Source organism: Triturus cristatus, chromosome 12 (genome assembly GCF_964204655.1).
Source record: "Triturus cristatus chromosome 12, aTriCri1.1, whole genome shotgun sequence".
NCBI lineage: Eukaryota > Metazoa > Chordata > Amphibia > Caudata > Salamandridae > Triturus > Triturus cristatus.
The window spans coordinates 765,980,208-766,124,386 of NC_140595.1; the positions used below are offsets into that span (position 1 = coordinate 765,980,208).

Genomic DNA, 144,179 nt, shown 5'->3' on the forward strand with positions numbered 1-144,179 from the left:
CCTGACCCCCTACTTTTCTCGAATCTCATAGGCTGACGCTCAACTTTCTTCCTGTCCCCTCTGCGTTCCCCTATGCGATAATCTAACCTTAATGTGAGGTTGATAAGATCTATACAGATGGATGGTTGAGGGTCTATCTGGGCTAACACGTCTTTCATGTCGTCCCTCAGCCCTTGATAAAATATAGCAGCCCTCTTTTCCTCTGGCCATTGGGTTTCGGCTACCAAACGTTGGAAGGTGTTGATATACACCACTAAGTCCTTATTCCCCTGTTTAAGTTCCAGCAGTTCTCTATCTGCTGAGAAGGAAGCTGCCCTACGATCGAACACAAGCTCGAATTCTTTACGAAACGCATCCCAATCGTATAGAAGGGGGTCGTCGCGCCGCACATAAGGTACTGCCCATTGGGCCACGTCACCTGTTAGGTACGAGATCATAAAAGCCACCCGAGCCTGATTTGTGGGAAAGGCCTTGGGTTTACATGAAAAGTGTAATAACACTTGAGTCATAAAGACTTGTACCTTGGATGCCTCCCCATAAATCCGCTCGTGGGCGGCCAAAGGGATGGGTGTAGGCATTTCCACTGTAAGTGGGGAAGGAATAGAGGATGATCCAAACTGGAATGTACTCCCACCCCAAGTTCTACCTGATTGGGCGTCAAATGGGTTTCTTTGTAATCTAGTGACTGTGTCTTGCAAGGCTGCAGTTTCGGCCCTAGAAGCCGCTACCTCCACCCTGGAGTCGGCTATCTCCTGCTGAAGTGCCCCTAAGGTAACTAGGATGTCTTCCAAGGTGGCCATCGTCACAACGAACCGACCGGGAGAGGTATATTTAAGTAGGCAGATTATTCTGTCACGGTCCCTCGGAGGCCTCTCAGGATCGGTTCGTTGCTCAATGGGGTCCACCTATTGACAACCTCAATTTCAAAGATGCTGTAAAAGCACGGACATTAGAGGGGGTCAATCGGGGGAAGGAAAGGAAGGGAACAGCGGGGAGGGAGATCTGTGGAGAAAAATGATGATTAAGACACACTTCACACTGCACCTCAATACGTTAGCTCCCTCCTTCCAGGAAGTACACAACGATACATATATGTCTACATGTATACCTGTAAAGAAAACAAAGAACTCAAGGATAGCATCTATAACTAGAAGGACGATTGTTTCATCATCTGACCCTCTCAGATATATGGGATGCTTGTCTGATTGTTCGTATCACCTCTACGTGATACACAGCAGAGAACTGTGGATTACATAAACATTATCAGCAATGCTCTTCCTCTATACTGTTGTCACACAATCTCAGTACATGAGCTCTTTACCCACCATAACCAGTGTCACTGTGGGCCTCACAAGGGAAGAAGGAATTACGCAATGTGTTCAGCACCTCTTTTACATCCCCTGCTATGATGAAACAATACACACAGAAATTAAACCATTACAATGGAGAACTGAAGTCTGGCAGACAAGTTTGCAGGAAATCGTAGAATGATGATATACCACCTGGTACTGGTTAAAGTCTAGGTTATACCAAGGTATGTGGCAGCAATGGAATCTATTCAGCGCTGTTATCCAACAGGGCCGTAAGACAATAATGAGCAAGTAATGACTCGTGGCGGTGGCACTCGTTTCTGATGTGGCCACTGGTCAAAAGAATAACACTAGCGACGTGAGTCTCAACACCGGTATGACTCTTGGCGGTGTCACTCAGGTCCGCTATGGCAGAGATTCAAAGGCAGCACTAGCGGCATGAGTCTCAACGCCGGAATACTGGGAAATACAAAGGTAGCACTCTTGGCGGTGTCACTCAGGTCCGCTATGGCAGAGATTCAAAGACAGCACTAGTGGCGTGAGTCGCAATGCCGGAATACTGGGAAATACAAAGGTAGGACTCTTGGCGGTGTCACCGACACCCTTACCCCACCAGAGCCAACATGGAATCAGCAAGGCCCTTGGAACGTCCTACTCCATCAGCAGCTCGAGGCGAAATAATCTGCGCCATTCCTTCTGCTTCCTCGGCTTCCGGGCGGATCCGCGCCGCGTTGTCTCCTGCGCCTGCGTGCAGTCAAGGATGCCGGGAATCGTAGTGCACCAGAGAGCCCCTCCAAAGCTCACGCATCTCGCGGAGATGGAGCGCGGCTCTCGTCCACCAAGCGCGGTACGGTCGTCCTTGCAGGGAGTGTGCAGCGGTCGCCACGGAGGACGTGACAAGTTATTGGATTTTTGTTGATTTAGTATTGTTTATTTTAATAAATTAGTTTTAGATTTTTCTGGTGTTGTGTTTTCACTCTATTACTGTGTAAGTGCTGTAGAAATTCCTAACATGTTGGCTTTAAGTTAACCCTGACTGCTTTTGTGCCAAGCTACCAGAGGGTTAAGCACAGGTTTAGTTAGTAACTTTTATGATTCACCCAAGCATTGTGTTTATTACTTGAGATGGGCTCTCAACCAATACCTACAAGTCTTACAATTTTATAGACACTCTTTAAAGCTATTACTTTCTTCTACCATCTAAGTGGCCAATTCTGATCTTGTGCGTAAAACATTGGGACCAAATCGTGTCCGGAATAATTTCCGGATGACTCGGGTCTGGGGAGTCCGACCGAACAAGTATGATGCATTTGAATGCATCCAGATACAATTCAGTCAGACTCCTATTGACTTCAATAGGCCAAACGCGTACACAGCCTCACATTGTCAACAGGGGTGATTGGGGATAATCCTGCACCCTGTGGCGGGTACTCTATGGTGCCTGCCACAATGTGCATAGTTGGGAAGAGGGGACCCATGGGTACACCCATGGGCCCAATTCAGAGGTCCCCAGGTGAAGAAGTCCTGCTATGGGCCCCCAAAGAGCGGTTCTAGCAGCTTTTTTGATCCGGGCAAACCGAGTCGGGAAGGCTGTCCGAATCGTTCATCGTACTTGCTCGCTTGAAAAACCTAGTCCATAGAGCTGTACGATTTGGCTCTGGAAGGCTCTATCCCTCAGAATGCCTTTCGGAACCGATTCAGTCAGCGCTAAGGCATTCAAGGCATCATAATTGGTCATTCGGAATTGTGAACGATGCCGTCAGGGAAAAGTGCTCCGGATTGGTTTAGGCAATTCCTAATCCGATTTGGAGTCCTTCCGTACAAGATCAGAATCGTTCCCTAAGGGTTCAATGCAGAAAACAATGTAGACGTATAGTTTAAAGGACCAGGCTTGTTATTTACTTAGAGCAGCAATGATCTGTTGCACCATTTTGGAACCATTCACCCTGAAACCGGTGATTCATCTACAAATTATGTTTAAAGTAAATATTTTGGCTGATGGTTGTTATCAGCTTCTTAATGTTGAATTTTGAGCAGTGCCATTCAAAGATGTTGTACACATTTTCTGAACTGAATGTGATGCAGGGATGGAGTTTTCAGGTAAAAGGGTTAAAGGATCATTATTCTTATCCATTTTTTTTCTGTGTATCATGGGTAAAACAATAGGTGTGGCCATCTAGATCACATAGGAAGATGCTACAGAGGCAATTAACTGGCAGGTGCCATTTTTAACCAGATTGCACTTCATTTCATGACATTGTCAGTGTAGAGTCAGGGTAGTTTGGAAGCATTAGAGGGTCTATGTATGTAAAAACATAGGGAAATATTTAGAGTTGGGTGTGCCACAAATTGACATGCTCTCCCGCCTCATTTAACATGGGGGAACAATCAAAGCAAAAGCCTCATCTTGCTCCACTGCCAGAAGTTGTTGACCTTGAAGATCATTGAGCACAGGGTATTTCAGGTCACAGTTAGGTCAGGTATACAACCTGGGACTGCCATGCATGGAAGAGAGTCACCGGAAGGAAATTGCTAGAATGGAGAAAGCTCCCTCTGCGCTAGGGATAAGTTGCTTTTTAGACACAAACTCCTGCTTTGGGGGTTTATTGTTGAACAGCAGAAGAGCATTACGAGCATACGGAAGAACATGGCATCCTGTCCCACATTTGACTAGGATGAAAGTGTACCGCTGAACACACTTTCATCACAGAGATCACTGCCAAGTGGGAATTCCAGACACAGCAGGTGGTCCTCTGATGGAAGGCTGAGATCGGCAGGATTCAGTGGAATAAAATACAAATGAACAGCTGCATATTTTTTTAAAAGTCTGAAATCTGCAATTTCCTCCTCCTAAAATATGTTTATTTATGATTTGCCATTGAGTCAATGACAAAGGGGAATTCCATCTGAATTGCAGAATTGATCGTTTAGATTTCTTGAACTTGACTCCTTCAGTCTGAAACAAAAGCACTCTTATCCAAATTCTATGTGCAAAGTCAGAGAAACTTATACTAACCATCAGGGACAATATTACCAAAGCGCCCCGGGGTCACAATGGGCATTTGTGCCCATTTTGCACACCCCGGGGCACTTTGGTATTACAAAAATGCTGCAGACGCTTGTACTGCCCCTTCTGTAATACTGAAAGCGCATGTGCACATAGAGCACCATTGCTTCCTCAAGAGGGCCTGCCTCATTTTGGGAATGAGGGAATCCCTTTGCCTCTTCACCCGTGCCATTTAATTCACGCGGGCACAGAGGCAGAGAAACTGGAAGGGGGAATGGGGGTCCTATGGTCCCCCAGACATCCCTTTGCAGGCGGGTAAAATCACTCACTGCACTCGCCTGCAAGAGGATCTCTAATCCCCTTTGAAATTTCCCACACCTTACCTAGTAGTTGACAATTGCTGGAATTACCAGTTTTAATTCAATGCTGCTATTTTTTTTCTAAATCCTCAAATTCTTTGCAGGTATTTTTTTAATATTTTGCTACTGCAAGCTACTCAATTGGGAAGCGAGAGGAACTGTTGGCATATAGACAGGACTTTCGGGAGCATGGCCTGAGCATGTCATAGAATGGTGACATATTGCGACTGGTGCATTCTTGTGCTCCGTTTCTATCAGGAGCGGTCCGCTCCCATAAATTCATGGCGAAAATGCGGACACACAGCGGACGCATGCAGCGGGCACACTGCTAGCGTGCTGAAGACATGTCTAAGGCAAGCACGTCTGCACCCATCTGCGTCCCAACAGTGGCCAGTGCAAGCCATTATGCTGGTGCGGCAGAGGGAGATTTGTTGAGAAAAATGAATACATCGGCTGATTTAACAGGTATGACGGGGGTGGACTCAAAGGGGTCCAGTTCGGTTCTGTTAAACTGTGTTGGCCCTGTGGTATGCTGCAGATGTAAGCATTGTCTTTTTCTTTTAATTGAATAGGCCACCATTAGGGCGAATATAAATAACAGAGAAAGAGAACTGAAGGCAGCTATGAATGTATGCTCCGTACATAAACACGTGCTAAATATTTCTGATACGTTAAAATATGAGAGCCTGGATGTGATTTTTTTAAATGAAACTTGGATGAACAAGGTTTCCTGCCCTGACCTCCATTTTGCTATGCCTGAATCATATGTGTGTAAAAGCACTTAGACAGGGTGTGACGGTGGGGACGGTGCAATGGTCTGTAAAAGGATAATTAACTGTAAGTCCTTCAAACTCGAGGGGCTGATAGGAGTGGAAGCTTTAGGATTCAGTCTATATGTTGATAGTCAAACTTGCTTCTACAGGGTATTGATTTACTGCCCCCAGGATATGTGGGAGATTTTATTGCATCTCTCAACCAAGCACTGGACCCTACATGTATTTTATATACAAACTTTACCATTCTAGGAGACTTTAACATCCACTTGAACAAAGTTGAAGATCCACTAACTATGCGCTTGGTAGAAACTCTAGCTTATTTCAACTCAAGGAGCTTTCACACTGTGCCCACTCATATAGGTGGACATGCTATTGATGGTATATTTTTCAATGTAGCGTTAAAGATCAATCCCTCTCTGCCAATGCATTGGTTGGACCACCCTGTATTAACTTTCACCTGGCAAATGAGTCACTTAAATGAGCCTCGCTCCCCTTTGCCAAGGAATGAGAACAGAAGCTGAAGTAGGGTGCTTATAATTGATTTGAGGAGCACCCTGCTAGATTCAATTCCTGTAATTCCAGACTCTGCGGTGGAGGGAGACATTGCCAACAAGTCTTGGCTTAAGAGGGCAGAGGGTTAGTTGGCCCCTAGAAGGGCCTCAATAAAGACCAATAATACTTGTTCAGCATGTTGGTTTTCACTGCAAACAGACAAAATTCATTATAAATCCACCTTAAAAGTTTATCAGGAAAATCTTAGGAAAACCTGCAGCTCCTTTTAAATGTGTTGCATTAAGTAGGCGGGCAATGATGAGAAAAAGATTTTTAACATTGTAGCCAAGTTTAATGACCCCAAATTTACCTCTCCCCCTTTGGATCCTAGCAAGTCTTTATGCTCCTCACTTAGAGATTTGTTTGAGGATAAAATCCCCAAGATCCTGTATAGTTTAGCACGGATGAATAGCACATCCAGGGGGTTAGAAACCCTAGACCTCATTGCTCCAACATCACACTCTAAACGTGTGACTTTCTCAACCTTCTCTTTGGAGGATGTGACTGCTGCTTTTGGGAATTGCAAGTCAGATTCACCAAACAGACTACATACCTCCTCGCATCTAGAGGTCTGTATTGAATATCATTGCTCCATATATCAAGAGTTGCTTGTTGTCTCCCTTAAGTCGGTGGTTATACCAGATGCCTGGAAGAGAGGGAATGTGATCCATTTTCTCAAAAAGGCAAATGTGGTTCCCAAATCCCTATCTAATTTTATACTGGTTTCGTTGCTCCAAGCAGCTTCAAAGGTTTTGGAAAAGTTGGTTAACCAACAACTTACCACCTCCCTAACTGATAACAACTTGCTTCATCCTTCTCAATCATGATTTAGAGCCCGTCACAGCACTGAGATCACAATACTTGATGTTTAAGAGGCCTTTACGTTCAATTTGGATTCCGGTCGCAGTGTAGCTCTGGTGCTGCTGGACCTATCAGCTGCATTTGACACAGTGGATCATATTATCTTGTTGGACAGGTTAGAACATCTAGGTGGGCTCAGCACAGAGCTGGCTGGGTTCATTTCATGAGAGGTGAGAAGGAGGTTTGGATTAAGCCATATGCTTCAGGGGTAAAAGATTTGAAATGGGGAGTGCCACAACATTCCTCTCTTAATCCTACACTTTTCCTTATTTACATGGTGCCCTTGGCATATTTGGCAGAATCCTTTAACATCAAAGTAATCTAATATACAGATGACACCAAACTCCTGCTCTTGTACAATGAGCATTCTAACAGTGGAAGGGTCTTATTTGTTTAGTGCATGACAGCACGGCTTGATTGGCTGAAGGCTAATTGCCTGTGATGCAATCCAGCTAAAACTGAAATTTTACTGTTTGGGAGGGTCCCCTCTCCAGGATGATCAGTAGTCTGGCCTAACAATGTCTCAATGCCACCCCCTCTATCGGCAGTTGCAAGAAATGTGGGCATTATATTTGATGATCAACTCTCTTTCAAAGCTCAAGTGTCAGTTGTAGTAAAGGCTTGCTTCTAGATCCTTTGTATGCTGAAGAAGTTCCTGCACTTGCTTCCGCATGAGGCACTGGTTATTGTGGTTAGGGCTTTAATCCTTTCTAGGCTGGACCATGCAAATGTTTTGTACCTGGGTCACCCAGATTTCTTAATTCAGCTGTTACAAGTTATTCAAAACATGGCAGTCAAGACTACTGTATAAAATTCCTAGAGGTGCATCATTGTCCAGGGACAGATTGCATGGGCTGGCAGTGCGCCAACGAAAAATGTACAAGACACTGTTCATAATGCATCAAGCCCTTCATGATAGGGGACCTATGTATTTGAAGGAACAGAACAGGGAATACATCCCAGGGAGACATCTTCACTCCAAGAAAGCCAGACTTATTACAATCCCCCGTTTTCTAAAGCAACAGAGGGGAGGTTCCTCCTTTTCCATCATAGCAGCAGGGATTTGGAATCAGCTGCCCTATACCTGAGGTTTATATCAGAGGAAAACATGCTGATTGTAGAAGTGTGAGCATTGTGTTAGTTTTTGTTTTCCATCTTGATCCTTACCTAAAGTGCCGGGACACTCTTTGTGAGGAGCAGTGCGCCATAGATGTAATTTCATTTGTTCTTTCATTCACCTGCACTGTGAATACGTGTTGTGACTTTAAACCATCCTTTCTGTTTTTCACATGAATGCACTGCACCCAGGCAGCCCAAGTTTGCAGCTGCCCTGGGAGAAGTGCATTGACTATAATGTGCCACACTTTCCTGGTTAGCGCTGAGCGCTCCTTTTGATAGGTGCCCCCAGCGCTAAACAGGAAAATGTGCAGTATTGGTAATACTGCCCCAGAGAGGTAAAATTCAAAAACATTTTAATGAATTACTTTGTCTCTTTTCCAGGCGGTAATATATACAATATCAGTTTGGTGAGGTTCAGGTGACAGCAGGCACCAGAGAATAGTGCAATGTACATCAAGCTGGAGCCATTTGTCCCTATTATCATAGCAAGATTGAGTCCTTGACCGCAGTGCAAATACTACATGGTCCATTTTTCATGCATGCCAATGTGTCTGCCATATGTTGACAGTTTCACAATCAAGAAAGCTTTGAGTTTTGCCGTATTTATCATTAAAAACATGTCAGTGGATCAATGGAGGAAAATACTTCATGGCTATTATGGAATAAATAAGATCTGTAGGCTCATAAATATGCTAGATGTGCCCAAATTCTATATCACATCATGGAATTGGTACAACGGATTCCTGTGGATAGTAGTGTACAACTTGGAGTAGCCAGATACTAAAGATGTATACAAGAATCACAGGTACCAGAGGGACACACATGTCCTCAAAATAATCCAATGTGTGCATGTCACAGTAATGCCAATGTTAGGTGAAGCTATCATACAGAGTGTTTTATGCAAATTATGTCATTAGAAATGCACATTACTTATAAAAGAACAACACAACACACCTACCTGTGTCAACACTATGTAACATAGATGTGAAGTCAACAATAAGCTAACGATGGGAGATAAAAATAATGATCTTTAACATAATTGAATTTATTGGTAGTGTAAATATCTAGAGTTTATGTACCATGTCAGACACATATGACAGAAAATGAAGGAAAATGTATATCTAACTACAACAGGTTTACAGTAGTAGACTAGAATTTCTTGGTTTGTCCTGCACCACGGCCCATTAGATATTCTTTGGTATTCCTTTTAGGTCTCAAGAGTATTATGTAACATTTTGGTGAAAAAATGCACAAAACCAAAGCTAAGGTAGAAGACAAAATAGCAAAAATCTCCATGGCCACCATGTACTTGCCCTTGGTGCTGAGATAGGCTGGAATAAAAGAGAGCCAGACGCTGAGGAAGGCGAGCATGCTGAAGGTGATGTACTGAGCCTCGTTGAAGCTGTCAGGCAGTTTCCTAGCCAGGAAGGCCACTATGAAGCTTATGGAGGCCAGAAGCCCAAGGTATCCCAGCATGCACCAGAAAGCGACAGGGGAACCCTCATTGCATTCTGCGATGATAATTCCAGGTTGGGTGTGGGTGTTATATTCAGCAAAAGGGGGATTGAGAAGCAACCAAAAAACACATAGAAGAATCTGACTCAAAGTACTAATGCTAATGATCGTATAAGACAGGTTAGGCCCAACCCATTTCTTGAAGGCACTGTTGGGTTTTGTGGCATTGAATGCAATGACCACCATGATGGTTTTGGCCAAAATGCAAGCGACACAGAGAGCAAATGTGATTCCAAATGCAGCCTGGCGGAACATACATTTTTCAGCTGAGGGGTATCCAATAAAAGCCAAAGCACAGAGAAAGCACAGGATGAGAGAAAGAAGCAGCAGATAGCTAAGGTTAGAGTTGCTTGCTTTGACGACGGGCGTGTTTCTGTAATAGACAAAGATTCCAAGGATTAAAGCAGGAATCACCGATAACAAAATGCTGGTTACTGTCAGGGTAGCTCCAAAAGCTTCCTTAAATGAGAGAAAGTCTGTGACCTTTGGGATGCATCTTTCACTTTTCTTATTGGGCCACTGATCCCAGGGGCATTTGAAGCATTCAATGGAATCTGAGATATGAAATAATGAAAAGTACATTAGTGCATTGTTCTTGACCAGTCAAATGGACATGCTCATTTCTCTTACCTGTTTGGTTAGAAATCTCGTCTAGTAAGCACTGAACACACTGGAAACAGCAAATGGGCTTGCCTGGTATGGTAGCCTTTCTAAATCCAGTGGGACAGCTCGGATTGCACACAGACACAGGAACCTGGGAACAGAAAAAAAGGTCAGTAAGAGATTAATTTTCAGGCAGTATTGGTTGTTTAAAGTGCAATTAAAATGTTCAACCACTTTAATAGGCTCTGCTCTTAATGATGGTAGGCAATTGAAAGGAAGCACAAAGGAAGAGTTACTACTGGAAACCATCTGATTTGAAGGAGTTATTACCAATTTTCTAATAGCTTAGTTGCTACTAGGCTAACGATTGACTTGGGGATCTTACTTTGGTAATTTTAGCCTTGGAGACTCTCTGGGGCAGATTTATGTTTGAGTTGCGCCTCATTTACGCCGCCGTTGCGTCACTTTTGTGATGCAGCAGCGGCGCAAATCCTGCGCCATGGTGCGGGGTATATACAACGTGACGCATCTGGGAGATGCGTAACGTTGTAAAGCCCTGCGCCACATGTAGGCGTTCCAGGGCAGGTGGGGACGTTCCGGCGCAGGAACGCCTCCTAAAAGTGGCTGAGTGAAATCTACAAGACTTCACTCAGTCACTTTTGAGCCCATGCTGCGTCAAAACCCTGCGCCTGCTTGAAGCAGGCGTAAGGATTGACGCAGCTTGTGCAAATAGGGCCCCCCAGAGCATTGCTGGAGCTGCGTCAGACTTGCGACGAAACTCCAGCAATGCGCCACTTTTACGGCACAGATGCGTGACGCATCTGTGCTGTTTTTGCCCCATGGTGCACCGCATTATAAATGCGGCGCATCCATGGTGGCGGAGCCTGGGCGCAAAATAACTGGTGCATCCCTGCTGATATGCAGGGATGCGTCAGTTATTATAAATATGCCCCTCTGTACTTTACCAGTGCTAACCAGTGCTAAAGTGATTGTGCTCTCTCCTTTAAGCATGGTAAAATTGGCTTGCACCCAATTGGCACCTTCAGTTTACTTGTAGAGGGCTACTATGGGTACCACCGGCCTGTAAATTAAATGCAATTAGTGAGTCTGCAGCACTGATCGTGCTACCTACTTCAGTAGCCTTTCAAACATGTCCCAGGGCTTCAACTGCAGCCTGTGTGTGCATCGTAAACTGCCATCTCAACCTGGTGAAACAAAATGTTTGCCAGGCACAAACATTCCTTTCTAATACATATGTCACCTCAGGGAAGGCCCTTAACTTAACAGCCCATAGGGAAGGGTGTATTGTATTTAAAAAGTTGGACATTTACTTTTAAGTTTTACATGTCCTAGTAGTGAAAAACCTTAAAATTCATTTTAAACTATTACAAGGCCTACATATTCCATAGGATAACATTGGGTTGCCTTATTACTTTGATAAATGATAATCTGTGATTAGAGAGCAGGTAGGAATATTATGTTTGGTGTCACAATTATATAAATGCCACACATTGGAATATGGCATTTTCTTGTCATAACCATTTGGTGCCTACAGCATGTTTTCTGGGTCGTAAGACCAGGTGTAGTTAGCAGTGGGCTTTTGGGTATTCCTCCCAGACAGCATCACAATAGAGGGTCTGGATTTTGGCAGAATGGGCCATCAATGTCAGGTTAGAGGGTGGAGGTGTCACCTACCTCTCTTGACCTTCAAAGGCACTGGCTTAGCTCACACACAGAGGACTTTCCATTAGCCCAGTGTGCCCCTAGACAGACTGGGACCAGGGCAGGGAGGCAGGAAATTCCAGAGACCTCTATAGGGGGAAACTCAAGAAGCTTCTCCTACTTCAAAATATTAGGCATCAGGCATAAAAAGAGGAAGGACTCTTTGATCTAATCGTCAGTACACTCCTGGACCTGTGGATAATAGAAGAAGGAAACCCTGATGCCCTGCTGCTTGAGGCCTGTTGTGGTTGTCAAGAATGAAGACGGGATGGCTCCTTTCATCTCAGTGTAAAGTGACTCCAAGGGTAACCTGTCTGACGTGTTCTGAGCCACAGGGACATAACAAGCTATAGAGTCCTCACTGCATCTATCCTACTGACCTGCTGCCTGCCACTGCAACAGAACCTGCAACTGTAACTGCCGGACTGTGCTGGAGAGGGTTCTTGATACTCAAGAGGTGCCCTGCAGGTCCTGGATCCCTGGTGTAGCAAATGTTGAGATCATCCTTGAAGGAAAAGAGAAGTTGTAAAGTTTTTGGCTCTGTGAAACTGTGAACGGGCCTGTTCGCTTCAAGATTTTGCTGCCTATGCCGCTGGCCAACAGGAAGCTCCGCTGAACCCAGCTCTTCACTCTACAGCCCCCAGAGCAACGGGCGGCAAAGTGAGATCTGTACTTAGCACTGCAACATCACCAGCATGACTACCGCTTCACATCTCCAGCAATGACAGTCTGTATTCCCCACAGAATTTTTGCACTACAGCAACAATTGACACCTGGGATGCTCTTTGGACTACAGTGATAAACATCTGCAATCCTCTACCCAGTCCTTGCCACCTTCTACACCGCAAACTGGGCTCTGTGCACTTGTCATTAGAAGGTAACACTTAAAGCAGGAGTAACCTGGTCCCTGTGCTCCATCGAGTTTAGTCTGAACTTTAACAGAGTCTTGACCAGATAACTGTGAGTGGCACTTTGTTCTTTCAGGCTCTTTATTTACCTTAATTCGTTAAACCTGCAGAGTTTGTTTCTACTGATTGTATTATTGTCATTTTGGTGTCATTTCATTAATTACATTGTGCTCTATTTTTCTAAATTGGTGTGGGATTTTTCCTTTGTTGTGTTTTCACTTTATTTCTGTTTATGTGCTGCATAAATGCTTTAACATTGCCTTTTAAGTTAAGCCTGACTGCTTTTGTGGCAAGCTACTAGAGGGTTAAGCACAGGTGAATTTGATAAATTTTTTGGTTCGCCCTGAAATGAATTGTGGCTGTTGCTTGAGAAGAGCTCACACCCCCCCTCAACCGCAGCCCACTTTCTCATGGTACTGGCAAAAGAGACAGGTTAATGCTTACGTGGTGGCATGCACATATGGTGGCCTTATGTTGAAAACCTATTTAATATGGAGCGAATCCATGGACACTGACCTCAATTTGTTTCATGCTCTTGGTTTTAATTCCCTTAGGCAATTCGTTTTGGGGATTTTAGAATCTGAGTAGCTCTAGACTGCATGAACACAGAGTTAGTGATAAAATCAACACAATAATAACTCAGAGCTTGGTTGCCCAAACAAATATAGTTAAATGTGTTTAGTATAGCTGGATTATTTTTTCGGAATTTTTTCTTCTGTAATATAGACCTACTGTGCATAAGAAAGTGCTCAAAATAAGTATCCTTAAACAATGGAAAAAGCATGCATAGAACTAGTTTCAAACACACAGAAGTCTACACATTCCTTCAAATGATCAAAGGATATTAGAGTAATTAATTATTGTTAGATCTGGGGGTCTCTAGTTGGCAGAGGTAGTTACTTTGACCAAATAGGGACCCTTGCTTCTAGTCAGGGTAAAGGGGATACACACTTTAGATAACCCCTGCTCACCCTCTTGGTAGCTTGGCACGAGCAGACAGGCTTATCCCAAAGGCAATGTGTAAAGTATTTCTACCAACACTCAGAGTAACACAGTGAAAACACCACAAATGGATATTACACCAGTTTTGAAACATAAACTTGAACAAGACCAAAACGACAAAAATCCAGCATACCTAACTCAGTAAAATATCTTTAGAAAGGTTGTTGCAAAAATAAACTTGTAGAAATCAAATAGCACCAACAGGGGCTATCACAACGTCAGGACAGGGAAAAATCCAAAGTACGGTGCCACCCGCGAGGATCGCGGTGTCGGGCGCGGAGTCACACAGACCCCCGAACAACAGTACCTTGAAAAATGATGTCGTGCTGATGCACTGCGTCGAAGGAGAACAATGTAGTTTCTGGTGATGATGCGTCATCGGCGGTTCTTGTGAGTCACCCTCGGCGCTTATCGGCGCCGTAATATCAGGAGGCCGGCACTTGGCGAAGACTCGCATTGGTCACGGCCGATCGCTGCTGGTGTCAGAGGCATCGTCGGATGTAGGAGCTGCGGAGCAGGCTGGGTGCAGTGTCGTCACTTCACGCGCGGCTTCCTGGGCCTCGATGCAGGTTGCGGCGTCACAGCGGCGGCATCAACGGCGTTGGAAAACAGATTTTCTTCTTCTTCTCACTCTTGGTCAGCTCCCAACAGCAGAAAGGCCTCACACACTGTTACAGGCCCTCTTGGCAAACTGGAACTTGCAGGAAGGAAGTTCAGGGATGCTGGAGGTGAAGTCCTTTTGTGCCTGGGACTTCAGAAACAGGAGGCCAGCTCTACTCAGGTCCTTGGGGACACTTCAGAGTTACAAAGCACACAGCACAGCTCCTCTTCAAGCAGGGGGACACAGCACACAGCAGAAAGTCCATTAGTCCTCTTCCTCAGCAAACTGCAGGTCAGCCCCAGACAAACAGCAAGGGCAGCACTCCTTCTCAGTGTTCACTTTGGCAGGGATTCCTTATTGATCACAAAGTTTTCTTGTGTAAAGGTTAGGGTTTCAGCTCTGATATTTATACCCCAAAAGTCTTTGTTCTTCGTGTGTGAGGGTTCCTGGACCCAGTCCAAACCAGTTCTGGGTGCACTCTGCCAGTGCACATCTTCTTCCTTTGTGAGTGTGGGCCAGGGCCATCAGACGTACCGCAGGAGGTGGAGTCAGCATTCTGGAAGGCAGGCACATCCCTATTCAGACTCAGGTGCTACTCCTCCCACCACTCCAAACACAGATAGGTTTATTCAGCCTAGTGCTGACTCACCCAGCCTCCTGGAGCCACCCCAGCCCCTGTCATTCACAAACCAGACAGACAATTCACAAACAGGCAGAGGCACACAGAAAGGTTGAACAAGAAAATAGCCACTTTCTAAAAGTGCTATTTCCAAACTCTGAATGAAACATTTCCTAGCTATCGTAACAGAAAGTTTTAATTCTATTAAGGACTCGGAGGCGAAGATTATGCATACTCTCTTTGCTTTATTCCATACAGCAGCCATTGAAGAGAAACAAGACTACTTTTCCAATGAACCACAGGGAAACAGGTAGTCAACAAAAAAACAACCAATCACAACAATATAAGTGTCTCTATGTCCAATAAGGGCGCAGTAGTCCCAACATAGTCTGCTCTCAGTTAGGGGTGGGCGGAATTTGCGAAATCCACTTTCGCAAATTATCGTGAAAATGTTAAAAATTATCGCAAACACGCGGAAATATCGCGAAGATGCGGAAGTTTTTTTCCCGCATGTTCGCGAGATTTTCTGCATGGTTGCGGCTCGCCAATTTACCCATGCGGTTGCTCGCGAGCGCGGCCATCTTGTTTTCAGTTGTCTCGCGGTGCATGATTGCGAGAAGAAAGACGTGATCGCGCGACGCATGACGTCACTGCGGGCGCGAACTGTCGCGAGACAGCGCAAATGGCTAAAAACAATACAACATCTCATGGAGAACGCGACCGGATCAAGAAAACTTGTCGGCGAACGCAGGGATTTAGGTAAGGCGATCCGCGCGAGAATGTATTATTTTACAGCGCGAGCAAGAACCAAATTATCGCAAAGCTGCGGAATGCGGAAATTTTGACATTTTCGCGCTTTCCGCGGAACGTGAAAATGTCAAATTATCGCAATTTCTGTGAACGGAACGAAATTTTAGCCCAGGCCTACTCTCAGTGTCCCCTATTCCTCTTTCTGAGCTCCCAGTCAGTCGGAGATCCACCGTTAAGCGTCCTGTTTACCAGCATCTAATCCTAGGAGGAACAACAGGGGAACATTTAAACACGGAGAAATACCCCATGACATAACGTACAAGAATATGAGGCAGAACTGAAGCACAACACAACAAATAACTTATGCAAAAGAAATACATGAGTAACAAGCCTTGAAAGCAACAAAGCAACACAGTGTAAGACACAATGGCAACAACAATCCTCCCAAGAAGCAAAACACATTACTTACTTCCATACGGGTGGGAAATCATCTAGCAATCCCTAGGGCGGGATAATCCTCGCCTCCGAGTCCTTAATAGAATTGAAACTTTCCGTTACGATAGCTAGGACATTTTTCATTCTATGTCAGGACTGGAGGCGAGGATTATGCTAGTTCAAAGCTTGCTCACCACGAGGTGAGCCATGTCAAGCACTGGCTTAAAATAGAACCTCTGAAAGGTGGAGTCAGAAGACCAATCAGCTGCATTTAGGATATCCTCCAGATGCTCACCTAAGCCAAAGGCTTTCGAGGCCATCGCCCCCCCGAGCTGAATGGGTGTCACAGTCCCTAAGGCTAATGCCTGCCTCCTGCATGACCCACTGAACCCACCGGGCTATGGTGGGAGAGGAGACCGCTTTAAAGGGCTTCCTGGGAGCAAGGAGCAATTGCCGCTCACCGGGAGGTCTGAACTCCTCTGTCATCTACTCATAAGCCTTCAAACACCTCACCACACACAACTTAGGAGCATCTGGGAACTCCGGATAAGAAATGGTTCTGGTGTTACATTTAGTACCTCTGTGAAAAGTAAAAGTGACCCCGAGGGGAGAACATCCTGGATGTGATATCCAACACCCGGACATCCGACACAAGTCGGCACTAAATAAGACACAAAAGCATTGCCAGTTTAGCAGATAGCTGCTTGCGCGACAAAAACCTGTTCGGTTGCCAGGAAAGGAACAAGTTGAGGACTTGATTCACGTCCCAAAGCGTCGAATAACGTGGTTCTGGGGGCAAAGACAATCGGATGCCCCGAAGAAGCTTGCAGACCAGAGGGTGCTCACCAGTAGGGGGAACCATCCAGGGGCAGGTGGCCCACTGAAATAGCAGAGCAAATGGAATTGATGGATCTTTAAGCCAAACCTTCGTCCGCCAGCTGAGCTAAAAAATTAAGGATGTAAACTACATCAGCTTCCAAGGGATCGACACCCCTCCACACAAACCAACGAGACCAATGGCCCCAAGCAGATCTGTAGCGTTTGACAGTGCTGTCTGCCAATGCTTGCGACATGAGCTCGCCAGCTTTTGCCGAAAGGCAAGGGATTTCCCAGCATTGCCAGTAATCCTCTATGAGTTGCAAGGAGTTCTGCAGAACTAGAGGATGAGCTACCCCATCGGGATAGAGAAGGAGACTCGGAAACAGGGGGAGTAGGATTGGAGAATCCCAAGAAAGTTCCAGAAGAACCGGAAACCAGACTTGAGACCTCCAAAGAGGGGACAAGAGAACAATGTCCGCCCCCTGCCTCCAGACCTGAGCAGTTACCCTGGTGATCATTGCAAAAGGCGGAAACGCATAACCTTCCTCCTGACTCCAATCCTGCAGGAACGAATCCGTCGCTTCCGCTTTCGCTTCCTCCAACTGAAGAACCGGGGAACCTGGAACTCCAACCAGGAAGCAAAGAGGTCTACTGAGAAAGGACCCCAGAGCTCAGCCAAAGAGCGAAAAACTGTTGAGTGTAGTTTCCACAGACTGGAGTCTGTGAAATGACGCGACTGGAAGTCTGCAACCCGGTTGTCTCTCCCCGGAAGATACTCCGCCGTCACTGACACTTGGTGATCTAGGCAGTACTGCCAGAAACTGGCCGCGAGGTCGGAAAGAGCTTTGGACCGCGTTCCACCCAGGTGATTGATGTAACGGACCGCGGAAATGTTGTCCATTTTCAGCAGGACTGAGGAGTGAATCGTGTCTCTCGTCCAACAACGAGCCGCAAATGAGCCCGCCATGAGCTCCAGACAGTTGATATGTAACCTGCGCTCGTCTGGAGACCACAGTCTTCCGGTAGAAAAATCGTCGCATCTGGCTCCCCTACCCAGAGTGCTGGCATCCGATTCTATGACAAAATCGGGAGCGGAGCCGAAAATAGCCCGCCCGTTCCACGCCTCCATGTGTTGAAGCCACCCAGTGGATCTCTTCCCGAGCATCCACGAAAGGGACACCTTGTGAGAATAGGGACGACCTTTCCGGAGATGCAGGGCCTTGAGGCGCTGCAACGCCCGATAATGAAGGGGCCCCGGGAAAATTGCCTGAATAGAGGCCGAGAGCAAGCCAACTACCCTTGCAAGGTCTCTGAGAGAGATCTGACTCTTGGAAAACATCCTCCAAAACTCGTGGCGTATCTTTGATACCTTCCAAGAGGGGAGGCTGAGAGTGGAGAATCTTGAGTCGATCTCAAAGCCAAGAAACGTGATGCACTGAGAAGGAGAGAGCATGGACTTGGGCTCGTTTATCACAAAGCCCAGGTTCTGAAGAAGATTCACCGCCATCTGAAGATGACGCAGGAGCTTTCTGGGGCACGCCTCTATGAGGAGGAGATCGTCGAGGTAGACAATCATTCGCATTCCCCGAGCATAGAGCCACTCCCACTCCACCACCGGTTTGAAAACCTTGGTAAAACACCAAGGGGCGGACGACAGGCCAAACGGAAGCGAAACGAACTCGTACGGTTGTCCGCGCCAAAGGAACTGGAGGAAACGTCTGTGGGGGGAAACACGCAGACCACCAAATAAGCGTCTTTCAGATCGAGACAAACCATCCAATCCGCCGGACGAAGAACGTCTCAAAGGAGGTGGATACCCTCCATCTTGAAGTGGCGATAGACCAGCTGTAGTGGAGACGGAGGTCCAGGTACACACATTGCTATGTTAGCATAAGCGTCTTAGAAGTTAAAACGCCATCTTGCCACTTTTGCTGCTTTTGCACACAACACTGCAGATAGATGTTATTATATGAAAACTACTTGCTTGCCTTTCCTTCACATGGGAACGGTCTTTTGTTCACATCCCTAGATGTGCACCGTGATCTTGGTCTGAACATTGTACGTAGACACAGTCAGGACCAACAAACAATGTATGCTTTTGAATTCAGGTTGAGCGGCCCATGCTCTAGCCATAACACGCACACAGCTGCAAATATTTCTGATGCCCACCATTCCTGAGAGTACTCTAAGTCGCATGTTCTGGGTTGTCTAATCATTGGTAGCTTCGAGATGATACGGAGAGCGAATGAGACACTGATGCTAGTCGGATAGGGGATCTGGGTACTGAGGTGAGTTTTTGGTACACCACAATTCACGGAGGTCCTGGTTTCCTGCGCAGAGTTCTGTGCATGAGCAGAATCCCTGCAACATGGCGCACCTAACGTTTGGTCTTATGATTTAGACGCCTTAGTAGTGCTTATATTAGTCCACGACGCCCTCACTCTTTTTTCCGGATAGCGGGAGTGACGGTTTAGTCCTACCTAATAGTTACTCTAGAGGTTCAATCAAGCTTGTCAATTAAAAAGGTTATTCTATTTTGAACCCTTGTGCTACTGTTATAATAGATTGTTTTTCTTCTCTGTGTCCTTATGGCTGCGTTCGCTATTGCGGCGCATAGCCACGCACCTCTCCGGTGTCATTTGACGCAGTTCGAGGTGCCTGACGGTGGGATGGCTGTTATCTTTGTGGTGAGTGCCGATTAATCATATCCCTATGAGTTGTTTTACTCTTGGGTTACTATGCCGACGGTGAATGTGGACGATAGTACGTTTCACTCCTATACTCCCACGCAGGTCCCAGCGAATTATACACCATATAGGACGCAGGAGATTCCTATTTCGGCTTGGCAGCATCGTATTTGGTTTAATGGTGCCCTCCCCCACTCGGTTACACCGGTTTGTTTGGGCCCTTTGTCCATTCCAGGGGCCACTTGGCCGGTACTGGCCGGATTTACACCTCATCTTCGTTATTTGAATGCTACGGTGGATGAGGTACGTGTCCTCCATGCAGCCTTGATTACAGTACATCGGGCTTTAGTGCAATACGTTTCACGCAATGTGCAGGTAGGGGCTGTCTATGGCAGTGCTTCCCTCCGTCATCAAACGTGTTCAAGATCAACACGGTCCGGAGGCAGCGGTCGAGTTGGGAATGAGACTTGCCGGTGTGTTCCACGTAGTTGCCTCTCTCATCCTTGGTAACCTAGGGGGGGATGCGGTACACTTTCAAGTGGCGAATGGTTTAGCCCTCGTAGACGACGTCGATAAACCCCGAGAGTTGCCTAAAATTATTGCGGCGGCTTATAGAACTATAGGCCGCATTAGTTTGGGGATTAAGCCTAATATTATCATTGCAGATGTGCAGCTGCAAACTAAGGCGGGTTCGTCTCTTAAAGACGATCGTCCAGCTTTTCCTAAACAAAATTGGCGGAATAAGAAACGAGGAAAGGAGCAACAGAAACAGGGATCTCGCCCAGCGAAACCAGTACAGGGGTCTAGTGAACGCACTTATGATTTGCGCGATCGCACTAGAATAAGGTCACCTGATAGATTTCAGGTTACTGAACAATGTTCTCCTCATTCTTCACAGGAAACATCAGCCTCACAGTCCGGTGGCGGAGAAGTGGCAAGGGTCGGGGTACCCAACAAGGACGTGAGCAACCCCATCAGCCTGACGGTAAAGGCAAGCAGGACGAGATTGCACGTCAACGTCCCCCATTTCAGAAGAAGAAGGTTGCTGCACTAACAGCGAGGTATGCCACAGATAGTGAGAACGCAGCTTCGGAACCTGACATGGGCACTAACGCTGCTCGACAGCGGAGGGTACAGTAGTGCAGCAAGCACTGCGTCCATATCTGGAGGCGACAGCAACTGACACGTTCATTACTGTAGAAACTGCGGATACTAGAGAGGCTGCCCCTGACAGACTATATGACATCATCCTTTTAATTGAGTGTTGGAAACGGCCCTTTTTGCAGGGTTATCCCCAAACTTTTTGCTTCTTCCTCCTTTATTTTTTCTGACCTGTGGTTGTTGGCAATAGGACTCAGCACTTTACCACTGCTGATCAGTGCTAAAGTGCATATGCTCTCTGTATAAATTGTTATATTGATTGGTTATCCATGATTGGTATATTTGTTTCACCTGTTAGCCCCTAGTAAAGTGCATTGCGTGTGCCAGGGCTGGTGATTCAAATGCTACTAGTGGGCTGCAGCACTGATTGTGCCACCCACAGGAGTAGCGCTAAAATGATGTCTTAGGCCTGCTTGCAGTGCCTATGTGCAGTCCAGGACTGCCATGTCGACCTGGCCAGTGCACCCACTGACCAGGCCTTATCCTTCCCTTTCTGTACATGTCAGGCATCCCTATGGTGGCCCTAGGTACCCCCCTGGGCTGGGTGCAGTGTATCTGAAAGGTAGGGCATGTACTGAGGTGTGTAACATGCCCTGGTAGTGAATTACAGCCATTTTCGTTTTTCACTGCTGAGAGGCTATCTTGCCCATAGGATAGAATGGGGAAGGCTGTTTACATGCCTATCTTCCCATAAGGGCAAGATAGAAAATCCAAGTTTGGTATCTCTGTGTTCAGAATTTAATTATACATCGTTTTAGCAAGATGGTTTTTAAATTCACTGTGTGAGAATAGCACTTTTTAGAAAGTAGCTATTCTCCTGTTTAACCTTCCTGTGTGCCTGTGTGCTGGTTGGCTGAAGGGTGTCATGTGAAGGGCTAGGTGGCTCCAGGAGCCTGGATGAGTCAGCAGCAGGGTGAATAGGGAGATCTGCTTTAGATGGGTGGGAGGAGTAGTCCCTGGGTTTGAATAGGGCTGTCCCTGCCAAACACAAAGCTGGCTCCACCCCCTGCTGGCCAGGCTGAGGACTCTGCCTCTGCTGGCACAAAGAAGGCTCCACCTCCTGCTGAGCGTCTAACGACCCTGCCCCTCACTCTGAAAGGAACCAGGTGCTCCAGAGCAGAGCACACCCAGGAACCGGTTTGAGCAGGGGAATCCCCCCACTGGAACAAAGAGAGACAAAGGCTTGGAGGGGTATAAGAAGAGGACCCCAGACACCTAAACTTTAGATCACTTTGGAACTAAGAAGAAACCTCTGCCAAGGAGAAAGCTGGAAGAAACTGAAGAGGAGAAGACTGCCTGCTTGCTGTTTTGCTTTGCTGCCAAGGAGAGGGGAAGGACTTTGCTGTGTCCCCTTCTTTTGATTCTGATCTCCAAGGGCCTGAGAAGAGCTGGCTCCCTGTTAAGAAGTCCCAGGAACAAAAGGACTTCACCACCAGCTCCCCTGGAACTCTGCTGAGAGAGTTCTGACCTGCCTTGGAGGGCTTGCCCAGTCTTGGGGCTTCAGGAGGTCGTTTTGCTGTGTTGAGGGAGCTGGGAAGCAGAAGCGTGAACAAGAGTGACTGGTACCCAGCGCATCATCCGATTGCGTGTCGCAAGACGAGAGTGCGTGGAAAATTTCATCGCGGCACCATCGCAACACGCAGGGTCTCCGCATCGCCGAGTGCGTCGAGCATCGTCCCGAAGCGTGAAGCTTCCTGCCATTGCGAGGGTTGTCGCAGAACCAGTTTGCGGGCCGCACCACTGCCGGTGCGTGAAAAGTCTCCAATCGCTGCGTGCGTCGACGCAGAGTCCCGTTCCGTGGCGCATCGAGAGTTGCGGCGCCGGAAGGCAACGCTGCGCCACGCATCGCACCACATCGAAGAGTGTCGCATCGAACCTGTGCGTGAAGCTTCCCCCTAAGAAACCTACGCAACGAAAGCCAAAGGTATCGCATCCTCCCCCTACAGATCGGAGCCGGCGCATCCACCTCTGCTGCGTGAAGCAGGGCTGCTGCAAAGCCTCCCCAGGATCTCAGGAGCATCGCATCGCCTTTGCCATCTTCCTTGTTATAGCTTTTGGGAACCTTATCGCAACTACAGGTACTGTTGGGCACGAAAGTGTCGCATTTTGTGCATTGAGAGTCGCATTGTGCAGGACACTGACTTTGACATCCTGGAGTACTTTCTGCAAACTCTTGAACTATCCTTAAAGTAACCTTTTTGAATTATATGTTGGTTTGTCTGTAGTATTTGGTCTTGTGAAGTTTTTAGTAAAGATACATTATTTTTCTAAAACTGGTGCGGAGTAAATCTGTGGTGTTTTCACTGTGTTACTGTGAGTGTTGGTACAAATACTTTACACATTGCCTTTGATAGCCTAGACTGCTCAGGCCAAGCTACCTAGAGGGTGAGCAGGGGTTATCTTAACAGTGTATCCCCCTTTCCCTGACTAGAAGCAAGGGTCCCTACTTGGACAGTGGTACCTACCCTGCCAACTAGAGACCCCCAGATCTAACATTGAGGGTGACATACAACATACAATACAAGGGATTTTTGGGATAATCTGACCTCTACATATGACATTCTATTGGCAGAGGTGGACTGGCACCCAGCTTTCGTTTTGACTGCTCCTAGAGGGGAGGAGGTAATCCTCCCATCTTTCGCGCACACTGTGCCAAAGGATCATGCTCAGAAATTTGCTCAAGAGTGGGCCCAGGTGCTTGCTCCAACTGTGTACCGTACGCAGGTTGGGTGGGCTAAATTGTCGACAAGCCATGAGATTACTTTACGGTCTCTGCCCCAGCCGCAACCCCAATATCCCATGCGCCGCGAGGCTAGATCTCACATCGCAGAAATCCTTGAACAATTGGAATATCAAGGTGTTATTGAAACCTGTGTGTCACCGATGAATAATCCTCTATTCACTGTAACTAACCCTGATGGGTCGTACCGCCTAGTTTTGGATTACCGGCATTTAAACTCCCATTGTCGGACTTGTGCTGTACAGAATACCCACAGTTCCGCCCTCAATGATAGTCTCGTGCAAAAAAGGTTTAAGACCACACTTGACATATCTAATGGCTTTTTCAGCCATAATCTGTCCTCTATTAGTAGACAGTGGACAGCCTTTACTTCAGGCGACAAACAAAAACAGTTTAAGAGATTAGCCATGGGCTATAAAAAAAGCCCTGGCATCTTTGCCAAACGTGTAGTCTCTCTGTTAGAGAGCATTGACCCTGATGCGTACTCGTATGTTGATGATATCTATCTCACAGACAATGAATTATGGCTGTATCGGGTTGACCGCATCATTGTTATGTTTGCGGACTTCGGTTATAAATTCAACTTTGCGAGGTCTCACATTGCAGAGTAAACAGTGTTGTTTTTGGGCTACGAGCTCAATAATGAAGGTCGAGGATTAGCCTCTCACTTGGAGAAGTGCGCATGTTTGCGTTCTCCGACATCGCTGAAGAAACTACAATCTCTGCTGGGTTTTCTAAATTTCGGGCGTACTTACATTCCCGGTTCTGCCCAGCGTATCAAGCCTCTATATGCCTTGGTACAACCTAATTTTTCCAAATCGAGCTGGCTGCCAGAGCATTCAGCTATCTTGCACTCTTTGCAGGCTGACCTTCTTGCTTCGAAATACTTACTGACACATGATGCCCACACTAACCTGGTAATACGAATTGTGCCCGGCACAGTAGGTTTCACGTACTTAACGTTCAATGAGGGCAATACAGTCCCCATTGCTTACAAATCACACCTGTACACTTTGGCTAAAATGCGCTTTTCCACGGTCGAAAAAGTTTTAACTGCAGTGCAGATGGCGATTCTTAAAGAGAGAGCGCTGTCACAAGGGAAATGCATTTTGGTTGTCACATCGTATCCTGCTCTTGAGGCAGTGACGAAAGCCAGTGTACCTAATTCTAAAGCTTTGCAATCCCGTTGGATACAATGGGCCACTTCCTTGACATCACCAGATGTCACATACATCTGTAATGCCTCATTGCAGACTCAGGAGTACTTGCAGTATGAATTCGTTCATCCCGCTCCTCTGTCATTGTGCCCACTTGAGGATTACCGTTGTGTCATATACACAGATGGTTCTGCGCAACCGGCTACGGAATCAAAGCATGCTTATTCAGCGGCCTGCGCAATTGTGGCTAGTACTTTCGCGAATGGTGAATTCAAGGCTGATGTCGTGCATACGCAGTCATTGGTTGAGTGTACCGCGCAGTTGGCAGAGCTACGTGCTCTTGTGCTTGCGCTGGAGTTTGCTGATCCACGGGTTACAACTCTTATAGTGAGTGACTCATTTTGCTGTGTTCAGTCTTTTAATGACAATTTATTCTTTTGGTCTCCAAATGAATATCGTGATTCCAAGGGTAGCACAATTAAGCATAAAATGCTTTGGGTTAGAGTGGCAGAACTTAAACAGAATCTGCCTCCCGTGAATGTGATTCACACACTTGGGCACCAGTGAGTTGGTGTCTCCACGCTGTCGGGAACAGCTTAGCTGACGAAGCAGCGAAAACTGCAGTGGCAACATATCTAGTAGCAGCAGTTACAAGATCCAAAAGTAAGATTGATGATGACATCTTGGCAGCTATTGCTGCAACGGAGAAGGGAAGTAATTACCCTATATGTTTCCCTTCACGGTACTCTTATCATTTAAGTCCTGATAAAGTTCCCTATGTGAGAATTAACGACGTTGGTGACAGGTTGATTCCCAACGCGGACTGCAGACTTTCCTTGATAATAGCGTCTCACAAAGGTATGGCCTCTGCCCATGCCGGCATTTCAGCGACTGTTACTCTTTTACAACAACGTTACTGGTGGCGCGGATTGTATAAACAAACTCGTGCTTATGTTCTTAATTGTGACATTTGCCAGAATATTAAACCTTCGACTGCTACGCGCCCACCACAAACGCAGTTGTACATATCTAATAAACCACTTGGGTATGTTTATTTAGATCACTGCGGTCCTTTCTCTTCTGATACTGAGTATAAGTACATCTTAGTTGCAGTAGATTCATGCACACGTTTTCTTTGGGTATGGCCACAAAGGAGTGCTGATGCTCGAACTGTCATCAGGGATTTGCGTGTCTTTGTGGGAATCTTTGCATGTGGAACCTTTCATTCTGACCAAGGTCCTGCGTTCGCCTCTAAGGTGTACAAAGGAGCCATGCGATCCTTGGGGGTCCAAGTCAAATTTTCGTCTCCATACCGGCCTGAGGGCAATAGTGTTGTGGAACGGATGAACCATGACTTAGAGCAATCCCTGACAGCTAGGGTTTTAGGCACTGGCAGGAACTGGTTAGCCCATCTCTATAACGTACAACGTGCACTTAATAATCTCCCTAGAAGGTCTCTGGGTGGGTGGACCCCATACAAAATGCTCTTTGGCATAAAGATGTTTTTCCCGGACCTTGATGGTCTAGACATGGCGGCGTCAGCCGCACCCTTTGACGTAGATGATCACTGTGCTGTATTACAGAATCTACAAGAGACCTGAGACAGTCTTGCAAAAGAACACTTGCCCTCCACAACTGATGCTGCGCTTCAGATTCCGGTAGTCGGCTGGCTACATCGAGTTGGTGACCTGGTCCGTGAGAAGCTGGAGAACAAGAAGGAGTTCAGCCCCTCTTATCGTGCACCAGTACCAGTGCTTGGCATGCAGGGTACAAGAACAGTCATTTTACCTCCACTTCCTGGTCGCAAGGATAACAGGTGCATCTCCATTGACAATGTCAAACTACAGCGAGTGGCTGATTCTTCTTAGTATGACTCTAGCGGTCTCTTGTCCAGCGATGCTGAGAAATTCTGTTTTGGCTCCGGCAAATACCAACAGGCCTGACATTGCCATCGAGATGCATACAGTTACTAATCCCTTGTTGCCTCCACCGGCTGGTGATCAATCTGAAGATACTGACTATGCTTATCCCACAGATGTATCATTGCCTGGTTTACAATCAACTGCAGTTGACCAGTCACGATTTTCATTTGATACTAACTCTATGACTTCCAATCCCCCATCAAAAGTTACTATTTTTGCTGCTTGGTTTAAAAGACATTTTTTAATTCCCCCCTGGACTTACATTTGGCTGTTGCTCATATGTATCTTTTTGTTTATATCCATTGGATTTGTGTTGGTATTTTTTCGTCTTGTAAATGGACACTATCTCACCAAAAGATCTACAATTAGACTAATTGATGGAACTTTGGCCCCCCACTCCTCATCGCACATCATGAAAAGGGACCAGACTTTTTTGAATATTACTGCCTGGCCTGTGTTGGATGGGATTGTGTGGGATGCTGTTCAATTTCAAATTCATGGTCCTACAGAGGTGATTAATGTCCCAAATGTTCTTCGTGTTTCTATGGGTGATATTGTGAAACAAAACATCCGCTCTGATGATTGGGACGTCCAGGCCATAGAGGCACTGTTTTCTGATTTGAAATATTATGCTGCCTTTGATGCTGAAGATTTGTATTTAGACACGGCTAATTAGGGGGAGCTGTTTTGCTACCAACACTATGGTAATCACTTCCTACATAAAGCCAATACATTTAGAACTTTTGTTAATTATACGCAATGGGAACATTGTAAGGCGCCAATTGAAGGCAGCTCTAAAACTTTAGTGAGCAAAGTTACATATTTTACGGATTTCAGTGAATCTGACCCTGAAGCATTTTACTTTAAATTAGCTGTAGAGCCAGCTTCTAAAGTTAGACTGACTTCGACTAAATTGTTATATTCCAAATCCTTTATGTATGAGTTGACTATAAGGGGTTATGAGCTAGGGAAAGATACCATTGATCTTAAATCACTTTGGTGTTCTAAACCATGGCAGGTACAAGGAACGGAGTCTCTGCATCGTGCTTGCCTTATCCCAAACCACATGTTATTTTTGAATTCTACCATTTTTCAAACTACCTGCTTTGGATTGGCTACTTCTAAAAAGATTAATTCCCCATCTATTCCTGATCTGGATGCTTACCCAAGATGGGATAATCACACAGATCTGTCCCTTGAGACGTTGCCGTCATATATTACTAACACATCCTTCAACATTTCCAATTTAAATCGTGAAGGATGGTTGATATAGCAGAAGAGCTTGGATTCCTGTCAACATCGTTTTCTGGGTCTATACCCTGGATATACATAGGTTAGAGTGGACCCACGCTTTGAATCTTCCCATTCGGTTACTACCTATTCAGTAGGGAAGTTATGTCAGAACTGGCTGCAACATTCCACCTTGGCATCTGTTATACTTCATTTATCAAAATTACATGACAAAATGGATTTGAATGATTTTGTTAAGGGTCCTGTGGGTGGCAGGTCCAAAAGATGGGTATATGCTATTCATAACGAAGTTTGGAAATTATCGCAAATTGAAGTGGCCTCCAGATTGAGAGCTATTGATCAAGCGAATTTTGAAAAGGTGCTAGCTGTTATCGATAATAGCATTAACACCCTTTCTTCCAGAATTTACACATTAGATAATATTGTTTCATCTGTTGTGGATATTGTACAGGAAGATATGTCTGTTTTATATCATGGCCAAAATCAATTCCGTTTGATAATGTAGTTTGCATGAACTTTGCAAATGTTGAAGGCTGGGAAAGTTCCCTGGGACTACATAAATACATGTTCTTTATTCCTGCCATTTAATCTGACTGCAAAACAACAGTTCATGTCCATGAAAGATGCAACATACTCATTACTGCATATTGAAAAGTTGTAACCTTTGCCTTTCTCTGTGGCCGAATTGAACTCTGCTGTGTGGCTTATCCACGGGTTAATCAGCTTGCCATTTCCTGTGTTTAAGTTCAGTTCCTGTATGAAACATTATGCCCTAGGCAGATATGAACCATTGGATACTGCTTTTCTGCATGAAGTTTGGTCACTCCCATTTACATACAGATGCATGAGAGAAGGTAAACAGGTTTATTTGAAAGGTGAGGAATGTGCTTCCTCACCTGATCACTCAGTAGTCTGTAGGCACATCCAATTGCATGGTGCATGCAATGTTCAGGCACCGAATTTAGCTTGCGTTCTGAAAGGGATTCCAGTGCCAGCTAGTATGCCCACTTTTACATTGTTAGCTAATGGTAGTTATTTGCTTTTAAATAATGAGGCTTGCTGCGGGATGCTAGTGGGAATTCCCTACATTGTGACTGTTTCACAACGAGTAGTCAGCTGTAAAAATGTCCTTTTCCCGCCCCCGCATGGGAGGCTGGATGTATCCATCTGGCCTTCCATCCCAACCTTGAAAGCAGAGTTCAACAAGATGAGCAGAATAAGGGCTCTATTGTCTCAAAAAGAAGTCGCTCTGACTTTCTCCCGTGAAACATTTGTCCTGCGTGCGCATGCGCTTTTGAATACTGATCTCCCCCTTCACTTCGGTGCTCTGATTAACACTATATTCAATGCCTCGTCAACAACTGGCTTGGCGCATTTTTTCAAAGTTGTGGGCTCCGGCCTCGTGACCTCTTTCCAAACAATCTTTGGTGTGATACCGGCATTTTTTCATTCTATTTTTTCCAGCGTCTTCGGCGGGCTCCCGTTAATTCTCGCCCTCACGGCTGGTGTGCTCCTGTTGGTCTGCTTGCTGCGCAATGGCTGCACAATATGTGTCACACGACAGCCTGCCCCAGCTGCTCCATCTTCGTAACCGGATGCTTGAATATTATGGAACATTGCCACTAGCCACTTTAAGCATAGCCTATGGATTTTCCTTCCGGTTTTCTTACTTTACTTGCGTGCAACCTGTTTTTCATTGCCTAGATTGTCCCTTCGAATGGGCTCTGGATTTGTGCCTGTCGAACTCGGTGTCTCCTGCCCCGGATTATGATCGACTGATAAGTCCCTTAGTGGCTCATGAGTTGGACTGTTCTGGTAGCAGGATTATGGCCTGTGGAGCGGCACATGGAGTCCTAGGGAACTGGAACATATATACGGCAGCCTATGACTTCTTGGCGAGAAGTTACATTGAGGAACACGCAAGTTGCCCTCTGATTGTGCTAGAGGCTCCAATTATTGAGGAACATGTATGTTCATTTATTTTGTTAGACTGGATGGTGAATACTTTTACCAAACATTATAATGACTTCCTCTTGGAGGCTGTCGCTACTTATTGTGCTTACGCGTTGATGGATTAACTTGGAAGTCGACCCACTTCCGTTATTTAAACTACACTTTTTGAGTTTTTCTTTTTTCTTTTTTTGATTCGCTATTTAGGCTGTGCTGAGCCTTTGCGAGAGATTATTTCAAACGTTTTTTCTTTTTTTCTTTTTTCCATTTTTATGCTGATTTTTTGAACTTTCACTGCCATTTATATGGATTTACAATCCATGCACTTGGTTCTGTCACTGTCGAACTTGAACTCTGCGTTCCTAAATTGTATCCCTATTTGTTCGTGGTCTGATCAAGGGGGGGTGTAGTGGAGACGGAAGTCCAGGTACACACATTGCTATGTTAGCATAAGCGTCTTAGAAGTTAAAATGCCATATTGCCACTTTTGCTGCTTTTGCACAAGACACTGCAGATAGATGTTATTATATGAAAACTGCTTGCTTGCCTTTTCTTCACATGGGAACGGTCTGTTGTTCACATCCATAGATGTGCACCGCGATCTTGGTCTGAACACTGTGTGCAGACACAGTCAGGGCCAACAAACAATGTATGCTTTTAAATTCAGGTTGATCATCCCACGCTCTAGCCATAACACGCTCACAGCTGCAAATATCTGAAATTCAAGCGCCTTTAATATTGCAGTTTGCATGCATGAGATACTCACTTTGGAGAATACTTTTCCAGACACAGAGCAAAGCTGATCCTGTGATGTGATTCACCTAAGCTGATATTTATGGTATGGGGTTCCCCATTCAAACCTAGAGACCTTCTATTAGTTTACTAATACCAGCTTACTAGCTAAGGGAGGGTGGTTGTATTCCACTAAAATTTGTAACATTATTTCTCCCTTCATTTTATATGGTATTGTAACTATGCTGATGGTTTTATTCCTAATCATTTGTCTGCTTATATTAGCCAAAGTACTGCATCTTAGGACACGTAGTTTATAAAATAAACATTTAAAACTTTACTGTGTCTTTGATTACTCTTGTTGTGGACTGATATGAGAATAATAACGAACAGGTATTTCTGATTCCCACCATTCCTGAGAGTACGCTAAGTCGCATGTTGTGGGTTCTCTAATCTTTGGTAGCTTCGAGATGATACGAAGAGCGAATGAGACACTGATGCTAGTCAGATAGAGGTTCTGGGTACTGAGGTGAGTTTTTGGTACATCGCAATTCACTGAGGTCCTGGTTTCCTGCGCATAGTTCTGTGCATGAGCGTTTCCCCCATCCGGCTTGTCCACTAGAAACAGATTGCTGACAAAGCCCCGAGGGTGAAGTGACGTAGGCACTATGGCACCCTTCTCCAGAAGCGCAGAAACCTCCTCGTCTACCAGAACTGATTCCTGTTGAGAAAAAACTATGGGGTGGGGTCTGGTTTGTTGGTAAGGGGCACCCAGATACTCTATGTGGAAACCGCGTACAGTCTGGAGCACCCACTGATCCCCTATGACAGAAGTCCAAGCCTGGGAAAAATTCCCCAGCCGCCCCCCAATTTTTAAGAGGGAAGAAGGAATGACACTCACCAGAGGAAGAGGTTGCTGCCGCATGGAATCCTCGTCCTTTCCCTCGATGACTCCTGGTGGGGTAGAAATTACCAAATCGACCTTGGTCCTGGTATTGACCTCTGGAGCCTTGACCTCTAGATTGGTGGTTGGAACCTCGGCCGGTCGAGCGGCTTCTACCTCGACCGGCCCCTCTGAAAACCCGGGGAAAATACTTTTTAATGGTGTATTGCGCCCTATCCAAAGACGTAAAGGTGTTTACGAATTTGCCCAATTCTTTTATGAACGGGTCACCAAAGAGACCACCTTGTGCAACAGGACCTGCTTCAGATTCTGCCAAGTCCCCCAACTTGGGATCTACTTTGATTAGCAACAAACATCGTTGCTGGGTGGATAACTAGCAGTTTGCGTTTTCTAAGAACACAATGGCCCATTGAGCCCAACCGGAAAGACCATCAGGAGAGATGAGTGAGCTTGAAGTTTTAGCCTCCTTGGCCATATCCAGAACCTTTATTAACGGGCCCAGGACATCCAGGAGCTTGTCCTGACAGGCCCTCCATGACCGGTCGATCCCTTTCTAAGGGTCACGGATGAATTTCTGTAGGAAAGTCGCCATATGAGGGTCTATTTCCGGGGTGAGCGCGACATTGTCAGCTAAAGAGGGCCGGGGACACTTGGCCCGGAGGCAGTTACGCACGTCTTTCTCCAGAGGCTTGCGGATGTGCAAGCCACATACTCCACAACCTTATCCGCGGGGGCCCAGTCGGACGAACGCGGGTCGATGATCTCGTCCAGATCAAACATGTCTGAGGCAGGCGGCGGGTCAGCAGGTGTGGGCTGAGAGGGGCCAGGCGATGCACCATCGGGGCCCGACGTGTCGTGGCCGGTCGGCACAGGAACTCTAGGAGTCGGTAATGGCTGAGTAGCCAAAAAGCCTTTTTGAGGCGAGCAAACACGTCAGCATCCATCCCAGCCTCCCGTGGGTGCTTGGCTGGGGGCGGAACAGTAACCAGAACCGGCATTTGCGATGCTAGGGCCGCCCCTTGTGGCGTAGGGGCCAGAGGAAGCGTGGTAAGGTGCGCCAGGGCCTCATCAATTTTCTGTGTGAGCTGCTCTTCTAGGGGGGACATAGCCTCCCCCACCGCCCTGTAGATGGACTGGTCAACCACGTCGTAGAACTCACCATCCCACTGGAGGTCGGACAGGGCATTGTCACCTCCCTGGTAGTCGTCATCCTCATATCCATACTCCATAATTGTGCAGAGTAGGTAGGGAATGCACAAAACAAGATGAGTATATATATATATATATATATAGATAACAAGCCTGGGTGTCAGACTGGGCTGCCGTGTAAACGTACAGCTAGACAGGACTGGGTGGCAGCCAAAGATAGGAGAGCAGAGCTCTGGACATGGAGGGGAAGACCCCTTAACTGGGCACAATGAGTCTGGTGTAAAAAACAGTGCAGGAAAAGTCACCCACAAGCTGGCCTGTGCTCAGTGCCCACAAGCGCTAACACGCGCTAAATTTAGCTCTCACGAGCAAATTTCATTACAGGACTCCGTTGAGTGCCATGGAGCGTAGACGCGGACCGCAAACAGAGACTTAAGCAACGGTCACGCAAATACCCCCAACGAGGTTCTCTGCCTCAGGGCCCGCACAAACCCTTCAGGGAATTAATGCGCACCCCATATGACAGGCCGCACATGCCCCGTGCCGGCGGGAGGGCCGTGACCGCGTAGGAGCGAGAACTCTCCCGCAGTCCCTGACAGACGCACTTGTCCCATCAGCACCAAGGGCCGCCGAAGCGGTGACAACAAAGAAAACCCGCAAGGCAACCGCCGTCAAAGCAGAGCGGTAAGTGAAACACAAGCAGTGAGGCTATATTATCAACAACAGCGTAGCAAGCGATAGCGAAAAAGCATCAATATTCAAATTAGGCAAGCACGTGGCGGTGCCACAACCGATTTCTTAACACAAACGCATTTGACAAGAAGGAAACAAGGAAGCACTTATCTCGGCTGTGCAGCGGCGAAGAAAGAGGAAAAGGGGACACTGAGAGCAGACTATGTTGGGACTACTGCACCCTTATTGGACATAGAGACACTTACATTGTTGTGATTGGTTGTTTTTTTGTTGACTACCTGCTTCCCTGTGGTTCATGGGAAAAGTAGCCGTTTCTCTTCGATGGCTGCTGTATGGAATAAAGTGAAGAGAGTATGCATAATCTTCGCCTCCAGTCCTGACATAGAATTTAAAAACCATCCTCCCTAAAAGATGTGTTATTAAATTCTGAGTACAGGGATACCAGATTCCAAGTTTCTATCTTGCTGCTATGGTAAGATATGCAGGTAAACATGTTACACAACATTCCCTATTCTGACCTATGGGCAAGATAGCCTTTCAATAGTGAAAAACGAAATTGGCAGTATTTCAGTATCAGGACATGTTACCCATACTTGTACATGTCCTCCTTTTCACCTACACTACATACTGCCCAGTGGGGTACCTTGGGACTAACATAGGGGTGTCCTATGCATAAGAAGAATGGAAGGGTCAGGCCTATCAAGTTGTACACTGGCCAGTTCAACATGGCAGTTAACAAGCACTGCGGTGGCAGGCCTGAGACACCATCTTAGGGCTACTCCTGTGGGTGGCACAATCAGTGCTGCAGGCCCACTAGTAGCATTTGAATCACCAGCCCTGGCACACTCAGTGCACTTTATTAGGGACCTACTGGTAAAACAAATATGCCAATCATGGATAACCAATCACAATAACAATTTAACCAGGGAGCACTTGCACTTTGGCACTGATCAGCAGTGGCAAAGTTCCCAAAGCATCTAAACCAGCAAAAACTAAATCCAGCACAGTGTCAAAAGGATGCCAGGTTTCACAATTATTGTAAAGGTGATAGGTAGCCTTATTTACAAGTGCTTTATATCCTATGGAACTTGTAATAAGGCAATGGGATGTCTGACACGTTTGTGATGGAGAAACCCGTCCGCCAAACTCTAACTCAGATCCCAGGTTTTATGTTGTTACATGAACAAAATAGCTGACCATCCTGCAACAATATTTTTGCGCAGTGTCTCGTCGCCAGAATAGGTAGTAAATGCTTGTTGCCAGAGGGATATTATCATGCGTATAACGTAATACAAACCTGGTGAAACCATTTCTGGCACTTTGCAACCAGCCGGTCTCCTCGCATTCTTCACCATGAATACCATACAGTATCCAGACAAACCCAACTTGGTGAAAGCTTTCTGCCAGAAAAAGGTGTTATGCGGACTTTTCCCCAAAACATTTTACAGTAGCACCTGCTTTTTCTGTTTGTCAGGAGGTTAAACATCACTTTTCCTTTCTTATTATATTTGTAGGAGGTGGTGGTGCTTCCTGGGCTCCCTCTTTACGGGGCAGATTTACAAGCCCCTTGCATCATTTTTGCACCGCCGTTGCATCACTTTTTGTGACGCAGCAGCAGCTTAAAAATGCTGCCCATTTGCAATGTGACGCATCTAGGGAGATGCGTTACATTGTAAAGCCCTGAGTCACATTATACCTGCGTCACGTATAATATATGCAGGGTGGGCGTTCCAATGCAAAAAAAGCCTCGTAGAAGTGTAGCAGTGAAATGTACAAGATTTCACTACGCCACTTCTAGGATGCCACTGCGTCAAATTCTTACGCCTGCTTGGAGCAGACCTAAGGGGTGACGCAGCACAATGAGGATAGGCCTACCCCTGCATTGCTGGAGTTGCGTTGTGCTTGTGACACGGCTCCAGCAATGCATGAGTTTTGCGTCAACAGATGCGTCAGAATTTCTGACGCATCTGTCATTCCTTGCGCCATGGTGTGCCGTATTGTAAATACGGCGCGTCCATAGTGATGCAAGGGTTTCTTAGGGTGGCCAAGGGAAAGTGACGCATCTTTACAGATGCGTCACTTTCTTGTAAATCTGCCCCTCCATATTTATTTTCTGTTGTCCCTCTTTCAATGTACCATTTGGGTTTATGTTTCTTAATCCACACAATTCTTGTTAAACACTGTTCTTTCATAACGAAAATACAGGCATTGCAACATTTAACCAAAATGTGAACTACCAGTGGCAGCAAATTTACATCAGCATTATTCGACCACATCTAATCCTAGAGGCAGTTTCAGTTAATTACATATTGTTTCAAATTTACCAGTGCTACTTGTTTGCATGAATTGTTCAAGGAAATGGAGGTATTTCACGAGCATGCGCATGTCAATCACCCTGCCTGAAAGCCACTGTGGCAAAATAGAAAGAAAAACAAACATCCCAGACTCTAATCTGGTAAAATAGGGGGCGATTCTCACAGCGACTTGGGCATTTAAGTGGCGCCTGCGTTCTCATATTGAGGATCTAACAATGACTGTCAAGGTGCTCTGAATGCCAAAAGGATCAGAGCAAGGGTGCAAGGGTGCATGAAGAGGTGAATTAGGGGAGAACAGGGTAATAAGCAACACTTGGTGGAGGTGGCAGTCCTCGGATTTTAGCCTGCAGCATTTTGCATATTAGGCTTTTTATGTCTGGCCTTAAACTACAAGGCTCAAAAAGTCAACATTCTGTTATCTAAAAGGTTAGGACCAGATGACGGTGTCACACATGACGTGAGTCACTTGGCAGAAATGCACAAGGATTGGTGAAAAATAAAATAGCAGAGAAATAAAAAAAAAAAATATGTGGAAGGGAAACAACCATTACAACTCAGTCATTACAACACACTACATTTACAACGCAGTCTTTACAACGCGACTGCATTTACATCGCATGCCATTACAACGCAGGCATTACAACACATGTCACTGCAATGCATGCCATTGCAACGCATGCCATTACAAAGCATGTAATTGCAATGCATTATAAGGTAAGCAATGGAGTTTTTTTGTTTGTTTTAGGGTGGGTATGGGTTTGGGGGTACATGGGAATAGTCATTTTTACCCCTACACTATGCAACACTTACCCTACTGTTGCACTCACTGGAGTGGGAATAGAAATTAATTTTTACCCCTACACTATCCAACACTTACGCTACTGTTGCATTCACTGGAGTAGGAATAGTAATTTTACCCCAACACTATCCAAAACTTACCCCACTGTTTTCCTAAAAGTATTATGTGTTGTAATGGTATGCGTTGTAATGGAATGCGTTGTAAGGGTAGTTTCTAAAATGCATTGTAATGGCATGCTTTTTAAAATCATGCGTTGTAAAGGTAGCTGCGATGTAAAAACCGCGTTGTAAAGGCATGCGTTGTAATTGTTTGCGTTGTAACGTCATTTATTCATGTGGAAGTGGGACATACTTTTACATGCTTTGCTGATTTATGGTGTTAGTGCTTTTACGTTATTCTGCTTTCAGACCAATACACTGTGTTTTAAGTGACAAACTCGCATATTTCTATTTACTAAGCTCCTTTTGTAAGGTGACTGTATTTTGTGGATCAGATACAGGAAGACTTAAATTGTTTATTTGGTAAGCTAATCAATTTGCATAGTGCAAGTGGCTGGCTTAATTAGCATTAGTCATTACTGTGTGTACTTTTCCTTGCTAAACAGAGGGCATGATGCAATCAGTCTTTGTAATAAACATGCCTCTGAAGCAGCCTGATAACACTTCAGGTTGGGCTCATGTGAATATAGATAACCCAGAAAATCACATATATGTATTCAAAATGGTTCCTGTCAAAACAAACTTCTATAACAGGGCTAGACCACTAAAAGAGCAGAAAATATTTGAAAGACATGGAGCATTAATTAGTCAATTCCCACTCATTCTGTTCCTAAAGTATTACACAGACAGCTCATCCAAATAAAAAGCCAATAAATCTACATATGACACCGAATGCCCTTATTCACACTATCACCCCCAGAAGATTGGGTATTTTAGTGCTATTTCACAATATTTATGAAATCAAAACTGAAAACGGCACCAAACATTTCTTCTAAATGGAGAAGAGACAATTTCTGGCAAAATGACCGAAAATCTCATATCCAGAATCGCAACTATAATTTTATGCAGCCAGAAGAGCACAACTATACACAAAAGGAAGTTTTATACAAGAAAAAATCCATGACGTTTCAGTAGCACTGGAAACTGCCATAAAACATTTTAAAACAATTGTAATAGCTACATGTACATCAATCAAATATATACACTCAGTATGTACGAAAAATAAGGTGTGGTTGTACTTGCTGCATGGTGACCCTAGATGTATTCAACCTTTGCTGGATCCAACTTCTGCTGGTGTTGGTAATCTGTGCACTTTACTATTGATAAACAGTTGTAAAGTGCTTGTGTTTCCCCTCTAAAATAAGTGCTTCACGTTGGAACTCCCTAGCGACTCAAAAAATCAAAATCAAAACTTTTTCTTTATTTGACTTTCCAAAAAAAGTCATAAAAGATGCAAATACAAATACATGATAAAATGTCACAATAAAAATCACATTAATTTAAAAATCACATTAAATTTAAAATTCATAGCAGACAGGAATGACCACAGCGAAATAAATTCACAGATTAAAGTGGCAATGCAAGGAAAAGTGCTGGGTATGAAACATCAATTTATATGATACTGTTGATTTGAAAATAGGTTACATCAGCCTAGGTTCGGTCTGTGTCTCATAATATTCTGTAGGAGGTTAGAAACAATGTAGACCAGCCCCTCCCCCTCAAGTGACTGTAAAAAAGTAAAGCTGGGCGGCAAGTACGAAAGCCCAAGCTTTTTAATAGGGGGATTAGTAATGTTCTCCGTTGATCTGTATAATATTTACAGAAAAAGATGGTGTGAATTGTGGACTGGGAGGAACTCCCGTCGCAAGGGCAGGGTGGAAGTATTTTGGCCCAATTGTTTCTCAGCGGGAAGACTACTAGACGGCGAAAGTGATTCAGTCTAAACCTAACCAAAAGAAACAGCTCATAAGACGTAATACTATAAATTAGGTAAGGCTGGATCCCGAAAACCTTCTGGACTGTTAAAGAGTGCCTTACTGTTTGCTTCATAACCTCTGAGTTAAGTCTTGGGTCTTCAAGATGATTATAACAAAGTTTATAGAAGACCTTCCTTGTTAACTCCTGAATCGAGGAAGGGTCGTGATAGTATTTTATTAGCCCTAAATCAGTTAGAACATTTTTGACATAGGCTAACCACCTAGATCTGTGTGCATTATCAAGGTCCTTACAATCTTGAATAATTTTTTGGGTAAGGATTGTTTTTTCTGATGACCAAATTCGGTGCCACAGTAGAAGGGGCTGGATTCTCGCTAGGTCTGTTACATACGGAAGGCCTAGTTCCCGGTGGCAGGAGTAGTTTGCGGCTGTAATTGGTAGAGCGAGAAGATATTTCAAAAAAACATTCTCTATTGTCTGAATGGGGCCCACAGCTGCATGTCCCCATACGCCCGCTCCATATAAGGCCACTGATGTACATTTGGCTTTATAAATTTTGGCCATTTCCGCTGGTGCTTTTTTCCCCAGTTTCCTGGAGAAACTCACAAGTGCGGAAGTGGTTCTCGCAAATTGGAGTTTTCTCACTTCAACTGCTGGTTTCCAGCTTAATTTATTATCAATCATGACACCTAAATACGGATATTTGTCAGTGGTCACTAACCTTTCTTTATTCAAATAAATAGGTCTGGTTTTGTTCTTACTACCAATGCCCGCCTTCATAACAAAGGTTTTCCCTATATTGACTTTTAGGTCCAAACTGGCCATAAAGAGCGCATAGCTATTTAGAGCCCTCTGAAGTTCGTTTGGGGTGCGAGCCAATATCACTGCATCATCCGCATACAAAAGAGCTGGTATGCGGCGTTTGGCTACCATAGAGAGGTCCTGGGCTCCTCTCAACATCTCCCTCTCCAGACCATTAGTATAGAGGGTGAATAGAAATGGAGCCAGGACACATCCTTGTCTTCCACCCTTCTCCACCCCAAAGGATGCAGTGAGTTCTCCGTTGGTACCGAATCTCGCTCTGGCAGTTGCATCAGCATAGAGTTCTCTCATAAAGGTGACTGCAGTCTGGTCCATCCCTAGATCTAATAAGATGGACCAGAGTTTAGAATGGATTACGCAGTCGAATGCAGCTGACAGGTCTACATAGACCATGTAAAGTGCTCCGGCCTTGATGTTAACATATTTATCTATCAAAAGTGTTAGGTTCAAGGCTTTGTCTATGGTCCCCAGGCCTTCACGAAACCCATACTGTAGGTCGGATAAGATGTTATTTTCCGCTGCCCACTCCTGCAGACGATCAAGTATTATCCGCCCCATCATTTTCCCCGTTGAGTCCAATAGGGAGATGGGGCGGTAAGAGGAGACTAAGTTCCTGTCCCCTTTCTTAAAGATCGGAACTAAGATGGATTTTTTCCAGGATTCCGGAATGCCGGTGGTACACAGTGCGTTGAAAAATCTAGTCAGAAGAGGGATCCAAAGTTCAACATGGGTTTTATAAAAATCTATTGGGACCCCATCGGGGCCTGGAGCCTTCCCTGTTTTGCTTGCGCTTAAAGCCCGAGTAACCTGATCGAGTGTAATGGATATGTCAATAGGGAAGGGTGGAGGTTCTTGACAAAAAAGAACATTATCTCTAGCTTCAATTGATAATGGATTAATCATAAAAATTTTAGAAAAATGATCTACCCAGTCCTTTTCATCAATAGCGACCTCTACTCTTGGAAGATTTCCCTTCTCAGTAAGAAAAGGCATTTTTACCACTTTCCAGAAAGTAATGTTATTTTTACTAGAACAACTCTCATGTAGTTCGTCCCAGAGTTGTTTTTTTAGCTCTAATTTCCTTTCTTTTATGGCAAGGCTATAGGCCCTCTTCAATTTAGATATTTCTACGGAATCCCTGACTGTTTTACGCAAAGCAGATTTTAATTTAGAATAGGCTGCTGTGCACGTGTGATTAAACCAGCCCCGTCTATGTTTTGTAGAGTTGATCTTTTTTGCCATTAGGGCTTGTTTGACTGCCTGAATCACAGTGCCAAAGTTAGTAATAACTTCTGCGTCTGGTGTAGTCAAGTCTAGGCATTTCATAATGGACGAATATGCTCCGATGACCACAGTATTTACCGTTTCGGTTGGGTCGACTAAAGCCCATTTCAGAGAATAACCGTTTACTCTGGATAATTCTAAATTGTGTTGGTCCAGAAGACTAGGTATTTTTGGGTTGGGCCTATTGGAAAAATAAAGTATGATGCTAATAGGATAATGATCACTCATTACCATCTGATGAGTGTGAAAAGTGGTGTCTCTCTTTATAGCACCGTTAGAAATCAAGATGTAATCGATAGTGGAATTACATCCCCTCCCATGAAAGGTAGGGGCCGGAAATGCGTTTAAATTAAGCAGGTTATTCGCAATTCCCAGATCTAACTTAAACATGATTTCATTTAGGGAACTGCCTAGAGTCGAGTGGGTAAAATGAGAGATAGGGTTGTCATCCTCGTCGTTTAAGCCACATAAAATTTGATTAGAAGCACCACAAATAGTCTGGTTAAAATATCCACCCCATATAATGGTCACCTCTCTAGCTGTTTTCTTGATAATAGATGTTATTAGAGAGGAGATGGAATTAATTATTTCGGCTGCATCTCGGGCAGAGAGATTATTATAATAGTTGACCAAGATAAAAGAGTCTCTTATATTTAGTGTGAGGCTAAATATCTGAAAATTAGGGTCGAGTTTTATAATCCTTATCTCATCCAACTTAATCAGATTTGATACGTAGGTGGTTAATCCACCCTTAGCCCTACCAGATTTAGAAGGTTGGGCGGGTGAAAAGTATGTTCTGTAACCATCCAAGTGAATAACTGTTGTCAGCCATGTCTCTTATAAGCACAAAATGTTAAAATTTGAAATAAAATTAGTCCAAACGTCATTCCCTAGTTTGGAGCGTAGACCAGCTACGTTCCAAAATATCACCGCTATTTTTAATTTACTTAGCTTTTGATCGCATATAGTTATAGGATGTGATAGAGGGGTCGTAGATGTCATCGATACATCTATTGATTGGGAGTCAGTGCTTAATACCAACGGTGGCGAATTCTTAGTATTCGGCGCGGTGTGAATTGATGGAAAAAAACAAAGGTCACTGTTTACTTGTGCCTTCGTTGTGCCGCTAAGAGGGCCCCAAATATGATCTCCCGGGGAAAGTCAATCGACATCCTCTAATCCTCTAAGAGGGGAAAAACGATTGGAAGTAGGTAAATTAAAATTAAAAGACCCTACTTGGGGCCGTGTATGAGTTCTGGGCTGTGTTGGGTTCCTAGTTAATGACTGTGGATAGAAATAGGTCAAGTCATAGGTTCTTATGGCACTCTGATGTTGACCTTGGAACCAATTAGTTATATGCCTAGTAGCCCTGTGGTCTCTAAAGTTGACAATAATCACATCGCCTTCTATCTCCTTCGGCCGTGGGCCAACCCAACCAAGTCTACGGACGTTCAGAATTTCACCATTAATGTTAGGAGGTAGGGGCCTATTCTGGCCCAACCAATGCATGACCTTGTTTTTTAGGTCGTAATAGCCCTCTTTCTTCCCTGTTTCCAATGCTGGAACTCCTGTCAAAAGTATAACATAAGGGGCTGCCTCCGGGGGCAGATCTATGTGGTGACAGTTGGCACCATAAGTTTTACTCGAGGCAGTAACAGTGGATATATTGTATGTTTTGTGATCGGGGCCGTTAATTTGAGAATTGGCAGTTGTCTGACTATAGTCTAATTCAATGTTATGTTTACGATTGAGGGATATGTTAGTTGGGTTTAATGAGGGTAGTAAGGTTTTGATTGTAATTACCTCTGGGTCTAGTTGTTTATCATCTGTCACTAAAGATGGTTTAGGGTGGATGATACTATTTTGGGATGTCAATGTATTAGGCAGTAGTTCTTTTAACTGGTTCGTATTTTTTACAATCAACTCCTCCATTAGCCCAAGTTGTTTCGACATACCCTTCATTCTTTCTACAAGTGGAAGAAGAAGTGATTTGATAAGTAACTCCAGTCGACCCACAATTTCGTTCATTAATGAGTCACAATTGTGGGATTCCGACTGGGTTTCAGAATCATGTGGTTGTGTGACAACTGTGGGGATACAGATCACAGTATTTTCCCGTTGGTCGCATTTATTATTACCAGGTGGGTTAGTTTTACTATGTTTCCTTACTCCTTTTTTCCTTTTTTTCAGAGGGGGGGGACCTGCACTAATGGTTCTTCTTCCCTTTTTTTGTAGACTAACAGTAGTAGCAATGGTAGTAGCCCTTGAAGGCTGTGGGTTTGATAGCATACAGTCAGAAGGAGAGTTAACATGGGGGTTAGAAGCAGGCGGTGTTAAATGTGTATGGGATTGTGTCACAAAATTAAAGTCTCGAGTGGACGAAGAAGTTCTAGGAGCAGTCCAAGGGTTGTTTAATAAACAGGGAACAGGCAGTGCAGGAACCGGTGAAACGGCCATCTGAATAGGTCCAAGCGAGGAGCGTTTGCTTTGCAGATGTTCGGCCGATAGGCGTCGCTCCACCAAGGCAATCTCCTTCTCAAGAACTGAGGCAGCCCTTGTAATAAAGTTATCTAGCGTGCCTCGCACTGAACCTCACAACAATGATGGTCTACTTTTAGGAGTGCGTGTTGTCATAATGATGGTTTGACGATGCAGCTATACGCAATGGTGAAAATTGTGACTGTCAATAACCTGTTTGAACAAGGTACAAACTCACGAACAAAGATGAACAGAGTAACGGCAATCGGGAAACAAATATTTGCGGACTGTACCTTTCGTGGAGCTGCGTGGATTTCAGAGAGTGGGCCCAGCCCTGCCTCCTCCTGCCCCGGACGGCCACAGACAGGCCGCCCTTTGCCCAAGCTTAGCCCGCGCGCGGTCCCGCGTCGCGGGGGCTACGGCGATGTCATATACGCCTCCTGGCGCGGGAATCAGCGTCGGCGGCTCTCCTGCCGCTGGGGCTGCTGGGGTGTGTAGTCCCCGTCTCCACTCTGCGGCTGCGAGTGATGGTGACGCGGCGGCGGGAGACGGGAACTAAGTCGCAGCAAGGGCAATGAGGAGTCCGCTGTCCTGGAGACAAGGGTACTGGCGCTGGTGAGTGTAATGAGAAACCCGCTCTGCCGGGGCTACTGCGATGTCATATACGCCTCCTGGCGCGGGAATCGGCGTCGGCGGCTCTCCTGCCGCTGGAGCTGCTGGGGTGTGTAGTCCCCATCTCCACTCCGCGGCCGCGAGTGATGGTGACGCGGCGGCGGGAGACGGGAACTAAGTCGCAGCAAGGGCAATGAGGAGTCCGCTGTCCTGGAGACAAGGGTACTGGCGCTGGTGAGTGTAATGAGAAACCCTAGCGACTCTATATAACTTCTTTGTAAGTCCATTCTAAATGGTGCTTATAGTGCATCAACGCATTTAAAATTAAAAATCACGTGTGGGCTGCAGTGTGTATTTAGACCACATATATATATATATAAATAATATATATATATATATACGTCTTCCAAAAGTACCCGATGAGAGGGGCGGCTGGTGACACTTGCAAGGGGTAGAGCGTAAAATTGTAGTCATACTGAACTGTAGCGAGCGAGCGTAGCGAGCAAGCCCGAACAACCTAAGGGGGCTACCTTACAGGAGCCGACCGCTCTCAGTCACAGAGCCAGTGCGATACTTAGAGTCAACTGTTAGAGGGTGCGGTTCTTTTTCTGCATGACAATGCAAGTGACAATGAGTTAGCAGCCCCACCTCAAAACGTGAGGCACAGAAAAAAATAAATGAAAGACTCTAGTGCACCTGCACCACGCTGGCAAAGGAAACGCAAGCGGAGAACATTTGTAGCCTCTACCCAGCAGCCCCAGAATTGACCTGCCCGCAGCACTCACTAGGGGTCCCACTCAGGCAAGGGACAACCTGAATGGAATGAAGCACACAGAAGTCATTGCTGGTCGTTTTCCTGACCTCAGTTGTGAGCAGCAGCACTGAACCAGTGTATTCATTGGTTTGAGAGGGAAGGAGAGGCAGCTACCGTATTGTGGTGCAGCCATAGCACCACCAGAGGCCTGTATGCATTGATGTGCAAATTATAACCAATACATATAAAAACACCACAACTTGACTCCGGTATTTGTTCTTAAACTGCACACCTTTGTAAACACTTTCCATTTCGGTGTCATGACTCACAGTGCTTGCATTACAGCGCTGCCGAGATGTGACAACCCAGAGGGGGTGTAGTGAAGATCGTTATCTACATATGTACAATGCTAAGTTAGCATAACCGCGTTAGATGTTAGAATGCCATCTTGCCGCTTTTGCTGCTTTTGCACACGACACTGTAGTCACATGTTATTCAATTGAGAAATGCTTACTCGACTTTGCTTCACATGAGAACTGTCTGTTGTTAACATCCCAAACAGTGAGCAGCGACCTTGGTCTGTACATAGTGTAAAAGAAACAGTCTGGGTAGCTAGATGGTGCATGTTGTTGAGTTCGGGTTGATCCGCCCACTAGTTTAGCCATAACACGCACGCAGCTGCAAATACCTGAAAGTCGAGTGCTTTTAATATTGCAGTGTTACATGTTTTCATTACATTCGGAAGAAGAGCGTTCCTAGGAGCAGAGCATAGCTGATCCTGTGATGTGAACTCTCTGAGCTGATCTTTACGGTATGGGTTTCCCCATTCAAGCCTAGAGACCTTTTATTAGTCTAATAATACTATTAGTGTGTTAGAGAAAGGAAGGTGGCTTAGATCCACTGTCATTTTTGTATGATTGCTTCTTTCATTTTCGATGGTATTGTAACTATGTTGATGGTTTTGATTTTAGCGTTTGTCTGCTTATGTTAGCCAAACTGCTGCATCTTAGGACACGAGGTTTATAAAATAAACTCTTTAAACTTTTACCGTGTCTCTGTTTATTCTGTTGTGGACTGGTACGAGAATAATTACGAAAAGGTATTTCTGATTCCCACCATTCCTGAGAAATATACTAAGTCGCTTGTTCTGGGTTGTCTATACATTGGGACCGCCGAGTTAAACCTCGGATAACGAATGGGACACTAATGCTGGACGGATGAGGGGTTCTGGGTTCTGAGGTGAGTTTTTGGTACACCGCAATTCACTGAGGGCCTGGGTTCCTGCGCATAGTTCTGCGCATAAGCAGAATCCCTGCAACATGGCGCACCTAATGTTTGGTCTATTGATTTGAGACTCCTTAGTAGTGCTTGAATTAGTCCGCAACACCCTCACTCTGGTTTCCGGATAACGGGAGTGACGGTTTAATCTACCTGTGTTTCGACTAAATAGGTTCCTTCAAGCTTGATCATTAAAAAGGTTATTTAATCTGAACCCTAGTGCTACTGCTGGAGCAGAGTTTTCTGTTGAAAATTTATCGAGTTTTAAGCTCCAGTTTCGTTTATATGGTTTAACTAAAATTATTAATTTAAAATCATTAATTCATAGTTTGTTTTGTTGAAGCCGGACTAACCAATATTACTAATGAGAGAAAACTACACGTGGGAATGCATATATGTTGCTTAATAATAATGTGCAGTTTTAATTAAATGGATGTTGCAAAGTGCTATTTGTTTAAAGCACGAAACCCTTTTGAAATAACGTGTACTAATGCTTTATTGTGTTGCAAGAGGCTAGATAATTACATACACATAAGGGTATTAGTGGGAATTAACACTGTTTAATCATTATGCTGTGGTAACGTTGTTTTGTGTCTCTTTTAATTAAGATGGTCCGTTTTGGCCTAAAACAAGATGGCTGCCATTTACAGCCTGCGCTCGAGTGAGTGAATTTTGATGGGAGGCCTTGCTGAATATGGTCGAGAGTCACCTGACCGCAGCTTTTGCCTGGTTAGAAAATCTTCCGTGAGGACAGCAGCTCTGGGAACGATTCCAGCTGGCCTTGGACAAGGATAAAGTACAATGAACATTGTCCAGTCTGCGGTGACTCTGTTAAGATATCAAGGAAGAACATTTATGAAAGATACATTTGCAAACTCGAGTTTTTCTTCTTCCGTCTTTTTATTTTTGTGATTTTTCCTGAGCGGAGGTTTCCTAAATGTAACCGAGAGACTTCCTTTCCTGCTCGCTCTGCTCAGTGGCTCAACGGATATCTAATATTTGTTTGTTACTTTTGTTCGCAACATTCCCTATAAATATTTTAGACTAGAGAGGGTCCGTGTTCCCTTGCGCTCATTACTTCCATTGCGTTCCTTGCGGTTCATCGCGTTTTGGACTTCTTCCTGAACCTATGCTGAGGACGGCATCTCGAGAGACTTTACTGAGAGACCTGTCCTGACCCTTTTAGCTAGAATAGGTAACTATGAGAATAATGATTTCGCTAATGATTGATTTCCATTTTGAACTAATTTAGATAAATAAGCATTTGTTTGAATTACGGTGTTGGGTGTTCATTTCTGGTCATTTATTGAGTTCCAAATGTATTTCCTATGTTTAAAAATCATGACTCAGGACAATGATTTTCTGGTCGCATTGACCTCATTGTAGATGCAGATTGGTTCTCCTATATTCAGTGTGGATAGAGTAATAGTATGAATTTTAGTGTGATGGGCCCTAGCGTATGATGTGTGTATGTGCGTGTGACTGTAGGTTTACTCTGTCCGTGGAAGCAGGGAGAATTTATATGCGTCGATCTGCAGCACTACTGATACATTGTAGATTTACTGTTAGTGTCCTAATGGCGGTCGATATTCCGGCTCATAGCCGGGCACCCCTGAAACTTCATTTGGCGCAGTATGGGGTGCCGGACGATGGTATGGCTGTGATTTTTGTGGTAAGTGCCGATGCGTTGTTTCCGTTTGAGTTGTTCTACTCTTGGGTTACTTTTCCGGCTGTGAGTGAAGACGATGATACGTTCCACACCTATACTGCCACGCATATAGGACTCAGGAAATTCCTATTTCTGCCTGGCAGCATAGCATTTGGTTTAATGGCGCTCTTCCCCATGCGGGTATACCGGCGAGAATGGGCCCTTTGTCGATTGCAGGGGCCACATGGCCGGTATTAGCCGGATATATGCCGCATCCCCGCTACCTACATGTGACGGTGGCTGAGTTGCGTGTATTGCACACTGCCTTTATTACAGTAGATAGGGCTTTAGTGCAGTACATGTCACGCAACGTGCAGGTGGTCGCTACTGCTGTTGCGGGACAACCGACGGACCACCACGCGGTGGTTATTAGTCCTGTTATGGTTAATTCTGTTGTGGGCAAGCGACCCCAAAATAGGGATGATTTCCCTTATTGGCTTGCTGAGAAATTTGACCAGATAGAAGCGGTTTATCCGCGTACGACTCCTGTGGAGAAACACAGGATCCTTACCATCGCTTTGCCGAAAGACTTAGTCCCAAATATGGCCGATTGTGAGAACTGGGGTAAGGTATTTGCAGCGACATACTCGAAGTGCTTTGGCACTCCGTCTCTGTCGGTACTGCCCTCCGTTATAAAACGTGTTCAGGAGAATCACGGTGCGGAGGCTGCTATTGAATTGGGAATGCGGCTTGTCGGTGTGTTCGATGTGGTTGCTACCATGATACTGGGCAACCTCAAAGGAGATGCTATGCAATTCCAAGTGCTTAATAAATTAGAGACAGTGAACGAAGACGACAAGCCGAGGGAATTCACGAAAATTATCGCGAACGCCTATAGACAAGTTGGTCGTAGCGCTTTAGGTGTTAAACCAACTGTGAAAAATCCTGATTTGATACAGCAGACGAAGGCAAACTCGTCTGGTAAGGACGAACGCCCTAATTTTCCAAAACAAAGTTGGCCGGCGAAAAAACAGGAGAAGCAGCAACAGAAACAGGGGTCTCGTCCTGCCTCTCCAGTACAGTCAAGTAGTGAACACACTTATGATTTGCGTGATCGTGCTACTATTAAGTCACCTGATCGATTTCAGGTTTCTGACCAACGTTCTCCTCGTTCTTCACAGGAAACATCGGCTTCACAGTCCGGTGGCGGAGGCGGTGGCAAAAGTCGGGGTGCACCACAACCACGTGAGCAATCCCGACAGACTGACGGCAAAGGCAAGCAAGAAGACTCTACACGTCAAAGACCCCCGTTTCAGAAGAAAAAAGTTGCTGCGCTGACAGCGAGGTATGCCTCAGATCATACGGACGCAACTTCAGAACCTGACATGGGCTCTAACGCTGCTAGACAGCGCGGCGGAAGTTACAGTAGTGCGACAAGTACTGCGTCCATATCTGGTGTTGACAGCAACTGATATATTTGTGAATATTGAAACTGCTGACACTCGGGTGTCTCCCCCTGATAGACTGTATAATATAGTAATTCAGATTGAAGGTGACATACAACGTACAATTCAAGGGTTTATTAGGGATAATCTGACCACTACCTATGATATTCTGTTGGCGGAGGCAGATTGGCCCCCGGCTTTCGTTTTAGATGCTCCTAGAGGGGAGGAAGTAATCCTCCCGTCCTTTGCGCACACAGTGCCTAAGGTCCTAGCTAAAATGTACGCCTGGGAATGGGCTCAGGTGCAAGCGCATGCGTTATATCGAAATCAGGTTGGCTGGGATAAATTGTCTCCCGGCCATGAGATTCCATTGCGGACTACGCCCCAACCTCAACCCCAATACCCCATGCGTTGTGAAGCCAGACCTCACGTCGCGTCAATCCTTGAACAATTGGAATATCAGGGAGTAATCGAAACATGTGTGTCACCTATGAATAATCCCTTGTTCACTGTGACGAAGCCTGACGGGTCGTACCGCCTAGTTTTGGATTACCGGCACTTAAACTCTCATTGCCGGACCTGTGCAGTACAGAACACCCACAGTTCGGCTCTCATCGATAGTCTCGTGAGAAAGAGGTTTAAAACCACACTTGACATTTCCAATGGCTTTTACAGCCATAACCTGTCCTCTCTTAGTAGTGAGTGGACGGCGTTCACCTCCAGTGGCAAACAAAAACAATTCAAAAGATTGCCAATGGGCTATAAGAACAGCCCGGGAGTCTTTGCCGCTCGCGTGGTCTCCCTCTTGGAGGGTATAGACCCGGATGCGTACTCGTATATGTGATGATATTTATCTCACAGATGACGAGTTGGACCTGCATCTCCGACGCGTCAATCGCATTATTGTTTTGTTTGCAGACTTCGGTTACAAATTCAACTTTGAGAAGTCACACATTGCGGAATATACAGTGTTGTTCTTGGGGTACGAACTCAACAATGAAGGTCGAGGATTGGCTCCGCACTTTCTAGAGAAGTGCGCATGCCTCCGTGCTCCTACTTCACTGAAGAAATTACAATCCCTGCTGGGTTTTTTGAATTTCGGTCGAACTTACATCCCGGATTATGCCCAGCGTATCAAGCCGCTTTACGCCTTGGTACAACCTACTTTTTCCAAATCTTGTTGGCTGCCAGAGCATTCAGCTATATTGCAGTTATTGCAAGCTGATCTTCTTGCTTCTAAGTACTTACTGACACGTGATAACCACACTAACCTGGTCATAAGAATAGTGCCCGGCGCAGTTGGTTTCACATACTTAACGTTCAATGAGGGCGACACCGTCCCCATTGCTTACAAATCTCATGTGTACACTTCAGCTGAACTGCGTTTTTCCGCTGTCGAGAAGGTCCTGACAGCAGGGCAGATGGCGATTCTGAAAGAACGAGCGCTGTCGCAAGGAAAACGCATGTTGGTGGTAACACCCTATCCTGCCCTTGAGGCGGTGACAAAAGCGAGTGTACCGAATTCTAAAGCTTTGCATCCAAGGTGGATACAATGGGCTACTTCCTTGACTTTGCCAGACGTCACTTTTATCTTTGACGCGGCACTTCAGACTCAGGAGTTTTTGCAGTATGAATTTCTTCATCCAGCTCCTCTGTCCTTGCGCCCGCTCGAGGATTACCATTGTGTCATATACACTGACGGGTCTGCGCAACCCGCAACTGGATCAAAGCACGCCTATTCAGCGGCTTGTGCAATTGTAGTCGGTACTTTCGTAAATGGAGAATTCCAGTCCGATGTCGTGCATACGCAGTCATTGGTTGATTGTACCGCGCAGTTGGCGGAGCTTCGTGCTCTGGTGCTAGCGCTAGAGTTTGCTGATCCCCGAGTCACTACCCTTATAGTGAGTGACTCCTTTTATTGTGTTCAATCTTACAACGACAATCTACATTTTTGGTCACAGAATGACTACCATGATTCCAAAGGTAGCACGATTAAGCATAAACTGCTTTGGGTTCGAGTGGCAGATCTTAAAGAACGTCTGCCTCTCGTGAATGTAATTCACACTCTTGGTCACCAACGAGTTGGTGTCCATGCTGTCGGCAACAGCTTAGCTGACGAGGCAGCAAAAACATCAGTGGCGACATACTTGGCAGCAGCAGTTACAAGATCCAAAAGTAAGATCGATGATGACATCTTGGCAGCTATTGCTGCTACAGAGCAGGGAACGAAGCCACCGAGAGGTTTCCCTGCTCGTTACCATTATCGCTTAAGTCCTGATAAAGTCCCATTAGTGAGGATTAATGACGTTGGTGACAGATTGATTCACAACGCGGACTGCAGACCTTCTTTGATATTAGCGGCTCACGAGGGCATGGCGTCCGTGCATGCCGGCATTGCAGCTACTGTATCTCTGCTACAACAACGTTACTGGTGGTGCGGTTTGTACAAACAGGCCAGAGCTTATGTTCTTAATTGCGACATTTGCCAGCAGATTAAACCTTCAACTGCGGCTCGCCCACCACAAACTCAGTTGTACATATCTAATAAACCAATGGGTTGTGTTTATTTAGATCATTGCTGTCCTTTTACCTCTGATACTGCGTACAAATACATCTTGGTTGCACTAGATACATGCACACGTTTTCTGTGGGTGTAGCCACAAAGGAGTGCTGATTCTCGCACTGTCATAAAAGATTTGCGTGTCTTTGTTGGGAGTTTTGCATGTGGTACCTTTCATTCTGATCAGGGCCCGGCGTTCGCCTCTAAGGCGTACAAAGAGGCCATGAGAAATTTGGGGGTCCAAGTCAAATTTTCGTCTCCATACCGGCCTGAGGGTAATAGTGTAGTGGAGCGAATGAACCGTGACTTAAAGCAATCTTTGACAGCCAGAGTTTTGGGTACTGGCCGGAACTGGCTAGCCCACTTGTATGACATGCAACGTGCACTTAATAATCTCCCTAGAAGGTCTCTGGGTGGGCGGACCCCATACATGATGCTCTTTGGTATTCGAATGTTTGTTCCAGACCTTGATGGTCTAGACATGGCGACGTCAGCCGCACCCTTTGACGTAGATGAACACTGTGCTGTATTGCAGAATCTTCAAGAAGCCAGAAACAGTCTAGCGAAGGAACACGTACCCTCCTCATCTGAAGCTGAAATTCAGATTCCGGTAGTCGGCTGGCTACCTCGAGTTGGTGATCTGGTCCGTGAGAAGGTGGAGAACAAGAAGGAGTTCGGCCCCTCTTATCGTGCACCAGTTCCAGTGCTTGGAGTGCAGGGTACTAGAACGGTCATTTTACCTCCACTTCCTGGTCGTAAGGATAACAGGTACATTTCGATTGACAATGTCAAACTACAGCGAGTGGCCGATTCTTCTTAGTATGACTCCAGCGGTTTCCTGCCCTTCGATGCTGAGAAATTCTGTTGTGGCCCGAGCTTCTGACACAGTGCCTGATGTTGCCGTCGAGATGCATGCCGTTACTGGTCCCTTGTTGCCACAAACACCTAGTGGTGTGCTTGAAGACGTTGAGTATGCTTATCCTGCGGATGTTACCTTGCATGTTTTGCAATCCACAACAGTTGCCCTCTCACAAGACTCTTTTGATTCTCATTCAATGACTTCCGTTGCCCCGTCCAAAGTTTCGATGTTTGTGGCCTGGTTCAAAAGACATTTTTTAATTCCCCCTTGGACTTACATTTGGCTGGTGCTCATATGTGTTTTTTTGTTTATGTCCATTGGCTTTGTGGTAGTTTTTTTAGACTTATCAATGGACACTACCTGAATGAAAGGTCTTCGATTCGACTTATTAATGGAACTTTGGCCCCCCACTCCTCATCACACATTATGAAAAGGGACCAGACTTTTGTGAACATTACTGCCTGGCCTGTACGTGATGGGATCGCTTGGGATGCCGTTAAATTTCAAATTCATGGCCCCACTGAAGTGATTAATGTGCCAAATGTATTTCGTGTTTCTATGGGTGATGTCGTTAAGCAGAACATTCACACAAATGATTGGGATGTTCAAGCCATAGAAGCACTGTTTTCTGATTTGAAATATTAGGGGAACTACCTTTACAACGCAACTTTTACAACGCTATGCTATTACAACGCATTTTTTACAATGCAAAAGCTTTTACAACGCATGCTTTTACAACGCATGCTATTATATGGTAAGTACTTTTACAACGCATATACCATTACAACGCATTCTTTGAAAATGCCTTTACAACGCATGCATTTACAACGCATGCATTTACAACGCATGATATTATATGGTAAGTACTTTTACAACGCATATACTATTACAACGCATTTTTTAATTTTGGAATTTTAACTTAAATAAATATATATCGTATATTTAAATGTTTTTTATAAAAATATAAATTTAAAACAAGTGAGTAGTTTAACAAAATATTAATACTTGAGTATTTTTCTAATATAAAAGAGTATTTTTTAAGGTAATTTAATACTTGAGTATTTTTCAAAAAAGAAAGAGTATATTTTAATTTAAATTTAAAAATATAAGTGTGAGTAGTTTAACTAAATATTAATACTTGAGTATTTTTCTAATTTAAAAGAGTATTTTTAAGTTAAATTAATACTTGAGTATTTTTCAAAATAGAAAGAGTATATTTGATTATAAAATTAAAAATATAAGTGTGAGTAGTTTAACAAAATATTAGTACTTGAGTATTTTGCAAATATAAAAGAGTATTAATATTAATAATAAAATAATTTTATTTTGAGGAATTATTAAATGAGTAATTTTATTTAAAATTAAATATGTAAATAAAATTTAAAAAAGGATTATTATTAAATATTAATACTAGAACAATTATTTAAAATTAATAACAGTTAATTAAAGAAAAAATTAGTATTAAGAAAGATTAATACTAGAGTATTTTTAAGTTACTTTTATAAAGTTTAATGTTTGTCTAAAAAAAGGAAGAGTACTTTTGGAGTATTATATTTAAAAATTAGAGAAATGTAAAAAAAAAAAAAAAATTATTAAAATTAAAAGAGTAATAAGAAATGAATTTAAGAAATAATAATACCTTTAGAAAAAATCCCAGGAAAAAAATAACTTACTTGAAAAAAAAATTCCCACGCTTTTGCATTGAAGTCTATGAGATAATGTGTCCTTCATTTATTTTGGCAGCTTCAGAATATACAACCCGCGGAACAAGAAAATAAGAATCAGAAAGAGAAGAAAGAGCAAGTTTTGAAGGAAAAAGACAATAGAGTCGAGGTAAGGAACACATTTAGTAAATTTACAATTAAAAACTTACATTTTTAATGAATAAATTACAATTTAAAAAATTATGACAGTAAACAAATAATGTTTTCAAAATATATATTTATTGAAAAATCCGTAAAAAATAAACCATATTTTTATTAAATTTTGCAATGCATTTAACAATTTTTAGAAAATATATAAATATTTTATTAATATTTTTAAACATTTATTTACATATTAGTTAAATAAAGTAGTCCGTTAGAAATATTGAAGCACGCGATGACGTAATGACGTGAGCGTCGACGTAATGCGCCATTTTGAAGAGCATCGGAGGAGGAAGCAGCAGGAAGCTGATCTGCGTCCAGGTAGGAAATATTTTCACTTTAAAATATATATTAAATCTTTAATAGTGATACATATATAGTGAGGAAAGAATAAGGAGAGTTTGCGGGAAAACTAATTGATGTTTTAAATGTTTTTAAACATGTCCACAATAATGTCATTAATGTATGCCTATGTCGGGTCGCGAAAAGTTATTTGTTTATTTAAAAAATGTATGTAACTGTTTAAAACATAAAAGTTACTGTTCACAAAGTTTATTTCTTTACTTCGGAACTAAAAAAAGTGATTTTGAACTTCATTTCTAAGTGAAAAAAATTAGCGTACTCGTAAATTTTGGGAGATAATGATTGAATAAAAATTGGTGATTATGCAGCAATGTGCATTTTGGATTATGGCTTGACATGTACAATTTAGATTGGTTTGAGTTTTGGTGATTATTTAGGTCGGAAAAAAAAAGGAAGTTTTCAGTAATTATATTAATGGCGTACGGATGTAGAAAATTTGGTCAAATACTATGGGAAAGTAAATTTGTTGACATTGGTAGCTGTGCTAGAAATGAAGATTTTGAAAAAAAAATAAAACCCGACTTGTTTGTTTGAAAAAATTTTTAAAAAATACATTGTATGCCAATTGTAATTTGAAAAATGTATAAATTTGAAGCAAAGCAGGAAAGTAAGTAAAAAAAAAAATTTTGAAAGAAAGAATGTTAGAAAGATTTTCCAGGTAGTCTATAGCCACACTCAACGAAAATTGTTGTACAATAGCCAATAGTCTCTCAGACATTTCCCTTGTTTTGACTGTTACTCGTGGGTTTAGACTACCTGCGAGTGTTTGGGCTATTCTCATTTCTTGAAAACTTTGCTCCTTCTTCAAAGTTTCCAAAAAAGAGTAGAAGTTTGGATGAGGTTTCCCAATTGTGTGGTTGAAGGAGTTATGCCATCCCTCAATGGCATTGTTTGTTTTTGCTTCTCCCTCTAAACAACTCGTGTAGCAGTTCCACCACTCCACATGGAATCGTGGCTTCCTCCTGCGACCCGATCTGCTTAGGTGTCCAATCCATGTGTCCTCGAAATAATTTAGAATGGGTGCCAATTTTTCTTCGTTACTCGTGTAATAAACAGATTCTATAATTGCAGTGTAGTACTCGTCCACACTATCGGGAGCAACAAAACAAAGTGCAGTTAATTTTTTTAGTTCAAATTGCAGTTTGCTATCACGAGAATATTCTGCAACTAGGGATGTTTTTTGTAATTTACGCCAAAATGCCTGGGAAAAATGAAAAAAACATCCCTGAATTTGGGTATCCGTGTACGTTTTAGTGATCACATTGATCATGCTCAATTCAAAATCAATAATTATTTTCCGAGGACTTTGAGATGTTTTACTTTTAATCACTGATAAAAGTTCAGTGTATGTTGCAGAAGTCTTATCAGGTAGCAAACTGTATACTAAGGGAATTACACTATTGTTAATTTTGGCATGTATAGTGTAAATTTGAGTGAAAGGATGGGGTGTACTTTTAAACGTCCCATCCATCATCCAAATTTCACTACTTTCTAACTTAGCAAGGTTACGTGGGGTACTAAAAATGAGAATTCGTTTCTGAGGGTTTTCGTTGTCATGCAGAAGGAAAGGTTCATCAGAAAAAGAAATAGAAAGATCATGTGGAATTCTAATGTCAGAGAAAGAATGTGGTGCAGATAATTGAATGTTACTTGCCTGCTTTTGTCTTTGAATAATTCTTCTCAAATTAGGAATTATAGGCATGTTACTAGCAACATGACTGGGGACATGCTGTGCAACCTCTCTTATAATGGATCCTGTAGAATCATTGGAGGTGCTTGCAATAGCTTTCATTTCGTTCACAGTTTCTCTAATTTCTACCTCCATTGCAGAGGCAGAGTGGTTATGTTCAGTGGTTTTCACAACTAAATTATCAACAGTAACCGCTCTGCCACTGCAATGGTTAGTGTAGTATTGCACACACCCTAGTTAAACTTATTCTTTCCTTACTATATATGTATCCACCATGGTTTAATAAATTTTTGCCCTTCCTGGATTTAATATACTTTGCAGCTTCCAGACTAGACATTATCTGAAAAGAGAAGAGAAGAAAAACAAATTAGTCTGAAAAATTAAATGAAATACCTAAAATATAACAGTTACACCATCCAACACTTTCCCTACTGCTGCACCTTCCTGGAGTTGGAATAGTAAATTGCACCCCTACACCATCCAACACTTTCCCTACTGATGCACCTACCTGGAGTTGGAATAGTAAATTGCACCCCTACACCATCCAACACTTTCCCTACTGCTGCACCTTCCTGGAGTTGGAATAGTAAATTGCACCCCTACACCATCCAACACTTTCCCTACTGCTGCACCTTCCTGGAGTTGGAATAGTAAATTGCACCCCTACACCATCCAACACTTTCCCTACTGCTGCACCTTCCTGGAGTAGGAATAGTAAATTGCACCCCTACACCATCCAACACTTTCCCTACTGATGCACCTTCCTGGAGTTGGAATAGTAAATTGCACCCCTACACCATCCAACACTTTCCCTACTGCTGCACCTACCTGGAGTTGGAATAGTAAATTGCACCCCCACACCATCCAACACTTTCCCTACTGCTGCACCTTCCTGGAGTTGGAATAGTAAATTGCACCCCTACACCATCCAACACTTTCCCTACTGCTGCACCTTCCTGGACTTGGAATAGTAAATTGCACCCCTACACCATCCAACACTTTCCCTACTGCTGCACCTTCCTGGAGTTGGAATAGTTAATTGCACCCCTACACCATCCAACACTTTCCCTACTGCTGCACCTTTAAATGTTGTTTAAAAATACCTTGTTTTTTTTAAATTGGTTTTCTTGGTGAGTCTTCTTAAGTGGGGATGGCCTGTAGGCTGGAGTAGACACTTATGTGTTGATTTCAATGGTAAAACAAAAACAATTGTCTGCAAAAGTGATAAAAGGAAAAAAAGAGAAAACTTAACTTTGAAGAGATATGCAAATTTACAATAACTTTTTTCAAAAATTAAATCCATTTTAATACATAGTACATAACACTTTCCCTACTGCTGCACCTTCCTGGAGTTGGAATAGTAAATTGCACCCCTACACCATCCAACACTTTCCCTACTGCTGCACCTTCCTGTAGTTGGAATAGTACATTGCACTCCTACACCATCCAACACTTTCCCTACTGCTGCACCTTCCTGGAGTTGGAATAGTAAATTGCACCCCTACACCATCCAACACTTTCCCTACTGCTGCACCTTCCTGGAGTTGGAATAGTAAATTGCACCCCCACACCATCCAACACTTTCCCTACTGCTGCACCTTCCTGGAGTTGGAATAGTTAATTGCACCCCTACACCATCCAACACTTTCCCTACTGCTGCACCTTCCTGGAGTTGGAATAGTAAATTGCACCCCTACACCATCCAACACTTTCCCTACTGCTGCACCTTCCTGGAGTTGGAATAGTAAATTGAACCCCTACACCACCCAACACTTTCCCTACTGCTGCACCTTCCTGGAGTTGGAATAGTAAATTGCACCCCTACACCATCCAACACTTTCCCTACTGCTGCACCTTCCTGGAGTTGGAATACTAAATTGCACCCCTACACCATCCAACACTTTCACCACTGCTGCACCTTTAAATGTTGTGTAAAAATACCTTGTTTTTTTTAAATTGGTTTTGTTGGAGAGTCTACTTAAGTGTGGATGGGCTGTAGGCTGGAGTAGACACTTATGTGTTGATTTCAATGGTAAAACAAAAACAATTGTCTGCAAAAGTGATAAAAGGAAAAAAAGAGAAAACTTAACTTTGAAGAGATATGCAAATTTACAATAACTTTTTTCAAAAATTAAATCCATTTTAATATATAGTTCATAACACTTTCCCTACTGCTGCACCTTCCTGGAGTTGGAATAGTAAATTGCACCCCTACACCATCCAACACTTTCCCTACTGCTGCACCTTCCTGGAGTTGGAATAGTAAATTGCACTCCTACACCATCCAACACTTTCCCTACTGATGCACCTTCCTGGAGTTGGAATAGTAAATTGCACCCCAACACCATCCAACACTTTCCCTACTGCTGCACCTTCCTGGAGTTGGAATAGTAAATTGCACCCCTACACCATCCAACACTTTCCCTACTGCTGCACCTTCCTGGAGTTGGAATAGTAAATTGCACCCCTACACCATCCAACACTTTCCCTACTGCTGCACCTTCCTGGAGTTGGAATAGTAAATTGCACCCCTACACCATCCAACACTTTCCCTACTGCTGCACCTTTAAATGTTGTGTAAAAATACCTTGTTTTTTTGAAATTGGTTTTCTTGGTGAGTCTTCTTAATTGGGGATGGCCTGTAGGCTGGAGTAGACACTTATGTGTTGATTTCAATGGTAAAACAAATACAATTGTCTGCAAAAGTGATGAAAGGAAAAAATGAAAAAACTTAACTTTGAAGAGATATGCAAATTTACAATAACTTTTTGCAAAAATTAAATCCATTTTAATATATAGTACATAACACTTTCCCTACTGATGCACCTTCCTGGAGTTGGAATAGTAAATTGCACCCCTACACCATCCAACACTTTTCCTACTGCTGCACCTTCCTGGAGTTGGAATAGTAAATTGCACCCCTACACCATCCAACACTTTCCCTACTGATGCACCTTCCTGGAGTTGGAATGGTAAATTGTACCCCTACACTATCCATCACTTATCCTATTTCTGCACTTTAGTCGAGTAACAATAGCAAAAGGAATGACTATTAAATTGTGGAAATTATAATACTCATAATGTAAAATACCTTTTTCAGTTGTTGTTTGTTCTCGTGCCTTTAAGGTAATGCTTGCTGCAGGATATAGTTATTTTTTTGTAACCGATTTACTGTGGAAAAAAAAAAGTTTAAAAAATTAATGTTACTTTGACAACGTTGGTTAAAAAAAAAAACATTTTTGAAAATTATGATATTTGTCAAATGAGTATGAGTAACAATTGGTTAAGAAATACATAATACACATTGAATGCATTTAAAAATAAGAATAGTAATGGATACACCTACACTATCACTCAATTACTCTACCGCTGAACATTCTGGGACTTAGAATACTAATAGTTATCTCAGTAACTTGAAACGCTTTTTCACATGTAGTACCGAACTGAAGTCCTATTAGTAATTGTTACCCCTGCACCATGGTATAATTTCGTTTATGATGTAGTTTGTTTGAGGGGAAAAAAAAGTTACCTTTGCAATAGAACACTTTTGCTAATGCTAAAAATATATTTTTAAAGTAAAATATTTTAAATTAAATTACATTTACCTTCACAATCGTAAAGGTGAGTCGATTCCTTTGAGGAGATACAAAAATAGGTACACCAATTCTTGATTCTCAATATTTAGCAAGTTTCTGTTTTAGGAAAAGAAAGTAGTTGTTTTAAGTTGGTATATATTTTTTGTGATAACAAATTAGAAACAGTACATTTCAAAAGTTAATATTAAAAATTTAAAAATATATTTTGTATGGAAAGTAGACATATTTTACGCAAAACCATGGTTTAAAAATATTTTACTGACTTACTAGTAGTTGTCTACTAATAATGGTTTTCCGAAGGAATTCAGTGCTCTCTCTGAGGAGGTCGCAGTGAAGGTGACAGAGGGTCAGGTTTTGACGTCTGGTCTCTCTGGTAGTTGATAATCAACTGATTGCAAAATGGTGTCTTCCTGGTATTTATAAGTTTTACTCTGTGTCACTATTAATTTTTTTAAAAACTGCGTTCGATGTGTTTTTTTTTATACTTTATTTTACTGTGGAAAATGATAATTTAAAAATGCATTTTAAAATGTATTGTTTTCACTAATTCGCTCCGTTTTGGCATCCATTTTGGAACATGTCTTTTGGTATTGTTTTCATAGAAAGTGTTGTAGGACAAGTTTTACAAGTGAGATGGTTAAAATGGCGCCTATGTGTATGTGTCTTCTGTTTTACTCTGTTTACTTACTTTCCGATTTAATCATGATAAAAATGTGTAAGCACTGTTGTTAAATCTATCGTTCTTTTTGTTAAACTTTGAAATGTGTGAAAATGGAATTTTATTGGGGATTTTGAGTATTAATTTTAATACTCGAGTATTAATTTTAATACTCGGGTATTAATTTGGTAATGCATTTCAGTAGATTTACGCTCAGTTTTTCTCCACATTTTAATACACTTCCCCACCCTAAAACCCCTAATTTCCCTGCATCCCGTGCCAGATTTTATTGTACTTTTAAATAAAAAAATTTAAAAAATCGCGTTGTAATGGTATGCGTTGTAATAGATTTCGTTGTAACAGCACTTTTCAGTATTTTAATAGGTTTTGCGTTGTAAAAGTATTCGTTGTAAAGTAATGCGTTGTAGTAGTACTTGCGTTGTAAAAAATGCGTTGTAATGGTATGCGTTGTAATAGTATGCGTTGTAACGTCATACATCCGAAATATTATGCTGCGTTTGATGCTGAGGATGTATTTAGATACTGCTAATTATGATGACCAATTTTGTTATCAACATTATGGCACGCATTTCCTACACAAAGCAAATAAGTTTAGAAATTTTAGAAATTATACACAATGGGAACACTGCCCCGCCCCTAGGATGGGCAGCTCTGCCACGTTGGTAGAAAAGTACACTTATTTTTCTGATTTTAGTGTGTCCAACCCGGCCTCCTTTTATTTTAAAGTTGTGCCTGAGTAGGCTTCTAAAGTTAGGCTGACACACACCAAATTATTGTATTCTAAGTCCTTTATGGACGAGTTGGCAATTGGCGGGTATGATCTGTGGAAAGCTACAGTCGATCTTAAATCAGTTTGGGGCTCCAAACGATGGCAAGTACAGGGAACAGAAGCTTTGCATCGTGCCTGTCTTATCCCGAATCATATGTTATTTCTAAATTCCTCGATTTTTCAGACAACCTGTTTTGGATTGGCTACGTCTAAAAAATTGAATTCTCCCTCCGTTCCGGATCTGGGTGCTTATCCCAATTGGGGTAATCATACGGATCTATCTCTTGCTAGGTTGCAGACACAGGTTTCCAACACGTCCTTCAATATTTCTGAATTGAATCCGGATGGGTGGTTGGTGTGGCAAACGAGTTCGGACTCCTGTCAACATAGGTTTCTGGATTTAAAGCAGGGGTATACACAGGTTCGTGTGGACCCCCGTTTTGAATCTTCTCACACTGTAACTACCTACTCAGTAAGGAAGTTATGCCTGTCTTGGCTGCAACATACCACTTTAGCGTCTGTTAAACTTCATTTAGCACGATTAAATGACAAAATAGATTTGAATGATTTTGTTAAGGGTCCTGCTGTTGGCAGGCCCAAACGATGGGTGTATGCTGTTTATAACGAAGTTTGGAAGTTGTCACAAATTGAGGCTGCATCCAGATTACGTGCTATATATCAAGCCAATATGGAAAAGGTGTTGGCTGTAATAGATAATAGTATTAATACCCTCTCTTCTAGAATTTATACCTTAGATAATATTGTATCATCTGTGGTAGACATTGTGCAGGATGATTTGTCTGTATTGTATCATGGTCAAAATCAGTAGCGTTCTATTATGCAGTTTGCATGGACGTTGCAAACTTTAAAGGCAGGGAGAGTCCCTTGGGATTACATGAATACTTCATCTTTGTTCCTTCTTTTTAATTTAACTGCAAAACAGCAGTTCATGTCCATGAAAGATGCTACATATTCATTACTACACATTGAAAAGTTAGAACCTGTTGCTGAATTGAATTCTGCTGTGTGGCTTGTACATGGGTTGATCACGTTACCGTTCCCCCTGTTTAAGTTTAGTTCGTGCATGAAACATTATGCGTTAGGCAGATATGAACAACTTGGTACCGCCTTCCTGCACAAAGTTTGGTCACTCCCTTTCACATATAGATGTGTGAGAGACGGCAGGAGGTTTACTTGAAAGGTGAAGAGTGCACTTCCACTCCGGATCACTCTGTTGTGTGTAGGCACATTCAATTGCTTGGTGCATGTAATGTGCACGCCCCTAATTCAGCTTGCGTCCTGAAAGGGATTCCTGTGCCAGTTATAACGCCGTCTTTTACGCTGCTTGCTAACGGTAGTTATTTGCTATTAAATAATGAAGCTTGCTGTGGGATGTTAGTGGGAATTCCCTACATAGTGACTGTCTCACAGAGGGTAGTTTGCTGTAATAACGTCCTATTCCCACCCCCGCATGGCCGGCTCGATGTATCCATCTGGCCTTCCATTCCAACCTTGAAAGAAGAGTTCAACAAGATGAGCAGAATAAGGGCTCTATTGTCTCAGAAAGAAGTCGCAGTGACTTCATCCCGGGAAATATTTGTCCTTCACGTAGCAAACACGCGCACTGAGGTGCAAGCGCTTTTAAATACTGATCTACCCCTTCATTTTGGGACTCTGATACAGACTATCTTTAATGCCTCATCCACAAGTGGCATAGCTCATTTTTTTAAAATTGTGGGCTCCGGCCTCGTGACCTCTTTTCAAACTATTTTTGGAGTGATCCCGGCCTTTTTTCATTCTATTTTTTCCAGCGTCTTCGGAGGTCTCCCTTTGCTTCTCGCCCTCATTGCTGGAATACTTTTGTTGATCTGCGCCCTGCGCTATGGATGCACAACTTGCGTCACACGACAACATGTCCCGGCTGCTCCATCTTCGTAACCGGATGCTTGAATTCTATGGCACTTTGCCGCTGACAACTCTGAGCATGGCCTATGGATTGTCCTTCCGGTTTGCCTACTTTACTTGTGTGCAGCCAGTCTTTCATTGCCTAGATTGTCCGTTGCAATGGGCTCTGGATTTGTGTCTGTCTAACTCGGTGTCTCCTGACCCGGATTATGATCGGCTAATGAGCCCCTTAGTGGCTCATGAGTTGGACTGTTCTGGTGTCGGGATTATGGCCTGTGCAGCAGCGTATGGAGTTCTTGGAAATTGGGACATATGAACGGCTGCGATTGACTTATTAGTAAGAAGTTATCTTGAAGAACACGCCAGTTGTCCTCGTCTGGTGCTGGAAGCTCCGGTGGTTGAGGAGCATGTATGTTCTTTCCCCGTCCTGAACTGGATGGCAGATAATTATGCGGAACGTTCCAATGATTTCCTCTTGGAAGCCGTTGCAACTTACTGTGTCTATACATTGATGGATTGACTTTTTTTACTATTCATTTCGTCCTACGTCCTTCAATGATGTTTTTTTATCCTCTACATTTTTTTTTACTGCGTTTTTACTTTTTTCTTTGTTTTTTTTTCTTCGAACTTTTTCACTTACCTTCTATGGACTTACAGTTTATTTATTTATTTATTTATTTAATGCCATTTATAGAGCGCGTACAATTACCCTTAGGCGTCTCGGCGCTGAAATTGCATAGAGGTTTCGCCCTGGAACAGAAATGCGGAGATGGAAATCACTGATTGAACAGCCAAGTCTTCAGGTTTTTTCTGAACTGAAGGAGAGTGGAACTAGTTCTTATGTGGATAGGCAGAGTGTTCCAGAGTTTAGGGGCCGCAGTTGAAAAGCGGCGATCGCCCCAGGAGGTTGTTCGACTGCGTTGTATCACCAGTTGCTTAAGAGAGGTGGATCTGAGCATTCTCGGGGGGTTGTAGAGGATCAGTTGCTCTCTAAGGAATCTGGGTCCTAGTTCCTGGAGCGATTTAAAGACAATACACAGCGCTTTAAATTTGACCCGGTTGTAAATGGACAACCAGTGGTATTGTTTAAGCGTGTCCGAGATGGGAGCAAATCTGGGTTTTTTTGAGAGCACTCGGGCGGCGGCATTCTGCACTGTCTGTAGTTTTTTTATGACTCTGTTCTGGGCATTGAGCAGCAGACCGTTACAGTAATCCAAAGATGACAACACTAGTGAGGAAACCAGTGTTTTTGCTGCTGATTCTGGCAAGTAAGGAGTGATTTTTCCTACCATTCTCAACTTAAAGTGAGCATTGGCAGCCACCTTATTCGCATGGGCCATAAAGTTGAGCTGGTTGTCAAAAGTGACACCCAAGTTTCTAACCTTGGCCGTAGGGCAGGGAGGAGTGCCCATGGCCACTGGCCACCAAGTTGCCGACCAGGCTGGGGAGAGATTGCCGAAGATAACCACCTCCGTTTTCTCGGAATTGAGTTTCAGGCAATTTCTTGCCATCCACTCGCCTATGGCAATCATCCCATCTTGAAATCTCTCCGCCATTTCCTGTCCGTCTCCCTTTATGGCCAGAACCAACTGAGTGTCGTCTGCGTATGAGGTCAGGCCCATCCCGTATGCTTTGATGACACTAGCAAGGTCCGACACATATATATTAAATAGTGTCGGGCTCAGGGATGAGCCTTGAGGGACCCCACACGGTAACGACAGGTCGGCCGACTGGAAGGAACCCATTGTAACCGCCTGAGTTCTGTTGGTCAGGAACGAGGCCAGAAGGTCTCTGGCGGTGGACTGAATGCCCATCCTCTCGACACGGTCGACCAAGATCTTGTGGTCAACCGTGTCGACCTTGGTTCCGTTCTATCAAACTTGAACTCTGGTTCTTGCAAGTGCGCCCCTACTGGTTAGTGGTCCGATCAAAGGGGGGTGTAGTGAAGATCGTTATCTACATATGTACAATGCTAAGTTAGAATAACCGCGTTAGATGTTAGAATGCCATCTTGCCGCTTTTGCTGCTTTTGCACACGACACTGTAGTCACATGTTATTCAATTAAGAAATGCTTACTTGACTTTGCTTCACATGAGAACTGTCTGTTGTTAACATCCCAAACAGTGAGCAGCGACCTTGGTCTGTCACAGTGTAAAAGAAACAGTCTGGGTCGCTAGACGGTGCATGTTGTTGAGTTCGGGTTGATCGGCCCACTAGTTTAGCCATAACACGCACGCAGCTGCAAATACCTGAAAGTCGAGTGCTTTTAATATTGCAGTGTTACATGTTTTCATTACATTCGGAAGAAGAGCGTTCCTAGGAGCAGAGCATAGCTGATCCTGTGATGTGAACTCTCTGAGCTGATCTTTACGGTATGGGGTTTCCCATTCAAGCCTAGAGACCTTTTATTAGTCTAATAATACTATTAGTGTGTTAGAGAAAGGAAGGTGGCTTAGATCCACTGTCATTTTAGTATGATTGCTCCTTTCATTTTCTATGGTATTGTAACTATGTTGATGGTTTTGATTTTAATCGTTTTTATGCTTATGTTAGCCAAACTGCTGCATCTTAGGACACGAGGTTTATAAAATAAACTCTTTAAACTTTTACTGTGTCTCTGTTTATTCTGTTGTGGACTGGTACGAGAATATTTACGAAAAGGTATTTCTGATTCCCACCATTCCTGAGAAATATACTAAGTCGCTTGTTCTGGGTTGTCTATACATTGGGACCGCCGAGTTAAACCTCGGATAACGAATGGGACACTGATGCTGGCCGGATGAGGGGTTCTGGGTTCTGAGGTGAGTTTTTGGTACACCGAAATTCACTGAGGGCCTGGGTTCCTGCGCATAGTTCTGCGCATAAGCAGAATCCCTGCAACAGGGGGAAGAGTCAGAGGGAAGGGTATTGCATGTTATCTAATCATCCACACCCTTTCCTTCTTCAACATGCTGAATAGTACATTTGCCTTTGCTACTTAATTCTCTAAGGATTGAGGAAAAGAAAACATATATTTTATTTTATGTCGTACCGTGCCTTTTTCCCGATTTGTTGTGGCAATGACATCTGCAATCAGGGGTATCTCCAATTATCGTACCCTCATATTAGCCAGCCTGCTCTGTATTAATGATTCATCAGCTATCCATCCACACCATAATGAGCGATTAATTAGCAATACCGCGCGGTTGCCAAAATTAAAGACAAGCGCTGACAGTGAATAGATGAAACTGGTTGCCTCCGCGCCAGCAAGGTTTGCTGCCACAAAGTTTATCCAGCAGATAATTACCAGCGAGCCTTTCTTGTGTAAGTTACCATAAAACTTGCTAAATTGAACTGAAATTAATATTTTTCACATTACAGCAAAGTCGCTGTTTGAAGCTCTCCTGTCAGTAAGCTCCGCGCACAAGAGAAAGGCGGGTGCCGGTATCGGCCCCGCCGCAGATATGGCGGGGCACCGACCCCCTCCCCCCCTCGCCTGTTCGCCCGGCCCGGCGCGTCTACCGCGTCAGTGTGACGCGGTGGGCGCGTCGCGGCCGGGATTGGGTGGCGGCAGGGAACCCTTGGCCCGGAAGCAATTAAGGTGCATCCGGGTCAAGGGGGCGGCTGGGGACAGGCCAGTTAGAACTGGCCTGCCCCCAGTATTTGGATAAAAGGCTGGGGAACGCGGGACGCGGTCTCTTGGTCCCGCGCTCTCAGGCATCCGGACGCAGCCCCTGGGAGGCTGCTAACTATTTGTTTGCTTTGTTTTTTCAGGTTTTAATTGGCGGATTCGGGAGCGGGCTGGCGACGAAGAGCTTGAGCGACGTGGGGCTCATCGGTGGCATGATCGATGGAGGTTGCCTTCGCAGGACCCGCGAGATGACCAGTGCCGGTGTCGCCTCGTCGGCGGAGAGGGCGTTGAAAGCGATGTGAGGGGCTGCCTTCCGCCCGTGTTATTTTAAGGTGAGCATGCAGCATGGCAATGCGGAGTCTCTGCGGCTCAATGGTTAACGTTTGAGACACGAGGTAGCGTCCACATGCTGTGATTCTGGGCAAATCACTTAATTTCCCCGTGCCATTAGAAAAAATGTGTAATGTATGGGCGTCATAATTTTGTTATTCAAGTGTTCTAATGCTACCATTTGCACAGGGCCAATTCTTCTGTTTGGCACATATTCTAATCCTCCCCCTGATTGATTAGGCTACTGACTGCTGCATGTTTCTTATGCTCAGTGCTCTCCTTGAGTTATGCGAGTTGAGATGGCCTACATCTCGCCCCGATCAAAACACGTACGAGTTGGTGCTGCTGGCCTCAACTTCAGCAGCTGAAGAGGACAGCTTTGACTATGGGGTATTTGAGATGAGGCAGCAACTGTACATGGAGAAAGGGGGAGCTAGAAAGAGTAGCGAGAGACTCGGTTTAAAATTCCCTTTCCCTCTGTGCATCGCTGTAGCACTTCACAGGGGCAAGAGAGAAAGCTCTGGGATGAACAGTACGAGAGGTCTGTGGAGGCTCTGCTCAATAGAGGGCCGACTGGTACCAAAGGACTCTGCTTTGTGCATACACCATGCCACCTGCAGGAAAGCCCTTATGTTGCTAAACACAAAAGCATTGGTTGATGGTTAGTTCAAGTTTTCAGTGACAATGCAGATAAATGCAGTAATATCTAGCCCCATACACAACTTCCCAGGCTGCAGTTTAGCTGTATACTGATTGAATTTTATACATTGGCACTGTAGAGGACCTGCCCATGTCATGCCTTGGGTTTCTCGTTTTTGTACTTTCCCTTGTATTATCGTTTAGTTGGTGTATTGCTTAAGTTGTGCCATTCAAACCCACTTGGGCATTTCACCCCTTGTACCACCACGTGAGTCACGATCTTTCATGTTAAGCAGAAGGTTCTAAGCTAAGCCAACGCGTGACAGTATTTGCACTGTGCATACACTAGTTCACATCCACGTGGGGCCACGGCACACCTTTTGACATTTCATTCAATTTGGTTTTGTTTTTTCAAGTGCATTGACGCAGCGTTGACACACAGACGCTGCCTACCCCAGCAATGCACCACGTTCAGAATCATTTTGCTCGATCTATGAGCCACACCGACACAATGGTTATTGCGCATTTTTGTATTTTGGCGGACTTTAGACAATTTTAAAAGCGCTCTTGACAGCTTTGCAAATAAAGAAGTAGAAGTAGGCCGCAGATCATAGGCTGGTGAAGGTCACAAAAGTCAAAGAATTATTAATGAGTAAGTCCCGGAGCGTTTTTCATGTGGTAACCAGTTGTACTTGTGTACTGAACAATGCATGTTTCAGGATGCAGGGTTTCATGATAGAGGATGCAACATATGTAATGCGTCCCGATACCTTTGTGGCGATTTCGCGTTTTTAACATTGAAATCGAACCATATCATTTCCTGTCTTACACAAGATCTCACAGGCTAATTAACACTCACGTCTTATGTCCCCTTGCGGGACACAATGTGTTAGTTGTATGATGAAGTGCTGACATACTAACAAATCGGCCTCTTATCTAGAGGCATTGCCAAAAAATTTTTTAAATTGAGGTACTTTAATGATCTGCGTGTAAATTTGAGGGTGCGGTTATACGCTCTTGACAAAGACGGTCCGGTTTTGTAGGTTTTGTCTACTACATAGCACTATGTTGTGCTATGTTATGCAGCGGGTTCTAAGCTAGGCGGTCTCAATTGAAAAATGTGTACGTAACTCCTCAAGTATTGCTCATGGTAGGCACTCTCCTTTTGGGTGATTCCAATGTTACCTCAGTGTGCTGTTACCAGTGCTATGCAGGGCTCTCCCTATTGTACGTCTGAATCTAGTGTCCCTGAGGTAGTGCATATGGCTTTATTCTAAGCGTCATTTGTCCGTTTTCAAGGTTCTTTGGGCGTTGAGACTGGCGGGACAGTCTCAAAGGAGTCTACTTACAATGATCCGGAGGTGATGCATTTGTGAGTCTGATTAACAATTGCGGTTGATGCCCATGGCAAAGGTTCTCGGATTGTGTAGGTCTCACCTGCAGGTGAATACAGTTGAAGAAGGCGGCTGATGTTGACCGCCGTTTTTTAGTTTACAACATTACCAGGCTTCGGATCAATTGGGAACACATACGGGTGGTATATGCAAGTCAGTACTCAGTGCCTTAGAGTCAGCATTTACATTTGGGCGAATTCCAAACTGTTTGGAGATTCATTAGATGGCCGAAAGCAATGCCTTGGCCTGCATTACAAATTCATTAGGTAACACTGTAGGAAGCCGTGTTAGGGGATTGGCTATAGGTAAGGAAAAAATAAAGTAGGCAGGGATTGGAACAGTAGAATAGGAGTCAGTGTTTTGTTCATGCAAAGCGGGACAATATTGCGTATGAAAGCGTCCTAGGGTGAATGTACCAGGTCTACTGAAGAATATTTTTAGGAATACGAGGTGATTTATACCGAAAAGTAACTTTATAAAAATATACTTTAGGTTGCCTTAATCAGAATACACTTGAAACCAGTTCAACGACTCATCTCAACCCCTGAGCTGAAATACACATCCCTAGATGGGAGAATTAAGGACCCTGGCTCAGCAGACAATGGGCATTAAATTCCGAATACGTAGCTAAGATTAGCTATCCGGAAGTAGAAAGGAATAGTTGGCCCACGTTCAGTATTTGACCTGAGATCAATTCGAATTATGCAGAGGTTCTGGTTTACTGCTAACAAGAACTTTCAAATGGCAGTTTACTTTCCGTGACACTTGTAACTGTAAAAATGTATATCTCTGGTTCCTTTTAACCTGTTGTGGTAATGTGCAAGCCCCTGGCTTGGAATCTCCTGGGTTGGAATGTGCCGTGAGGTCACTGAGCTCTGCATTCCTATTGTCAGCAGTTGCTCGAGTGCCCATTCGTGGACGGTTGTATTCTCTGCAAATAAACCTTTCACCACAACCAACTGCTCGGTTGCATCATTACAAATCTGGTGACAATCTGGGATGAATTGGACATTTTTTTACTCATTCATCGGACATCATTCAATTACAAGAAGGAGCCAAGGAGCAATCTCATCACCACTTTGTCTTTTATTATTCACTCGTAAGTGAATAATTCAGGTGAGACTTATTTGTATTTCCTTTGCACCGTGGCGTGCCTCGCGGTTTCACTTAGTGAACCAAATTAAACGTATCTAACGCTGGATTACAGCCCTTTAAAGGTCAAACACAAGTACAAGTGTGTCACCTTTGAACTATTTATTGTGCCTGGAGCTCCTGATACAAAACTGTGACTCATTTGGAGACCTTAATCCTCCAGACTTCCTGCCTCGTGTGTGTGGATTATAATATATAATTGAGGCCTGAAATGTACTCGCAGTGAAACGATTTTGAAATTGTCTGTGAGGCTCACATGCACTTCTGATGTGCAGTTAACTTTTGAAGTGTGGCGCGAGCGTTCCTTTCTGCAGCGCGTGTCCATTGTCAACTGAATGCAGTGACTCTTCATATGATTAGTCACCTCCACTGTGCTTTACAGTTGGCTTCCATCATTTGTACAGACTCCGTGCTGCGTTTTGTTTCACCCCGAGTGAACAGTTCATCAAAGCGGCCCACAACATAGGCACGATAAAGTTTGTGGCTTTCTAAATCTTACAGTAGCCTTACTTGTATCCAGGGAATCCAGCGTCCTCCTTGCCTCACCCTCATCCAAGTAAACTCCACTGCTTCATCATAGAAGACAAAAGAGTGATGACAGTGTGTTCTCTTGCCCCCGGTGGCCTCCTACAACATTGCACACCTGTATTCCTGTCGATAAAGTGACGACAGTGTGTTCTCTTCCACACTGTCCCCGATGGCCTTCTACAAGACTGCACGCCTGTAATCCTGTGACGTGCACACAAACCTTGAAAGAAAATGTGTTCCTCTTGTGCAAGTTCATTTCAGGGATTTACACGCTTGTGTAAATTTATCATTTTTCTTCTGTGATGTGCACACATTATACTTGCACTTTACTCCTCTGATGAGCACAAAAGAAGTTCTTTTATAACACCGTCGTCTTACACTAAAAGTTGACTTTACTACTTTATCTCTGCTGGTCTGCAACAGTATTACAAGTGTGCAAGTTCATAAGTGATTTGCACACTAGAATTACATGCAAATTCTTCAACATTTTTCGTGCAAGTTTATCAGTGATTTGCACACTAGAAATACTTCAAAACTTTTCTGCGATCTGCACGCTTTGAGCAGATTCAATTTTTTTTTTACCGTGATTTTCTCACTATATTTCAAGTTTTTTGCAGAGCATTTCACCACCAGCACCTTTTCTGCAAGAACCAGACAAACCTCTTCTAGAATGGAAGCTTTGGATCCGTTCTTTTAAAGCGTATTTAGTAGCTATTGATGCCACAAAATTCAAACCGGAAAGAAAGAAAGGATTAATGTATTATCATTTAGGGGTTGAAGGCCAAAATATTTTTCACCATTTACCTCATTATGTTGCCATAGATGAGACTGATCTAGATGAATTTGATCTCGCTATTGCTTAACTTGATAAATACTTTGCTGAGTCTAAAAATCTTGTAGTTCATAGGTTCAAATTTTTTACAAGAGTACAAAAACCGTCAGAAAGTATTGACCCTTAAGGCACTGCTCTGAAGGTTCTGGCTGTGACTTGCAAATTCGAAGAATTCACTTCACAGCTCATAATAGACCAACTTGTAGTAAGATGTAATTCCCCAAAAATTCAAGAACGTCTTCTCACCTGTAAAAATCCGACTATAGATAGAGCTATCGATATAGCTAAGAGTATTGAGGGTTCATGTCAAGATGTAAAATACTTGGAGGGATCGATTAACAAAACAACAATTTCTGGTGCAGTTATTAACAAACCAATTTCCAATACTGATAAGTGTGATAAAAAGAACAAAAGTAGTTTCAAACTTGCAGTTCAAAATCCACAAAAACCTTAACCGTCCTTCCAAGCATGAAAAATGATTTGTTACAGATATGGGTTCCCAAATCATGTTTCCACTTTTAAATACTGCCCAGCACATGGTCAACAGTGCAAGAAATGTGGGAAAATAGGTCATTTTTCAAAAGTCTGTAGGGGGGTAGATTTAACAATTCTGTTCACTGTGTAATAAATTAAGATCACGATATTGATGACAGCAACAATGATAGTTCACTTAAAGAGTTACTGTTATGTGTGAGATGTGTTAAGCAGAAGAACATTTCTTCAGTTGCTGATCCAGAAATTGAATTTTCGCTCTACAGTATTCCTATTAAACTTTTAGTGGACACTGGAGCTCGCATTACTATCATAGATCACATCAAATATACACAGTTTTTGGGTACTTATCCTTTACTACCTCCGGATGTCATGACAGTGGCTTTTGAGGGAAGTAAAGTGGATCTTATTGGCTATTTTTTTAAATCCATCAAACTCTTATATTCTTCTATCAATGGAAAAGAATATGTAGCACGCAAAGACATCAATGTCTTAGGTCTTATTCATCAAGCTGAATTTAAGCTAACTATTAGACCTGGTTCAAGTAACCCAATTACCATTGAAAGGTGCGATGTAACTTATATTGGAACGCCTGTTCACAACAAGCTTGATATTAAATCTGTTTCTTATGTTAACAATGACTGGGAAAAGAAGTTTCCAAAGGTTTTTCAAAATAGTTTGGGAATAATCAATCATTTTGTATATTCCGTGAAGGTTAAACGAGATATGGCACCTGTTAAACACAAGCTATGCAACATTCTGTTAAGTGTGAGGAAAGAACTTTCTGATATGCTTTCTGACATGTGTGTGCAAGATATTATTGAAAAAGTGGTGGGCACTTTATGGCTTTCTCCTATAGTTTTAGCCAAGAAGGAGACAGGTGAACTAAGCATGTGTGTGGATTTAAGAAGCGTCAATGAGGCCATCTGGGTAGACAATTTTCATTTACCAGAATAGAAAATGTTATCACAAAAATTGGTCAATCTAACTGGTTTACTAAGTTGGATCTTAGATCCGCTTACCACCAAGCAGAGTCAGACAAAGCGTCTCGCCATCTTACCACTTTTGTTACACCAGATGGCACTTTTCAATTCTGCAGACTGCCTTTTGGTATAGCCTCAGCGGCAGCGGTCTTTCAAAGATTAATGTCTGAAATGTTTCTTGGTTTTTCGCAAGTGGCTGTTTTCCAAGATGATATTTTACTCTTTACTAAGGCTGAATTAGAACATTATATTTTAATAACAAAAGTTTTGAACATACTTGAATTCAGAGGTGCTACTCTGAGGAAAGACACATGCATTTTTAAAACTTAGGAGATTGAGTATTTGGGTCATGTCTTTTCTGCTCAAGGAGTTAAACCCAAGCCCTGTCTTGTTAAAAGCATCATAGATGCACTTGCTCCAAAAAATAAGGAACAGTTGCTTTCTTTTTTAGGAATGTGTGAATTCTATGCTAAATTTTTAAAGAAATTTGCCAATTTAAGTGTTTTAGACTTCTTTTTTTAAAAAAATGCAGAATTTATATGGCCAGACTCTTGCGAACAATTTTTCAAAACGATTATATAAAGATTTGTGAATGTTCCTGCCCTGCAACCTTTTTCTGAAGGCGGAATCCACCATTGTAACAGTGGATTCCTGTGAATATGGCCTTGGAGCCGTTCTCACTCAAATTGATAATGGGCGTGAATTTACCATAGTCTTTGCATCCAGGACTCTTAGACCTGCTAAACGCAAGTATTCAGTGATCGAAAAAGAACTTCTAGCTTGTGTCTTGATTATGGAAAAGTTCAAAGCATATGTTTGGGGCAGACCTTTCATACTCAAGACTGATCACTGTCCTTTGGTAAATATACTTTCTGGCAAAAACATTAAATGCACCACAGCACAAATCTCAAGGTTAGCAGCAACACTTTTGGAATTTACTTTCTCCATTAAATATATTCATTACATATATAGGAGAGGCTACATTTTGTGAGAAAGACTGGATCTCTGCAATTCAATCTGACCGCATTCTCAGCCAGGTCATTGCCTTTGTAAAATCTGGTTGGCCTAAAGAAAATGCTTTGCAACATGAACTTCTGATGTTTGGAAAGTTTTAGAAGACTTGTCCTTAGAAGGTGATATTTTAGTACGTGGCGATAAACTTGTAGCACCTTCTTGTTTTCGTGAACGTTTAATCAGTTTAGAACATAGTGGCCATTTAAGGTCCAATCTGACCAAGAGAAAAATTAGAGAAAGATTTTGGTGGTCTCGTATGAGGTTGAAGAATTTGTTTCCAACTACGTCAAATACAAACTTAGGGACAAGGTTTTAATAAATGAATTCCAAGTTGAGACTGTCAATTTGTGTCCCAAAAGAGCTTGGCAGCGCATTGCTGTAGACTTGTTGGGTCCATATCATATTCTTCCTAATCACATGAGATACTTCATTGTTATGGTTGACCATCTATCTAGATGGGTTGTGGTTGAAGCAATTTCAGAACCCACCACCAAAAAAAGCAATTGAGTGTTTCCAAAGGGTGTTCTCAAGAGAAGGTTTTTCAGGTGAGATTCTCACTGACAACGGAGTTCAGTTTACTTCAATTGACATGTCTTCATTTCTAAATATTTGTGCCATAAAACACTTGAGGACACCTCTTTACCATCCTCAAAGTAATGGGAAAGTTGAACGCTTCAAAAAGTACTTGTGGAATGTATACACTCTTCCATCAAAAGCAACTCATGTGTTGTCAAGTCCATTCAAGATCTAGTTTGGTCTCACCGCACCGCACCACACTCTGTAACTGGGAAATCTCCCTTCGAGTTGATGAGAGGTAGAGAACCTACTTCTGAACTCTGTCCCTTTTGGACCACAAAAATCTCACAGAAAGTTGAGAGTGTGGATGAATGGTGGAAGTCAGCTGAATTTAACTCAAATCTTATCAATTCAAAGAGAACTGCTAAAATCAATTCTGGTAGATGGAAAAAATGTAAACTAAAAATAGGTGATTGGGTATGTAAAAAATCCAATACTTTTTAGCAAAGGTTTATCTAAATTCAAAGATCCCGTTCAAATTTGTGAGCTAGGGAAGAATTCGGTGAAACTCTCTGATGGGAATTGGTGGGGTGTCTTTCATGTAGCTGTGGTTCCTCACAATGTTATGTCTGCCAATACTAAGAAACATTTTCCACAGTGTTCTTCTTTGCCTAACAAAATTAGAAGCTATTCTAAAAACAATTTGTTAACACAAATCATCAGAAAGATTGCTTCCACTCTTGTGCAGCCCAAAAAATGGAATGATTTTGTCTTACATTGTTTAACCTAACATTTCTTCCTTCAGTTTTTATTTCTTATTTTCTTCTCTTTTTCTCTCTTTCATCTTCTCATCTCTTTTCTGGGAGGGGGTATGGGTACCGTGTTTTAAAATCATTGTATTTGTTTTAAAAGGGACTTGCTTCATTCTTTCTTATTTGTTATTTAGATGTTAGCCTTACATCAGTCTCTGTTTTATAAAAAGGGAGAATGTGCCATGAGGTCACTGGGCTCTGCATTCCTATTGTCAGCAGTTGCTCGAGTGCTCCTTCATGGACGGTTTGTATTCTCTGCGAATAAACCTGCTTTTACCACAACCAACTGCTCGGTTGCATCATTACACCTGTTTTGACAATCTTGGAGTCTTTTTGCTCATTAATATTTTCTCAATTTTTTTTACTTGATTTGATCATTTTTTTTTGCTATGTTATTTGCTTTAATAATGTCGATGATGCCTGAACTTAGCACACAGTTCGCAGTTAATTACCTGCTACTTATGCCATAGCTATCATTGGTTGAGCAGAGATTGTCTCAGAACTTGGTTCTGACCTAACCAGAGTGGGTTTATTGAGGTGCTAGAAATACCCCTCCCAACACCAATTTAATAACCCCGTTTCAAACAACCAATTATGATTATTTATTAAGGCATTTGTATGGAGTTGTCCTATCCCTGTATGTTAACAGATTGCTCTATGTAGAATGATGAACAAATCCATATGAGGGCATGACTGCATTGCATAGGCATGCACATTAAAAAACAGAAACATCAGCCTTAAACGGTGGCCATAATCCTAACCTAGACAAATCCTTGACCATATCCAATTCCTATTGAGTTTTCTACTTTAAAGTATTCTACTTTTGTTACAAGTATGTCCTTATTCATGGTTGCCATTGGATCGAAGAAGCCATCTTGTTAATGATGTCACAATGGAGCTCTTAATCCCACCCAACATAATCAAAGAAGCAACATTCTAGAATACCATCATAGTTGGTGATGGCTTTGATGAATGACTGAGTAAAGAGAATCATTTTTTCTTTTCTCTGCACTTAATGTCCCCATTAAAATGTTCAGAACAAACGCTTCAAACCTCTTCCTTACAGGTGTTAACCTCCTACCTGTTCCTTTCCGGTTATCCATTGTACAGCACTGGCATTGATGTTCAGGATCTTCCCAAGAGGTGCATTGGAGTCATAGCTGCCCACCTTTACATGCTTGATGGTGCCTGCTGGACCCCGCTGCCAGTTTACAATGTCATACCGTGCTGGGGGGTTGCCATATTCATCAAAAAATGCCTTAGTGTCTTCTTTCTGCAAGCGTACCTTCTTGATATAGTGAAGAAGCTGGAGGTAGAAGCATGTTAGAAGACATTTAGTAAGCAACATGCATTACTTTTGTTGTTCTAGTATTTTTTAGGGTTGCACTTTTCAATTACACTTCTTTTTTTTCCTGCCGCCGTGATAGTGTGTCACAGATGCAGCATTTAGGGTCAGTCATGCATAACATTTTGACTGTTGCTGACCATCTTTGAGGCATTTTTCATAAAATATGTTGCAGAAAGCATACATATTTGAATGGCAATTGCACCCTTTCAATTTCAAATTTACTGAAAATTTAACCTGTCATGCTTTGAATCATTCTTGATTGACATTCAGGCCATATTTTTCATGTGTTGCGTCACATTTGCACCACGCAACGGGTTGTATGAGCCACGCAACGAGGAAATATTTATTTATTTCTCCCTATTTTTTTCTCTTTCTATGTGCACTGCATTTTTCAGCACACATAGAAAGAGGTAAATGCCTCAGGGGATTGTTTTTGTGCAGGAAGGTGTCCCTTCCTACATAAAAACAATCCTGCTTACAACACTGGCACCCTTGCACCATGGTGTAAGAGTGTCTGCATTGGCGCTAGGCAGCACATACGTGCACCAGTGCAGGAAAAAGGCAGGAAAGTACTGTATTATGTTAAATACGGCACTGTCCTGCCCTTTCCCTGTCATGCAACGCAGCAAATTTGCTTGCTGTGCTGCATCACATATTGCTAAATATGCCCCTCATTTTGAATGGGAAATCCTCTTAGCAATCGTCCCTTGATGCTAGCTTCTCCTACTCTGTAGTGAAGAGTTTTATGTGAAAAGTAAACAAAATACTGTGCTAGAAACAAATCATCCAGAAATCATGGACATAATTTAGGAAGGACCATGAGTTGCAGCTCGGCCCCTTGCAAGCTCTGGCACTGCTTTTGCAACCCATGGCCTCAAATTTGACAAATCAGTGCCAAAGACACTGGGTGACTCATCCTTATGGGCATTGGGGCTCCACAATCCTTGCTTACTGTTCATATTTATAATGCCAATTGTGAATTATAGTCAATTATTTAATATTAGGGTATGAAGACATGGAGCACAAGAAGCTGGAATTTGACATTCACTTGCAGTTGAGGTAATTAAAAAGAAAATGGTTTTAAATATATGTTGTGTGCATGGGTGTTTGTGACAGTCTGTGAGACCATGTGTCTATGTGTGAGTGAAAGTGATTAAGTGAGAGGTAGGGAATGAAAATGAGTGAGTGTCAGTAAGTGAGAATGAGTAGGTCAGAATGAGTGAAATAAGTGTTTGGGAGTAAGAGTGACTAAGTGGGAATTGGTGGCAAGGAAGGAGCAAGAATGAGTGTAAGGGAGTGTAAAAGAGTATGAAGGAATGTCAGTAAGAATGGGTGAGAGTGTGTGACAGTGAGTGTAACTGTGAGCAAGAATGAGTGAGGCAGAGTGAGTGTGAATAAGTGAGATGGTGTGAGAATGAGTGTCTGAGAGTAAGAGTGAGCGCTAGTGAGTCTGAGTGAAAATGAATGAAGGAGTCAGATTGAGTGTGAATGAGTGAAACTGAGTGAGAGTAACTGTGAGTGAAAGAAAGTGAGAGAATGAATGCATGCAAGTGAGTGAGAATAAATAAGTGTGACTGAGGGTGAATGAGTTTGAGTGAGTGAATGTATGTGAGAATACCTTACTAGAGGTAATTCTTGACTTATAGAGGCATCCATTGCGAAATGCGGGCACTGACATATTAGATATATTACTACGAAAAGAGGCACCATGACAAAATACTGGCTTTGGCAGACAAGAGAAAATACTTGGCACAGGAATATTAGAGGTACTCTCAAAAATAGAGGGATACTGAAGGAAATTTCTGGCATGGGACACCAGTGGAAAATTGATTGTACTGGCACATTAAAAATAATTTTTTATATAACAGCAGACAACCTTTGCATATGGGAAGGCAGCAACCATGGTAAAATGTTGGCCATGACAAACTATGGGTTATATTTTGACATAATAGTAAGCCATGGTACATCAACAGCACTAATAAAAAAGCATGGCATTGGCATTTTGTATGTAATTTTGGCCTAAGGAGGCACCCATGGCATATGGAGGGCACCCAAAACACAATGCTAGCACTGACACAATGGAGATCATTTTTGACATTTGGATGACCCATAGCACATATTGAAAAAGTGGGATCAACTCCTGGAGAGCATGAGGTTTTCATTGGTTTGGCATATCATGAAACAACATAAATATATAATGAGTACCTTTTTAGAGCCTGTAACCTATGAGCTAATTTATTTGAAAATTGTGCTTAAAATGCACACTCTGGCCCCATTCTTTTGACATTTTCTGAGGGGGACGAATCCCCATTAACTCTCTGAGGCAGAGGTCAGGCTCGCTTGTTTCTCTTGCTTGCTACAATTCATGGCAAGCGTATGCTCCACCGCTATCAAAGGCAAAATGAACAATTGATGGATGGAATGATGAACAATGCAAACATTCAGCTCCAGTCACAAAGATCTGAGCTTGATCCATCATTCTTTTGCTCACCACACCATCCCAGTTTGCACCTAGACATTGCCAGGTCCTCCCTGGACCGAAAACAAGCATCCTGGGACTAGTTTCAGGGCATCACCCCTCATCAGCCAGACTAGCTTGAATCAAGTGGTGTTGTGAGCACGGGACCCACATCTGGGCCTACCCTTCCCACTTAGGGCAACAAATGCAAAATGAACAATTGATGGATGGAATGCTGAACAATGAAAACATTCACACCCAGTCACAAAGATCTGGGTTTAATCCATCGTTCTTTTGCTCACAATGCCACCCCAGTTTGGACTCAGCTATAGAAAGCTCACCAGCCACTTTGATGAGCAATGTACACTTTCTGCAGCTTCCACTGGGGCATAGACACTACACTTTAGGTTTGCAAAATTAATAAATGCAATAGTACAATACACACTCTTCCGATCAAATAAAAATAAAATAAAAAGAGTACATTTTTAATCAAGTTGTTGTCATGTTCCATTATTGTAAATATTTGAACAAAATACTTCACCTCTGTGTTTTGATGAGTGAGAGAGCATTGAAAATGCTCCTAAGTCAAAATGTTATAACAATAAGGAATAATTTAAGTCAATACCTTAGTTTTTATGTAATACCTGCACTTCATCAATTATCGCATGTGGACATAACTGCTGCTGTTTATTTTTCCTCTCCTGTTGTATCAATATATTTCCCATTGTGGTATAAGCTTGCACTAGAGGAACTATGAAATCCTGTCAGATTGCGCCATAAATATTGTAGATTCCCACTCCTGTTCTGTGGTTTGGGGCCCTATATCATCTTCAGATGAACACACATATTGTTCATGTGATATAATGAAAAATCAGTAATGTTCCCCAGGCACATCATGTCAGCACTCACTCAGCACCCTAATATAGGTGAACTCAACAATAAAGGAGAAGTCTTTTAAGGGCAAGTGTGTGGTTCATGGAGCCACCTTTATTCCAATGTCTCACCATTGAGCTTCTGTTTTCATTGGTACTGTATTTCTCAGGCCTAAATATGTTTTTTTTCTTATGGTCTCAATGTTTCATTTAAATGGAATTGGTGGCACAAGTTTCTCTGTGGCAGCAGCAGCAACAAGACATTCTGGCTCAATACTTTAATCATGACTATTAAGTGCTCAATTTCATAAACTTGTAAAGACTCTGACGTTACCATCATCTCCTCAATCAATCTAGTGTTTTTTCCTCTTCCTGATGTGTTTGCAAGATGGCAATAGTATTGGGTTTTCAAATGCAAAAATATTCATCAGGGTGATTGTTTGTTATCTAAATTTGATACCTAACCTCAAACACTCAAATGTTTGTGTTGTGTATTTTTTATTTAATCATGAAGTTAATATGGAAAGTCAATGATACCAATTATTGCAATGTCAATGGGGTACGGTAATGAGACATCATTCCCAGGGAAGATTCACAATCAAAGGTCATATAAAGGCACTTCCAGAGATGTTTTGTCCTCCCTGATCTGGCTTGGGTAGCCAGAATTCAAGATCTAAGCAGAAATTCATGAATTTTGCAGAAAGCTGACCCATACTTTCTCACACTAATACTGTCTAATTCATCATTCTGTGTGTAAATTTACAATGTAGATTTGAAACATTGGCACTTGTATATATTCAAAGATTCACAAGGTAAACACATTCAGAATAAACAGCTATGGGGAAGGGTAGCTGTTCTACAAAACAAAAGCTTCTTTTGGTCCATTGGACGCACTCTTTTGTACATCAGCGTAACTGGATTCAAGCCAAATGGAACTGTAAGGCTGACTGAGCAGCAAAGGCTGTAGTACTGACTGTTAAATTAGTGGTCTTAATAAGATCTCAAATGAAGATTGATTCCGATGTACTAACAGCGATACAGGCAACAATGCTGAGTGAAACACCTCCAGTTGGCTCTCTTCTCGAATACTTCTACACACTCCATTCAGATAACACTGCTGTGGAAGGCAGGATAATTCTTATTAAACTGTTGAGACTAGATTTAATCAAAGCAACACATGAGGGATTGGCATGTACTCAGGCTGAGATGAATGAAACTGTAGCAATGCTACTGGTTGCCATGTGTATAAAAGCAGGTCAGAGATTATGGTAGAGTATGTGATGTTGGTCAACAGATTAATCTTCTAATGTTGGAAGATCTGAGCATTCTCCAAGATACCATTTAGGGTCATATATTTGTACCATATCTGGCCAGTAAATTCTGTTAACCAGTATAAGGACATATTGGTGGCAATCAATTTATGTTTTTGATTGCTGTGGATGAAGCCTCAGAGAAATGCATATGGTCAAGCAGTCATTAAGGATCTTGCAGTGTCTGGGACCAATGAGAGCAGTTCATACCTTTTCATTCAGGCAGTGACCCTACATCTTAGTCCAAGGATTACAGGGATGCTAGGTCTACTCTGAGAGCATGTCTGCAATTCAGCAATCTAGCAGAGAGCAACAAGATAATTGAGTGCACTAACGACATGCATAAACAAGCCCTAATTGCAAGGCTACTTAGTTTAGATCTTAGTTGGTACAATCATCTGTATGGAGTCCATAGTGTGCATAGAGAACCAATTAATTTGTGTAGATGAGTACTGGGAGGGCGCAATCTATATGAAGTGCTGTACAGAATATCTATGTATGCACATGGCCTAAATATTATTGGGAATGTGGCGGATGAAAAAGATTTTTGACCTAGAACAACATGTAAATGACTTACAAAGCATCCAAGAGGTCAGCAACAAGCTGTCTAATGTGAAGCATTCTGAAGCCACCACCGGCAACGGGAAGGTTTTAACAGCTGCTGACAGGTGGATCCGCCAAGTATGGGATCTAGTTTGAAAAAAGATCTATGATAAACAAGATTTTTAACCAACCTACAGACCACCTATTTCAGTTCTTGTGGTTAAAGGCACACAAACTGTAATACTGCCTCCTTTTTCTGGTTCAAAGAAAAACTGACAGGTGTCCATTGACTAATTTAAGAAGCTCTATGTGGTCAATTCTGTACAGCAGTCCCTCCTGGACATCAAGATGATTTTAGAGAAGAACCTCTCCAGCTCTCCCTACGCTATATGAAATACCCATAGAAGAGCAAAGTAACATCACAAGCTTGAGTATCCAGCTGGGAATATTTGAGCCTACTATGTCTACAGCTACACATCAAGCAATGGGTTCCATGGCTACAGTTGCAAATGTTCCAAGCAATTCCATAGTTTTTTTAGAACCGCCACATGAGTCAACATCTACTGAGATGATGCCTTTTCGAAAAACAACGCTTTGTGAAAATTAATCTGAATTTTACATCGACGGCTTTTCATAGATTTCTTCTTGCTTATCATTAAATTTGTGACAGGTATTGAGACCACTGTGGTCCTATGTTTGGATTGCTACAGAAGTGTTTCTTTTGTTGTTGTTCTACTGCTACTGAATGGACATTACATCCATGAAAGAACTGTTCCACAAACCATGGTTCAAGAACTTCAACCGCATCTGTCATGCCACAGAGCTTAACAAGATCTCTATCCTGCAAACATTACAGCTTACCCTGTGCCTAAAGGTGTAGTGTGGAAAAGGGTTCCTTATCAGATTATGGAATTCACTGAGACATTGCAATTAACATATGTGGTAAAAGTTTCAAAGAATGATGGGATTATTCCTGGTTCTATCTCAGATGACTGGAACACTGAGGGGCTTATTTACAAGTCACTGTGCGCCTCTGGAACACCATTTTTATTGACTTTCCGGTGGTGCACAGTTCCATATCTACAAATCCACAAAAACCCACCCTGCATGACTTTTTCAGGTCCTTTTAAATATGGTGTGAGGCAACGCAGTACAAGTCATTGCATTGCCTCACATTGCGATGGGGAGGTGTGCCATGGGTGTTACGGTGTGTGTTCCCATGTAACACACGTGACATTTGGCACATTCCCAGATTTACAATGTTTTGTAAACATGAAAATGTGTCAAAAGTCTACGCCTCCCCAGGGGAGGCATGGGGGAGTTTCAATTAGGAGAAATAACTGTATCTCTCCTTGTTTTTCCTCTTTTTAAGTGTGCTGCATTCAGCAGCACACATAAAAGGAGGAAATTGGTTGTTTTTATGCAGGAAGCTGCTTGTGCTGATTTTCAACACCGGGCATTTGTTCCGTCCTAAAAAATCAGCTTGAACTGCAACACACAGCGTGCCAGAGGGCACTGCACCTCAAGCTGGTTTTTCACAGCTCAAATAGATTTTTTACTGGTTTCCTACTTGAGCAGCTTTCTCACGCGAAAGGCAGCCCTCCTTGGGAAAATCTTGCTGGGAGCCCTCCTAGCTTCCGAAAATCGTGCTTAGTGACTCCAGTTCTCCCACAAGCTTACTAACGTACCATTGGCAAAGCGTGCTTGAGAAAAAACTCTGTCACTCAGCAATTGGAGGAATTTGGCCAGAGCTCCATGTTACATGCATAGGGCGGAGTGGACAAAACTCCACCAACACCACTGGTGGAGCGGAATTTACCCCCCACTCCTACTTATAATAATATCTTTTATGATGTCTTTTATATGACATAACATTTTAGCTTATCTCTTGAAACATGCAATGCTTTAAAGAAGCATTTGCTCAAAGCTTACTACATCATTTCTTGCTGTTTTACATATTTTATGATATTTTACTGATATCCATTTTTGTGGTTATGCTGATTTTATAGACTCATTTTAGATATGAAGTTTTATTCTCCCTTCTGAGAGCATATATTCTACTTATGTATTGTAACCTGAGGTCAAATACATACGTTTGACTCAATTACGTCATATTTAGACATAAAATCCAGGGAGATTGTAAAGACCCATGGCCAGACTCAATTTTGTGCCCAGCCTTTAGCCTGTCCACCTTCAACTCAGATACCGCATGTCCTTGTCTTTTAAGGAACTCGTGAAAATGCCAACTCATGCAGACAACACCTAAGGTGACATCAGTATGAGGCAAGTTCCTTGTTATCTTTGTTTCAAGGTCAGACAGTGAGTATTCAATGTAAACAATGTAGTATGAATTGACACACTTTTATCATACTGGTTTATACCAGTTCACCTTGAACTGTCACACTGGTTCATACTGGTTATGTCTGGAATTAAATAAAAATTCCCCAATGCAGGGTAAAGGTCAGTGGCCAATGCAATAAAAACCCAGTGCATTTCCCAGTGATTCAGTGAGGTCCTCACCCAAAAGGTCCTGCCAGACACCCTTCCAGACTGTTGTACTGCCACAGCATCCATTCCTATGCTGAGAGCTGACACCAAGACAATTCCGAGAGGACAGAAACTTATTCCGACTGATATGTGTTTCAGAGGTAACAGCATATACGCATTTGTGTGTATACACATGCAAGGGACATGGTGTTTCTAGATAGCAAAATTGCAGTGAAGACTAGTACAAGAGAGTCATTTTTAGGATGGCGATGAAGATGGGTGCAGGGTTTAAAAAAGGAGAGGTGCCACGGGCTGAACTCAGTGGTGAGAAGCTGGTAACAGGCACACATAGGTGCACAATACAACTCAAGCACCAATTTGATACAGTAATTCTGCAGTCAAGGTTTGCAGTACTGATGAACTCAGTTATTAGTTAATACACAATTATCCCCCCATATTGAGTTTCGTATCTCAGAATGGTGAATAACATGCCAATTGCTTATTTCCACGTGCCCACAATTCTGGTGAAAATTCTACGCGAAAATCCATCATAGAGTGCAATATGTACCCCAAGAAGTGAGGTTTGTGCTCTAGCTGGGATGAGGATGTGTTGCCTCATTTAAACCCTGTCAGATGTCTGCTGGCCTACAAGTTCAGCCAAAGCTACAGTCTCCATTCCTCTGTGAGGACCAGCTTCCAGAATGAGATGCCCATACTCCTCATGGGGATCTATGCACTGCCTCCAGGCCTCCAATAAAGCTGCTGCTGCAACAGATCCTTTGCCAAGCAGATGTCATAATTGATGCAGCCACTCAGCAAAGTATTTTTTTCTTCAAAACTAAACTTGCAAATCAGGAGTTTGATCTTGCTGAACAAAATAGCAGTAGCCTTGCGTTCATATTTTCAGGTCCCTTTGCATTGCTCTTGCACCAAGCATCCTAAAAATTAGATTTATGAAGCCACACAAGGCCACCTTGTGTGGCCCTACGTGGATTCAAGAATTTGATTAATGTAACTCAGAGCAAATCACTGCATTGCATTTCTCTGCCCCAGTGAAAAATGTCCATGGCCATTGCATTGGTGTTCCCACGCAACATTCATGGATTTTGACACATTCCCAGATTTACCAGAAGTGGTAGACATAGGAATGCGCCAAAAAGTCAACATCTCCCCAGGTGAGTTGTAACGAGAAGACTATGTTTATTTCTCCTTGTTTATTCCTCTTTCTATATGTGCTGAATTCTGCAGCACACATAGAAAGAGGAAAACACTTCAAGGGGTTGTATTTATGAAGGAATACAGAGCATAACAAAACTTGATGAGGCCTTCCTGCAAACTACATCAAGGGCCCCCCTGGTCTCAGTCAGGAGCTGTCACACCAAGGGACTGTGCTTAGGGAGGCCCTAGAGCTTGGGCCCCCCGCACAGTGGGGGCTTCAGGGGCCTTTGTTATGCCACTGCAGGAAGGTGTCCCTTCCTGCAAAAAATAATCCTTACAATGGCAGCCAAAATGGTGCTAGTGCAGGGGAAAATACAGGAATGTGCCATATTTACTTAAATGCAGCACATTCCTGCCTTTTCCCTATCACAGAGTGCAGTGGAGCAAGGAGATTTGCGGCACTGAACTTTGTGACTCAGCCGAATTTGGCCCTTGGAGCATTCTCCTGCTGCCTGGGGCCAATGTGCGATTTCTCCTGCCTGGGACCATCATGTCTTCTTTGGGGATAGGGGAAATGGGTGAATGTTACCCTGTCCTAAATAGAGCAGCTCAACCATCGCTCTTACCTGACAACCATGTGGCAGACGGGTCAACAGCTGAAAGATTTCATGTGGTGTAGCCATAGTAGGCTTTTCTGTTAGAAACTCTATGGTTACCCCTCCTTCAAAGTAGGACTCACAGGTTTAGCAGAGTGTTGCATCTGCTATTTTATGGCAGATGCACTAGTATTTCAAACTCCAAATGACCCCCATAGTTGCCTTGCATATTCAGCAATATTTTCATAAACACACACACGTTGTAATTCAGTCCCCTACATGTCTTTTGCTAGGTTGCATGAGCTGTCTTGAGATTCCAGATGATATGTTAGTTATTAACTTGTTGTGAGGACTTGATAACTGTTGAAGACAATCAAAGTGAGTGAGTGAGTGAGGGCTTATGTGCTCACCCTCTCCTGCTTTCTTGTCTTGTGCAACACATGACCATCCTTTCTGTGTAGGTAAATTTGATTACTGCTTTGTGGTTACGTTCACAATTACATTGTTGGATGATATACTTTGATATAGTATGTACCTGCCATGAATGGAAGTCTGAGATGTTTGCACAGGTATCATGATGAAAAGGCCCGCCATTTTGCTGGCACATTCTTAGGTCTTCTAAAGCCAGTGCGGTGGCATACACTGCATTGTAGATATTGTAAGTCAGTCTAAAGTCCATCATGTTGCTGATGAGAGGGTTGTTTAGGTCCTCAGCTCCTGTGCAAAACTTGGTTTTATTATCCTTGATCATCAGTGGGTTTTCCTCATTTGACCACAGGCAACCAAAGGCTTCTTCCCAGAAACTTCTCACGAAAATATCCCCTGGAGATGATGAAGGATGAATGTTGACAAAATAGTCTTGAAATCCCATCATATCTCCACTGTGGATTGCAAATCCGATGGTGCAGACAACGATCTCAAAGTATTTCTCGATGGAGAGGAGAGAATATGTAGCCCAGGCTTCGCTGGCAATCCAGGTCCTTTCAGTCACATTCTGTCGCAATACCTCATCTAGGAGTGGAACGAGGTAAACGTTTGATGAGAAGATGACGATGGCTTTGGCAGTTGAGTTTTTGATCACTTTTACAATATTAACAGCATTCTTGTCAGCTCGGCTTGGAAGGATTTTCTCTGTGAAAGCAACACATGCTCCAGCCTTGATTATTTCTTGCTGTACAATATGACTACCCAATTGGCCATAGTCATCATCTGCAGCTAGAATGCCCACCCAGGTCCATCCAAAGTAAATCAATAACTGGGCCAGTCCACGAGACTGAAAGTCATCGCTAGGGATGGTGCGGAAGAAAGATGGGAACTGATTCCGGTCATTCAGGAGTGGACTTGTTGAAAAATAACTGATCTTTTGAAAAAGAAAAATAAGGACATGTTACCACAAGGCTGTTTTTTAGAAGTATTGTCAAATAGTGATCTTAATCCTGCTTAGTTATGAGTCCCACTGATGATGATAAGCAGGGTGAGGATGATCCAGGTCAGACTCATATTTTGTAAAACTAATGTGCTATTCTTTTAAGAGTAGAAATGCAGGCATACATTAAGAGTAAGTCACACCTATTCACAGAAAGGCCTTTAACTACTGATTCTCACCATGTCCTACCTGTGGGTACTTGTATAGACCAAGGATCCGAGCAAGAAGAATTGACCGTGTGGATAAGGAATCCCCAATGACAGCCGCTGGTGGCAAACTTCGCTGGCAGCGGTAGTTTGGAATTGGCTCTTCTTGCCCTGAAAGAATCCATAGTGTCCCCTTAAGAGAACGCTGAAGCATTGTACAGGAGTCGAAGATTTGGAATCCCAAGGTGATGTTGGGTAAAAGGTTGGAGTTGTTGTTAATCTCTTCAATGGCAAAGATCATGGCCTGGATCCACTGGTAATTCTGAAACCCAAACCTGAAATATGCAGAGAGACTGTACACTTCAGACCCATTTAAAAATGACTGTAATATGTTTGTAAGCTGTATATAGTTGTCAGCTGCCAAAATAATCATAGAAAGGATTATTGTTTTGTTATTTGACAAATCCACTACTGTAACTAGAGTTTCAAATAGCATTCTAAGAGCCTGATTACAACTTGCCCGGTACAGGGGTAATGGTAAATTTGCATTTGATTTTACTGTTACAGTGTGGTAAATCCATACCAGTAGCATGTGCAACTATGAGTAAAACCCCATTGCATGGGCAGTGACCATATGGAGGGAGAGGCGTTTTTTTTCTTAGCAGTGAGGAGCACCACCAAAGAAAAAAACAAACAAAAAATGAGGTCTTGCCTGCTGCTTGCCTCAGGTGATATTTTCAGCCAGAATTTAGGTTTTAAAAACAGGGTATGGTTTCCCCACATCAAGAAAAAACAGATATGACACACTCTGAATCAGACAGAGTGAAATTCCATGCCATAAATTCTCAGCACCTGACTCAGAATAGAGGCCAAATTCTTAGAGCTAGGAAACTAGCCAGAAGCTGTGTGTAGTGTTTTTGAGCATTTGGTACACTTATAAAGGTTCCACTTCTGTTGCATTGAGGGAGTTGATTTGCATCTAGATTTTACATACAATATTAATATCCCATTCCAAAAGATTTGTTGTTTTCAAAACATGGAAAAAACTGGATTCCCATTTAGGTCAGAGGTCAGTAATCTCCATGAGTTTAGGATAGTTATAAGGTATCTATGAAATGTCTTTCCCAGTAGAGGAAAGTGTTTTAGTTTTCAACAAAGGCTTCATCATAGGTCTGAATGTCCCAATTTATTTTCCTGGGGGATGAGTGGGATTGGGATGAGTGAAGTGAGTGGGGTATGTAAACTTTGTTTTCTTTCCCACCTTTTCCCAACAGCGCCTCCCTGGACGTTAAGAAGAGGTTTTACACTTAAGAAGCATTTTCCGAGGTTATTCTCCATCATAAAATGGATTTTAGGCTTAGTATTTCTCCCATAAACATACTTTCAATGAATACCTCCTACTAGAATTTTCCTATTTCAGAAAATTCCACGGTTAGCAAACATTGTAAAGATTAAAAATAAATTGAAAAAGCTTCAGATGAAAAAGCTTGGCACATATACACATCCAGAGTTGCAGAGTATGTAATGCTTCACTTCAGTGATGCTTACTGTTAGAAATGGAGCTTCTGGTTGTCAGTCGGTAAGAACCCTGTACTGGCAGGAATCCTCACTCTCGTCAGGATAAGTAAAGTACACACCTAAGTTTACCCGTGCTCTCCCTCTGGTAGCTAGGCACAAAGCAGACAGGCTACACTACAGAGGCAATGTTTGAAGCATATATGCACACAGACAATAACACAGGGAAAACTCCACAAAAGGACTCCACACCAGTTTAGAAAAATAGTCAATTTGGGGCAGATTTATAAGCCCCGTGTGCCACTTTTGCGCCGCCGTTGCATCACTTTTGTGACGCAGCGGCGGTGCATAGCCAGCGCCATGCTGCGGGCTATTTACAACGTGATGCATCTAGGGAGATACGTCATGGTGTAAAGCTTGCGCCACATGTGGGCGTACCTGTGCAGGGGGGGGGGCATTCCATCGCAGGAACGCCTCCGAAAAGTGGCTGAGTGAAATCTACAAGATTTCACTCAGTCACTTTTGAGCCCATGCTGCGTCAAAATCCTGCGCCTGCTTGAAGCAGGCGTAAGGATTGAGGCAGCATTGTGATGATAGGGCACCCCCGAGCCTTGATGGAGCTGCGTCGCGCTTGCGACGCAACTCCAGCAATGCGCCGCCTTACGCCTTCAGATGCGTCACGCATCTGTTTATCCTTGCGCCACGATGCGCTGCATTGTAAATGCGGCGCATCTCTGGTGGCGCAAGGGTAAACTTGCGTGACGCATATTTCCTGGCGCATCCATGCTGATTAGCAGGGATGCGCCAGGAAACATAGATCTGCCCCTTTGTATCTAATAAAAGACCAAAACAACAAAAATCCAACATACATAAATCAAGGTGTCACTTTAGAAATGTTAAAACAGTTCAGTCCACAGAAAACTATAGATACGTCACTTTTATTACAAAGTACCTGGGATGCGTCAGATCCAAAGATGAAAGCAGGCGCTGGGGAAGTGAGGTGCTGGAAAAGCAAAGTGATGCATGGGTTCCTTACTGTCAGGGAAGGTGATGTGTCAGTTCCTTACCCACAGGGAAGGTGATGCTCCGGTTCCTTGCTCCCGGGGGACGTGAGGCATTGGTTCCTTACTGCTAGGCAGGGGAGGTGATGTGTCGGTTCTATGCTGCCAGAGAAGGTGATGCATTAGTTTCTTACTGCGAGGGGTGGGTTATTTGTCAGTTTCTTCCTGCAATGGGAGTTGATGCATACAGCGCCGGTGCATACTTAGTGCACTGGTGTGATGCATGGAAAACCCTGCCATGCTGGGGTCGATGTAGTGGTGGTGAAACTGGTGCTGAGTTGGTTTTCCCAGCCACGAGCACATGATGTATCGATTTCACAGCAGGGTCTGCGCAGTAACAGGTGTCTCAGACATCGGAGACATGGTGCATAGGGGAAGAGGCCCATCTCAAGGATGGAGCGATCAATAGTGCAGCAGGTACAATGCCACTGGATACAAAGGGTGTTATGAGCTCAATTTACCCACATTATGGACCGATGTTACATCCAGCCTGTGGACAGAGGGAGAGAGAGTGGCCCATTTAGCTTGCCTTCACTAGAGTCGATGAAACCCTTACTATCCTGCACAGTTATGCTAAGCTTCTTGGGGCTAAAGCAGAACTAGCCTAAACAGGCAGAAATTGAAGTAATTGGTTGAAAAGATAGGTCTTGATGGCTTTCTTGAATGTATTTGGAATAAGCTCTGAGGTAATTTGGAAGTGGGAGAGAGTTCCACAATTTGGAACTCGCCATGGAGAAGAATCTGGTTCCTTATATACCCGTCCTTAGGGCACAGTCAGTAACCAATTGTTGGTGGAGCATAATAACATTTGGAGGCTAGACAGTTAGGACAGTGATGTTGTAAGTTTCTTTGTATGATCATAAGGGCATTGAAGGTATCAAACAGTAGCCAGACCGAGGTTCTTAGGATGGTTGATATCGTGCCATGCCTCCAGATGCTGAATACGAGGCAGGCGAGGGCCTTTCACTTGAGTTGAAGTCAATACATGAGTTTTTCAAGGATAGCTAAACAAATAGCCTTCATCTAATTCAACCTAGATTGAATCAAGACATTGACTAATGTCATGTGAATGTTGTGTGGATGTAATATATACATTTTCCTAGCATTCTAGGTGGCCAAAGCACATACCGGACATTTCTTTCGCTTGTGTTTCAAGTGATTGATTAGTGTTGAGATGCCTGACCAGATTGCATATGTCCTTAGGTGGGGAGGTTGGGAGGGGAGGAGGCTGCATACATTTGGGTCAGAAGGACATGAGCCAGGAAGGAGATGCTTTGGGCATTGCAAGCACCTCGGTTTTGGTTAGAATTATCTTCTGGAAGTTAGAACACATCCACTAGTGTATAATTTAAGGCAGTTGGTAAAAATCTGTTGTTCTTGAGCAAGATTCATATTTGCACTCAGATTAGACAGACTAAATATGATATGATATGACTACTGTTCATATAGAAACTGACCCTTGATGATGTAGGAGGGTGGATTATAAGTAGCAGGACAGGATTTACCCCTGCAGGGCACCACAGTTCAATGCTTAGGTTTGGAATGAAAAGCTGGTAATGCACCAAGGGTTTGGAACAATATTCCCTTATCCATCTGGATAGCCCACACACTACATCGTCATGCAGTAACAGTCCACAAACCATCTACCCCTCCTATCATATGTTGACTGAGTCTTTGGTTTTGGCCCTGTACAGAGGTCCACAGACATTTGGCTAAGTCTGTGCTGTATAGATAACACATACATACAAACATAATGCACTAATTAAAAAAAAAATTAAGTAATTTTAATAAATATATAAGATTTGGAGAGACCTTGGCCAAACCCTTCTGCCCACTGTTACTAATATGAAGATTTTCCCCTTAATAGAACTTTAAAATATATTTACCTATTTTATCAAGGTTATGATTTAGACTTTTCCTGTTTTACTGATATCTTCATCAAGAAGGTTGCTTAGTGCAAAGGCCCTTCAACAATAGTCAATTGCTGGCATTTCCTGTGATGTCACATTGTAAGCAAAACAGAGGAGCTTCGCCCCTTCCTTTCCTGCCTGGGGCCCCAGAAACCTTGGGCCCTGCAGACTGGACTGGATCCTGGGGTCCCAGGCCAGACAGCCTTCCTCCTTCATGCTTGAGGGGACATTATTAGACATAGAGCATGAGGGAAAGCTAAATTACCAAGATTACTCTAGCCAGAACAGCATGAAGCAAATTCCAGGTGTCAGTGGGGGGAAAACCATTTTTTTCTTATTCAGGTAGTCAAGTAGACATGTCCCTGCACTCCTTGTCTGACATTTTGTTTTTTTAAAAGCCTCTGCTTGGATTTATGGTTGAATATAGACACTTAAATATTCTATTCAAAAGAATATAGAAGATTAGCAGAAATATCACTTGAGAAAACCAGCTTCAAAATTTGTGCTGCTATCCGCTCTGAACAGCACGTTAAGCATCTGATTACACGAACTGTGCAGACTACAGTAGCTGTGCCACACTACATATCCCAGCATGCAACTCTTCAAAGTATCAGTGATTGAGACAGATGTTTTCATCAGCATCTCCTTCTGAGGGGCAACCTCGTTCCTTTCACAGCCTGTGGTGCAAGCACAGCCAGCCACTGATGTGGCGATTAGTAGGGGGACAAAACTGACCTTCAGCTGCTTACACGTCAAGAGAGGTCTGCGCTGAACAAAGGTGCCTGACGTGTGCTCCACCAGCACAGTGGGTCCTGGTTGTCCAGAGACAGATGGATGTCCGCACAGGTCTGTGATTTCAGGAGCCTGCACAGCTGAGACAGGAGACCAGGCTTCACTGCGATGGACAAGTTCTTCAAACATATGCAAAATAAATGCATGTGCCTACATCTTCTCAGGCGCATCCGTGAAGACATATAGAAAACAAAAGGTGTCCACCCCAGAGCGAATGTGTAACCATGAATAACCAGATCAAGTGTATTTCGTACAGTGGTGGGAAACACACAGCTTTGCTAAAATACCTCTCACACACCAGAAGGGCCCTTGCTGTCATGCTTCATCATAGGGGTCTTCACGCCCGATGCAGGACGGGGCTTGCTACAACCTACGGCTACGTGGGAGCACTGATTTTTTTAAACAAAACTATATGTAGAGTAGAAAAGTGAGTGGAAGGGTCAGGAGTGAGTGAAGGAGTGATAACAAGTTAAAAAACACCTGGCCCTCTGAAGAAGCATGACACCAAGGGCCCTTTTGGTGTGTGAGGGGTATTTTAACAAAGCTGTGTGCTTCCCAACACATTCTTGATCTGGTTTTTCATGGTTACACATTGGCTCTGGGGTGGATCCCTTTTGTTTTCTATATACTGACTTGAGGAGGACGTATCAACCTCTTAGTGCTCTTGGAGCTCTACCTCTTCAGTCCCTACATTGATTATTTCTATGGCATCCGCGAAGACGGCAGCAGTGAGCATAACCAGGCAACATTTATCCACTGTAATGGTGAAGGGAATGTGCTGTAACAGTGCACTACAGCTGTACTCTTAAGAGCATGCATCCTGGTGTGAGTGAATGCCTCTTGCCCACAGGTATCAGTGCGCACACACATTTATTTATTTATTATGCAACTTATAACGCGCAGACTAAACCCGAAGGTATCAAGGCGCCTTAGTGCCAATATCTGCAACACACTCCCCATCACACATACAGCAATCTCCTGATGAAATAAACACACAAGACACCTTTTTCGTGGGGAAAATTGCTGCAGGTTTATTAGCATACTGAAATATGCCAACATGGTGGGTCAACTTACGAGCAATCCAAGTGCAGGCAGCAGAGACACACCTAAGCTGCCCTGCCAACCTTAAGAGCCAAATTGAACCGTGGCATTAACCAATCGGTGCTTACCAATTTTGGGGGAGGGTTTACCCCTTTCCACATGTGGACCACCAGTCCACCCATCTACTCACGCCCCTTGAGGGGGGGCGGAGTGTATCCAGGCAGCCCCCGGTTGCTCAGGTTTACAACCCCCCTTAGGACTTGCGGGGTGCCATCGTTCCTCTAGGGTCTACTGCAAAGACTTCCTGGGGATATTTGGCCTTTGCACCCTAGTTGTGCTCCTGAAGAGGGTACTCCTATGTACCTTTCAGCCTCTGGATTGCCCTGTAACTCCACCTGCAACACAAAATAACTAGATAACAGCCTCTCTCACCCCACCCCCTGTATATACAGCGGGTAAGCGGTAGGGAGGGAAATGGCGTGAAGGATTGCCAAACAGAGAGCGCCAGGTGGGCAGGAGAGGTACTTATACCTAGCTCCCCCACCCACTAGTGCACCAGAAATGGCGTGGGGCGTGCCGGAACCCAAGGGGGCCCAAATAGCACTGGACTGTCCCGTGTGCCATCATGTGGCACTAAGGCGGCCATCCTCCTATGGGGGCCCCCTGCTTGGACCGGGGTAGCCACACACTGTTCTCTTTGCTAGAGTGCACTGTGCCCTCCAAATAGTGTGCACAAATGAAGCCAGGAATGTAAGGTCTTGTTTATGACATGGTGTGAGAGCACAGCCTGCGAGAGCATATGCCGCATGACACGCTGAAAAAGTGCAAAGACTCTGCCCTGAGATAGAACGGGGCCCTTCTGCAACATGAACAACTTGTGCAGTGACGTCAAACTGCACGATCTATAATTTGCTCACTGTGTGCTGCCTCAGCAAGACAACACAACATACTCCCTGCTGCACTGGCGATGCTTTAAGCTGCCGGCAGCGGGACACTGTTTCTGCTAACGCTGCCTGCAAAGCCCCCTTCCTCACTCCTGATCCCAGCAGACTGCCTTGTGGCTTTCTCCCCACCAAGCGGCCAGCTCCAAGCATCTGCTGTGCAGTCAGGTGTTAGGTAAAAGCTCGAGCCAGGCTTGCGCTGATGTCAAGCTTGGGCTCAGCTCGAAGTCCTCTTCGTGGCCGCTGCCTGCCGCCTAAGCTCTACTCTTATGTGCCAAAACTTATAGGCAAAACAGTAACCTTTGTTGTAAAATGGGCAAGGCAAAGAGATACTCATTTAGTGGCCAACCTGCACAATGTGAAACTAGGAAGCCAGGATCAATTCTGGCTTCCCTGCTTCATAAAACTGTGTGATCCTTGACCAATATTTTATTTTATAGACTCCTTTTTTTTAATTCTCAGGTATGACAACCACTTCAAATATGTCAGATTAGGATGTTCGCTGTACTAAACATCTTATGTTTGTTTTAAAAGATGATAATGCTGTCTCATCTAAGAATCTAGGCAACATATTATGCATACACATGCCAAGTGACTGGCCCCTTCACTTACCAGTGGCATTGCTGTCAGGGGAAGGAGAAGGTCCGAAAATGTTTTAAAACTATCACTTTTAGGAAATGCCTCTCAATGCAGTGATAAACTCAGGTGTTCTATGTTTAAACACGTGTGCATGTTAAAGAAATACACTGTTTTGGATTTTGTAGAAACGTTATCATACTTTCAACTGATTTACAAGCCAAATATGTTCAGGGCTCAGCTCCAGCACAGGATGGTAAAGCCCAGTGAGACTCTAGGCTCAGTTCTGGCTCGGCTCTCCCTGTTAATCTGTTGGCTCGCCCACCTTTGTGCCCAGTGCAGGGTCTGACGTAGCATCAATCATCCATAAACTGCCCAGCGTAACGTCCGGCTGCTGCTGGTGGTAGGGCTGGACTGGCCATAGCAGGCACCGGGTGTTTCTCCGGTGGGCCCCCAGTGTTGGAGCCGATTTTAGACCCCTGGGGGGCCATTTATGCTACCAGGGGCCGGTTTTGCAGCATAGCTGAAATTTCAGCCCCCAGCAACAAAAGCTTTCCACTAGCATCCCCCCTTTCCCTTTGCCAGGGCCGGTTTCGGTTCAAAGTCTGGCTAGCTGGAAGGCGCGTTGCAGAAAGGAAGGAGAAGAAGTCCAATATACATTCTTTACTTGCTTTGTTAGCCAGTCAGTGGCTACCGGTAGCATCACCGCATTAGCGAAGCTCGCACCGATTCATGGTAGAGGTGGAGGTTGGGTACCACCTTCCTGCACTTGCCCCTGCAGTCTCATATTAGAGCCACTTAGAAGCTCTCTATGTGCGTGGTTACGTGCTGCTAACGCTGAACAGTGCTTATCTTGTTAAGTAGTAATGCTGTACTAAAAGAAATTCTGCAACTCAAATGTCGAAAGTACATAAAAGGATTCATTTTGCAGCTACAAAATATGTAACCATCCAGGAAATGCTTTGGGCTGATCCAAACTGTGATGGACGACTCATCCAACCAGTGCTTGAAGAGGGCTCACCCAAAGGGGCCAATGATTATAGAGGGCTAACGAAAACATAATTTCTGTGATGTAAATGTGTAGGTTATGTTATGGAGTTTGTAAAGCACCTAGCTGCCCCAGCAGCAGGGCTACCCAGCGCTAGTCCAATGTAAGAAACAGACAGCAGAAAAAGGGCGTAGAGCATATTGAAAGGCGGGAGCCTGCATCGAGTATGCCTGTGTATGCATGTGAGTATTGTGTTGGAGGCTTGTGTATGCTGTGTGTTATGTAGTGTGCAGTCGTGATAATAGGTCTTGCCAGACAGCTAAGCTGTATGCAGCAAAATCAAAGAATGTGATATTTTATATATTTAAATTTTAATGTATTGCAATCGAGAACTTTAACGAGAAACAGCGCTTCACAGAGTGTGGCAGAGTATGTCGAAAGATGGAAGATAAATATACAAAGACAGCGCATATGATGAACAGATGTTCAAAAAATAATGTATAGACCCATAAAAACGAAGTGTTTATAGGTTTCAGAAAACACATTTTCTGGAACCCTCAAACCCACGTTTCAGTTCTCTTCTGGACCAGTGGAGGACTCTCAGAGGACTGTCCTGCTGCCTGTGGCCTGCTGTGTCCTTCAGAGGTTGGCCCTGCTGCACCAATAGGTCTACCCTTCTGTCCGAATTCTGGCTTGTGCTATCAGAGGGCTGGCCTGCTGCTAGAGACCTGCTTTTCTGCTTTAACCCAAGACTACCAGAGTGACTCTAAGGGTTAGTGGTCTGGCCTCTTGATCAGAGCCGCGCGGATATAAAATGCTTGAACCATCTTCAACCAGCACATGGACCCAGCCTAAGCAGGGCGAGACGGGGAACCCAAAGCAGCCCTGGCAACTTTGTTGCATCAGCCTCCCCCAACCACAGGGGAGGTTGGGGTGCATGTGTGAATCACTGCTGCTTGTGTTACAGGTAGCCGACATTGCAGCAACGCTTCAAAACCAGCCCACAGGAACAAACAAAAAGTCCCCACCCTTCCAGCAACCCGGGAAAATGCCCGATGCCTGCTACAGCCAGTCTGGCCATTAGCCAGAATATGTCCTGACCCTCCAAGTGTTACCCCTCTAGTCCTAGTCCCTTGGATGTGGTGCTAAAGGTGCCATTATAGCCCACATAAAAAACTTGGGACTTTAACAATTTTCTACCAAAGAGTGCTCTGAGAACCGAGACCGGAACCTACCTGCTAGGTGATCTATCTAAGGTGCATCGTCAGTCTGGCTGACTCGCGGTAGCTCCCGTTACCATCTCTGCAGCAGCAAATCCTGTTCAGCGGCTCCTCCTAGGAAGGGTATCTCTCTTCATGAAGCCCGCATCAGCTACAGCCTGCAGTCTCATCCCACTTGAGATTTTCGACTTCAAAAAGCGAGACTAAGTCCAAACATAGAAATCTTCACCACAAATTCATCCAGCAGCTCCCTGCCAATGACGACTCCTCCTCAGACACTGCTCGGACACTGCCTGCAGCCATGCTCCACTGAAATCTACATTGTCAGACATTTTTATATTACATTTCTTCTAAGTCTGAAGATGAGCTGTGACAAAGCCCATTCCACTATGTTTTTCTGAACCGCGCTCCATAGCGGTCTGCCCTACCTTTCAAATATACCATGGTCTCGAGTGACTAGATACCTGCGGTTGGTGCATTAGTCATTTGGAGCCAAGATTTTACTAAAAAGTTTTAAAAATCCTAACTTTGGTTCAACTGATTGGATTTTTGTCATTTTGGTGTCAAATAATTTCCTAAATGTTACTCTATGTTTCGAAATTGGTATAGTATTATTCTTGTGTTGTGTTATCACTTTATTTCTGTTTTAGTGCTGCATAAATACTTTACACATTGCCTCTCCAAGTTAAGCCTGACTGCTTTTGTGCCATGCGACCAGAGGGTTGAGCACAGGTTAATTGAATGACTTTTATGGTTAGCTTTGATAAGGACAGTGGCTGTTGCTCGAGAAGGGCTCACACCCACTCAACCAACAAACCAACATTAACAGTGGTCTTCTGTCCCTTTAAGGCCACCATCCACAGCCTTCCTGCATTGTCACCAATTCCCAGGGGTTGCAAATTGAATCCTGCCCAACTAATATTCATTAGTCATGTGCGACCCCCTTCCAATGGACATTCTGGATGGGACGTATCGAGCTGCATCACAATTTACTAGCCAATTCTCAAACCAATTTTTGTGAGAATTGCTCATCTTGGTTTGTGAGTGGGTTTTACTACATCAGACTCAAGATCTTTAAACAGAGCTATACATGCCACGATTAGGCCACAAGTGAGTGAAACGTGTGTTTGTTGTGTTTCTTTACATGCATATATCATTCTCGTTGCGCATGCAATAGTGTCGCTTCTCTTATTTATATGTTGTAGTCTGCATACATTTGGGGAAAGGAGGCTTGCAACTCAAAGTAGAAGATAAGCAGCACATCTGTAGGAGCCGCCCACAACGTAGATAGGTAGTTTTTCAAATACTTTACATAAATTCACCCACAACCATATAAAAACAGGACCGTGTACCTCAATTCTTGTCTGCATAACCCATGGCACACATATATCAGGTCTGACTACACACACTGCATTCCCTGCGCCTCCACCTAGTCTCGTGTACCTTCAGGAGGGTGTTTCAGCACCTGGCCTCCACACGTCTGTACCATCCACCTCCACCTTGACCTTTTGTTTCCCCCGACAAGGTAGAAAGTGGACACCTTTTGATATACAATTCATATCTAGCAGCTTGGACTTTCTTGATCGTAAACAATGAACGGCGACTTGTGATTGGCTTACGTGTGACATGATGCCGGCACTGGTTCTTCCTGGAAGGTGATTTGTTGCTGACCTGCGGCAAAGTGGACCCAGAAGATGCCACCGATCAGGATGTCTCCGTTTCTTGAGAACCCGCTGGCTCGGGTGTTTTGGAGCTGACATCCAGCCGTGGCTGTATGAGGGGCGCACACGGGGTACCAGAACCAGGACAGCAGGGACACGACAGCGCCCAGGTACGGAGGTTTGATGCAGCTCCTGATGGCCATGTTTCCAATGGCTACAGGAAGTGTCCTGCTGATTACACTTCCGTTTCGGAGATGAAAAAAAAAACACTTTACGTCTCGGCAGCCTTTTCCCCAAATATTATAATCTGGCAGTATTTTTTTATTTTTCGTTTTTCATTTCAGGTTTTACCTTTTGAAACCGAATCGATCCACCAAGCCTCTGTCTCCACGGATATACTTGGCCTTTAATGGAGCTGTCGCTCGAAAAATGACATCGTTCTTGGGAAGATGGGAAGCCGAGATGCCTTACAAGGCGGCTGCAGCTTTGTGGACCTCAGCTGAGCTAACGCACGACCAGTAACAACTTGCGCACAGCTGAGACATACATCTCTACAAATATGGAAACAATACACTAGAAGTGTAGAGATGGACACAGCATCTCGATAAGCAGCCGGGATGTGTGTGTGCTCCGTTGAGGCAAAGCTCCGACTATAAGACTCTTTGTGCATCACCTTGAAGGTAAATAGAAATGTTCTTCAGCAGTGCTGCAATAAAACTCAAGCAATAAACTCCAGCACTTATCGCTTTTATCTCAGATTCGTGGGCACTTCTGACTCTTCCTTCAGAAATATGTGTGCACAGAATGATGCGCCTGTTATTAATGCATCTGCGCGCTTTCGGTGCTTTTATATACAAGACGGCCCCCTGGAGGAGCCCGGGAGCAGTCATGTGGGATGGTGTCAAAGCTGCCCTCCGTGCAAGTGCTGGGTGATAATTCCAGCTGAGGGGAGGGGTGCGCAATACACACCGCATCCTCCCGGCATGAGCAGCTGTGGGGATAAAGGTGCAGAACAGCAGCGTCAACCCTCTGGAGCCTGAAAGTCTTTCACAAAAACTGTGCCTGTTTGGGCCCAGATTTAGTAAACTTTCATGCAACGCAGAGCAGCAAAGGACTTTGCAGAGCTGCACTGTGTGAAAGGGAGAGAGCAGATATGCGCCATATCTTTGCAGTGCTGCGCCGTGTGAAAGGGAGAGAGCAGATATGTGCCATATCTTTGCAGTGCTGCGCTGTGTGAAAGGGAGAGAGCAGATATGCGCCATATCTACTAAGATACGATTCATGTCTGCTCCCTCCTTGCGCTGGTGCACTGTGTGCAGCCCAGTGCAAATGCAGGCTCACTTGTGTCATGCTGCAAGCGTGCCTGCATTATGGGCAGGATTGTCTTCATGCACAGAAACAGTGCTTAAAATCTTTTTCCTTTTTCTATGTGTGGGGGATGCATCCTACATAGAAAAGGGAAATACCGATGAGAAATAAAGATATTTCCCCGAGTTACACCTGGGAGGGACATCCTTTTGAAGCATTCCAAGGTTTGCAAGTGTTTGGAAATCTTGGGATGCTCCAAAATCCATGGATGGATACTTGGGAACGCCCACACTCCACCCATGGAAAGCCTCCTTCCGGCAAGACAATGCAAGTTAGTAAAATGCGCTGTCTTGTATTTCTTTGTTTTAATTAAACATCTCAGAGCCATGAAAGATGGCTTTGTGTAGCTTAGTAAATCTCACAAAAGGACTTCAGCAGCCTAGCGTTGACTTGTGTCACGCAAGGACAATGCACCTTCTTGAATCTGGGCCTTGTTTGCTGTCTGGTGGCCTCAAAGAGTCTAGATTTAAATGTCTAGCTATGGTTGGTACGTGATTGCTCACAAACCCTCCCATCCATTTGCTTATGAAATACTCAGTCACAAGACCTTGTTTTTCATTTTTAAGTGATCACCACATGCTCTAGCAGTGACTGTTTATTTCCCGAACTTGGGAAGTAGTTTCAGGAGGTGAACCCTTCCCTGGTCACTCATGTTTTTGGGAACTGGTGTATTCCACCCATAGTTTGTGCTGTGTGTTTTTGAGAAGCAGGCTGGCTAAAACCACCTAGAAATTATTTTCAAACACTTACTTATCTACCAATAAAAGTTTGGAAGCTGAATCACCTAAGACTTCAGAATCCCAACAAAAATCCATGGAGATGTTGTCCCTAAAGCCAATGCTCTGCTTTAATAGAACCGTTGGCAATAGTCATCAGAGCCTATGGAAACACAGTGGCACCTATAGATGGGATGTCAAATATTCAATGATATGCTGATGACATTGCCCTATTCCTTAAACCCGAGAAAAACATTCAGGAGCATCTTTTTTGGGATCTTGCAAGAGTTTCAAGAATTAGGTGGATATAAGATAAACAAGTTAAAAACTGAAAATATATTATATAATTGCTCACAGGATACCCTACTGCCAGAACTTCACCACTCAAGTAATGCATGTCCAAAACGTTATCTAGGGATTGGGGTCTCTGAGAATGTCAATGATTTGTATGTATTGAACTACGTCCCATTAATTCATAATATTAAGGCACTGCTGGCTAAATGGATACTGCCCATTTAATCAATGGGGCGTGTTGCCTTAATTCTCATGTCCATAGTGCCTTTATGTGATTATGTGTTCTCTGCCATTGTCTCCGCCGTACAATGTGCTCTAAAGATTACATGTATTTTTAAAGTTAGAGGGTTTCTTTTCAGTATTTATTTGGACAAATAAAATGCCAAGATTAGCACTAGGCACCTTATAAAGACCAACTATGGAAGGAGGGGTGGCTCTCCCAAATTAGAGGGAATATTACTATGCAAACCCATAGATTTACTAGATCCTCTGAGCTGCCCTGCATAGTCCATTTTTACATAGAAAGGATTTTCCAACAATACACAATTTTACACTTCTGTAGATTTACAAGAAACCAAAAGAAAGTAAAATATAAGTTCTTGCAATGGTTAATAAAACAGAAAACACAACAATTTAAGTATTATAATATACCGCTTGTTAATGGTTCTATGCGCCTAGCTCATACATATGTAGGGGACTGGCTCTTGATAGAAAAAAATATTATACAAAAATGGGAAAGTAATGGACTCACATCATTTGGGATTGTTTAAAAATAAAAAAAATTTGGGATGATATTGAGAGATTTTGCTCTCACTACTTGGAACCTGGGATGGTCATAGATGCTCAGACAGCTGCTGTAGGATGCTCTCCAGATATGCACATCAGCCCTCTACAGGAGAAACGGTTATTTATTATTGTATTAGTTGCCAGATGTTTGATATTGCAGAACTGGTGAACGCAAGTTACCCCAACAGTCCGGCAGTGGTTAGATAAAATACGCAGAGTTGAGGAAATGGAAAAAAAATATATGCTTTAAAGTCAGGCTCTTACTCTAAGTATACATTGTGGTGGAAGGTTTTTTAAAGGGGAGTAAGAATTTAGGATGTACTGTAAATCCAAATGTATTAATCCTGGAAATGTGATGGGCAATGTGGCAAGGTCCAATAGGAAATGTGCAATATTCATCAGCGCCATATATTATCCTAAAATGTCAAGAAGGCGACTTTGCTATTTTCCTTTAAAATAGATCTCTAATTTACCTTTAATATGTAATATGATGTATGGAATGTATAAGTGTCATGTATGTTTCATTTAAAAGGTATATTTAAAGCTATACATTCAATGTTTATGATGTTAATCATGTTAATAATATGACAGTGAACGTCTCTGAAATAAAAATATTTATATACAAAAAAATCCATGGAGTGATTCCCAGGCTCCTGCCTGAAGTTGTCATTTTTTCAACTCTATGTGGGAGATCAGGCTACTATAAGCATGTTTACATTTTTAGCATTGTAAGACAAACAAGCATTTGCATAGCCAATAGGTCTTGCCTTTGGGACCTTATAAGTGTTTAGACAGAGCTATTGGCTTTGCCAATATCTTTAAGCTATTCCGTAGAGCAGTGTGGTTACTGCGTAGCATGTTGAAAAGTTATAAGAAAAAAGTTGTAAGCATTTTAGTTATTTTATATGTAACCAAGAAGATATTACGCTGAACATATTATGCAGAACTCAACGACCCTATTAAAAAAAAAATTAACATAAAAATTGTCTTCTAGTTTTTTTGAAAAGATAGCTGTTATTTAACCATGGACAGATGTACCAACTCCGATCATACCTTTCACTGCTCTAGTTCACGTTATAAATACTTTGAACTTTTTAAGGTTTATTTGTGTCTTATCTCATTATTATACTATGTGAATATCTTCTTTTTATTTATAAATCAGAATCTCCAAGTGCTCTCCTTTCCTTCGGTTTATTATATACTACACAACATATTAAATAAATAAAGAAATAATTTCATTGACTATCGATGTTTCAAATCACAGGATCTCCTCGTCGGGATCCTTGTCTTACACCCATTGTAGCTTGAATAATGTCTTCCATCTCCATTATTTACTTAGCTGGCCTTTTACAGTGTAGTGGCTCCCTTTATTGACAGAACAATATTCCAAGGTTAGTATGCAGAAAACAGCACTTTGATATACTAGGGCTAATGTGAAAAGATGAATTGCTGTAGTGTACTTATTACTTATATATTGGAATAGAAAGGTGGAAAATTAAACAGAACAGATGAGAAAGCTCTACACAATGAAAATAAATCTCAGTATGCATTCCAAAAATTAATGAGAGCTTGGAACTCGGAATAGATATGAAGATCTACCTTATTTTTTGAGAACCCAATCTCTCTAAATAGGAATATCTTCACTCAAATATTCTCCCTCCTTGTAAAGGACCCCTATGATAGTGTTTGGCTTACATCCATGCTCACTGCTCCTTTGCTCCCCAGCCAGATTTGTGCTTTACAGATACCCTTACATACATACATTCAACTAGTTTCTTCCAAATAACAATTTTTATAAAGCAATAAACTTGACAAATTCACCAAGCCACTCCCTAAGTTTTTCAAGTGAATTCTTCCACCTGTGCTTTAAGATCCTAGTGAGGTATATATTAAAGTTTAAACATAGTAAAAACAGCACTTCTCATTTCAGCTCCAATTCCATTACTAACAGAGAAGATCTAGATGGTGCTATCTTTGATGCTAGTACCAATAATATTTTGTATTTGAAGTTCACCCTTATAATGCAGCTTTTCTCACAGTCCACAAAGACATAGGCATGATCAATCTTTTTCTGGCTATCTTTTGGGCATACAAATTCATCTTTTTTCCAAAAGTTGTGTCTTGCCCTTGGAATACGGTATATGTTCCCCGTCCAAAATAGATTGTGACATAGAACATTTGTAGCAGTTAAACTAGCAGACATTTATTGTTTTTAAATCTTTGTTTATGTCCCACAGCAAACAGTAATAAGGCCTAATTTAGATCCTGGCAGGACTCCCGTCATTCTTCAGTGACAGCGTTTACAAGTACTCTGTCAAGCTGATGGATTCCCATCCACCCAATTTAGATGTGTGCTGGCTAATCCTCCATCCGTGTTGACAGGTGTACGACCATTTTGCGTGCGCAAAATCGGTCGCAAAATGATTTGCGCATGCAAAAATGGCTGTATACAATGTACGAAAAGCAATCGCAATTTTCAAAAATGTGCTGCGAGTGAATACCGAATCGCAAAAAACAAGCGACAGCATTTAGCATTTCCAAAATTGCGAGTCACAAATTGCGGCACACATTTGTGCATGCAATTTACCACTAACCAGAACCAGGTGGTTATCTGGCCCAACCTATAAAAACAGATCCAGAATGCATCACAAACCTTTCCACAATGGCTGTCCTGTACGTGTTAGTGAGGAGGAGGGGCACAATGGCGGCACTGCACAGGAGGAGGAGACAGGAGAGGACATTAAGAGTCAGGCTGACATTGTTGGATAAAACAGAGGAGGAGATTTATGAACAGTACAGGCAGAGTAGCAATGTCATACTAGACCTCATAGACACCTTGAAGCCACAACGTGAGAGCAGAATCTTGTGCAGCAATGCAATTCCCACACATGTGCAGATCTTGTGCTCCCTCCACCTCTTGGCCACTGGTAGTTACCAGGATGTCAATGCAGTGGCTGGTGGTGTGTCTCAGAGTGCACTTTCGAATTTTCCATAATTTCCTATACGCCATGCTATACCACATCTATCAACACATATACATGCCCAGAGATAATAAGAAAGTAGACCAAACAAAACTCTAACTTTACAAAATAGCAAAGTTCCCACAGGTCATAGGGTGCATAGATGGGACCTATGTGCCCATATGTCCACCATCCCGCATTGAATACGTCTTTCGTAGAATGGAAAAGCACACATTCCCTCAATATCCAAGTAGTGTGTGAAGCTAAAAATATCATCACAGATATTGTAGCCAAATTTCCTGAAAGCACCCATGCTGCATACATTTTCAGACACAGTGGTCTATATCAAAGGTTAGAAAGAGGTGACTTTGATGATGGATACCTCCTAGGTAATCTTGTTACCAGTCCCCAAAATGTGTATACACTTGTATGTCTGTAAGCATTTAACCTCACCATCACATATCTCACAACAAGCAACAGTGTGCATGCCCTGCGTCCGTGGATCCTCACGCCATATCTGTCTCCCAACAATATACATGAAAGGCGGTACAACACTGCACACAGGCGCACAAGGACAGTGATTGAGTGTACTTTTGGAATCATGAAATTGTACTTCAGGTGCCTACACAAGAGTGGTGGAGCTCTGCAGTATGCACCAGAGACAGTCTGCAAAATCGTGGCAACATGTGCCATGCTGCACAACATGGCCTGCTGGGGTGGAATGCACATGGATGTGTCTTACACAGACTCGGAGGATGAGGACCCTGGACATCCTGCCCTACATCAAAGGGATGGTAGCACTGCAGCAGGGGGGAGAAGGTGCATGGACCATATTGCCAACAACTATTTTTGAAAGGTACGTACACATCAGTTAGACACTCACCTGTACATAAGACAGAAAGATTTATGACTACAAATGGGCACTTTATTGTGCAAGCCTTCATTACCTAACTTAGGACAACATGCCCATCTGTAAATATAGGCAAAAAATTAAAAGAAAAAAGATGGGGTTACGTCACCTTAAATTCTGAATATTAAGTCATATTAACATCTTGTTTGGAGACAACACAGTTCATTTCCTTACCCTGCCCAGAAGTCCAGCCAGAACTGCCACTACCCAACCCAAGGTGCTGACTGCTACTATGGCACATCACTGGTGTCTCCACAGCTGAAACGCTGCTACAGCTTGACACCTCTCTCTCAGTGCCACCCATGCCACCTCCACCAATGATCATATTGGTCTGCAGTGTTTCCACTGCTGCTGTTATCCTTTCTAGACCACAAGCCACATCCCCACTGTAGTGGCGCATCTCCACCTGCAGGCCCAGGGTGCGCTGGCTCTGTTTGTTGGTAGCATGTGCAAGCCTATGAATGGCCCTGCTCAATGTGTCTAGTTTCTGGCCCCTGCTGCGCTCCATGCACCTAAGATTAGCCCTTTCCGCAGCCCACTCTTTGGCTAGGTCTGCCACTGTGTTATTGAGGGCATCCAGTTTTGCCTCAATCCGGGCCTGATTCTCAGCCAGTTTTTCCGTGACCATGCGGAAGCCCTGGGTCATCCTGACATTTCTTTGTCTTTGTGTCTTGTGTTGCAGGCGCTGGATTTGCAACATTTCACGATATAGTGCTGCAGACATGGCCTGACTGGCTGATCCAGTGGAGGACAAACTGTTTTTACGACGCAGGGACTGCTGTGTTGGCTGTGAGAGCCACACCCTGGTGGCCAGAGAGCTTTGTGGTCCTGTGTTCTGCTGTGCAGCTGAAGTGACAAGGGGTGAGGCCTATGAAGTGGTTTCTGCCTTAGTTGCTGTTACTTCAGATGATCTGTGCCCACTTATTTCCCCAACATCCTGCCCTTCCTCTATTTGCTCAGGCTCCTGGCTATCCGCTGTGTCATCAGCAGTTTTCTCTCCTTCCAATGCTGTTTCTATGTGACAAAGGATGATAGAAAAAATAAAAAATGTGAGTCACTGTTTCAGTGGTGTTGCTATATTTATGAGCCCAAGTCATTCCCTCACTACGCTGAATTTGTCACAGACTACATCTCCCATGATGATGCAACACTATTGTTTGTTGTACATGGATGTTTGTTTGTGGTTGATTATTATGCATTCACAGTACAGGCGTTAGTGGGTATTCACACATCACATTCACATATTTCACTTACCACGATTTCTTGCTGGCTGGGATGTGTCAAGGCTCCCAAAGCCTGCTACAGCTGCCCTCTCCATGGTCGCTTCCACCATTGCTTCAGCTGCTGATGGCTATGCTGAAGTGGATGGTCCCCCTCCGGTACGTTTTGCCTCTTCCAGCCGTGATGCCACCCTCTCCTTTGCCCTGGAGCGAAGATCATACCAGCACTTGTTGATGTCGTCAATGGATCGGTGTGCAACTCCAAGCGCATATATGCGCTGCTGCATTCGGCGCCAGATCTTGCTCTACTCAGACTCTGGCAGATGGTGTGAGGCACTACCGCAGAGCTCCTCGTGGTGGTTGCAACATTCCTCTGGTATTATGTCCAACTCCTTGTCAGAAAACTTCAGCTTCCTCAGCCTCTCCTTGCTACCCTTCTTGCTGGCCTTGCTGCTCATCCTGCCTGTAGTGCTCAATCAGCAGTGTGGAACAGTGCTGCTGCACCTGAACATGTGCTTGGCTTTTGATCATGAGTATCCTTGGACACCACTTCCTATTTTGGGGTCCTTCTGCTCAAACACAAAGTGTTTCCCTTATTGTTTTAAGAAATTCACTATTTGCGAGTGCTTTATTAGGCTATTTCAAGAAAACTTGCAAATTGCGGATGCAGAATGGGTCTTTTTAACAGGACTCGCTATTTGTGTGACTTTAGTGACTTGCAAATAGCTAGTTGGCGAAATAGCATTGCGAGTATGTTGTCTATTGGGTTTGTAGGTACCAAATAGAGACTCATTATTTTCGGTCGCAATTTGTCGCAAATAGCGAGTCGCTATTTTCACTGCTCGTACATCCAGCCCAGAGTGTTTTCCACACCATAATCTGCTCATCTCTAACACGGCAGTCTCCTCTGCAGACTAACATTACCATTATGGTGGTGGGATTGTGCTGATCATAGTTAGATTTATCAGTTGTGCTGACGTTGTCCTAGCAGCAATGGTTATGGAGTTGGAGGGATTCCGTCGCAGGACGCTTCCAACATTGTACCATTCCCGTGGCTTTTAGATGGATGCTAGCATTACACACCTGATGTGTTTTGGCTAATTGATTTCACCTATATACCGTACTAAAAAACACACCCCATTTCAGACCATGATCCTTTGCCATTTCTCTGAAGCAGAACATTGTCCCTGAGAAATTTGTCTTTGAAGCTGGATCTTTTTTATTTGCTTTCTCCTTTTTTCTTTTGTTATTTATTGGCTTGTGGGTTATTACATTTATTTGAGCTAATTCATTGATAATGCCAGGGAGGAGAAATCCACGTTTTACGGAGGGAGAATTGTCAGTCATGGTGGATGAAATTAATAGAGTTGAGCCACAATTGTTTGGAGCCCAAGTACAAAATACAACTATAGCTCAGAAAGGGGAAATGTGGGCCATTGGATGCTGTCAGCATGAAAGTGAATACAATTAGATAGTGTGTTGGATGGCTCAGGAAGAAGTCTTATTATCAGTTATTGTTTAAAAAAAGCAATGTAATACAGAGATTGATATTCTTTTGAATCTGTGGAGTGCACCACACCAGCTGTATCTCATTTGGAAGTAGCAAGTTCTTTCTAGAATGTACTGTGAACTTTTGACTTACTGGTTCCACTTAGTTGCTAGGTACACTGAGCAAAGCTTGTTTTGGGGGGAAGGGTGTTAAAAAGACAGCATTTTTTTTATGTTGAGGCATGATGACACAATGTAAGTAATGGCATGTTTTCATTTCCAACTCAAGACTGTGTAATAAACTGTTGTGTACTATTTAAATTTCAGAAAAATAAAGCTAAATATAGGTTTAAACTCCTGCTCTTTTCATGATTTCTTCGCAATGATCATTGAACTTTGCATAAATGCGCCAACAGAAACCTCGTTTTGAAAGTGAGGGAAAGGGGTAAAAGATGCTAACTATTACCAAGTGTAGATGCAGTAGTATAAAATGAAAAACATGTTTTCATTTGCTGACTTACTTTTGATCATAGAGTGGAAAGTTGAAGAGGATGACATTTTAGAGTTGCTTTGTATGAGAGTGGTGTACCATTCCTGTGCTTAGTTTTAACAAATCTTAACAGTGTCAAAACTATCCAGAAACAGCTAAACAACAATATAATCTACACACTGAATTCACTAGTATGTATATAACTTTGTAACTATTTCAAAAATGTTCATTAGAAATTAAGAGGTATATGGGAGCTCGATTAAAAGGAGTATCATAGTGATGAGAAAGAAATATATGAAATGAATTGTATCTATTATAGGGTATGTATTTAAGAGGTTAGTGGTGAATGTTTTGGTAAATAAGGGAAAAATGAATTAGTGCCTCTTTAGTACATTGTGTATTTTATTGAAAACTAACATTATAGTCTTGTGGAAAGTTGCAATGAGGAACAAGAATGTTTTAAATGTCTAAACATCATTTGCAGAATAGACACACCTGCTATTTGCATTCTGGCAGTTGTAGTACTTTAAGTAATATTATTGAACAGGAATAGTGTAGTGAGAAACAAAAGATGAGAACATGTTGTCTGCCTGTATATGAATTAGAAAGAGGTAATAATTGTTAGGTTTATTGGGAAGTGTTTGACAAAGTAGTTTTTCACTTCCATGAGTGCTTTGCATATGCTTAGATTGTGAAATATGTATTTGTGCTTGCACATAACTATATATACGGTGGGACTTTTGAGTTTGCTTAAAGATGTAGAGAGGTATATATTTTGGGAAAGATGGCTTGAATGCGCATCTTTTATGAGATTGCATATATGGTTACATTGAGATCTATATTCAGTAAATTTCATATACATGGTGAGGATATTGTTTTTCTTTAAACATGGTTTGTTTAAAACTGAGGAGTAATAGTGCAGAATGCCTTGAGTGTTCTTGTGCTAGCTTTATTTCAAGAGTAACTTTTGTTTGAGATATGTTGAATATATGTTTTAGAAGCAGAAGGAGTATTTGAGAAATGATGTGGGTATGCCATTCGCAAAAGGTTTTGTGCTTTGAAAAATTTCAAAATGTTGTTTTCCGTTTTTAGAAACTTACTTATGCATGTGAAGACTCAGTAACAAAGCAATTTATGTTTCTATAGAGCAAAGTATGCAATTATAAAGTAAGTGTGATATCTAGATTTCACTCACACATAGCTCAGCCACTACTCAGGGAGTCACCAAATAAGTGATTCACTATCCATGGAGTTATTCAATTACCCAGACACTACGCATGTACTCTTGCAATCAGGCAGGCAGAAATGATGTAGTCATTGTAGCCAACTATGCAGAAACTACCTATACATTCAACTAATCACCTAGGTACTATCTATTGACTTATGCAATTAGGAAGGCTATAACTATGCGATCATTAAAACATTTGCACAGAACCTACGCAGCAATCACACCAACTTACAACCCATGTAGTCATTGAAATACTGAGGCACACGCGTGCACTGATGAAACACTCAGGCACTACTCATGCACTCATGTAATAACGTGGAGGCTGCAAAGGTTCTATGCAAATGTTTTCATGATTGCATAGTTACACCCTTGTAAATTTAGTGTTAAACTTAAAAAAATGTAGAAGAAGGAGAAATGCACTGAAGCAGAAAGAATGAGTTGAGAGAGTAGTTGATAAGGCCTTTGCTTTGAAGAGGAAGCTTTTAATTTTGATTCTAAATAGAATGAAGACTCTTGACAAAATAGTGCGCATGAGGAGACAAAATCAGAAGAAAAGATTAGTGAATAGAAGTAACTGTTGTACAGTTTTTAGTGGAGAATGGATACATACTTCTTGAACAGAGCCTTTCTTTAATGAAGTAAGCTATCTCCAGGATAACAAATTAGTTCATGCTATTGATTAATGCGGACGATGTTATGAAATTATGAATGCTACTCCTATAGCAAAAGAGGTGATGGTACCTAGAAATGTAGAAGAAGGTATTGCAGAAGAGGTACAAGGAAGTTGTAGTCAGGGTACGGTATACAAATGGGATTGTAGTAGTGTTTCTATTATTAGACAGCAATCCATTGATATATTAAGAAAATTCCTACGTATCTTTCCATGGCGAAGTTTAAAACACAAAATAAGTTATACTACTCAACAATGCAAACTTTAGGTAGGAGGGTGTATTATGTGAATACTCCTGCTTTATGTTTAGGAGAAATGAATAGAACATGTTGCATGGTTGTGTTGTGGTAAATATTTCATTACCGGTACTATTTTTTATGCGGTAAAGTCTAGTAAGAGTAACTCAGTAAATATAAGAGGCAGAATCCGTGGTATTAGAGGTTCTAAAAGGCTTTATTCCTCTACAAAGGAAATACAATTCGAATTGCAGGCTTCACACTCCATCACCATGAGGGTTCAGGAAGGAAGGCAATACATTATTGACAAGTAATGGTATTTATATGGAAAGCATTACATTAAGACAGATGCAAGAGGCGTAACAGCTGATAATACAGATATAATACACATACGTAATGGGAAAAAAGCGTAAACATAGGTGTAACTAAATACGTCATTAAACATGATGTCACAAGTGGGTGGATCCATGAGAGAATCCTGCAATGTCAGCAGAAATACTTGGCAGAGATGCGCGCGCAGCCGCATGACGTGTGATTGACGTGCAACTAGAGGGTGAAGGGGACTTGACATTTAGCTCTACATGTGGAGACAGAAGTCTGGGGGGTCATGTCAACCTAATCCCAAATCATATCTGATATCTTATGTTTAAAGAACTGTATTATCCAAAAGGAAAAGTCTCTCGGACGGAATCAATTCTTTACTGACTGTTAGTGCGTGTACAAGCGTCTAAGTGTCTACATGAGATGCGAGGGGGCAGGAATCTTCCATGGTAACAGGGGCTATGAATTACTTGCATGAGGACAGTGAGGCCTGGCCCTTTGCACGGTAGCTGGAAGAATGTTTACCTAAACTACTAGACAGGAATGCATCGGATGAGGAGCGGAGCAGATAATCTTGAAGGTGAAATACAGTTTTTTGGCAGGCAACAGGCTGGATCAGGCACCGTTAGCCGCGCAGGGAGTAGGACAAAGTTCAGGGATACAGATGTGTGTTCGGACTGGAGCTGTCAGAGGCAGAAGGCGGGAAAAGGCTTGATGGCAGAATTCAGGGCCTACTCGCCTGAGTCTGTAAAATGTGGAAAGTGAACCACATAAAGTCGGTGGCCTTTCATACTTGGGAATGGAATATCTGACCCATTCATGGCGTATCTGAAAGCGGACATGTTGACGGTGGACGCACATGTATTTGCGTCTTCATGTCTGGAACTGGAGGGAACATACATGTACTTATAGCATGCACATGGAGCCGTTGGGGTCTACGATAGGGGACATAACTGATCACAAAATTCATATTTCCTCATTCCCTCCTTGTCCCCTACGGACCCTCAGGAGATATCGATCTTCATCAATCCATCGATCTGTTCATATAGCATCATTTGTTCTTCTTGCTTCTTCCGGGATTTTGAACGAAAACTTGGAGGTGGGATACACGATGTGGCACACAGGCCACAAATCGCTGGCCCACATTGTAGACATAAGCAGCAACTGAATAGTATGAGAAAGCCAATACCTAGGAAGGATAGGATCCTCCATCCCCAGGCTGACAACATGCTCCAGAACCAACCGGACCAAGTCCAGGTGCCTGGGCTCTGGTGTATCTGGCTTATAATCTTATGAAGGCGGGTTATGGCTTTATATACTGACGGTGAATTTTCTGGTATGAAAATGCAGCAACTTGATCCGATGACTCTACAAGCTCCGCCCCTATCGGCCAGGATGACGTCAAGGACAAGACGATTTTGAAGCACAACAATCCGCATAGCAGACTGCTCTTCTGTTAAATTGCCTAAGGCGGAAGTAGTCTCGTTTACTACTGCTTCAAGGGTTCTAGTTAATCTACGTATCAGCTTACTATTAGTGACTGTACCTATATAGGGAAAGAAACCTTTATTGAAATCTGTATATTGTTCCCATGCCGTTTCAGTGTAGTCGACAATCGGGAGATCTCTCTGCTGTCTATTGTGTACTAAATGGGTATTTCTGTGATAATCAGGAGGAGCTAGGAAAACAGGTGGCAGAAGGAATGCTATGTAACAGGTACCATCCCAGTCTAGAGGTAGACATATATATGCGGTCTGGCCACATATGAAGTAGGAATGACGGGAAGCTCTAAATGTAGGTTTGCCTTGATCACTGAATTTTATTACAGTGGTGCATTTACTATGGCCCATGTGTATGGAACCATTCTTTCTTACACATAATTCCCCTTTAACTGGGAATACTGACATAGCGGGCAAGATTGGTGTGGCTTCGGATTCAATATTCAGGATCATGAGGTTAAGTGTAAAATTACCTAATCCATACACTTCATTTTCTAGATCAGTTCCTGTTCTTTTGGGAAGTCCCTCCTTGTTAGGGTAGCAGACTTTAAGCAAAACCAAGTTCAGGTTTCCCCATACCCAGTTGTCTTGATAAACTGCGAAATTTGAATCTAGGGAATTAATCAAACTAAACCATGCTCCACAGGAGCCATTGTGTGTGAACGGATACGGAAAGAGGGGCAAAACTCCCTTATAGTTCTGATAAGGAGGGAGTCGGCCACATATCCAACAATTTGTAGCATTGCTGGTCTGATGGGAATGATGTAACATACTAATGAATGTGTTGTTGCGCAGCGCAAATCTATAGGACAACTCATGCGGAGGTAATTCACTAAAAGAATGTTCAGCAGTGACATTATAAGCACGTTTAGAAATAGGGTAATACATACGAAGTAATATACTAGTTATAATGATCAGAAAACTTAGAAAAAACAAAATTAATAGTGTTACTGTGCAATGACTACGAAGCGATTTACAATACGCATGCTTTTTAAGCTGCATCTGTTGATTTCTTTCTCTATTCCGGTCTAGAGGATACATGTCAGAGACAAATTCAACCGATTCACCTTGGAGAGGACTTAAACAATCAAATTGTCTGACTTGCTAGACCTTAATTTCAGTTTATAAAGTTCGGTTTTCGTGGGTTCAACCAAGGGGAGCTTTGAGTCTGTCTGTGAGGAAATGCAGGGCTGAGTGTTCACACTGGACGGTAGTCCATAAAATTTCTTGATATGACTCGAGTGCAACCACCCTTTACGTCCCTCGATCTTCACGGCTGTCCTTGTTGCTAGTAGAACAAGTTTTGGCGATTTCCACCTAGGCTCCAGTTGGGTCTTCCGGTCGAAATTCCGCACTAGGACCAGATCACCTGGAACCACGTCATGGGGCTTCACCTCAGTGTTATCGGGAAAAGCTGCAGCTACCTGTGAACGACAAGATTGTAGTGCAGACATCAAGGAAGCCAGGTAATCTGTCAGCATATTACAGTCAACATCAGTGATTTTGCGAGGTATAGGCGTCCCCCACATATTTGGTGGTCTACCGAAGATCACCTCGTACGGGGATAGCCCTGTTCGAGAATGTGCTACCATTCTCATGTAAAAGAGTGCAATTGGTAAGGCTACTATCCAATCGACACCTTTTTCTCTACATATTTTGGACAATCTAATTTTCAGAGTTTGATTATGGCGTTCCACGAGACCTGCTGCCTCAGGATGTCGGACACAGTGGAATTTCCATAGGTAGCCTAACAAAAGTGAAACGTGTTTCATTAGTTCGGATGAGAATGGCTGGCCGTTATCTGAGTAGACAACACGTGGCAAACCATACCGTGGGAAGAATTCTCGAACTAACTGTTTGGCAGTAGTCGGGGCAGTGTAATCTGAAACCGGGTAGGCTTCTGTCCAACGGGAAAGAGCACAGACAACTACGAGAACATATTTGAATCCTCGACATCGTTCCATCTGGATATAATCCATCTGGAGGACTTCAAAAGCATGATCGGGAGGTTGAAATCCACCCTGCTCTACGGGGATGCTTTTACCTGGATTAAACTGACAACATATCATACAGGTACGTACTTTCTGTTTGGCTGCTGCTCGCAAGTGTTTGTTGAACCAAATGTGTTGAATACTGTCTAGCATAGCTTTTTCTCCTAGGTGCGCTGGACTGTGTATTGTGTTAATGATGACTTGAACCATGGAATCGGGAAGAAACCATATAGATTTTTCCTTCGTCATCCATCCTTGATCCGTTTGGATCCCTCCTAATTCAGTCCATTTCTTTATTTCTTCTGGTGTAGCATGTGTCTGTATGTCAATTATATCAAGGGCGGGATCCTTAACTGTCATGCAATGTGTTGGTGTCGGAACTATTGTCTTTGTCGCGTCAGTTGTATGAGTCTGGTTCTGAGCAGTCTGTTTAGCTGTTCTGTCAGCTAGGTCATTACCCTGAGAAATGATATCGGTAACTTTTGTATGAGCTTTGCATTTCATAATCGATATTGCAGTAGGTAAATGAATCGCATCTAATAGGGCTTGAATGAGGGGTCCGTGTTGGATGTGGGCACCGTGAGAGGTTAAATAACCTCTCTCTCGCCACAGTACACCGAAGTCATGGACGACTCCGAATGCATAACGTGAATCTGTGTATATGTTGACTTTCTTATCTTTGGCTTGAGTACAGGCTTGTGTCAGAGCGATGAGCTCTGCTGCTTGAGCTGACAAATGTTAATACAATTTGTTTCAATGACTTCAGTGTCTGTTGTGACTGCGTAAGCGGCCACTAACTCTCCTGTACTTGTTCTCATACATGAACCATCTACATACAATGTCAAGTCTGGATCTGATAAAGGGATATCTGTCAAGTCTTGTCTGGGTTTTGTCGTGATAGTAATGACTTCAATACAATCATGTGCTAATGGATCTGTTCCATTTACTGGCAAAAGTGTGGCAGGATTTAACGTATTACAACGTCTGATTTCTATGTGTGGCTGAAACAATGTCAATTCGTAACCGGTGAGTCTCGCTATAGTCAAGTGTTGTGTTTGTGTGCGGTTCAAGAGAACCTCTACTGCGTGTGGTACTTGTACTGTCAATTGATGTCCTAACACTATGGCATCGCTTTGTCTGATTGCTAAAGCTGTTGCTGCCACTGATTTCAGGCACGCAGGAAGAGCCTGAGCTACTGGATCTAATGTACTAGAGAAATAAGCACATGGTTTGTGTGATCCTGCTTGTTCCTGAGTGAGTACTGACAAGGCAGTACCTTCGCGTTCTGTAACAAATAGTGTAAACAGTTTATTGTAACATGGTGTTGCTAAAACAGGTGCTTGGCATAAAGCTTTCTTTAAGTTTTCAAAAGCATGTGTATGTTCTTGAGTCCAAGGGAGGACAGTCGATGTGGCGGCCTCCTGTGTTGTCAACTGGATGAGTGGTTTTGCTAGAAATGCATATTGAGGGATCCACTGCCTACAGTATGAAGTGAGGCCTATAAAAGCCCACACCCCCTTTTGTGTCTTGGGTGGTGGCATGTTAGCAATTAACTGGATGCGGTCGGGTGTAAGCTGTCTTCCCTCCTTGGACAGCGAGTGCCCAAGGTAGACAACTCGCGGGACACAGAATTGCAGCTTAGAAGGGGACACCTTGTGCCCCTTGTCGGCCAGAAATTTTAAAACCGTCAGTGACGCTGTTTCACATTCAGGTTCGCTTCGGGCGGTGATCAACAGATCATCGACATATTGAAGCAAGGCAGTGTTAACTGGCATGTGGATACTGTCAAGTTCTCGTTTTAGTGCTTGGCTATAGATGCTGGGGCTTTCTGTAAATCCTTGAGGTGCGCGTGTGAATTTAAAACTTCGTCCATTTAAACTGAATCCGAACAGATATTGACTTTCCGGATCTATTGGGACGCTAAAGAAAGCATTCTTGAGATCAATTACAGTGAAGAACGTTGCTTCTGAGTCAATAGCTGTTAGTAATGAAGAGATATCTGGGACCACAGGATATTGTGGTACAATGCATTTATTTAATTCGCGCAGATCAATAACTAATCGATATACTGGTGGTGCTTTTGGATCCGTTCTTTTAAGAATCGGAATTATCGGGGAATTACATACATTGGAGTCGGTTTCTACAACCACTCCTTGTGCAATGAGCTCGTCAATGATTTGCAGTAAAGCCACAACAGCATCTGGTGGTAACTTGTATTGTCGCATTCGTGGTAGTACTACTCCTGTTTTTAGTGTGACTCGATATGGTGTAATGTTCATGCAACCAACATCAGTCGGGCCTTGTGCCCATAAATGTGTAGGTAAATTCTGCAGCCGGTGATCCATGTCTCTAGACACGTAGTGACCTTTGAAATCACGTAAAAATAATCGTACTCCTTCCGGAGAACAACATATTATAGCTCCTAGAGCTTTCAATGTTTTTATACCTAACAAGTTTTCTGGACATGATTTAGTAAGCAATAAATCTGTAGTACGTGTTAATGGACCAACCGTAAGTGGAAGGGGTTGCGTTACTTCATTAATGATAGGCTTTCCTGAGAATCCAAGGGAAATATTCTGTGAGCCTGAGAGGGGTGCCCCTGGAACTTCACTGCGTCGTATAGTTGTTCTGCTTGCCCCTGTATCAAGTAAAAACTTTCTGTCTTCCCCTAATAGTTCACTATGCACATAAGGTCCCTCTTGATCTACAGGAACCTCAATAAGGGGTAAGCCAACTTCCCTCTCTAGGCTATTTCATGTGTATCGCTGATAATCGGGATAGTCATTTTGTGCATATTGGTACATCTGTTGCGTTGTTGCTTGTGTGGCAGCAATAGGCTGCACTTGTGGTGGTGCTACGGTCTGTTGTGGAGCTGGCTGTTGCGGAGCTAGTTGTTGCGGAGCCGGCCTAGATTGTGCATGCTGAGGGATTTGTTGTTGATTCTGATCCTGTCGAGGTGGACGTGGTCTTTCCTGGGTTCTACCTGTGGCAATATTATGTTTCAGAACTGGACAATCGTGTATATAATGACCTTGTTGTTTACAATAGTTACATGTCCCTTTAACTGGACCTGTTGAATCACCCTTTTGGTGACCATCAGCTGGAATTGACTGAGCAACAAGCATTTTCATTTTTGTATCTTTCATACGTCTTTGTTCGTGTTCTTGTTCTTCTCTAATTCTATTGTGGTGATATTGTAACATCTGTAACATCTGTGACGGGGTGTTACCCTGCCAGGTACTCTCAAATTTCAATACTCTATTCTTAACTTGCGGTAGGGAATTTTCAACTAATTTGGTCACAAACAAATGTGGATATGACTCGCTACTTGCTTTTATGCCACTATTTATACCAAAACATTTTTCAAATCGGGAATAGAAATCACTAGTGTCTTCATCTTGCTTTTGTTTACAGGCTGAGATTGCACCCCAGTCCTCCTTTTTTGTAGTTAATAAACGTGGCAGTACCTGTACTAGTAGTCCTGGTAGTGCTGTAGTCTTTTCCCCAAGCCCTGATCCTGCAGCTCGGGCCTTTTCTTCGTTTTCTAATGCTGTCCAATCTATCTTTTGGTCTCCCACCTCCCATTCCTTTTCTTTGAGTTTCTCGTAAACACCGGCAGGCATTAACACTTTCAATATTTTCATAATGTCGGGGTAGGTATACTCTCCCATGAGTAGCATGTCTTTTATCTCACGGTGGAAACCTGCTGGATCCTTGTCATGGCTGGGTACTACTTTCTTCATTTCTAATAATTCAATTTTAGTTATAGGCGTGTACACAAACACACGTGTAAAGTTATTACCTTCACCTCTGATTGGGTGTACTTCGCGTAACGGATTCAGTCTATCTATGTGATACATTTTTCTTCCCATAGTGGGAACTGGAACGTGTTCTGGGCACACGAAAGTTATATACTGGTTTCTAAATTCTAGAATTTCTTTAATCAAATCAGTACCTGAACCTCTCCATTTATTCGTGAGTAATTCGGTCAATATGTCAGGTAAGGGTCCAGGATCGGAGTGTTGACTTTTATATAATATAAGGAGGTGTTGAATCATGTATATACTAGCTAAACGCTGTTCGTATGGGGTAAGATTCAGAAATGTGTGTGCTAGTGCATCTTCACTGTATTTGTCGGGACAGTCGGCCCATTGTACTGCTGACCTGGCTAATTCTTGTTCATCCATGGAATCGAGCATATGGTACCCCCTGCGATCTCGGAGTAATTTATCAGCGACTTGGAATAGGTGTTCAGGGGACCTTGTATTTAACATAGGGGTTTGAAAATGTCTATTACATTCTGGACGTATCGGACGTATCGGATCATTAAAGCCTCTAGTATTTATGTGGGGTCTTCCTCTACCTACGTAAGCTATCGTATCTAAGTGTTCTGATTCTTGCTCCTCCTCTCCCTCTGATTCAATTCTGTCTGCTTCTCGTCTTTCTTTATGTATTCGTTCTACTTCTTTGCGGATCTTTCGGCACATAACTACTATGCATGACTGTTTATCATGTTTCTCGTCTGATATGTTCTGACCCCATTTGGCAAGTTTTTGCATGGTATCATGATCTGCCCCAGGCCTGTCTTGGTTCCTGATCACGCAGTTTATGAAAAAACGTAGTAGTTGTCTTTGTACATCCACTTTCTGGTATTCCGTAGCTTCGTTAATACTTTCTGGGCCTCGCCCTGTTTGGACAAAGTGATATATATTGTCTAGATGTTCAACCATTCCTGGTATCGTCATTAAATACAATGTAGCTCGTCTTATACGTAGTGATGATAGTAGCAATCTGTCCTGTTTACCTGGCACTGGATCGTATCTACAATCCACAAGATGTTCTTTAAACATGTCGGATGTCGCTAGTTGGGGTGTACGTTGGAGTGCTAAATCTCTAAGGGTCTGTTTATTTCGCGGCGGTGTGGCAAACATGTCTGTCGTACCTCCTGTAGCACCGTCTGAGGTGCTAGGCACAAAAGGATTCGTTGGACGTAAGATAGAAATTGTAGATGCGGGAAAAACAGTAGAAACGGACGGACCTGTTGGAATGGGCGTAGGAGTTTGTTGCTGCGGGGATACAGATGGATGCTCTTGGTGTTGAACACCATCGGCAAGCGGTGTGTGTGGTATGGTATTAGCATACTCGGGAGCTACGTCATCTAAATAGGAGGAAAGAAAAACGTCCTTTGCTGTTTTAGGATGTGCTTTTATCGGGAGCAATGGAGGAGTCAAGTCTTTTGGTATTTCCGGGGTAGCCTTAGGTAATCCTTCGGCCAGAAGAGGATACATACCATTCATAAGAGTATTTCTTTGTCTATCTACTTGTTCTGTTTTTACTCGGGTACCTTCCTCTATTAATAAATTTTCTCGGGTTTTATTCGAATTCTCCCTACCTTTCTCTTCCTGTCTGAGCGCCTTTTCTGTACGTCTATATGATTCTTTACGCCATAATTCAATGGCATCTTTCTGTGACTGTCTGGCTTTCTTTTTCCATAATTCTTCTTCTACTCTCATGATGCAGTCTGCATCCCAGGTCCCCGCTGCGGGCCATCTTTGACTCTCTGGTAAATCCTTGGTGTAGTCCACCCATAAATCAAGAAATAACACGGCATCTAGGCCATGCTTATGATACATAAAGTACCCTGGAGTGTCCCTAGGTGGGATGGGAACAGCTTCTTCGAGTACCCCTTTTCTAGTTTTGATCTGTCTTAGTTTTGAAAAGAGCGGCATTTTTAGATCTGGTTACTTAATCTTAAACACACTTAATACAAATAAACACAATAATGAACAGTCATTCACACCACAATGTATAGAACGTATTAAAACATTTAATATTTAACATTTAACGAATAATGATGACTAATAAGAAACTAGTTACTGACATAATACTAACACTAAATAATACTTAATTATATGCAAGACATACTAGATATACTGCTAAACAGTACAGATACACTGCTGAAACAGTGCAGACCGGATTTGTGTACCCAAACCCGTCTTGACCGGCACAGACTATGTGCACGTTTAAATGCCTCCCCGACAATGGTACTCACCGGGTAGCGCGGAACGGAAGGCCTCGGAACTGAACTGAAACTGGACCGGACTGGACTCGACTCGACTGGACTCGGAACTTCGGAACCTGGTGGGCCTCTGTATACCTCGGATCTTGCTCTCTCAGCTAGGCTCTGGTCGGGATACTTCGCACTTCTCACCGCCTCGTCTGGGTGTTGATCGCAGCCTCAGTCACCCCCGCTTGGCCGGAGGGAGATACAGGAAATCCTGCAGGTACGCGTTTTTGTCCGTTCAGCTGTGGCAGGAGACCGGGCCTGCAACGCACCTCCGGCGCGTGAGATGAGAAAGTGTCCCTGTTCGGGCGCCAATTTCTGTGGTAAATATTTCATTACCGGTACTATTTTTTATGCGGTAAAGTCTAGTAAGAATAACTCAGTAAATATAAGAGGCAGAATCCGTGGTATTAGAGGTTCTAAAAGGCTTTATTCCTCTACAAAGGAAATACAATTCGAATTGCAGGCTTCACACTCCATCACCATGAGGGTTCAGGAAGGAAGGCAATACATTATTGACAAGTAATGGTATTTATATGGAAAGCATTACATTAAGACAGATGCAAGAGGCGTAACAGCTGATAATACAGATATAATACACATACGTAATGGGAAAAAAGCGTAAACATAGGTGTAACTAAATACGTCATTAAACATGATGTCACAAGTGGGTGGATCCATGAGAGAATCCTGCAATGTCAGCAGAAATACTTGGCAGAGATGCGCGCGCAGCCGCATGACGTGTGATTGACGTGCAACTAGAGGGTGAAGGGGACTTGACATTTAGCTCTACATGTGGAGACAGAAGTCTGGGGGGTCATGTCAACCTAATCCCAAATCATATCTGATATCTTATGTTTAAAGAACTGTATTATCCAAAAGGAAAAGTCTCTCGGACGGAATCTATTCTATACTGACTGTTAGTGCGTGTACAAGCGTCTAAGTGTCTACATGAGATGCGAGGGGGCAGGAATCTTCCATGGTAACAGGGGCTATGAATTACTTGCATGAGGACAGTGAGGCCTGGCCATTTGCACGGTAGCTGGAAGAATGTTTACCTAAACTACTAGACAGGAATGCATCGGATGAGGAGCGGAGCAGATAATCTTGAAGGTGAAATACAGTTTTTTGGCAGGCAACAGGCTGGATCAGGCACCGTTAGCCGCGCAGGGAGTAGGACAAAGTTCAGGGATACAGATGTGTGTTCGGACTGGAGCTGTCAGAGGCAGAAGGCGGGAAAAGGCTTGATGGCAGAATTCAGGGCCTACTCGCCTGAGTCTGTAAAATGTGGAAAGTGAACCACATAAAGTCGGTGGCCTTTCATACTTGGGAATGGAATATCTGACCCATTCATGGCATATCTGAAAGCGGACATGTTGACGGTGGACGCACATGTATTTGCGTCTTCATGTCTGGAACTGGAGGGAACATACATGTACTTATAGCATGCACATGGAGCCGTTGGGGTCTACGATAGGGGACATAACTGATCACAAAATTCATATTTCCTCAGTGTGGCAGACATAGAAAAGGTTTGTTGTGATGAGCAGTTTTGTTGTTTGGTCCTGAGCAGGATTCTAGGGAACATGAAGAGTTGTTAAGAGGAGGAGTTGTAGAATAAGACACATATAATGCAGTTGATATTTTTAAAGAAGAGATTACAAAATTTAACATTGTGTTATCTAAAAAACCAGAGTATGTTTGTATACGTTGTCGATGCACTTACTAGAAGGTTTACACACAGACTGTTGACTTATATTTAAAAAGTGAAAAAGTAAATCATGATAACTGTCAAAAGTTACCTGTGTATTATGAGTAAAGCGATGGTTTGACTTGTCTACACGGCAAGTTATATGTAAGTAGTGTTACAATAAATTAGTAGATAATAAAATGAACAACACATAGATATTAGATACCCATTTTGTAAGATAATAAAATGCCTGCTAATGTAGAAAAACTAAGAAGGGCCAAAAATTTTAAAAAAGGCAACATTTACTATTCTTTGCAGCATTGCTAAGGGCCCTTATGAATTGCTCTCCACTACAAGTCCACAATCCATGCAGTATGAGGCCATCGGGGAAAACTGTGGAGCCAAAGCTTGAAGATGAGACTGGACTTTTAAATGGATTCTCTGCTTCGGTTTTGTTGTGCTGCTATTGAAGTTGAGGGTAATTTTGCTTTGCGTTGACTTCTTTCTGCTCACTATGGTCTCCTCTTATGAAATCTGCATAAATATTGTATTATGTATTATTTTTGGCAGCATTGCGAATAGCTGTAACACATTGCTCAGCAACACTTATGACAACACTAGAGTCCCTGCAATACGTGGCCATTCTTGAAAACTGTAGAGTCATATCTGTTGTAGTTTGCTATACCTCTAAAAGGACTTTGTGGCTGGGAATTGTTGCTGCTGCCACTGATGTAGATGGTCCATAAGCTCCCTTCTGCTTGATCAGCCGTTGGAGATATTTTCTATGATAAGTTTTAAGATGATATAACATGAAAATCATCCCACATGAGTCCAAAACAATTCTTCAGCCAAAATCTACCACCTGCTTACAATAAGCTTCTGGAAAAGAAGATTCTAGAAGGAGGAGCAGGTGTATATCTCCTATTCATTTTACTGAAGAGTATATTATCCAATGATACTCCTTACTTCCCCGGTCATGTGATGTTTTCAGATTGTGCATTGGATTAGTTTGACAAAAGTTTTTAATTCCCCATGAGTTTAGGTAACAATGTGTAGTTTGATGGGTGTTTGGTAGTTATGTTCTATTTGTGAGTGCAGATGTTGAGTTAGTTTTTGAAACTGTTATTTTTTATTCATGTGTTGTTAAAATGTAGTTAAAGCATTATGTTACTAAATAGCTAGACACAAACATTGTGTAAAATATGTCTAAATAACTTTTTTGGGCACTTTGTGATTTTTATTTGTGACTACTGATGTCAATGCGACCTCTGGTGTTGCTGAGAAGAAGGAAAATGCATTTTTGCTTAAGTTATTTCGACAAATGAATACAACAGGGATAGTTAAATTAGTATCTTACTATATAGCTACACTGCAACATTATGTAAAATATGTCTATATATGTGTTTTAAACTTTGATAAAAACAACCGGTATTGGCAGTGTATCCTTAGCAATGGGACTCATAGAATCAGACAGGCACTACCTGTGCAATCATCAAGGACGCCTTTTCTCCATCACTCTACAAACGCGCCTCCTGGCAAAGTACTAGTCAGGGGATAAAGTCTCTTTGGCTATTGAGGGTATTTGGGGCCAAGTATCCCTCTTGTTAACTTCAGCAAGTTCAACACATTCAGTTAGCTTAGAGGTCTTTGGAGGCCACTTTCTGCACCACTCTGCAAACACGTCTCCTGGCATGCTATTTGTTGGGGAATAAAGTTATCTTGGTTGCTAAAGCCCTCCTGGTACTTTCTATAAGTCCTACTCAGCTGGATTTCTGAGAGATGGTCAAAATCCACATCCCCTTTCCACACCATACTGCAAAGATCATTGCCACTTTAAAAAAACATGGAAATTCACCGAAAACACCAAATGCTACAGGTTGGTTATAGTTAGAAAATAGGATTATAAATACCTTAGATGTTCACTGAAAAAAACAAAGGTTACAGGGACTTTATAGTTAGGCTGATATTTCACTCGTACAAAACCAGAGACTATCAGCAGTTATAGCTAGCTGAGCTAACCATAACTCACGGCCCGCAATGCACTCCTTATGACCTCAAATATTACATCACTGATGACATGGTCAGCAACATCACTGATGACATCTTAAATTACATCATCCACAGAATCTCTGATGCAGCCACTCACACCCCATGTAACCTTTCATAAACCCACTCCAACTTTCACACTACCATTCTCAAAACCATTGACACATCCATACCAGTACTTACATATCCACTCACTGATTCATAGGTCTACAAACACATCTACTCACTCACCCATGCTGTCACTCATACACCCACTCACTCACTAATACAGCTACTGATATATCCACTCATACAATCATACAGCCGCTCACACACTCATAGAGCTACTCACACACCTACTCACTCACCCATAGAGTCAATCTTCTAGCCACTAACTCACCTATACAGCTATACACACACCAACTCACTTATTCATGCAAATACTAACACATACTTACTCACCTATTCAGTCACAGACAAAAGCATGCACTCACCCATACCACCACTCTCACAGCCACTCAATCACACATACAGTTGCTTATATACTCCAATACTCATGTATACTGCCTTTCACATATGCAGTTACTCACCCATAGACCACTGACACATCCATTCACTCATTGACACAGCCATATGTACACTCACTCACCCATACAGCCCCTCTCAGATGCACATGCACTCATGAACACATATAGCTAGTGATTCACCCACTCACTCATCTATGCAGGCTCATACACAACCTCACCCACAACACAGACACACATACACCCATACAGGTACTCAGGCAACCAATCAATCACCAATATAAGCACTCATGTACGTACTCACCAACCAATGCAGCCACGTACACACCAACTGACAGACTGATACACACATTCACACAGATTAGTCACTGTCCCATACATTCACTGAGACAGGTATAATCGCTCACTTATACAGTCAGCCATGCACCCACTAAATCATCCATACAGGCACCAACTGATTCATCCATACACCTTGGTGTATGTATATTTAACACTCACAAACTTTTTAGAAACACTCACAGGATGATGTCATCAGTGATGTCATTTGAGATGGCATCAGTGATGTTATCAGTGATGTCACTGACCATGTCATGAGTGATGTTATTTGTGAGGTCATACGCAATGCATTATGGGGCACAAGGTATAGTTAGCTCAGCTAACAATAAGTGCTGAATTTCTCAGGTTTTTTATGAGTGAAATGTCAGCCTAACTATAATGTCCCGGTAAATTGTGTTTTTTCAGTGAATTTCTAAGGTTTTTTAAATGCTAATTGTTAACTATATCATCCCTGTGTCCGTCGGTGTTTTCAATTTCTAAGGTGGTTTTTAAATTTTATTTCTAAAATATAATGTCCATTTCTTTGTAAGTGGACCTCTAAGATTTCGTATTTTCTTTCTATAATTGGATATTGTGTATTATATTTATATAATACATCACTCATTTTTTTATTTCATATGTGTTTATCAGAAAATACGTTAATAACTGATTTTATATTTTACCATTTTATAAGTCTGCACAACATTGTTGCATTTACCGTGGAGATTCTGTCATCAGTAAATGAATTTCACATACAGAAAAATATACTTAAAGACATTTTTTAAATAAAGTTTAACTCTAAATATTTAGTTGGACTATTGCTTTAACTTTTCTTTCTATGATCAATTTAGAAGAAAGCCACCCTTGAAAAAAATGCTTTCATTACCCACTACTGAAGTCACCGTGATGACTTCGATAGTCGCGAAGAGCGTGTGGTTTATACAAAGTGTAAAACATATATATTTAGACAGTATATTTGACAGTAGAGCTTTATTAATGTACTTTTCAAACCTATTATTTCTAGTGAGTTTCCAGAATAATCGCCTTAAAACACTTTTCTCAGTTTCCGCGAAGACAGCAGAAGTAGTGATGAAATTGGTAATCGCGGTGCGTGGTTTTCAACAATCTGAAACATCTATGTAGAGATATTGTGAACAAATTTAGTGTAACTGTTTACTATTATAGTATTGAAAGTTCTGCTTTTTTTCAATTTTTAAAGAAAACTACTTTAAATATGTACTGTGTATTTCTGCTTCACCAAGGTAACCTTGACTATTTCGGTCACCACGAATATCACATTCATGTGAAACCAAGTAATATCATTGGACAACATACATTTCAGCAAAATCAATGAGAAGAACACACCCACTCCTCCTTCTTGAATCTTCTTTCATAGAACTTCATTCTGAGCAGGCGGAGTCATTTTGCTGTGCAGAGGTATTGGCCTTTTTTCTGTCAGAAATGGCAACACAGCAAGGAGATTGGGGTCAGCAGGAAAAACAGCTGGACCAGGATGTGGAAGAGGTGCAGACTGAAGATTTGGAAGAAAAGGAATCTCCACAAAAAAGAGCCAATGTGGTATGAGATTTTTTTACAATCCCATCAGTGGAATCAGAAACAGCTGCCAAACTTGTGCAATGCACAATCTGCAAGAAGACCCTCTCTGGAGGGATGAACTAGAAATATTCACGTGTGACCATCTACTTCAGTAGCAGCAAAAACAATTCCTGGTCATAAACTCCCTTCTGAGGTGCAGGCCACTACAACAGATTTGGCTCCACAGTTGTCAAGAATAGCCACATACTGCATGGACTGTAGTGTTGTCATAAATGCTGGTGAGCAGTGTCTTACAGCTATTCTCAATGTTTCAAAACATCCCTTTTATACGTTTTGTACATTTTTCAGTGCACGTTTTTTCAATTCTTGCTGTCCCAGTTACCATTTTTGTTATTATAAAAACAAACACCAATGGAGCTTCACTCTGAATTAAATGCTTTTGTGGTTTTTGTGAGGAAAGGGGTTCAGAATTGTACCCAACTAAATCTAAACTCACAGATAGTACAGAGGGAAGGTGACAATAGAGGGGGGTCCCCTTGAGAAGCTACCACACCTTGGCTATTTGGGTGTTAGACTTTCAGATAACTTAACTTGGGGAGTGCAGCTTGAAAAAAGTAAAGCCTCCCTTCACCTGAAAGCCTCTGCAATATGGAGGAAATACAGGGTTGCCCTTGGGGGTGCAGTGTCCCCAGCCATTTCAGTATATAGAGCTTCGGTGCTATCAGCGGCAGTCTATGGAACTGAGATATGGGGCTATGCCAAATCAGAAAGCCTAACAAAAGTTGGGAACAGGTTCATAAGTGCCCTCTTTAAACTCCCTCCATGCTCACCCATTATACCATTGAGATTAGACCTAGCTATAAATCCAATACATTTAACCATCCTGCTTAAACCGTTGTTGTACTCGATTAGGCTTTGGTCTACTCAAGAATTAGTAATCTAAGTCCATAAAGGACTTGCTAGCGTTTGATAAGGGCACACACACTCCCTGGCTGAAGGCAATAAGTGAAGTATCAAACAGAATAGGAATGGGTAAACTGTGGACCTCACCAGAGCTGATTGTCAAAGTGCATGCACAGAAAGCGAAGCACAAATACTAGGAGGATGTCATGAAGCAAACATGGAGAGTCCATTAGGAGGGTAGTATTTCTGGTCAGTGTTTGAATCATAAATGCGTACCAAGGTTGGAGCCCTATATAGACAGAATTTATCCTTTTCAGGCTAAATGCCTATATGTAAAATACAGATGTGGTCTTCTCCTGCTGAGAGTTCAAACTTCGAAATGATCTAATATCCCACTTAATTCCAAATTTTGCCCCAGCTGCCCCCATACTGTTGAGACGGAAGAACCTTCTTTGTTCTTCTGCCCTCTTTATACACAGCACATAAGAAATGGAAAATGCCTACCAGTAGACTCATGTGAGTGAGGCATTACTGGGAAGCTGCAAGGCTAATGAGAACCGACTCAAGAGAACAAATAGTCCTTGCATTATCTCGCTATGTTTATTGTGCATTGAACCAAAGAAAGAAGGCCCTAATTAAGTACAGATTCTGACTATCTACACCCTAAAATGACCCTTTCTAATAATATGTGGCTGCTTTTAATGTAGCTATATATGGATTTTATTGTGTACATTTTTGGATCATTAATTCCTTTTGAAATGTATAAACTATGTTATTGATTGCTATTTGCACCGTATGTTAAATTTAATATAACAAAAAGTTGTCATAGGTAAAAAAATGTTTAATCTTGTATACAGTTTGTAACCTGGATGAATATGAAGAATGTTTAAAATATTGATTATATTCGATTTATTGGATTTTATGTGATTACAAAGCTTTTATGGCTTGGCAGCTGAAATAAAGTTATATATATATATATACATATAAAAAAAGAACAACAAAATAATTAAAACTTTACAAAAGCCTTAAGAAAAAAAGAAGAAAAAAAAGGTCCCTATTGGAACCGCCTTTCACAGTTAAAAAAAGATAAAGTATGTATATATGTTGGAATGAGTGTATGACTGGTGTATGGATAATTGAATGAGTGCACAACGGGTGCATGGATGTTACAATGAGTGCAGCAGTGGTGTCTGAGGGAATCTATGGATGCATAAGTAGTGTCTGAGTGATTGGATGAGTGCAATCATAGTGATTGGGTGATTACATGTGTGTATGGGTAGTGTCTGGGTGAATGGATGAGTGCATATGTTGTGTTTCAGTGAATGGAAGAGTGCAACGGTAGTGCCTGAGTGAATGGATGAGTGCATGGATAATGTTTGGGTGAATGGATGAGTGCATGCTTAGTGCCTGGGTGATTGGATGAGTGCATGGGTAGTGCCTGGGTGAATAGATGAGTGCATGGGTAGTGGCTGCGGGAATGGATGAGTAGAAATGTAGTGCCTGGGTGATTGGTTGTGTACATGTACAGTGCCTCGGGGAATAAATGAGTGCATGGGTAGTGCCTGAGTGAATGGATGAGCACATGTGTGGTACCTGAGTGAACAGATGAGTGCAAGAGTAGTGCCTGGGTGATTTGTTGTGCCCATGGATGTTGCCTGGGTGAATGGATAAGTGCCTGGGTACTGGATGAGTGATTCAATATGTGCATGGTTAGTGCCTGGGTGAATGCATGGTACTGCCTGAGTGAATGGATGAGTGCATGGATAATGCCAGAGTGAATGAATGAGTGCAAAGGTAGTGCCTGGATCATTTGATGAGTGTATGGGTAGTGCCAGAGTGAATGGATGAGTGTAAGGGTAGTGCCTGTATGATTTGATTTGTGCATGGGTAGTGCCTGGGTGAATGAATACGTGCATGGATAATGCCTGAATGAATGGATGAGTGCTTGGGTGATTGCACAAATGTATGAATAGTGAGTGGGTGATTGGATCAGTGCATGGGTACTGCCTTTTGATTGGATGAGCACATGAGTCGTGCCTGAGTGAATGGATGAGTGCATTGGTAGTGCCTCAGTGAATGGATGAGAGGATGAGTACTGTCTGTGTGAATATATGAATGCATGGGTAGTACTTATGTGAATGGATGAGTAGAAGGGTAATGCTTGGGTGAATGGATGTATGTATGGGTTGTGCCTGGGTGAATGGATGAGTGCATGGCTAGTGTCTGATTAAATGGATGTGTGCAAATATACTGCCTGAATGAATGGATGAGTGCAAGGGTTGTGCCTGGTTGATTGGATATGTGTATGGTTAGTACATGGCTGAATAGATGAGCGCATGGGTAGTACATGAGTGAATGGATGAGTACAAGGGTAGTGTGTTGGTGAATGTGTGAGTGCATGGATAATACCTGGGCAATTGGAAGAATGTATGAGTGGTACCTGGTTGATTGGATGAGTGCATCAGTACTGCCTGGGTGATTTGATGAGTTCATGTGTAATGACTGTGTGAATGGATAAGTGCATGGGTAATGCCTCATTGAATGAATGAGTGCATAGGTAGTGCCTGAGTGAATGGATGAATGCATGGGTACTGCTTATGTGATTGGATGTGTGCATGTGTAGTGCCTGGGTAAATGGGTGAGTGCAAAGGTAGTGTCTGGCTTATTGAATATGTGTATGGTTAGTACTTGGCTGAATAGATGAGTGCATGGGTAGTGTGTGAGTGAATGGATGAGTGCAAGGGTAGTGCCTGAGAAAATAAATAAGTGGAAGGGTAACACCTGAGTGATTGGATGAGTGCAAGGTAGTGCCAGGGTAATTGCATGAGTGCATGAATAGTGCCTGGGTGATTGGGTAAATTAATGCACAGTGTCTGCGTGATTGGGTGAGTGCATGGGTAGTGCCTGGGTGATTGGGTGACTGTATGGGTAGTACCTCAATGCATTGATGAGTGCATGGGTACTGGCTGAGTGAATGGATGAGTGCCTGAATAGTAGCTCAGAGATGAGATGAATTCAAGTGCAGTACCTGAGTAATTGGATGACTGCTTAGGTAGTGGCTGAATGATTGGACAAGTGCAAATGTTGTGCCTGGGAGATGGAATGAGTACATGACTAGTAACTCAATTAATCCATCACTAGATTAGTGATTTGACACAGGTAATATATCGCGACCTCCAACCACTATGAAAAAATAGAAACAGACAAAAATTTAATAGAATTTCATTTCGAACATTAGGCAACAAACAACATACAATATTTTTTGAGAAAATCTTTAATTCAACATAGACAAATGTTTTACTGTTTTTTCCGGTTTTCAGCTTTCAAACTTGTTCACTTTCAACAGTGCTTTGTATGAAGACTCACCCTGAAACAGTGGAAAAAAACAATCAATGGATTGTAAAAAAAAAAAAAAAAATGTGCACAGTAGATAATTACAACTATGTTATACTGTTCACTGCACTCACTACACGTTTTTTAATACTGGCTTGCTGATAGGGTACTACCTTAACGAAAATAACTATATGGTATGGTTTCTGATATTATTATATGTGGTACAAAATGTTCAACAATTATGAAGCAGGCTTCATTATTGCATATCCATTTGTAAACATCATCCATTTTAGGCCAAATGATGTTGAAAATGTTCTTAGTCCATGTATGAAAAACATAACTTATAGTACTACGTAGAAGTTGCTGTAGCAGACACAAAAAAGGGACTTTTTTTAGTGGTGAAGAGACTTTTCACATGCAACTTAAGACTGCTGGTATTATAGTTCCTCCATTTACTTTTTATCTGTAGTAACACAATGTAGTCCTCCAATATTTATAAATTCCTTTCCTGCAGTTAAAAAGAGTCCTTCATGTCTAACAGCTTGCTGCAGACAATACACCCAATGGGTCCAATCATGTCTCAGAAACACACAATCGATATATATGTCAACACAATGCCACATTTTCTTATCCTGGATTCTCCTTAGAACTTCGGTTCTAGAAATAGCAGTTATGAATTTGGTAAGTTTTTGGGTAGCCATGATTTGAATGTCACTTGTGTGTTATTGCACTTTGTCCATCCTGTTTGACATCTTAAATATATTGTGTAGTGTTCAGAGGTGATATTAAATCCTTCATGAAATATGATTGCTATAGCCGTGAGATCTAAATGTTTTGCTGCTTTATAGTTTGTAATTTTAGTTCCTAACTTAGTACCATTAACTCTGCTTCGTTGTAGCATGACTATAATATATTTTTCATACCTCTGTAGAGACAACATTGACCTAAGTTCTGATTTGCAGTTTTCACAGTCATATCTTGATGGGCGTTTGTAGTTAAATCTTCAAACGGTGCAGCTTCACAATCTGATAATGTCAAGTAAAGGAATTAATTTCAATGATAGATGTAAATTCACAATCTTCACAGTTATGGGTCCATTTCTAAGTTAAACCAAATAGTTCATTGATATTCACATCTTCTTCATCTAATAATCCTAGCATTACCATTAGAAATTCTTGAGCATCCTGCTCAAGCCCTGGGTCATCCTGACATTTCTTTGTCTTTGTGTCTTGTGTTGCAGGCGCTGGATTTGCAACATTTCACGATATAGTGCTGCAGACATGGCCTGACTGGCTGATCCAGTGGAGGACAAACTGTTTTTACGACGCAGGGACTGCTGTGTTGGCTGTGAGAGCCACACCCTGGTGGCCAGAGAGCTTCGTGGTCCTGTGTTCTGCTGTGCAGCTGAAGTGACAAGGGGTGAGGCCTATGAAGTGGTTTCTGCCTTAGTTGCTGTTACTTCAGATGATCTGTGCCCACTTATTTCCCCAACATCCTGCCCTTCCTCTATTTGCTCAGGTTCCTGGCTATCCGCTGTGTCATCAGCAGTTTTCTCTCCTTCCAATGCTGTTTCTATGTGACAAAGGATGATAGAAAAAATAAAAAATGTGAGTCACTGTTTCAGTGGTGTTGCTATATTTATGAGCCCAAGTCATTCCCTCACTACGCTGAATTTGTCACAGACTACATCTTCCATGATGATGCAACAGTATTGTTTGTTGTACATGGATGTTTGTTTGTGGTTGATTATTATGCATTCACAGTACAGGCGTTAGTGGGTATTCACACATCACATTCACATATTTCACTTACCACGATTTCTTGCTGGCTGGGATGTGTCAAGGCTCCCAAATCCTGCTACAGCTGCCCTCTCCATGGTCGCTTCCACCATTGCTTCAGCTGCTGATGGCTATGCTGAAGTGGATGGTCCCCCTCCGGTACGTTTTGCCTCTTCCAGTCGTGATGCCACCCTCTCCTTTGCCCTGGAGCGAAGATCATACCAGCACTTGTTGATGTCGTCAATGGATCGGTGTGCAACTCCAAGCGCATATATGCGCTGCTGCATTCGGCGCCAGATCTTGCTCTACTCAGACTCTGGCAGATGGTGTGAGGCACTACCAAAGAGCTCCTCGTGGTGGTTGCAACATTCCTCTGGTATTATGTCCAACTCCTTGTCAGAAAACTTCAGCTTCCTCAGCCTCTCCTTGCTACCCTTCTTGCTGGCCTTGCTGCTCATCCTGCCTGTAGTGCTCAATCAGCAGTGTGGAACAGTGCTGCTGCACCTGAACATGTGCTTGGCTTTTAATCATGAGTATCCTTGGACACCACTTCCTATTTTGGGGTCCTTCTGCTCAAACACAAAGTGTTTCCCTTATTGTTTTAAGAAATTCACTATTTGCGAGTGCTTTATTAGGCTATTTCAAGAAACCTTGCAAATTGCGGATGCAGAATGGGTCTTTTTAACAGGACTCGCTATTTGTGTGACTTTAGTGACTTGCAAATAGCTAGTTGGCGAAATAGCATTGCGAGTATGTTGTCTATTGGGTTTGTAGGTACCAAATAGAGACTCATTATTTTCGAGTCGCAATTTGTCGCAAATAGCGAGTCGCTATTTTCACTGCTCGTACATCCAGCCCAGAGTGTTTTCCACACCATAATCTGCTCATCTCTAACATGGCAGTCTCCTCTGCAGACTAACATTACCATTATGGTGGTGGGATTATGCTGATCATAGTTAGATTTCTCAGTTGTGCTGATGTTGTCCTAGCAGCAATGGTTATGGAGTTGGAGGGATTCCGTCGCAGGACGCTTCCAACATTGTACCATTCCCGTGGCTTTTAGATGGATGCTAGCATTACACACCTGATGTGTTTTGGCTAATTGATTTCACCTATATACCGTACTAAAAAACACACCCCATTTCAGACCATGATCCTTTGCCATTTCTCTGAAGCAGAACATTGTCCCTGAGAAATTTGTCTTTAAAGCTGGATCTTTTTTATTTGCTTTCTCCTTTTCTTGTTCATTTTTTCTTTTGTTATTTATTGGCTTGTGGGTTATTACATTTATTTGAGCTAATTCATTGATAATGCCAGGGAGGAGAAATCCACGTTTTACGGAGGGAGAATTGTCAGTCATGGTGGATGAAATTAATAGAGTTGAGCCACAATTGTTTGGAGCCCAAGTACAAAATACATCTATAGCTCAGAAAGGGGAAATGTGGGCCATTGGATGCTGTCAGCATGAAAGTGAATACAATTAGATAGTGTGTTGGATGGCTCAGGAAGAAGTCTTATTATCAGTTATTGTTTAAAAAAAGCAATGTAATACAGAGATTGATATTCTTTTGAATCTGTGGAGTGCACCACACCAGCTGTATCTCATTTGGAAGTAGCAAGTTCTTTCTAGAATGTGCTGTGAACTTTTGACTTACTGGTTCCACTTAGTTGCTAGGTACACTGAGCAAAGCTTGTTTTGGGGGGAAGGGTGTTAAAAAGACAGCATTTTTTTTATGTTGAGGCATGATGACACAATGTAAGTAATGGCATGTTTTAATTTCCAACTCAAGACTGTGTAATAAACTGTTGTGTACTATTAAAATTTCAGAAAAATAAAGCTAAATATAGGTTTAAACTCCTGCTCTTTTCATGATTTCTTTGCAATGATCATTGAACTTTGCATAAATGCGCCAACAGAAACCTCGTTTTGAAAGTGAGGGAAAGGGGTAAAAGATGCTAACTATTCACAAGTGTAGCTACAGTAGTATAAAATGAAAAACATGTTTTCATTTGCTGACTTACTTTTGATCATAGAGTGGAAAGTTGAAGAGGATGACATTTTAGAGTTGCTTTGTATGAGAGTGGTGTACCATTCCTGTGCTTAGTTTTAACAAATCTTAACAGTGTCAAAACTATCCAGAAACAGCTAAACAACAATATAATCTACACACTGAATTCACTAGTATTCATATAACTTTGTAACTATTTCAAAAATGTTCATTAGAAATTAAGAGGTATATGGGAGCTCGATTAAAAGGAGTATCATAGTGATGAGAAAGAAATATATGAAATGAATTGTATCTATTATAGGGTATGTATTTAAGAGGTTAGTGGTGAATGTTTTGGTAAATAAGGGAAAAATGAATTAGTGCCTCTTTAGTACATTGTGTATTTTATTGAAAACTAACATTATAGTCTTGTGGAAAGTTGCAATGAGGAACAAGAATGTTTTAAATGTCTAAACATCATTTGCAGAATAGACACACCTGCTATTTGCATTCTGGCAGTTGTAGTACTTTAAGTAATATTATTGAACAGGAATAGTGTAGTGAGAAACAAAAGATGAGAACATGTTGTCTGCCTGTATATGAATTAGAAAGAAGTAATAATTGTTAGGTTTATTGGGAAGTGTTTGACAAAGTAGTTTTTCACTTACATGAGTGCTTTGCATATGCTTAGATTGTGAAATATGTATTTGTGCTTGCACATAACTATATATACGGTGGGACTTTTGAGTTTGCTTAAAGATGTAGAGAGGTATATATTTTGGGAAAGATGGCTTGAATGCGCATCTTTTAAGAGATTGCATATATGTTACATTGAGATCTATATTCAGTAAATTTCATATACATGGTGAGGATATTGTTTTTCTTTAAACATGGTTTGTTTAAAACTGAGGAGTAATAGTGCAGAATGCCTTGAGTGTTCTTGTGCTAGCTTTATTTCAAGAGTAACTTTTGTTTGAGATATGTTGAATATATGTTTTAGAAGCAGAAGGAGTATTTGAGAAATGATGTGGGTATGCCATTCGCAAAAGGTTTTGTGCTTTGAAAAAATTCAAAATGTTGTTTTCCGTTTTTAGAAACTTACTTATGCATGTGAACACTCAGTAACAAAGCAATTTATGTTTCTATAGAGCAAAGTATGCAATTATAAAGTAAGTGTGATATCTAGATTTCACTCACACATAGCTCAGTAGACAAACATGTATACAGTAAAAAGGAGAAAACCAATGAGTCAGAGATATAGTGACAACTGGTATGTATCTAACAACAATGAAGGTACTTTCTCAGTGAGTCAGGCAGTATTCAGGCACCCATGCAATCACCCAGCCACTACTCAGGGAGTCACCAAATAAGTGATTCACTATCCATGGAGTTATTCAATTACCCAGACACTACGCATGTACTCTTGCAATCAGGCAGGCAGAAATGATGTAGTCATTGTAGCCAACTATGCAGAAACTACCTATACATTCAACTAATCACCTGGGTACTATCTATTGACTTATGCAATTAGGAAGGCTATAACTATGCGATCATTAAAACATTTGCACAGAACCTATGCAGCAATCACACCAACTTACAACCCATGTAGTCATTGAAAAACTGAGGCACACGCGTGCACTGATGAAACACTCAGGCTCTACTCATGCACTCATGTAATAACGTGGAGGCTGCAAAGGTTCTATGCAAATGTTTTCATGATTGCATAGTTACACCCTTGTAAATTTAGTGTTAAACTTAAAAAAATGTAGAAGAAGGAGAAATGCACTGAAGCAGAAAGAATGAGTTGAGAGAGTAGTTGATAAGGCCTTTGCTTTGAAGAGGAAGCTTTTAATTTTGATTCTAAATAGAATGAAGACTCTTGACAAAATAGTGTGCATGAGGAGACAAAATCAGAAGAAAAGATTAGTGAATAGAAGTAACTGTTGTACAGTTTTTAGTGGAGAATGGATACATACTTCTTGAACAGAGCCTTTCTTTAATGAAGTAAGCTATCTCCAGGATAACAAATTAGTTCATGCTATTGATTAATGCGGACGATGTTATGAAATTATGAATGCTACTCCTATAGCAAAAGAGGTGATGGTACCTAGAAATGTAGAAGAAGGTATTGCAGAAGAGGTACAAGGAAGTTGTAGTCAGGGTACGGTATACAAATGGGATTGTAGTAGTGTTTCTATTATTAGACAGCAATCCATTGATATATTAAGAAAATTCCTACGTATCTTTCCATGGCGAAGTTTAAAACACAAAATAAGTTATACTACTCAACAATGCAAACTTTAGGTAGGAGGGTGTATTATGTGAATACTCCTGCTTTATGTTTAGGAGAAATAAATAGAACATGTTGCATGGTTGTGTGGCAGACATAGAAAAGGTTTGTTGTGATGAGCAGTTTTGTTGTTTGGTCCTGAGCAGGATTCTAGGGAATATGAAGAGTTGTTAAGAGGAGGAGTTGTAGAATAAGACACATATAATGCAGTTGATATTTTTAAAGAAGAGATTACAAAATTTAACATTGTGTTATCTAAAAAACCAGAGTATGTTTGTATACGTTGTCGATGCACTTACTAGAAGGTTTACACACAGACTTTTGACTTATATTTAAAAAGTGAAAAAGTAAATCATGATAACTGTCAAAAGTTACCTGTGTATTATGAGTAAAGCGATGGTTTGACTTGTCTACACGGCAAGTTATATGTAAGTAGTGTTACAATAAATTAGTAGATAATAAAATGAACAACACATAGATATTAGATACCCATTTTGTAAGATAATAAAATGCCTGCTAATGTAGAAAAACTAAGAAGGGCCAAAAATTTAAAAAAAGGCAACATTTACTATTCTTTGCAGCATTGCTAAGGGCCGTTATGAATTGCTCTCCACTACAAGTCCACAATCCATGCAGTATGAGGCCATCGGGGAAAACTGTGGAGCCAAAGCTTGAAGATGAGACTGGACTTTTAAATGGATTCTCTGCTTCGGTTTTGTTGTGCTGCTATTGAAGTTGAGGGTAATTTTGCTTTGCGTTGACTTCTTTCTGCTCACTATGGTCTCCTCTATGAAATCTGCATAAATATTGTATTAGGTATTATTTTTGGCAGCATTGCGAATAGCTGTAACACATTGCTCAGCAACACTTATGACAACACTCGAGTCCCTGCAATACGTGGCCATTCTTGAAAACTGTAGAGTCATATCTGTTGTAGTTTGCTATACCTCTAAAAGGACTTTGTGGCTGGGAATTGTTGCTGCTGCCACTGATGTAGATGGTCCATAAGCTCCCTTCTGCTTGATCAGCCGTTGGAGATATTTTCTATGATAAGTTTTAAGATGATATAACATGAACATCATCCCACATGAGTCCAAAACAATTCTTCAGCCAAAATCTACCACCTGCTTACAATAAGCTTCTGGAAAAGAAGATTCTAGAAGGAGGAGCAGGTGTATATCTCCTATTCATTTTACTGAAGAGTATATTATCCAATGATACTCCTTACTTCCCCGGTCATGTGATGTTTTCAGATTTTGCATTGGATTAGTTTGACAAAAGTTTTTAATTCCCCATGAGTTTAGGTAACAATGTGTAGTTTGATGGGTGTTTGGTAGTTATGTTCTATTTGTGAGTGCAGATGTTGAGTTAGTTTTTGAAACTGTTATTTTTTATTCATGTGTTGTTAAAATGTAGTTAAAGCATTATGTTACTAAATAGCTAGACACAAACATTGTGTAAAATATGTCTAAATAACTTTTTTGGGCACTTTGTGATTTTTATTTGTGACTACTGATGTCAATGCGACCTCTGGTGTTGCTGAGAAGAAGGAAAATGCATTTTTGCTTTAGTTATTTCGACAAATGAATACAAAGGGGATAGTTAAATTAGTATCTTACTATATAGCTACACTGCAACATTATGTAAAATATGTCTATATATGTGTTTTAAACTTTGATAAAAACAACCGGTATTGGCAGTGTATCCTTAGCAATGGGACTCATAGAATCAGACAGGCACTACCTGTGCAATCATCAAGGACGCCTTTTCTCCATCACTCTACAAACGCGCCTCCTGGCAAAGTACTAGTCAGGGGATAAAGTCTCTTTGGCTATTTAGGGTATTTGGGGCCAAGTATCCCTCTTGTTAACTTCAGCAAGTTCAACACATTCAGTTTGCTTAGAGGTCTTTGGAGGCCACTTTCTGCACCACTCTGCAAACACATCTCCTGGCTTTCTATTTGTTGGGGAATAAAGTTATCTTGGTTGCTAAAGCCCTCCTGGTACTTTCTATAAGTCCTACTCAGCTGGATTTCTGAGAGATGGTCAAAATCCACATCCCCTTTCCACACCATACTGCAAAGATCATTGCCACTTTAAAAAAACATGGAAATTCACCGAAAACACCAAATGCTACAGGTTGGTTATAGTTAGAAAATAGGATTAAAAATACCTTAGATGTTCACTGAAAAAAACAAAGGTTACAGGGACTTTATAGTTAGGCTGATATTTCACTAGTACAAAACCAGAGACTATCAGCAGTTATAGCTAGCTGAGCTAACCATAACTCACGGCCCGCAATGCACTCCTTATGACCTCAAATATTACATCACTGATGACATGGTCAGCAACATCACTGATGACATCTTAAATGACATCATCCACAGAATCTCTGATGCAGCCACTCACACCCCATGTAACCTTTCATAAACCCACTCCAACTTTCACACTACCATTCTCGAAACCATTGACACATCCATACCAGTACTTACATATCCACTCACTGATTCATAGGTCTACAAACACATCTACTCACTCACCCATGCTGTCACTCATACACCCACTCACTCACTAATACAGCTACTGACATATCCACTCATACAATCATACAGCCGCTCACACACTCATAGAGCTACTCACACACCTACTCACTCACCCATAGAGTCAATCTTCTAGCCACTAACTCACCTATACAGCTATACACACACCAACTCACTTATTCATGCAAATACTAACACATACTTACTCACCTATTCAGTCACAGACAAAAGCATGCACTCACCCATACCACCACGCTCACAGCCACTCAATCACACATACAGTTGCTTATATACTCCAATACTCATGTATACTGCCTTTCACATATGCAGTTACTCACCCATAGACCACTGACACATCCATTCACTCATTGACACAGCCATATGTACACTCACTCACCCATACAGCCCCTCTCAGATGCACATGCACTCATGAACCCATATAGCTAGTGATTCACCCACTCACTCATCTATGCAGGGTCATACACAACCTCACCCACAACACAGACACTCATACACCCATACAGGTACTCAGGCAACCAATCAATCACCAATATAAGCACTCATGTACGTACTCACCAACCCATGCAGCCACGTACACACCAACTGACAGACTGATACACACATTCACACAGATTAGTCACTGTCCCATACATTCACTGAGACAGGTATAATCGCTCACTTATACAGTCAGCCATGCACCCACTAAATCATCCATACAGGCACCAACTGATTCATCCATACACCTTGGTGTATGTATATTTAACACTCACAAACTTTTTAGAAACACTCACAGGATGATGTCATCAGTGATGTCATTTGAGATGGCATCAGTGATGTTATCAGTGATGTCACTGACCATGTCATGAGTGATGTTATTTGTGAGGTCATACGCAATGCATTATGGGGCACAAGGTATAGTTAGCTCAGCTAACAATAAGTGCTGAATTTCTCAGGTTTTTTATGAGTGAAATGTCAGCCTAACTATAATGTCCCGGTAAATTGTGTTTTTTCAGTGAATTTCTAAGGTTTTTTAAATGCTAATTGTTAACTATATCATCCCTGTGTCCTTCGGTGTTTTCAATTTCTAAGGTGGTTTTTAAATTTTATTTCTAAATTATAATGTCCATTTTTTTGTAAGTGGACCTCTAAGGTTTTCATATTTTCTTTCTATAATTGGATATTGTGTATTATATTTATATAATACATCACTCATTTTTTTATTTCATATGTGTTTATCAGAAAATACGTTAATAACTGATTTTATATTTTACCATTTTATAAGTCTGCACAACATTGTTGCATTTACCGTGGAGATTCTGTCATCAGTAAATGAATTTCACATACAGAAAAATATACTTAAAGACATTTTTTAAATAAAGTTTAACTCTAAATATTTAGTTGGACTATTGCTTTAACTTTTCTTTCTATGATCAATTTAGAAGAAAGCCACCCTTGAAAAAAATGCTTTCATTACCCACTACTGAAGTCACCGTGATGACGTCGATAGTCGCGAAGAGCGTGTGGTTTATACAAAGTGTAAAACATATATATTTAGACAGTATATTTGACAGTAGAGCTTTATTAATGTACTTTTCAAACCTATTATTTCTAGTGAGTTTCCAGAATAATCGCCTTAAAACACTTTTCTCAGTTTCCGCGAAGACAGCAGAAGTAGTGATGAAATTGGTAATCGCGGATAGTGCGTGGTTTTCAACAATCTGAAACATCTATGTAGAGGTATTGTGAACAAATTTAGTGTAACTGTTTACTATTATAGTATTGAAAGTTCTGCTTTTTTTCAATTTTTAAAGAAAACTACTTTAAATATGTACTGTGTATTTCTGCTTCACCAAGGTAACCTTGACTATTTCGGTCACCACGAATATCACATTCATGTGAAACCAAGTAATATCATTGGACAACATACGTTTCAGCAAAATCAATGAGAAGAACACACCCACTCCTCCTTCTTGAATCTTCTTTCATAGAACTTCATTCTGAGCAGGCGGTGTCATTTTGCTGTGCAGAGGTATTGGCCTTTTTTCTGTCAGAAATGGCAACACAGCAAGGAGATTGGGGTCAGCAGGAAAAACAGCTGGACCAGGATGTGGAAGAGGTGCAGACTGAAGATTTGGAAGAAAAGGAATCTCCACAAAAAAGAGCCAATGTGGTATGAGATTTTTTTACAATCCCATCAGTGGAATCAGAAACAGCTGCCAAACTTGTGCAATGCACAATCTGCAAGAAGACCCTCTCTGGAGGGATGAACTAGAAATATTCACGTGTGACCATCTACTTCAGTAGCAGCAAAAACAATTCCTGGTCATAAACTCCCTTCTGAGGTGCAGGCCACTACAACAGATTTGGCTCCACAGTTGTCAAGAATAGCCACATACTGCATGGACTGTAGTGTTGTCATAAATGCTGGTGAGCAGTGTCTTACAGCTATTCTCAATGTTTCAAAACATCCCTTTTATACGTTTTGTACATTTTTCAGTGCACGTTTTTTCAATTCTTGCTGTCCCAGTTACCATTTTTGTTATTATAAAAACAAACACCAATGGAGCTTCACTCTGAATTAAATGCTTTTGTGGTTTTTGTGAGGAAAGGGGTTCAGAATTGTACCCAACTAAATCTAAACTCACAGATAGTACAGAGGGAAGGTGACAATAGAGGGGGGTCCCCTTGAGAAGGTACCACACCTTGGCTATTTGGGTGTTAGACTTTCAGATAACTTAACTTGGGGAGTGCAGCTTGAAAAAAGTAAAGCCTCCCTTCAACTGAAAGCCTCTGCAATATGGAGGAAATACAGGGTTGCCCTTGGGGGTGCAGTGTCCCCAGCCATTTCAGTATATAGAGCTTCGGTGCTATCAGCGGCAGTCTATGGAACTGAGATATGGGGCTATGCCAAATCAGAAAGCCTAACAAAAGTTGGGAACAGGTTCATAAGTGCCCTCTTTAAACTCCCTCCATGCTCACCCATTATACCATTGAGATTAGACCTAGCTATAAATCCAATACATTTAACCATCCTGCTTAAACCGTTGTTGTACTCGATTAGGCTTTGGTCTACTCAAGAATTAGTAATCTAAGTCCATAAAGGACTTGCTAGTGTTTGATAAGGGCACACACACTCCCTGGCTGAAGGCAATAAGTGAAGTATCAAACAGAATAGGAATGGGTAAACTGTGGACCTCACCAGAGCTGATTGTCAAAGTGCATGCACAGAAAGCTAAGCACAAATACTAGGAGGATGTCATGAAGCAAACATGGAGAGTCCATTAGGAGGGTAGTATTTCTGGTCAGTGTTTGAATCATAAATGCGTACCAAGGTTGGAGCCCTATATAGACAGAATTTATCCTTTTCAGGCTAAATGCCTATATGTAAAATACAGATGTGGTCTTCTCCTGCTGAGAGTTCAAACTTCGAAATGATCTAATATCCCACTTAATTCCAAATTTTGCCCCAGCTGCCCCCATACTGTTGAGACGGAAGAACCTTCTTTGTTCTTCTGCCCTCTTTATAACACAACACATAAGAAATGGAAAATGCCTACCAGTAGACTCATGTGAGTGAGGCATTACTGGGAAGCTGCAAGGCTAATGAGAACCGACTCAAGAGAACAAATAGTCCTTGCATTATCTCGCTATGTTTATTGTGCATTGAACCAAAGAAAGAAGGCCC

General features: G+C 42.5%; 1 protein-coding gene across 1 annotated transcript; it reads right to left on the bottom strand.

Annotated features, from left to right (window-relative positions):
* Nucleotides 1-9,133: 9,133 nt before the first annotated feature.
* Nucleotides 9,134-99,514, bottom strand: LOC146782766 (extracellular calcium-sensing receptor-like). Its single transcript, XM_085637239.1, has 7 exons — nt 99,270-99,514; nt 87,650-87,941; nt 86,570-87,394; nt 76,344-76,568; nt 27,621-27,629; nt 10,130-10,253; nt 9,134-10,053 (listed from the first exon to the last, which is right to left on the bottom strand). The coding sequence occupies exons 1-7, from the start codon at nt 99,512-99,514 to the stop codon at nt 9,134-9,136; spliced, it is 2,640 nt and encodes an 879-aa protein (XP_085493365.1).
* Nucleotides 99,515-144,179: the final 44,665 nt, after the last annotated feature.

Excerpts from the sequence above, each read along its gene's own strand:
- LOC146782766 (XM_085637239.1), bottom strand. The coding sequence starts at position 99,514 with ATGGCCATCAGGAGCTGCATCAAACCTCCGTACCTGGGCGCTGTCGTG. Across the intron at positions 76,569-86,569 it reads CAGACTTCCATTCATGGCAG|CTTCTTCACTATATCAAGAA; the intron begins GTACATACTATA and ends TTCTACCTCCAG. Across the intron at positions 10,054-10,129 it reads CGAGATTTCTAACCAAACAG|ATTCCATTGAATGCTTCAAA; the intron begins GTAAGAGAAATG and ends TTCATATCTCAG.